The sequence below is a fragment of the Corvus hawaiiensis genome, chromosome 5, assembly GCF_020740725.1.
Source record: "Corvus hawaiiensis isolate bCorHaw1 chromosome 5, bCorHaw1.pri.cur, whole genome shotgun sequence".
Taxonomy (NCBI): domain Eukaryota; kingdom Metazoa; phylum Chordata; class Aves; order Passeriformes; family Corvidae; genus Corvus; species Corvus hawaiiensis.
Genome location: NC_063217.1, coordinates 32,747,495 through 32,858,590, shown reverse-complemented (window position 1 = coordinate 32,858,590; position 111,096 = coordinate 32,747,495). Strand labels below are relative to the sequence as shown.

At 38.6% G+C, this 111,096-nt stretch overlaps 1 protein-coding gene and 1 long non-coding RNA gene across 5 annotated transcripts; both read left to right on the top strand.

Moving 5' to 3' along the window:
* The first annotated feature begins 3,161 nt into the window (after positions 1-3,161).
* Positions 3,162-19,580, top strand: KLKB1 (kallikrein B1). 3 transcript variants are annotated; one of them, XM_048304938.1, is made up of 17 exons: positions 3,162-3,338; positions 3,841-3,934; positions 4,045-4,090; positions 4,555-4,613; positions 7,249-7,411; positions 8,079-8,182; positions 9,735-9,894; positions 10,466-10,575; positions 13,516-13,675; positions 14,519-14,628; positions 14,710-14,869; positions 14,996-15,114; positions 15,459-15,633; positions 16,012-16,187; positions 16,494-16,589; positions 17,868-18,007; positions 19,233-19,580. In XM_048304938.1, exons 1-17 carry the CDS (start codon positions 3,333-3,335, stop codon positions 19,386-19,388), a joined length of 2,034 nt encoding a protein of 677 aa, XP_048160895.1. In that variant the 5' UTR covers positions 3,162-3,332; the 3' UTR covers positions 19,389-19,580. The 3 variants fall into 3 exon arrangements, with proteins under 3 accessions (XP_048160895.1, XP_048160896.1, XP_048160897.1); XM_048304939.1 differs by lacking the exons at positions 3,162-3,338; positions 3,841-3,934; positions 4,555-4,613; XM_048304940.1 differs by lacking the exons at positions 3,162-3,338; positions 3,841-3,934; positions 4,045-4,090; positions 4,555-4,613 and having other exon boundaries at positions 7,338-7,411; positions 8,099-8,182.
* A 10,130-nt stretch (positions 19,581-29,710) lies between these two features.
* LOC125326558 lies at positions 29,711-94,753 on the top strand. Of its 2 annotated transcripts, none has more exons than XR_007203897.1 (7): positions 29,711-29,823; positions 32,549-32,675; positions 33,134-33,191; positions 38,132-38,208; positions 89,214-89,328; positions 92,519-93,743; positions 94,268-94,753. It is a non-coding gene; the product is annotated as an uncharacterized LOC125326558 (long non-coding RNA). The 2 variants fall into 2 exon arrangements; XR_007203896.1 differs by lacking the exon at positions 29,711-29,823 and adding an exon at positions 31,334-31,566.
* Positions 94,754-111,096: the final 16,343 nt, after the last annotated feature.

The following is a 111,096-nucleotide window of genomic DNA, read 5'->3' as shown; positions in this document are numbered from 1 at the left end:
TTAAATACCTAGCATTGTGTAGTGTGCTTTTATTAGGTTAAATCATGTGGTATGTAGTAATCATTTGGTAGTGGTCAGCAACAACCCTCTGGGTGTGGGGCTTTATTTTGTTATTTTTTTCTGGGTTTTTGTTTCTTTGTTTTGGGGTTGTGTGTGTGTGTGTGTGTGTGTGTGTGGGTTTCCTGTAGGACTGAGGAATGTAGCACAGCCTTGCCAGGTTTCCTGATAAAATAATGGGACAATAAAATATTGTGTAATAAAAACTGTGCATAATAAAAAATGTGCATATTAGCTGTTTGTGATTTTTTTTCCTGTGTTTTAGGTATCTGCTGATGGTATTAACATAGCAGCTGAACTCTAAAGCAAAATATTGCACCTTCTGTAAAGATCCCTTTTGTATGGTGCCAGAAAGGACACAGCTTTCTACTGGGATAACAGAAATGGAGTGTGTGAGTGTTTCTGGATCATGGTTTACAGCTTTTAGGAGGTACAGTGACAACAAACAATGTGTGACCTCCCTCTGGTGGGAGGTTCTGCTTGAGAGCACCTGTGGGTGCCTCAGAGGCAGTAGAAGTTTCCAGATACCTTGACACAAACTGCTTTTTGGCCTCTGAAATCTGCATGTTTGGGACACATGCAGGAGGTGGAATAGTGGTGCTTACTAAGTATCCACCTGCCTTCCTGAATTTAATCCTCATGTTGAAAAAGACAAAACCTCATATATATAAATGTTAGTACACTGCTACAAACAGATCATTTTGCTGTATTTGAGCTCACATCATGTCCTCTTCCAGCAGCTAAAAGACTCAAAGAGCCTTCAGAGAATCCTACCCCAATTTTCTTCCTAAAAGAGTATCAGTGCCACTCCCTGGCAAAACTCCCAGTATAGAAGTACCTCAGTTTATACTCAGGTCATATTTAGAAGATGACCTTAATAGTCTGTATGGATTAAAAGATTAAAAACTAAATTAACTCACTTTCTAAACCAAACCAATACATACATCTGAGATTCTTCTTAAAATGGGAGTCTCTTAGGTATACTCTGCTAAGTGTAACTCCATCTTTTGTTCAACAAATGGACTTTTCTATTTGATGCCTGGAGTATAACTTGTGGAGATATAAAGTGTTCATTGAAATTGCAAAATATTTTGAGCAAAGAAAGGCAAAAGTTATCAGTTAGCAAAAGACTCAGCATTTGGCATATGCTCAAATGACTTCACTCCAGGCTAGTAATTGAGGGACACATACAACTTACTCAAGGGTTACTGTTTGACAGTTTACAAGCCTTGATCAAGATATTGGGACCCTTCAGTATACGCTGAAATATTCTGTCTTCTCTAATATCTAATGATAACCAGCATCAGGTGGTTTAGCTACAGAAAGTAAGGCCATGGGCAGTAATGTGATTCTCCATCTATTAAAAAAAAAGGCAAATCTGATTATAAGAGAAAAATCAAAGAAGACCTCTGAAATAACAAACTTAGCAGCTATTTGTTGTTTAGTATTTGCAACTGTCTTCTATTTTTTTTAATATGATCCTGAATTTGGTTTGCATTGATTTCTTATTTGACATCTGATTTGCAGTTTTTTCTGGGCTGCATTTCCAGGAAGACTATTGTTGACATGTAATTGCAGGATATGAAACTAGTAAACTGTTTTATTTTGATACAATACACAATGCTGCACTTTTCACAAATCTGTAAATTATTCTATCCATCTTTTTGCAGACATTTTGATGGTATCAAGTCAAACAGAACATTCTGCCCTAGTGAGATAGTGGATTCTTCACTCAGATAATGGCATTGTGACTCAGATGAAAAAGCTGTAGATTGTTGATTGTAAGAAGAAAATATCAAGATTTAGATTTAGAGTTTGTTTTAGCAGCATTTGGTATTTTATTTCTCTCTGTCCTTTGTCATATACATAATGATAGCCATGAACTTCTTCAGCATATTTTTTGGTTGGTTGTTTTTTTTCCTACTGGAGCATTCAGGTTCATTAAATTATTATAGAATCCTCATTCAGATGGAAAGGTGTCCACAAAGCCAATAAAAATGAGAATGTGGGTTGTTCCCACCATACTGGTGCCTTCCTTCCCTCATTTCCTCTGAGAAACTTCTCCTCTTGCTCCACATCACAACCAGCAGGTGTTGTCTCATCACAGAGTAGATCCTCTTCCATGCTGAAGCTGTTTTTTGAATAGAATTGCCATAAGAAACGTGGGATTTGGTTCTGCCAGGCAGAATTAGAACCTAAATCAGGCTAGAATCCAGTCATTCATTTCCTGAGGTGAAACAGTTCAGTAAGTCCTGTCACCTTTGCGGATGAAAGAGATTAATGCATGGATCACAGAGGAAATCAGCAGAAAGCAGTATCAAGAGAGTAGGCAATTGCACTGCCAGGGAGATGTAATCATAAAGAACTTGCTTAGGCTGAAGCAGGTTTTGGTTCTTTTCACTACCAAGTCAAAATGAAGCAGAGTCAAACAGAAGCAAGCTCTCCATTGTATTTTAGACGATTCAAATAAACTTTGAACTTGGATCATCAAAAATGTTTCCATTTATAAAAATGTTTTATTTCTGGTATACGAATTACTGAATTACCTAAATACAACATCCTGATTTAGCTAATATTTGAAATATTGATAGCTAAATTGATACAATGAAGGAATTAAGACCAACAGTAACCTTATATGTGGAGCCCTCATGAGCCTAAGGAGCATTAGATAGTTTTGGCATTCTGTGCACTTTAAATTTCTACCTCTACTACTAGTTTAAATCATATAATCTCTGGACTTCAGAGGGGCTCAGGAAACTTATACCAGCTGAGAATTTGTCTCAGCATATTTTGTAATTTCTCCTATAATAAATATGTCCTATAATAAACAATAACTCATCAACATAGAGTCCATAATACATTTTTTTCTATGTACAGAAGTACATTTTTGTTGGTTTGAGCAACAGCACAACAGTGTTAATGGGAGCACATCATGTGAGTAGCAGGCCCAGTGAAAGAAAATGCATTTATTTTCCAAAGTGAGCATGCTCATTATGATTCTCTTTGAATAGCATTTCTGCCTTATTTCTGAGCTTCACCATCAAATCCAACTGATGCCCTTACAGATGTAATTAAAATGATGTTTGCTTTTAGAAAGAGTATGATATCTAAATTTGAGAACTGCCAGTTTAAGGAAGTATTTTTTCTTTTTTTTTTTCCCCACTAGTTTTCTTTGGAAACATACACTCATCACCAGAAGATACCCCTTCCTGAGAAAAAATTCTAAAATATAGATAATAATAGATTATAGAAATGAAATCTTACAAAAGCTTCTGATGAATGTGGGTATGAATACATGTTGCGTGAATGACACACATGATCTTGACACATAAAATTTATGGTCAATCTGTTCTGTTTTTCTGCTTTTTTGAATGGTATACATTATTTTTCCAAAAGTGCATGATTGGAGATTTTTTTTTTTTTGGTTTATTTGCTTGTGTTTTTTTTAAAACAGTAACAGATTGGAATAACTGCCCAATATCTGAAATGGAAAGCCCAAATGAGAAACAAAAAGTGAAGAAACTAAGTTCTTGGACAAATGTTCTAATCCCTTTGTCCCACCAATTGAAATGCACACACACACACAGAGGCAAAACAATTATTTTAATTGAATGCTAGTACATGCTGAGCAACACAAAAAATGCTAAGTTCAGCTTGCTTTGTTTGTAAATATTCAGATATGGGTAGGTTTTGTGATTGCTTTCAGGAACGATGAAAATTCTGCAAATTGACGTAAAGGTGAAAATTTTCCCAGGGGTTTAAAATATTATCATCATTTTATAGGGGAGAAAAGAGAGACTGTGTTGCAGACGCGTAGCTATACAGGACCAGTTCCAGCGCAGTGTGGATGATGGATGTTCTGAAAATGTGTCCCAAGGTCAGTAACAATATTGACAAAAAGAGCACTCATTCAAAGTAAACATTAGAGATGAGTTAGCATTGCAGGCAGTAATATTTAACACAAAGTGTTGACTTTTTTTTTTTTAGTAGAGTGCAAACCTTATCCATGCATACAGACCTGCTATGTGTTCAGGTATGTAATCATTATTGCGACTGGTATTCAGTGAAAGGTTTTCATAGCAACAAGACAGTGTAAGTTTGAGTATTTATGGTTTGTGTATTGTGGTTAATTTAGTTCACAGCTTAAGTTTTTGCATGTGAAAAATAGTTTAGAATTCATATAGCATATGAAGTAGTGAGTGTGAGTCATTTGTTTGCTATATTGATAACAGCATCTACTAAACTGTATGGAGAGTCAGTATTAGTAATGTCGTTTCAATGGAATATTGTTCCCAGTCTGAGCAAGAATGAATTTTCTGCTGTTAAAAGGTATGCCAAAACAGCATATCACAGCTGCAATCATAATTTTCAATGTAATTTTGAATTAATGGTGAAACAGTACAAGTGTAAATCAGCGTTAGGCTTAGCAGTGCTTCATAAAACTAATTATGCACCCTTTATTAAACTTATTCTAAAGAACGATTTTGTGGCTTTTAGGATGCATTGGATTTATCGGACTTTTTATTTCATTTTCTTACTTGCTTCAGTTTACAGCGGTAAGTTAATGTATAATTCCTGTGATTTACACACAGTGTAAAGCAACTCTTGTAGAAGGGGAGAAGATTAGTAACTGCAGTCTGCTCCTGAGAGAGCTGTTTGTTCTGCTTATTGAGCTTAGTTAAGTTCGGGTAACTGGCATAACCCTGTTGTCTGACAGGGAACTTTCTAATGGGGCTTTGCTGGCACTGTCCTGCCACGCCCCATGCTGTCACCTCCCGCAGCACACATGGGACCATGACACAGGAAGTTTTCTCTATAGGACTGAGACTGCATCCACGTTGTAACCGTGAAATTGGTGTGATGCTCCATGTTCTGTGCCCAGTGGCAAGATTAGTAGCCCAAGTAGCAGCTGGGGAAGGAAGCCCTTTATGGCTGATTGGGGTGCAGGAGGTCGAGTAGTGTATGTCTTTCATTCTGTGTTAATGATTTACTTTGTTCTGCTAGCACAAGTTAAACTACAAAAATTGCATTGCACTTCTCTGAAATTCCCTTTCCTGATAAATTATAACTAAGGCCTAACACAGGTATAAGTTCAGTAATGTTTCAACTGTTTTCTCAGAGAACAATTAGGTAACAGCTTTTTAGCAAAATCTAATAGATAAATGTAGTATTATTTATGAAAATATTTTACCTGGCTTTAAATCTCAGCAAAACTAAAATCTTGGAAAATTTCTGAGGCCTAGAAAATATTTTTTATTAAATTAAAATGTTCAGAAGTGGCACAGTTTTACATGGTGCATAGTTTTACAGCATAAGTAATTTTTTTTGTTAATTTATGCTAGAAGAAGATAAATAGGATCCGAAATATCTGATACAGCAAATAATTGCAATATTCTTTTCTTTTAGCTTTAGAATTCGCTTAGAATATTCTAAGAATAGAAATTTTTTTTCTGTTAATGACAAAGTTGGACAAAGAAATGCCTCTGAGAATAATAAATAAAATTTTTTAGAGAAAGAGCTTGAAAGTATATATATACCAGAGAACTTACATGTTTATAAAGTCTAATTTTTTACTAATAAGAAATTAACCTTTGAAAGATATTAGCACATCTAGCAGATATGCCTAGTAATTCCTTACTTAGTCCTTTAAACAACAACAAAAAAATTATATATTATACCTGTATGCAGGAAGCATTGAATTGCCAAAGTATAGTTTATAATCATATTAACAAATAAAATCCACTTGTAGTATTTTAAAACTGTAAAATGAATTCCATCCAGAAAAATCATATTTCCATTTGTTTTTATTTTAAATATCACTTGATACAGGATGATCACTCTATAGTAACAGATACAGCCACTAGATACAATGTTTTCAGTTGGGTTTCCCCCCAGTCTGTAAAAATACATTATTTTCTCTTTATCTTTCTTCCAAGAAAAAGCACTTTTGTAGATGCAGGGATAAAAATAGCCATTTTACTGGTTTGCTACTCCTTTTGGAAGGCAAGTTCAAGATGAGAGAGGGTCTCCTGTGTAAAGACAGCTCTCTTGTATGTTTTAATATAGAGATCTTATTAGAGTCCTTTGACAAACTACCCTGCTTCTCTACTACAACGGATATTCAAAACCCCTTGGAGCCTTGAGACTGACAGGACCAAAAGCCTGAAGCTGTGTCACGGGAGGTTTAGGTCAGATATTAGAGAAAGGTTCTTCACCCAGAGAGTGGTTGGGCACTGGAACAGGCTCCCCAGGGAAGTGGTCACAGCACTAAGCCTGACAAAGTTCAAAAAGTGTTTGAACAACGCTCTTGGGCACATGGTCTTGGGGATGGTCCTGTGCAGGGCCAGGTGTTAGACTCAATAATCCTTGTGGATCCCTTCCAACTCAGCATATTCTGTGATTCTGTGATCTTACAAGTGCCTTCATTTTGAAAGATGGGAGCAGGTTGCTGCTTAGGTACCTCTTATGCACAGCTCTGCAGCATGAGTGGTTGCCATTACAGAGTTCAGTATGTCATTCAGAGCCAAGAATTCCTGCAGATGCAAGGTAGTAGTAGAACTCATTTTTATTCTAGACTGTTCCTGAGATGTTATTCCTGTAACAGTGTTTTCTTCATTTTGAAGAAGGTTTGGGGGGTTCAAGGTGCAGTGTGAGAGAGCTGAAGGTCTATGAAATGCTGGGAGCCATTGAGGCTGTGCAGAGTGGCACCACCTGTGACTCTGACCTCAGAGCATCCCTAAAAAATAGGATTGTCTTTACATAAAACTTTCTAACTCCTTTCGGTCTCTGCACTTCCTCTTCCTGATTTTCCTCATAAGGATGGTCTATATTGGTCTCTCTCAGAAGAGGCTTCTGCTGTTCCTGAGATCTTCCATGAGAACGTACCTTCCCTCTCTGCTTTGCAGATCTGCCTTGTGGCCCATCCAGCTTCTTGGGTTTCTACCTTGGTTCAGCATTGGGTATGAGACAGGGAACAGAGGGAGACACCCTAGACAGTATTATTTCTGCTAGAGTGAAAAGATGAGGCTCTCAGAAGAACTGTGCTACTGACCCTCCCTTATCCACCTTTCCTGAAAAAAGACTGTTTTAAAAGCAAGGTCAATGACAAAGAGGAGCAGTGGCTTCATCGTCTCCTGGTGAACTGGGTGTTCCTATCTCTAACAATTGACACACTTTGTTATTCCATGTCAGAATGTGTGACTCAGATCTATGAAAATACATTCTTCCAAGGAGGAGACCTCACTACAGTTTTTACACCGACTGCCAATTACTGCCAAGTAGTGTGTACTTACCATCCTACCTGTCTGCTCTTCACCTACTTGCCAGCAACATGGACTAAAGATCCTGCAAAAAGGTAGAAGGTTAATGTACTTGTGTCTTTTGCTGGTCTCCTGTGATAATTTAGAAACCTGGTAACATTTTGACAGAACACAGGCATGCAGGGAAAGGTACAGGGTTGCCATGGAAAACAATGTCATGTATGTCTAAAACTGGTGATCTAAGAGTAATTGCTTGAATTCAAAAGGTTAAATTTGACAATGCCCAAATTTTCACACTCACACACCAGCCCTTTCAAGGAAAGAGAACTGACACTGCACTCCCTCCTCTATGCCACGTATTTATTGTTGAGGGACAATGTGAATAATTTCGCATCTCCGATGGTCTCCCGTACTGTTCCCCATCCTTTCTATTTAGCATATTTTTCTCACAATTTAGAATTTCAGTAGCCTGAGAGAATGAGGCTGTATTTCCTCTCTATGCCCAGTGCATTTCTATCCTCCAAGCCCGGTCTCTGTTTCTCATTTTATTGAGACCTCTTGGAGCTCCCACAAACACGAAGTATTGTCACCTGTCACCAATGCCAACCAAGCGTGTAAGGCTTGACCCTATTTTTCTTCCAATCGCACTTGTCAAAAAGTTCATGTTGAGGTGTATTGGACAGCTGCATTTCACCTGAGAAACAATTATGAAAGTCTGTGTTGTACTGCAAAAGCTGTGAATTGCTGCATTTTAAAACACAGGTTCTCCTGCTATTTAAAAGACAGCGATACAGAAATGCTGCCGAAAGTGAATATGGAAGGAGCTATCTCTGGACATTCCTTAAAACAGTGTAACCAAATTAGTGGTAAGATACGGTTATTCACATGCCTGTATTTTATGCTCTGCATTGTGTAGCGGCTGTTAAAAAATTAGCATTTTAAAAAGAGGAATAGAATCAGGGAAGCAGCCAAGAAGTGACTTGTGTGCTCTTTGTCAGACTGCTTTCAAACACAGGTGACAAAAACTCTACTGGTTTTACTCTTCAGGCCCACCTATCCACCATCCAGGTTCGCCACATGAAGTAACAGGGAAATCATGCTCCTGCAGTCACTGTTTCTTTTGCTAGAGGCAGATGGCAGCCCATGCTTTAACTGCTGACTCCAGTTCTAAAGATTAATTTACTACTACAATTCCACTCCAGAAAGTGGCTCATATAAGTGGCATGTGTGACCCCTGAGGTGCAGATGCTCAACACAGCAAAAGTGCATTGTCACAAAGTGATGCTAGTACTTTTGTGATTCTGTGTGATAATTTTTTAGCAGCTGCGTTTTTAGGGTATGTGTGCTTTACATGAAGCCTTAATGTCAGCATGCCATACCTGCAAATTATCACCAGGCGTATTAAAAGCCCATTAAATGTGTTAATTTATATATGTTTTAAACTTGCACTGTCATGATGATGTCATTAAGAGGAGATCAACTTTAAGCATAGCATGGTACTTTAGAAAAATAGAATAAGGAAGAATATAGTATTTGCTTCCTGCCTTTGAGGACAAATAGTGTCTTATGGATGTCAGACTAGTTCTTCAGTTGTATTGGTATAGCATCTCAACATGGCAGGACTAAATGGGTTTTTTTGCAGGTTCTCCACTGTAGCTATTATCAAGTAAGCAGTGCTTGCTTTTGCTTGCCACTTGCCCTTCAGAGCAGTCTGGCCCTTTCAAAGCTCTTTCCTGCCAATAAACCTTCATGTTTGTATTTCTGAGTATCTTGGACTAGAAAGAGATTTCAGTGGAATGTTATTCTTTATGCTGTTTAGACTAATTAATATCACTGGAATTACACTAGAATCAGACTAAAATGAAAATCTATCCACACATGTTTAAAAATGCCTCCAATCATTGGCTGACTCTGACTCCACTGTTCTGTGGAGACCCCAATGACCTGCATTTCAACCCCCACAGTTGCAATCCTCCCTCTGTGGAGTGTAAATGTAATATTCTGACTCAAATGGGACATGTCTGTAGCTTATGAGGACAGACTTTGCCATTTAAACTGCTCTATGAATTTGGAACTGGGAAAATATATTTTAGTATTGATTCTGAGTTCTTGCTTTGGTGAATGTCATTCTGGTCTCAGTCAGCCACAGTGGTCAGAGCCCCTCTCTCATGTAGGCAGAGGCACTGACAAAGTCTGCCAGTTGTTCCCCTTGCCATGAGGTACTACACCAGGCCTGCATTTCTGATTTGGTGCTAGATCTATGTATAAAGTATGATGTAACTGAAGTGAGTGTGGGACGTGGCATCTGGATTATGAGGGCTGTGTCATACAAACTGCTATCTTTTGGGCAATTTGGGGCATGGGATGGAGAAAAGAATAGAAGTACATTTTTAGAACTTGGTCTCTCTTTCTCCACAGCTTGCAGCCCAGATGTCCATGTAGGACTGGATATGGAAGGGAATATTTTTGATATCTCAATGGCTGACAGCTATCAAGAGTGTCAAAAAAGATGTACCAATAACAACCGTTGTCATTTTTTTACATATGCCTCTGAAACATTTCACAATGCAAGCTTTTGGTAAATACAGGTTGGATTCATTTCTCTGGACAACCCTATGCCTAAGTAGAATAAATCTCAGAGCAGTCTAAGGTGCAAGAATTTACTCAAGAATATTCAATTTATTCCTCCTTGCAATGTTTGTTCACACTTGCAGGTGGGAAAATATCAATAGTAAATTGACTTTCATTTGTCCATTGGTGAGAAAGACAAACTTGATTATTACAGCCTTGAAAAAAACTAAAATCCTCTGAAGAGACTGAAATGCAAATTATATTGGTAGCTGTGCTGCATTTTTGCTCTGTTCAATCTTGCTCTGATTATTGTTCTGAAAATAGCATCATCAGAGCATCCACAGAAATGATTTCATTTTATGAGACCTATTTTTGAGCTCTTAATCTCCTCAATTTTGCAAGTTAAACATTGTTCAGCTAGCTCTGTTCATAATTTGAAGTTTGCTCTGGAGGTTGGAGATTGTTCTGGCCCATGGCCAGACCATGCACAATGGTAGGATTTCTGGGTTCAGGAAGGTGGTTTAATCCAAGGAAGAAGACCTGTTTTCTTACCACTTTCTTTACTTTTTGTCATTCAGGAAAAAATGCTTCTTGAAACATACCAGTATTGGAACTCCAGCCAGCATAAAGATGCTTGATGAGGTTGTGTCTGGATTCTCTTTAAAGCCATGCCAGCTTTCTGAATTAGGTAACTATTTAAAATCTCTGATTCTGTTTAGTTTTAAGGGTCATGTATCCTGAAATGCAGTCTATCACTGACATGTATAAATGTTTCATTATGTAGAATAATTCTAATATAATCTTTTCCTTAAAATATAGTTAGTACACTCAGGGACAAAGGAGGTTCATCTATTTTTGATTTTTTCATGTTATCATTTGTCTTACAGAAATAGTTCCCTTCTTTAAAGATCTAAAGAATTCTTTCATAAGATTAGCTTGGTGATATTGTATGTTATCTTTGTATCATGGATACAAAACTGGAAGATAAAAGCCCATCAAATTCAAAGATCAGGGGAAATATAAAGCTTTCTACACTCTGTTTGTATACTGTGTATGCACTTGAAAATTTTTAATGGAGATCTGCAGCTTTCTAATACAGCTGGCTAATAGGAAGGGATATATTATGCATTTTGTGGGTGATTTGCGATGAAAACAAAACGTCAGTGCTTGTTCCTGCAATCATTACTCAGACAAAATTCTCAAGAGTCTAGAATCAAACAGTGTGTATTAAACCTTCTTATTCTCAGTTGAAACATCTTTCACTTTTTTCTAGTTTTTTCTTTTTTCTTAAATCTATCTCCACTTTGTCTTACTGTGTGATATGTTCCCTTCTTAATGATGATGATGTTATTCTGCTTTCATATAGCCTTATTTTATCTCACAGATAATCTAGGTTTCCTTTATAAATCACTTTTTGTAGAGACTATATCAATATATTTCTTTCTCAAATCCGTGCTTGGGCTTACTGCTGGGCAGCACTGGCACAGCATCAGTGCTCTCTCCCCAGCATTCCTCCCATCAATAGTCTGGGGGTGGGCAAGATCCTGTGAGCGAATACAACCAGGTCGACTGACCCAAATTTCCCACAGGGACATTCCATATCACATGATGTCAGCTCAGCTATAAAAGCTAAGGAAAGGAGGAGGAAGGAGGGGCATTTATTATTTATGGTGTTTGCCTTCTGGAGCAACCACTATGCATGCTGATGCCCTACTTCCCAGGAAGTGGATGGATATCACTTGCTGATGGGAAGTAGAGAATAAAATTATTGGGTTTTTCCTCTTGGCTTATGTGTGTGCAAGCTTTTGCTTTTGCCTTATTTCAGCCTATGAATCATTTTCCATCTCATTTTCCCTCACCTGTCCAGCTGGGAAGGAGGAATGATAGAGCGAGTTGCTGGACACCTGGCAGCTAGCCAAGGTCAACCCACCAAAGTCCTTTTTGGTGCCCAACATGGGATTTTCCTATAAAACTGTCTTTACCTGAAACCACAAGTTCTCTGTTTTTACCTTTCTGATTCTCTCTCTGATCTTACTGGTGGGGGAGTGAATGAGTGGCTGCATGAGGCTTGGTTGTTGGCTGGGGTTAAACCATGACAGCATGAGAAAATCAATCTTGTTCCTGCCTGTTTCCCTACTTTCCGTGTCTTGTGAAAGAGGCAAGAGCAGGCAAGAGAGAGAAGAAATAAATTTTGTAATCATAGAAGCCTCGACAGCACTAGTGGATCAAGAGGTCATCTAGGGAGGTCACCTGTCCTAATCTAAAACAGATCAGCTATACCTGTCCAGACAGAGATCTGTAGAATGTAGTCATAAAAACTCAGTAACATCTTCTGCCTTGTTTTGTCAATATCTGAAATGGGTTTATTTCAACATTTGTTCGAAGTTTTTTTCTGGCTTTGTTTAGTTTATTCCTTTCTATGTGGCCTTTCATTTTGTGCCTTTGCCTCTCTGACTTCATCCTTGTGCACATATGCTATTACATATTCATAGCAATTTGTCTATTTTTCTGCCCTTTGCAAAGTACCTTCCTTGGGATCACTGGATATTGAGCAAATGATCTCTGAACATGATCCTTGAGATTATAGGTTTGCTTCCCTAAAGTTTCAGATCCACATTTATGCTTTAAATATAATTTCCTTTAGGAACTATCCATTCTCCTGAATGCTATTTCCTCTTAACATAGGATCTTACCTACTAATTGCCAGAGTTAATTGACTCTAATTTTCCAGATTTCTGATTATATTTTTTTACTGTTCTTATTGTATAATTACTGCCCAGTATTGTACTTTTTGCCTATGTTTTTTGAAAACCTCATCAGATTAACAGGAGTCACATTTAGCTCTGCCTCTTGTTAGTTTCCCCTTCGTAGTAAGATATTCCCCGTATGTTTCTATAACACACTGGGCAGTACTGATTCGGTTGCTGTACTTTCTCAAGAGCTCACATTCTCTGCTGCCACCAAATCCTATCTTTTGGATCATTTCACTATTTTTTACTATCTCTGCAGCTTGGTAAGTTCAGGAAACATCCTCTGTACTGATGCTTCCATTTTTTTCTTTTTAAGTTCTCGCAGTAGGATTCGAACCAGGACTTCAAGTATATCTTTGGAGAAGGAAACTCATTTATCTCTTTTTAAACATGCTAATACTTCCTGTAACTTCTATATCCATAGTCTGGTTGTGTGAAATATCCTGACAAGCCTCTGTTGTGTTATTTTGGCCATGTCAGGGGGCAGCATTCCTACTTACTGTGCCTACTTTTCAAATAGTAAAAGAAATGTTAAGAAGAACATCACCTTATATTTTTTCTAGTCTTCCTATGAACCTGATATACCCATTAAAAATTAATTTAAATCTTTCCCTATTAGATTAACAAATCTCTATTGTAACATGTAGATTTTCCTCTATATGAACCTTATCCCTCTTCAGTAGTTCTCTCTATGACTTTACATATTCAAAAATATTCTTGAGAAATAGTTTTTGGTTAAAATGTTGTGTTATCTTTCCAACTGATCAATCAGAGAAGGAAAACAGGAATAAAGATAGAAATGAGTAATCTGTAAATCTCAGTATTCTGATGGCATACTAAAGTCTGGAATTTTGTTATTTTGTTCTTGTTTTATACAGATTGTCAAATGGACATTTTTGAAGATCACGAGTTTTCAGGAATTAATATTACAAGTTTTTTCACTCCTGATATTTCTGTCTGCCAAACTATTTGTACATATTTTCCAAAGTGCTTGTTCTTTACATTTTTTACCAGGAAATGGCAAATAGAATCTCAAAGGTGACTATGACAATTAAATGCAATTATCTATATAGATTTTTTAAAATTTATTTTTTAAAAACACAGTCTTTTTTTTAAACACAGATTTCTTATAAGTATGTAAATTTATGTTGAAAAGGTATTTTCAGTAAAACACAGGTTTCTATGGTTTTTGCTCATAAATTTATAATTTCCTGTGGGCATTTCAACTGTTTTCCAATGTGATCAGGGCTTTTGTATTGTGGTTGTGTATCTGGTCTTAATCTGAAAAGAATTATACACGTCAAAAGTACAGTGAGCCTCCAGATTGTTTTAAAGACTTAAAGCTGAATTTTATCAAAATTTTATCAAAATATTATCAAATTTATCAAAATATTATCAAAAGAGCCATCTGGTTTCCTGGCAGGGTGAACTTATTTACCTGAAAAGATTTTTCAATTAGGTTAATGGGTTTAAAAATATTTCTATTTGGCTTCCTTCTTTCATACACAGTAGTGAGAATAGTTAAAAATCAATATTCCACACAAATGAGAAGAATAAAATTTCACAGCAATTTCAGGGAAAAGCAAAGCTGAGATGGCACGCATCATCTAAAATCACCTCTTCTCTATATGTATGAATACTGTAAAACCTTTAGTAGGTTTGGTATGCTGTATGGCATTTCACAGCACTATAAAAACTGCCTCAATTTTGTGTGAACTAGTGAACTTAGTGAATACATTTTCATATGAAATATTTCTGCAGATTGAGACTTGGGAGAAAAGAGTGTGTTTAGGAAAGAATCTTCTTTTACCTGCACCTAAACAATTATTTTTATGGTGTTATATAACAGGTTTAGTTATTTTAAAAAATATTTAATTTTAGAAATCTTTGCCTTCTGAAGACATCAACAAGTGGAATTCCAGAAGCACTCGTATCACAAGAAAATGCCATATCAGGCTTTGGCCTCCTAAATTGCAGAAGATCTTTACCTGGTAAACAATAAATTACAATTAGAAAAAAAAATTAATCTGATTAATAACTTTCTGATGCTTTGAATGCAATCATTCTTACAGCCTGCAATTCTCGCACTTACACGCATATGGATTTTTTGGGAGATGAACTTAATGTCACTTATACTAAAGGACACAGAGCCTGTCAGCACGTTTGCACAGACATGATCCGCTGCCAATTTTTTTCCTATTCTCTCCTCCAAGGTTCATGCAATGAGGAAGGGTGAGATATATTTTTTAAAATGTTCAAAGATTGCTGAAATAATGATTCCAGAGATGTGGTGAGGGAGTAATGTATGTGCTCTTCAGTGAAAAAAATACAAACTAAGTGTTTGCATTAATTCATTAGCAGAAAGTGTGAGTGTCACCTAAGAATGTCCTCAAATGGATCTCCAGTAAAAATAGTACATGGGCCAGGAAGTATCTCTGGATACTCACTAAGATTATGCAAAAAAAAAGCCAGTACTGGTAAGTAAAACTTCTTTCATGAAAAATAGCCAGTGCTTCCCTGATTTCAGTAGGAGGCCAAACCATGTTTTTTTAAAGTGGTTGCATTGTCCCAGTAGGTGATCTTGTAAAGTTAGAGTGTTCTGGAAAAGTGAAGTCAGTCAGATCTTCACACTGTAAACCCCAGAACAGCACTGTGAATTTGGTTTTAATAGACTTTATGATCATAAATCATGAAAAATGTATCATGTATCACCTTCTTCACAATGGGTGGTACATATTCAGTGGTCACCAGTAGTCTCGTCTTCATTTTTCATTGGTGAGTGCAAGTTGTCTTTGAGCTCTGTTTTAGATTATTTCTGTAGTGTGTATGCAGCATTCTGCAAGAACTATTAGGATCGTTGGTGGGACAGACTCTTCCCCCGGTGAATGGCCGTGGCAGGTCAGCTTGCATGCCAAGTTGTCTCGACAGAGACACCTATGTGGGGGCTCCATCATCAGCAACCGGTGGATCCTCACAGCTGCTCACTGTGTCACGAGGTGAGGCCTAAATGTAAATGTACAAATAAGCCCTAAAAGGTTAACCCAGCATGCAAGATAAATTGAGATGTACCTTTCAGGATAATAACAATGAGAACTAGAATTAGATGAACTGCTTTAATGTAACAAAAAAGGTGAAATTTTCAGGTAGACTATTCAGTTTCCTAATGTAACGGGAACTCCATACTTTATCCCTTTGTAGCATAGTATTGTACTGCTGATGCTAAATTATTTTAATGAATCTAGAAGGTGAAATTCTAAAGCAGACAAGTTACTTACAGAACTCTAGACATTCTCATGCGATATGAGCTATTTTCTTACTGTAATAGTGCATTAGGCTATTTAGTCACATACTGACTGTTTGTCTTTTTCCTTCAGTCTAGAGAATCCCAACATTTGGCGTGTTTATGCAGGTATTTTAAGACAATCAGAAATAAATGAGGATACGCCCTTCTTCAAAGTGGAAGAGATTATTGTTCACTCTCAGTATGAATACGCACAGACTGGATATGACATTGCTTTGTTGAAACTTGATAAGCCTATGAATTTTACTGGTATGTAGTGTATTGAAGAGGAATTCTGAAAATGTGCAGGATGACACAGGGCTGGCAGTGCTGTGGCAGTGCGTGACACCTGGGCTAGCTTCCTTTTATATGCAGTTACTGGGGTTTGAGGAGAATCTATTCTGTTGGCTTCGAAAATAAAATGGGTGGCTTTAATTTAGGTGATGGGAATGATACATAGTGTAAGGGACAAAGCATAACATGGAGGCTGTCATCAGGGCTCATGTGGGTGCCCACAAAACCTTACTGTTGTGGTTGTCTCTGCTGGTCAAACTAATATTTTCTCTCATACTTTAGATCTTCAGCTACCTATCTGCCTGCCATCAAAAGAAGACACTAACACATTTTATACTGACTGTTGGGTAATTGGATGGGGTTACAGAAAAGAAAAAGGTACAGACAAATATTTTTTTAAACAGTGAAATTTTGTATTTTTAAAATTAATGTGTTTGACAAAAGAAACCTCCTCTTTAAAAAGAGAAAATTCTGCTCTGTTCTAAGCTACCATTATTCTTTCTAGACAGTACTTTAATATAATTTTTTATTAGAATTGATTTCTATTAAGACATCATAAAACATAAATGAAAGATGTATGAAATTATCCTTAAATAGCTCAGTGCTCTGATACAATAATTAATTTTATAAATTGGTTCAATAGTTTGAAATACCTGACAATTCAATCTTAAATATATCTTGTACAACACTCAAATACTTTTCCTTAGATTCCAGCTTAATCTACTAGCAAACCCCAGTACATATCTGGGTTTTGCACACTCTTTTTTATTTTGCCTAAGAAAGGCAATAAACCTACCACCGAACTGTTTTGAATTATAGTCTGCACATAACCCATGATTTTTTTTATGTGATTGTATTCATATGACTTTATAAATTGGAGATTGAAGTATATTGCTTTTATTATTCTGGAGATTGATTATAGACCATACCAATGACCTGTGTTTTGATAGTAGATGAGATTTGAACTCCTCTGATTTTATATGGAGGTAGGCCAAAAAGCTCTTAATTATCAAGCTCTGGTTTTACACCTATTTATTTGTTTATATTTTTGTGTGTAATTTTTATATGTTTATATAGATGTATATACACCTTTTCCTTTATACACTTGCCTATCTGAAAGTTATAGTTCAATGTGAAGTCTAACAGACTTAGGCAGATACTGTATAGAAAAATTTCTTCTGTTAATTACTAGAGAAAAGGCTGCCCTCAAATACTCTTGTTTAGTCTATGTGCAAATTTCTCCACCTTAAAAACAACTAGGATAGAGAGCAGCACAGATTTGGCAGCTGGGAGATTCCAAACCTATTGCAACAATTTACTAGGAAATAATAGTTACTAACACAAAGCAATGCTCCAAGGGCCAATGTGCTGAGAGCCGTTCATATATGACGATTCACTGTAAATCACAAGGGAGTTTTGAAGCTTTTCCAGTCATGAAAAAGAAGATGGCATTATAAAAGCATTTAAATTAGAAGACAATTCACATTGTTTGCTAACACAAAGAAAGGAAAATCGGTGTCATGAACACCTATTAACACTCTAGAAACAGTGACCTCCCACTTTGTAGTATCAGCATATGGGGATTTCCAGAGTCGAATTTTAACCTTTATTTTACTAGAATCAAACATTTCTCTGCTCATATTGATTTTTATATAGGTCGGGTACAAGATATTCTTCAGAAGGCTCCTGTTCCCTTCATGTCAAAAGAGGAATGCCAGGCAAGGTACCGGAAGCGCAGAATAGGTGATAAAGTGATCTGTGCTGGCTATGATGAAGGTGGAAGGGATGCTTGTAAGGTAATGACAAACAGTAGTGCATAGTTGTATATTCCAACCATATGTTCAAATATATAAATGAATACTATAATTATTATTAATTACTATTATTAGAAAAGTATGATTATCAACAGAGCTCTTGATTAACTTGTCCCTTTAGGTTGTCAAAAGCACAGAAAACCAGGAATATGGAAAATATTTCTTAAATGACATTGAAGTCTTTAGGGGTAGATTCCATGGATAGGAAACTCTGAGTGTGGATATATAGATATCCATTTAGGGAGTAAAACAGTGTTCCTTCAGACTATCAGAAATCCAGAGAGTGCAAGTATAGTATCTTGAAGCATTTCTCCAATAAGAGCAGATTTCCTTTTTTTTTTTTAATTTCTTGGCATGAAATACAGTACATAAAATCTTATTTTAAAGCATCCACTGTGTACAAACCAGAAGGGAGGGTGCTAGCAATGCTATTAAAATGCATGGGGAATAGAAGGCTAAAAACAAACTGTCCAAACTGTTCTGTTCGTAATTAGAATTGAAAATGTCACAATAGCATTAATATTTGTATGCTGAAATATTATTATTGCTATGAGTGGTTAGGAATAAAAATACTTGGAGTTGGGAAGTAATTTTTCCTCTATGCCAATTATGCTTTCTTTATTTGATACAGCATAACAGAACATGGAGATGTTCTTTTAAAAAATAATACACTTCCTATTGTCCTAACAACCCATAACAGCTTCTCTAAAGAATCTTATGTTCAGAAAGATTGCTTAGGAATAGGAAAAGAAAACACAAAGGTGTTTTATCCTGAGTGCGACAGAGTCACTCAAACAAGATAAGGCATGTAGAGAACTGAGATACTAAAAACAAGGTCATAAGAAAAAATGCTGCCAAATTGGCTGTTTTTCTTACTTGCACGCATAGTTTTCATTGGATTTTAAATCACTGTATTTAGATAAGTTAATAATAATAATAAAAAGAAAACAAAAAAAGCCAGTAGTTTTGAACCTTCAAGGGAAGTGGAAATTGTTTGCAATGACTATTTAGAAATCAATTTACTGGTAGATCAGAAAACCTGCTTCAGTCCTCTCTTAATTAGTCAGAAGTGAAAGTGATTGAAGTATAGACTGTTATGCTGGTGGTAACATTGAATGATGCTGATTTTATTCAAGGCTTTCTTTGTGATAGAAATACTGATGAGGCCTCTTCCTTGCATGCTCTGTCTTTTTTTCCTGTGACACAGGGAGATTCAGGAGGGCCACTGTCATGCAGGCACGAGGAGGTGTGGTATCTGGTGGGCATCACCAGCTGGGGCGAAGGGTGTGCTCGCCCCAGGCAGCCAGGAGTCTACACCAAAGTTGCTGAGTATTCAGACTGGATTCTGGAAAAAACTACATAGTATGAGCATTAACTGACTCGCTCAACATGATGCTATGGAATAACAACCCTCAGAGCAATGTGATAAAGTGTATTAGTGTTTTTTAAAGGGTGTTTTTTGTTAGCCTGGAGTGTAAAATACTTGTTTTAAAATGCAGAAAAGCAGGAATGAGAGTTTTCCTACTACTAAATAAAAAACAGTAATAACAATAAATTCTGTGATCACTGATTTGGCAGGAAAAAATACAGCTGAGCCATGGACGACTTCTGTCCTTGCTATTACAAAATGGGAGTGAAGGAGGTTGCAGGACATGTATGGACCTGGAAGCTGGGTACTACTTCTTGTCTTAGGAGGCTGCAACACAGCAAAAAGAAATCTCCCTCCCTTGTCTGAATGTAGTTAAAATGGGCAAACCACTTAAAAGCTTACTAAAGGGCTGAGGGAAGGGAAGCTGAGGCATGGAGATGCATACACAGTTGCATAAACCTAGTTTCCTTAGGGAATTAACCAAAGAAGTGTCAGTACTAACCAAGAAAATAAACCCAGAGGTCTTGGCAGAGGGAGACACGCGGATGCAGACACCACCACGCCCAGTTCATGCTCGAAGATCCTGCCCTGCTGTTCCCAGCGGCCTGCCTAGGGTTTGCACATGCGTGCTTTACCATCATGCTGTGATCTTCACTGGGCTTTGATCTTCTCAGGACCAAGGCAGGGAGCTCACACCTGTCTCTTAAGGTGCGTCCAAGTTACCAAGCACCTATGTTATCTATACACATAGATAGTTCTCAATGCACACAGAACGTAAACAGCAGAAGGCATAAAGTATATCTTTTTCTATGTTGTTACTGTCCAGACATTTTGCATTTCCCAGCTGCAAGGTCACTTGAGTGTGTTTACAATCCCCAGCATTCTTCTGCTTTTAACCCATTGCTCCCAATGAGCTGTCTTTCACTTACATTATTCTAATTGCTGTGGAAAATTTTGTGATAAGAATGATAATGGGGGTCTACTTCTCTTGAGGAAGAATACCCAGGAAATAAAAAAAAGGAATTCCCCTTTTAGAGACATCATACCATTGGTCTGTAACACAATATATTTTTAATTCCAAATACCTAAATCTCCTTGATTAAAGAAACAACTTTATCCTTTTCCTATTTCTCCTTATTTCCTTTTATCATTTCTTGTTACTTTGTGTCAGGTAGCAAACATATTTCACGGCTAAAATTAATACTAGTGTGAGAAACAGGAGTCAAAAATTAATTACTTTCCCATAATAAGAAGCAGCATTTCAGACTGCATCAGAAAGGAGAGTAGAGTAGTAGCACCATCTTTGCCAAACTTTATGAACTTGTTTCCTAATAATCTACATTACCATAATTGCTGCAAATATGTTCCAGAGTGCTATTCATAATTACCCTACACCACACTGGGAGGTAAACAGCAGGAGCAGCTCTGCAAGTAAATGAGGTCATGAAACTTAGGAATTAAACATCAAATTTATGGGAGAAAAGAATCAAGCTGCTGAAAATTACTTTTGTCTTTAATTTTTTTATGCTTTCTTTGTAAATAATACTGAGGAAAAAAATATAATTCCACACTACAAGCTTATACTCCTATCTGCGTCAGGGTGTGCAGTACTAAACTGACTGCAGTCAACAAACCTGAAATCCCAAAGCTATATTCAAAGGTTGGGGAGTTGATTTAGTAAGTTTGTTTATTTGTAGAGAATCAGAATTCAGAGAAGGAATGAAAACAGTGCAAACTTAACAGTAGGGTAGAGGTAATGCTGCAGGTAATGTAAGGTTGCAGGTACATCTGGGGAAAGAGAGGTTCTACCTTCCCTCTGCTCCATAGTGGACTCCTGGTGACCTGGGCTTGAGTCACTGAGGGTGTACAGTACCAAAGTTCTCATGCATTGGGAGTCCTTAATGCAGGCCATGGCTGTTCAGAGAGCCAACAGGAAAAGTCTGGTGTGTGTTGGGGGAATTGGGCCAAGGGTGAGAGGGAAGGCATATCACTGTGCTGGGATTTTTGCCAACACTGCAGAAGCAAAACAGGAGATAAAGGTGGGGGCCGATGTCCTTTTCAAGCTCTGTTTAATCCACAGCTGGTTTAAAATAACAGCAAACCTCAGATATGCTGTCAAAAACCTAGAGACTTAAATAAGGGACTGAGAAAGAAAAAATAGAAAACGGATAAAAAGAGAAAGATTCTTGGCATTCAAGTGTGGTTCTGTCCCCATGGGAAAGGAATGAAGACAGCTGGAAAAGAGTTGCTGAAGGAAAAAAAGGAATTGCTTCAGTACGAAAGCAGAGGCTGAAGCTCTCTAAATAAGAATCATCAGGAGACCGTCCAAAATACTTGTCTGCCAATACTCAAACTGTGTAGGCTAAAGAGTATATGTAATGTCAATCTGACAACCTTTAATACTTTCTCATAATAATGCTGTCATCTGCTTTTTGAAATGCACAAAAAATATGTTGTGGGTTTTTTTTTTTTTCCTTTTTTCCTTCCCTCCTTTTTGTTTGTTTGTTTTTTTGTGCTATAACTTTTCAGGTTGTAAGTATTGCAGTAACAAAGAGGAATGGCAGCTGAGCAGTGCTCTGTAGACCTCTGTAGCTCCATGTTTTGTTTCTCAGAGGTATGCCAGGTGACAGCAATATGCCAAAGGAAACTCAGCTGTTCCTTTGGAAAGGATAAGTGATCTTAATGGCTGCAGACATCCTTAATGAGTAGCTGTTGACCAGATAAAATACCTTATTCCAATATATTTTCACCTAGAGCAGGTATTCTTCAGTGATGTTTTGCATTAGTTGTTGGTCCATCTGTAATAAATTCCTGATGGCTAAAACTGAGTACCAGGAGTATGTGGAGAATTCAGGAGTTCATGGTGCCTATATGAAGTCCTTATGACTTTGTTTAAGATGAACTACATGAGGGAATGTCTGACCTTTATGTGGGTTTATACACCTGTGTGATATGTAATTCATTGAGACCTTTAGACTCATACATAGAAGTGTGTTGGTATTATTGAGTGTTATGTTGCTTGGATTTTCTGGTATCAAGAGGTAACTTGCACTAAATGAGAAGCAGTTTATGACCTTTATTGATTCTCACTTCTCCTCTATCTCCCTGGGGAAAAGTAATTTTTAAAAAGCCAACAACCAAAAAACCTATCTCAATCTCATTTAAGAAAAGCCTTGTCTTATACTTTAAATCTTCCTCATTTTGTTTTGGAACAGAAGATATACATCAGTGCTTTAGTTATTATTTTGATTGATGGCAAGTGTCTCTGGTTGTCCTGAATGTCAATAAATCTCATAATCTTACTTGCAATAGATAGGTAGAAATTTTGGTAGGGGCAAGTGCCATTATTGATGTATTGAATGGCAGCATTAGTCTGGTGTGATTTTTTTGTACAAACAAGATCCCTGATCCCAGAAATTTTCAGGCTTGTTCAGGCATCCATGAAACACTTCATATATGCTGTGACAGTCTGGAGAACAACTAATTTGTCATAAAATAAAGTCATATTCTTTTGCTGCTCAAGTGGACTCTTCTAACTTGTAATAGCCTTCTCTGTAATAATTTTAATAGAATTGTAAACAAAAGAACCACCCAGTTTCCCATTAAACTAGCAATGCAGTGTTTCCTACCACTACTGGTGCTTTGCCTAAGGTCTGAGGTTGAAGTATGACTTCTTGAAAGTGACCTGAGCTGTGAACAAGAAGTAAAGCCTCTCATTTCTTCTTGCTGGGAGAATTCAAAACCCTTGCAGTGGAGATCTAGAGAGGTCACCTAGTAAGTCCATTTGCTCTGCTTTCCCAGCAGATGGGAGTGGAACAATTTGGTATAACCTCTTAGTGTAAATTTAATTTGTTCTGTGAAAAATTATTATTCTGCTGTAATGAAAAATGAATCTCCAGTGCTGAAAAATAGAAAACTGGATGGAATTAAAATAACTCACAGTGGCACTCCTCATAGTAGGAGAACTGTGAATTCTTATTCTCTGCCTAATTTCCAGTATGTATGGAGGATTCTTTGAAAAATTATTGCTAGGTGCTTTTTTTTTTTTTAAGTGCAATATCTGCATAAAATACATTCAAAACGCATTTCTACTTCAAATAGGAGGCAACATTATTTTGCTTCTGAGCAATAATAGCAGATATGCAATACTACATAATTATAGTGAAGCATTTCTTGGAGTAGTAAATTGATTGTTTTTCCTGTGGTCTTTGTGTTGTAAATCACATTACAGATATGTATAGACGTGTTAGAATTACTGTGGATTGTTGCACACCACAAGAAATTTTTTCATGTCGTATGCAGTGGAGTTTGGGGTTTCCTTGATATTGTGATGGGTTTTGGTTTTGGTTGGTTGGTTGGTTTGTTTTTGTTGTTTTGCCTTTTTTTTTTTTTTTTAATTTTCTGCAGTTACTCTTTAAGTTTTTGATACTCTTTTCCCATCACAACGTGATGTCAGCAAATAATGAGTCAGTTCCCATATTTTTGTTGGCTTGTTTATTTGTAAGGGTTAGAGAAATGTGTGTGGGGGAACAATAATACCAAAGGAAGAGGACTGAATGCACAGGGCATGCAAGAGATTAAGGGGAGTTGATAGGAACTAAAAAAGAGAGTTGGAACAAACAAAACAAGAATCAGTTTCTTGAAGAAAGACCAACCTAAACAGTAGATACGCATCTGGGCACCTGGAACTGAAAATATGATGGAACACCTAGACATCCTTTCCATGCCCACAAAACTGTACCTCAGGACCTGAAAATTAAATGATGTGTGTGGTACAGGAAGTCTTTCTGTGCTAGGAAGTTGTAGAATCATCTGAAGTGCAGCATTGCCCTAACATGACTGTACTGTGCTCAGATCTGAGCTTATCATCACTCAACTGTGCTATGATTTGCTGCTCTACTTTGAGGTACCAGATTCAGTTGTCAGCCCCATATCTGTACTTCCACTCCCATTTCTGCTGACTGTACCATCTGGTAGATTTTGTCTCCCAATAACCTCTTTGCTTATTTTTGTCCCTGAAGTCAAATACAGTGATTTGGAGGATGGTATGGTTTTAATTATCACAGGAGATCTAAACAAATCTGTTCTGAGGTGTTATTGGGTGATGTAGCCTTTCTGAAGTTTACTGTGTTGCCTGTCCCTAGCACAGCATCATTTTTTGAATGATTCCTGTTAGTTGAGTGCTGCTAATGGAAAGGTGCTTCTTAAGGAAACATCATCCGTAACATCTCTTAATCTTCTATGTTTCTCTGCTGTGATTTCCTTTTCCTGTGCATGGTTCACTATTTAAGAAATTTAGGCACGAGTATTTTGGTTTTGACCTTGTGCCCAACATGTTGAGTAGGGAACAAGTCACACTCAACATATCGCTCAGTGTGACTGGGGAAGGAGGGAGGAGCAATGTCATCCCATGGAGGACAGGGGGAAAATGTACAAGGGGAGTGACAAAGGAGCTGCTATTCTCTTCTTGCCTTCCTCGGATGTGGCTGTTTTGACAGATGACTTGGAGCCATAGTATTGACTGATCCCAACTAATTTTCTGAACCCTATTGTTGGAAGAACTCAGCCGAACAGTTAATAAAACATTTATTTGATAAATAATGAATGAATCCACACAATCCAAAACTTTGAACTTCAAACTTTAAGATTGGCAGAATGGACAGGTGTAAGCACTAGAATTACTATAAACACAGGAAAGAAATGGAATAAAGAGGTTGTATACTTATTTCCAGTAAGTTTATATACTTTATATATATAAACTTCTTTTATATACTTATTTCCAGAAATGTTTTTATGGCTCTCAGTAAACCTCTGATTTCTTTAACTTTCACAAAAATTTCAGGGAAAAAGAGCAACTTTTTCATGTCTTCTAAAATAACTTTCAATAACTTGTCACTAGGTGGCGCTTTAGCTTTAATTTGTCTTCTGTTTAATGGCTATGATGAGAAAATGAACATCTAAAAGGATATTTTTATTTCTATAGCTGATAAGTAAAAATAAATAATTAAATTTCCATCTTCATTTGTGGAACTTGTAGAATTCAAAGGCAGCAGACATGTTTAGCTCCACATTTCTTCATGGCACAGGAACATTAAAAGACAGTAGGACACGAAGGCTGACAAAATCAAGTTAAAAAAAAGCCATTTGCCCGCAGCTCCCTGCCAATGGAACCCCACAGTATTTCACATGTTAATAAATATGCATAAAACCACTGAAAGAAACAGTCAGGGCCCTGAGCACATCTGCTTTCTCTGGGGGGCTTGGCTTGAGGCCAACTTGGGCTCAGTGCAGTTGTCTGGCCCTGAATCAAGGAGCTTGGGCGACGGGGTTGAGGGAAATAGCTGGGGGAACTTTGTGTGAGCCTGGCCCTCACACACTACTGTGCCTTATAAACTTGAAACAAATATAGACTGAACTTTAATAATGTATGAATGGTTCTTACCACCAAAACCATACCCATCTGTTAAAAATTTCTTTGTTTGATTTTCATATCTGGAAAAACCTGTAGTGAGATATTCTGAAATGGATAAATTGCTCAGTATTGGGAAGAGATGATAATCTGAATTATTAGTGTCCAGCATTACCTCTGAGCACAACCAAAGGGAACCATGCAGAACAATGTCCCAGGTACTACATGTTCTCGAGCAGAAGAATAAATAATATCTTGCTCTTCTACTACAGCTCTATCATTTCAAAGTGGCTGTTCATCTTAGTAAAACTTAGACCGCTCACGCCGGAAGAAAGAAATGCTCTTTCTATGCATCAATGAACAAACCAAAGATTTAGAGCTATTTGTGAATTAAAGAACATGTGAATTCAAGTTATACCAAGAAGGATGCTGAGAAAAACTGTTTGGGGTAAAGAGAATGAAGCAGTGGATAGGGGGAAGTTGAGGATATTGTGGAGCTTCCATCACTGGAAGTATTTAGGGCTAGGTTACACCATGGTGTAGCTGGCCCTGCCTTGCACAGGTGGTGGACAGGACCTTCCAGCTGCCGCCTATGATTGTGAACAGCAATACAAAATCATGGGTTTCATTTTTTTTCTGTACATATGTCTTTTTGAATATTTGTCTATTTGTTTTGCTTGCCCATTCTTTAACTGGTTCTCAATCTCCTCCAAGCAACAGAATTTTTTATTATGGACTTCATTTTCTTCCCTGCTTCAAGAGTTGTTGTTTTTGTTTAGAAGACTCAAGTCCATATAAAATCATAACAAAGTGAAAGGAACAAAGGTAAATGAGAAGATAAAATAGGCCTAAATATGACTAATATAAAGTTATGAGTTAATTGTCCATTCAATGTGATTTTTGCCACTAGCATGAGGAAGCACCAGGCTTTGCACTGACCTGGTTATCCAGCACTTGTCTGTGCCTCAGCCTGAGCCGGCTGGGGCTTAGTTTAACACTGTGAAGTGCTAAACTAAGCAGTGACTGCTGCCTGACCTGTTTTTGGCTTGAGTGATGGGAAACTGAGTGTGGTAAAGGCCAAAGAGAACCACTGTTAAACAAACAACAGCATGCTGGGGTATCAGGGCTGGGGGGGCATTGTTCAAACTTGACTGGTAAGCGAAGAGAAACACACCATGATAAAATGCATAAAAGATAATTTCAAGAGGATCTTTGGAATACCCAGCATCAACATCGTACTTCTCTCAGTTAAGGATTGAGTATGTGATAGTTGCTGTATGTACAACGTCCCTCCATCCAGCAGAAACCTCACAGGGAAGCCAGAAACCATCGACCTCTGGATGCAAGGGAGCATAGGAAGGGTAAGCACACATCAGAGAAAAGGGGTATGTAGTTGGAAGGGCTACTTTCTTCCTAAAGCAATTATTCCTGTATTATTAACATAGACTTTCTGTGTTAATTGGACAATATGGATTATTAAGCTATTAAAACATTAGCTGGACTGGCAATACATTTTGAACCTGCATGTGTGGTGCATTCCCTTTCATGCAAATGAAGATTTTAGTGGAACATAAAGTAAACAGAGATTTACTTTAGGTTATGGAGGCATACAAGGGAAAAATAGAGAACATTCTTAAGGTAGTAGCAGAACTTCAGTTTGGAGTATTGTTATCTGTTGATTGGAAAAAAAAGAAAATTACTCCTTTTGCAACCTTTTCTGTTGCTTCTGAACTCCTATATTACTCTGCATAATACAACAGAAGCTCATCTTGGTTAGCCTCCAGGCACTACCTAATGAGAAAGCACTGGTAAAATAAATAACTTATAGTGTCCTCATAAATACAGTTGATACTGACATATAAAGATTTTATACTCGGTTTTGGTTATTTTTTTATTTCTACAGAATGTTCTGTATTTGATATTCCCTTTTAAAGCTGCAGCAGTGAGGTTCATTGGACTGTGGGAAGGTCATATTTATACATAGAAAGCACATTTCTGTCTCTTGTGGCAGCAGGGAAAAAAGCTGAAAAACATAACCTATAGCCATTCTAGAGGCTTACAAGCTCCCACTAGTATTTGTAAGCAGTTTTTCTGAACAAAAATCCTCCTGATGTTAAAGTTTTTTTCCTTATTTTCAAAAATCTGACTCACAGCTGTCATGTGTGCGGCCTGGCGATACTATGTAAATGTCCAGACAAGATCAAGGGAAATCTCCTGAAGTAAAAATGTAGGCCAAATCTTCCACCAGAACTTAAGTACAGCAAATCTGACCTGAACTTCTTGCATTCCCTTTTATCTATAGTACAGACTTTAAAAAGATATTTAGATCACTGTCACTGGTTCCTCAAAGGTCAACAAGCTCTGCTGGAGCACTCCAAACCTGAGAGCAGCCTTGGTAGACAGGGGATATGCCATGACTTGGTGCACTCTTCCATTCCAGAAGTGAACCCTGTATCAACATTATCCAGACCTACAGATATAGATAAATTACGCCGGGAGAAGCACAGTTGGAAAGGAGATGGGTAGGGTAATCTTGTAGTTGAAACTGGGATTTGACAGAGCTAATTATTTGAAGCATGTCATTTACCATTTTGTCCCTTCAAGACTATCACTTATGATCCCTCTCTGCACTTCTGTGCTCTGGCATGACTTGTGGAAGTTTCTGGAGTAAATACTACTGCTACTACTGCTATTATTGCTTATCATTAGGAAATTGTCCTCATTTGGGTCAGGACAGGGTTAGTTTTCTGGTGGTAGCCATGAGGGGGTGGAACCTGGAGCCATATTTGTTATTCTAGTGTAGGTTTTTCTTCTATACTGCCAATCACTAGTGGGTGTGGAAGTACTGGATTCTTGTTTCTGAGGAGGAAGGAGGCTCAGGAGGAAGAAAAAGGGGACATGCAGACTCTCACAGTGATTTTGTCCTTTTCTGGGGGAGCAGGTGGTGAGCAGAGAAGCGGGGTGGCACTGGTCCCAACTGGATGGTTTGTCCATCATTGCTTTTCATTGTCTCAGGCTTGGGAAAAAAAATGTGGTGGAGGGAGTAGTGGGGAGGCACCAGCTGAGGTCACATTGCGTTGGACTTGGTGAGCATTTTCTGCATGAAAATCACCCTCTTTTTGGTATACTTTTGTAATTAATATTTTTGATGCTACTATGTTATCTCATGGCTTTTCCAGTAAATTGTTATCTCAACCTGTAATCTCTGCCTTTTGTCTTTCTCACTGGAGAGGACTGGGGAGAGGGTAGTGGCTGTGTGGGGCTTAAACCATGACAGAAATTAGAGCAATATTTTCAGCTGCTGTATCTGTGTTTGCATTGATGGGGAGACTCCATCAGTGTTTGCTGGGTGCACTTACAATGCTATACATCATACATACTTTCGGGCAGACAAGGTTATAGAGAGATAACCCATGTTTTCTAAATGCATTGTTTGAACACAAGGAATACCCAGAGCAGAATGACTCAGGTCTGCCTGATAGTGAGACACTTAATTTTCAGTGAATTTCTTTCAGTACCTTATTACTCACAATTGTATGTGGCATCAAAGCAGCCTATTTTTGGGTGTAGGTTTTGATGCAGTGCAAAAGGTTAATTTGCAAAATGTCTAACACATGATGTTTCATTTATTCAAGCAAAAATCTAGATTATATCCTATGAATTTAACGGAAAGGATTGAGTAAATATGCTGTTAAGAACAAAAATTCTCTAGTAGCCCTAAGTATTACAGGATAACCAGTCATTATAAATGGACTCAGCTTATCTGTTTGACTTGAGCTAGTATTAGGGGCATTTCCCCAATCTAAAGCAATCTATGTCTGGCTTGCGTTCTCCATGAGCTGAGCTCACTTCACTAACTCTTATAACTTTGATTCTTGTTTTATTCATCTCTGGTTACAGCATAGCAAAACATTTTAAGGCCAGCTGGATGGGGAGAAAGCCTTTTAATGAGATAATTACATTTTGTAGAGAGGTGCAACTACACTTCCTTAATGAAGATTGCGGGAACAAACAACACAAGTAAGTTTCTAGACTATGGTACATGGGTGATTCTGTACTAAAATTAATTATTTCTATGCAGATGAGAGGGAAGTGACAGATGAATATAGAGGATAAATGAACAAGTTTTTCATGTGCACACACTTATTGCTTTCTTTTTCAGAAAATGAAATAACTAGTCTTTTTTTTTTTAGGAAAAAATAAAATGTATGATAAGAATGTGCAATAAACTATCAATATTAAAATCATTTGCTGGCACTTTACTGAAATATGTGCTTCAGATGCTGTGATCAGTTCTGTAAATAATAGATCTGCTGTTTTGTTCAGTGTTGCTTATGCATCTTCTGTCCAGTCACCAGACATTTTTGATTGGTTTGGATAATTCCATTTTCCATTTCATTAATGTTCAGTGCGTGAAAAGTTCCCCATGAAGGCTTTAAGTGTGGTAGAGACAGAAAAAGGGCTTGTGTCAATCTGTAGAAAGGAGTCATATCTCAGACAGTTTAACAGCTACAGATCAATTTTTTGTTGTGAAGGTACCTATCAAATTTATAAGCACATATAGAGTTCAAAGAAAAAACTAAGACTAAGTGACTAAGACTAAGTATCCAGAGAGACTTTAGTCAAATTAGGGTGCCTGGTATCTCTTCCAGACATTGTATTGAAGGGCTTTTGCTTCTGTGCTCTGCAATTAGGCTAGCAAGGCAGAAAGTAAAACAGCATAAAACAAAGTGGATTTTCAGATGTTCTTTATTTTTAGACTGAAAAGATTTCTCATGAATATTATGATAGTTTCATTAGGTATATCATGAAGTTGGTTTTCCTAACATTTGAGGTCAGTTTTATTTTTTTCAGGCCACTGGGAAAATCAAACCATTGAAAAAACATTATGATATTTTTGGAACAAATTAAATATTTTTGAAAATTTTTATGGCATTTATTCATTTATCATAATTAAATGCAATTGTACTTGTACAAAGACTCTAAGTTAAAAGAAAGGAACACCTGACTGTATTTTCTAGAGCACCTGATTGCATACTTTCTAGTGTAGGAAACACTTGACATTTTGAAAATGCCATCCAAATCTTGCTTCAAATCCCCATTGGCAAGTTTCCATGATCACTTGAATGTTTATTTTTCTGTTTGCATCTTTAATTAGAAAACCACAGAATGGTTTGGGTTGGAAGGGACCTTAGAGATCACCTCGTCCAATCCCCCTGCAATGTGCAGGGGCTCACATTGCTCAGAACCCGACCCAACCTGGCCTTGAATATTTCCAGGGATGGGGCATCCACATCTTCTCTGGGCAGCCCGTGCCAGTGCTTCACTGCCCTCTTTGTAAGGAATTTCTTCCTAATATCTAGTATACAACTCTCCTCTATAAGTTTAGAACTGTTCCTCCCTGTGCTCTCACTCTCTGCCCATGTAAAAAGTCACTTTCTCAGCAAGCTCAGATGAGCACATCTGGCACACACATGAGCCTTTTAAGCAGTAACAAGAAATACTGCATTTTCTATCACAACAGGTCTGATTTAAATGCCAAAAGATTCTGGAGGCCATACCTTGAAGCAGCTAGGCACTGGTGGGGTTAGGCTTGCTGGTTGTCTCACAGCCCGCATGAGAACAGCTCTCACCCAAGGTGCAGATGGTGACGCTGTTGGCAGCTGATTTGCATAAAAAGGAAAAACCTTCACACCACACCTGGGTGATATATGTGGAAAGTCAGGTTCTCAGTGTGCCCATCAGGCCTGAACTTTTTATTCGGTGAGTAGGATTCTTAAGCCATCGTGGTCTCTGATGAATTCCCTTCACTATATATTGCATACAGTTGTAAGAATACAAGCCTAAATAACCACATTAAATAACTCTTCAATTTTGCTCACTTTTATTTATCATTACTTCTTCTCCTGGCACGAGCACCCTCACCTCAAAGACCATTTTTTGTGATTTCAAAAATATTCTTTATACCAGAAGGGCTAAGTTGCTTTCCCCCTACTGTGTAAGTTTACTATGAAAGCAAACATCATAGAAAAAACCTTTGTGTGAGGTAATTAATTGAGTATCTGCTGGAATAATTGTTTGTTGAAGATAAAATGGGAGGTCAGCAGACTTCATTGACATCAGAGAAGGAGTTAGAAGAAACTGGATTATGTGTTGGTGTTAAGCAGTACGTGTACAAAGACTGGACCTTCCATGGCCATTTTAAGCCATAGAAAAAGACTAAAATTTATGACTCAGGGGAAGATTAATGAAAGACCTTAAGTAAAAAAAAAATTACTGTTGAGAAAAAACAGGGATGGACTGAGAGAGCTAAATATACTTTGGCAATTGAAGCATGCAAATATATAATAAAGCAAGCAAGAGAAGAAAATGAAGTATTCTTAGCTTTTGGACTTTATTCCATAAACACAACCCTCAAATACTAAAGTATTGGAAAAGAGAGGAAATACAAAGGGCCATTCTGCCCATCAGCACTATAAGGTAATATAAATGAATATATAATACAGAAAGAAAATGAAAGAGTAGCAGTACAAATTACAGTTTGCTGATGGATGTTCAAAGTCCAAGGAAGCACATTAAGGATTTACCACCATTTGTGGTTATTCTGGCACTTTTTTGAAAACTACAGAAGCCAGCTTGAACTGTCCCAGCTATATTTCAGGGCAACATTTACATTCTCCTCATCTACCTTTTACTTGCAGTTTCTTTTGAAAAATTATCCTTTTCTTTCCTGTCTCAAACCCAGCCTTGTTATGTTGCAAAAATAAAACAGATGTCATGGACTTTTGACCCTGAGGGTCAGAGCACTTCAGACGCGGCTGAGACAATCCATACACATTAAGCAGAAAATTCCAGCTGAAGTGAACTCAGAGGTAAAGTCTTACGATTATAAAAGTAGCTGATGCTTAGTAGAACAGCTCAGGACTCACACCAAGGAAAGGGAAATGCTGGCCCCATTCAAGTTGGAGAGTAGTTCACCTCTCCCTTTCGTGAGGGCAGGGCTTCCCTCTGCAGGATATCATCCTATGTCTTCTCTATTCTGTATTCTCTGTTCCTGTAGGTGATCCCTGAGCCAGAGTCTGTGTGACCTGGCATGTCCAGGTGGTGCCATGGGCTGCCCAGTGTGCTGCAAAAGCCCAGTGGGGTCCAGAAGCAATTAGTGTTCTTCCAGAGTGAATTAGCTCTGCTCATAGAGCTCAGAGATCTGCTCTGCTAATTAGCCTGGATTCAGCACAGTCATGATGCAATGGTGTTCTTGCTCTCTTTGGGTTTTTTTTGTGCTTATTTGGCACTGGGGCGCTTATTAATGGTGCTAAATTGCCCTGTACAGATGTCTACAAAGCAGAACATTCCCCACTACCTGCATGAGTAACCAGGAACTTCACTTGGTAAGTGTCTCTCTACATTCCTCGGTGGTGTTATGAACTGTTTGTCTCAGCCCAAGAGCTTTTATCATTAGTGGTGACTATTGTCTGAAGATCGTTCTGGTAACAGACTGTTACTTTGGTTGCTTCACTGGGCTGAAACTCTGTTACTTATAAGGCTTAGTCACTGTGTAAAACAGATGTAACTTATTATCCTGGGAACCATTCAGGATTCAAAGACATGCATGTTTCTCGTGAAATGTGGAGGTTATGTCAAGTCTTCAGAACCAAGGGAAAAAATACTTGTTTTTTATTTTTCGAAAGTTAATCATGCATTAGGGTGCTAACAGTAAAGCTGTATGAATAATTGTTTTTATCCCTTGGCAGATGAATGAAATCTAAAAGATTATTCAGGTCAAACTTCAAAGCAAGTCTATTTGGTGAATCAAATATGTTTCATTCTCATGCTGTCCATTTTTCAGCAAATAAGGGAGCCAAAAGGATAAGTTGCTGAGAGAAGCTGCTGACCTTTCACAGAACAGAGAGAAGCCGAGATCTGATCTCCTTGGAAGTCTCCCATATCATTAGACAGTCATCAGAGAAGGGCTGTCTCTGTCACCTCAAGCATATGCTACTTAAAAAAATCAGGGAAGAGTTGGAAAACTTGATTACGGCTCTTGCTTGTGGCCTGACCTTCTATGCATTTTATCTTCTTATCGCTGAGCTTGAATAGATAACAACACTGCACTCAGATATTTTGTTATGTCATTATCCCCCATTTGCTTTTGTGCAAGTGTTCTATTCTAATGAATTAAGCTTAGAGAGGTATTGAAAATAAACTGGGGAGGAATTTAGGGTAAGATTTTTTTCATCTTATGGTGTATATGGCTTATGGTCTTCCTACTTGCTTTCAAGTTCAGTATTAATAAGCTTATAAGCATTCCTACAGGCATTTAAACACCTAAATCTGCAGAATTTATAAATTCTTCTGATGAAACTGAGGGAATCTTGTTCTAACAGTCTCAGATAATTCTTTTACAGTGTTTTCCTGAAGTGAAAGAAACATGGTGCTATTTTTCACCAGCTTTATAAATGCGTTTACCTTAAACTGTGTCATCTTCAGATTTCTTTTGTGACCAGTTTCAATTCCCTGGCAATCATACACTCAGTATAGTAGCAAGTTTTGTAATTTGTGAAGTCTTTAGTTAATATTTGAGCTGAAAGAATGCTTTTCATTTTTTAATAAGAATTTTCACTTGCTCTGTTGGGAAAAAAAAAAATCTTGTGTTAATCCTGAAAATCCTGATTCTGTTTATAGTCTGCTGAAAAGGCCTCAGATTTATTTCATACCTCGCAGGCACAACAGAAATGTTAAGAGCAGAGGACCTACCATCTTACTCATTTGGACTCAGCCTGTCTCTTCTGCTACACCAGGAATGCAAAGTGGCTGCTACTTGGACTGCCTGTGTTGGGTCTGAGTAAATAACACATTTCCTCAAGCAAATGCAGTAGTGTTTGTAAGGAATGGCTCTATATTTGAGAGGGACTTAAAATACTAGTTTTACAGTAAAGGTTTTTTTGGACAGGAAAGGTGATTATTAAAACATACATTGTCTCTTTTATTGGATTTTAGATGGAATACCAGCTTCTGTCTCATTGCATATTTAATTTTTCTCATGGCATAGGAAAAGAGAGGAAAAAGTGAATCTCACAGATTTTACTTTAGCAGTCTTGAGAAGCCATAACCCGGAGATTTTAGGAAAAACGAATTTTAAGACTCTTAGCCACTCAGCCAACAAATCTAAAATTGTCTGGACTACTCTCACACTTTCCAGTCCAATTGCTTTCAGGACTGACCACACAGTTCAGTTTCAGAGTGAGTGCAGCTTAGACCTTTGGGAACAGCACAGCTCAAAGCACAGAGGTCTCTGACCTTTTTCTTGTTGCATCAGACACTTGTTCTCACCTACTGTCTAAGACTTTGGATTCAGGAGCTTTCTGCTCTATTTTATTCCTTGCTACTATACTTCCAGCTTTGAAATAGAGAGGAGAGAGTTCTAACCTTTGAGGACACCTTTGTGCTACTATGCCCTGTTAGTAAAATTTATGTTAAATAATGCAAAGTTCCATATTGAGTGCACCTGGATTGCTAGTCCCGGACTGGAAATAATGTTACACAAAAGGTAATAAAGGAAATACGTTTGTACACAGTTTGAAGTATGAGGAAGGACTTGAAGATATTAGCATTTACAGGATTTCTTCTGTGACAAGGGAAAGATAATCATGCTAGAGGTGTAATCCTACCTTCTTCCAGACCTGGGATTTTGACTCAGGACTTTACCTGGGGAAACAGAGCTCTCTTTGTTGACTTGTTCGCTGTAACACCAGGTCAAACAGAGCTCTGACTTCCAGCTGGATAGAGAGAGGTGAGGATCAAAGGAAATGGAAGGATTTGCAACAAAATGTACAGGGTCTAGGAGACAAAGCTGACATAAAGTCGGGATCAAGAGAAACCTTAGGCTTGACACTTTGAAATTCTTGTTTTATCTGACTATTTTTAAGGCTTGCATGGTCTAAAACCACCTTTAGTTGACTTTCTGGAAAAAGAAGCTTCTTGATTTGATCCCTAGGTGGCCAGAGTGCTACTTGCTGGATATTAAGGAGGAAACCAAAGGTGATATTTTGCTGTGAAGATAAAAGCATTTTCAGTAAAAAATCCAACACTGACAAAAACTGGCAGAACGCATTACTTTCTAGCCAGGACTTTTTCTGTCCCTACATCAGAGAGAAAAGAATGGAAAGTGTTATGGTGCTGCCTCTTTTTCCTACATGAGAATTGACTGAAATCTCCTCCCTGAAGAAGCATCATGCTGTTTTATCAGTTACAGGCGCAATGCATGAAAGCACAAAGGATTTAACAACGACACATTTAGCACTTTAGGTCATTTCTGCTATGAATACTCTGAAATTCGTAAAGTACTGAGGAAGACTTTCTTTTAGTGCTAATTTGAACCATCAATAAATGAAATATTCAAAATGTGTGTAACAATTAAGACTGTATGTGTTGACTTGAATGATTAAAACCCCTAAAGCAACTATAATTAATGTTAATTAATTAATTCATAGGTGGCAATATAAAATGGCAAGTTCTTTCATTTTGTAGTTTTGCTGTTAGAGCGTGGTAAGTAAAGAGGGTTCCCAAAAACTTAAGTACATGGAATCACAGGCAGTACCAATATATGCGCTTGGAATTCATCTCAAGTAGCTAAGAATATTTATGCAAGGGTAGGACAGTGAAGAATCAATTTAGGTAAAGTGCTCTGTTGAATAACTGTGTGTTTAAGGTTGAGCAGATGCCTGAATGATTGCTGCATCCAGTCTAAAGGACATAAGGAGATATTTGCTGCTGGTTTTCAGTGTAAAATCTACTATTGCTGCATGAAGAAAAAAAAGGGGGATTATTTTTGCGGTACCTTTCACTTCTCCAGCAGCTGCATTTTGTTCAGTGCAAGTCACTTTGCAATGCAGACTGTTCCCTGCAGAATTTTTGGAATTGTGACGCTCATGCTCTCTATCCTGATTAAAAGGTGGCAAGGCCACACAAAGTTTAAATCAAAGCAGATCAGTAAAATTTATCCCAAAAACAGTATAAGACAAAGGAAAAGAGAAATACTGGGAAGGAGAAGAGATAAATATAAAAAGAGAGAAGGAAGATGGGGGTGGGTTTTGTAGGTCCTTATTTGGGAAATAGAAAGTCTTTTGTATTAGAAAAAAATTCAGTAGAAAATACTGTTTCTTTAAACCTTTTTTTTCATTTTTAAATGAATCTTCAATTTCTAGTCTGTGTTTCTGTGGAAAGAATCAAGGAGAATTTTTGTTTTAGAGGTGGATAACAGATTAATGTTACAGATGTTTATCTTCTTTTCTGGAGAATTAAAAATGGGCACGACTCTAAGAATTTAGATATGCAATATACATAATTGCATAGTTCTGGCCACAGAGAGGAAATTTTGTTCTGTGATCAAAGGACTACTTTCTATCCAGTGAGATACAGATGATGCAAAAACCCAAAAAGATTGATAACCTTTAATTCTGGTGAATGAATAAGTGAGGGTATGTCTTGCAAGGCAAAAGATAACTATAGAGTACATTCACTCTACTTCATGAGTGGATGGAGACACTTTGGTCCTTGGTAGCACTGTAATGTTCATTTTCCCTTTGTTTTAGTATTAAGTGCAAAAAAAGCAACTGAATACTATATAGCTTTGGAATGAAAAACAGACAAAAAAATTTCTTATGAGAGGAAATACATTTTAGTGTATTGCACAGGGTGAATGCTCAGCAAAACAGAGCTGGAATCACTGAATCAGACCTCTCTGTGAAAGTGCAATGAAGGTCAGCATTGTAATGATGGGAAATGCAGCTGATTATTCCCTTGTATTTCACTTCTGGAACTTAGGGCTGTGTATCCTAGAGAGGCTGAAGAAAAACGTAATTTGCAGAATGACTCACTGAAGAGTCACTTAGATATTTCAAGTAAATGTCACATTCCAATGTGTTCAGAGGTTTGCAAAGTGAAAAGAAACTCTAAGAAACAGGAGGTTGATTGTAAAACCTCTGCTGGTGGAAATGGAGTCAGTCAAATTCTTAAGACAACTCTCCCTGCCCCCATTTTGAGTTGTAAGTATCCACTACAAAATGAATCTTTTCAACAGCTCAGTTTTCTCAGTGGAATATTATGGAGAGCAGCTTGTGTGTATGTGTAAGGGCTGTGTGTGTGAAGCAGTCAGTTTTCTCCCACATGATTATCACAGATCTTAATTACCACGTTTCCCAAATCTGGCTGATGAGGTGGTTTAGTTCGTTGTGTATCCATCTGAAAAATGTTTTTAGGTGGTCAATTTTTTCATTAGAGTTCTTTTTCTGTGTTATTTTACATATTTTTACAGTGTTTTGCCTTTCAGATGCTGTAGCAAGAGATAGTGTACACTGTGGGTATCACTACAGTTGGAACTCAAAATTCTGACCAGTCCTGATAAAGGTAAAGTATGCACCATGTACTTACTTACTGTGATTTTTAATAATTATTAAAAAAATGAATTGACTTTCAATAAGCAAATTCTTACTGCTTTCTAAATACCTTTGTATTCCTACAATATATTCAGAAGCATGCCTACATCTGGATATATGTAAAAAAATACATGTATTCATTTTTTTTAATGTATGTGTTTATGTAACCTTTGTGCTATTTTATCCAGGAGATCTATATATAATTATCTACACAGAGTATTCAGTTTCTCATCTCTAGCAGATTAAAAGAGGATCCATTTAGGTACAAGTGGCCCAGTAGGACCTACAAGGTGATGAGGTGCATTAACACTTCCAGGCAATATCACAGAGAATGGAATTAATGTGGTCAGCCAAACATAACTTTTCACTTGTTTCATTGATGTAACAGGTGAAAATTAACATAGCTGTGGTTTTCTATTTAGATATGGATTGTAAAAAAAGTATGAATTGTATAAAGGAGAGATGTCAGGTGACCTTAGTCTCATTCTAGTAAAAAGTGCAACATTGATTCAGCAAAGAAGTGACAATTTAAAACATATAAATACACAAGTTAATTCCACTTCCGGTTTCATTGCCTCAATTATGCTAGAAAGAATTTAATCTAAAGTAAACATATGAATTTTGACTACCCTATCCCACATTTGCCTAGGAGACTGGTATTTACATGTGATATCTCCATTTGATACACTCTTTTGAGAAAAGAGTAGGATCTAGATTTTAGCTGAAGGAAACAGAAATCTAATAGTGAACATTTATTCCTATTTAAAGTGACTTGGTTGGCTCATGCCCTGAAGAGTGATGTTTTGTATTAGATAACAATAATTGGTTTTAACAGGTCATTCTTTTTTTAATTTTCATGCCAGCCAAAACCATTCACTGTATCAAAGTCTGACAGCAGACCTTAAACTTTTATGCTTTGAAAATCTATTTTATGGGCTGCATGGAATTTTTTTTCTCTTAGATGAAAATGTGTAACAGAAAGTAATTGCTCATACCTCTCGTCATAGAGAAATTGGCCCAACCACTAGAAATGTAAGTCACAGACAGGTTGGGAGTTTCACTGTAGTATCATTCACCCTTCACCACTGATCACAGCATTCAGCTTTTATGTTTAGATGCCTTCACAAAACAGCAATATGTTTTGAGATATTGATACTGTTGGATGTATTTAGAACTTGGTTTGCTAACAGAAATGAGGAAGAGTCAGAACGGCAGCTAGGTAGGAGGTTGTTACATCTGAAATAACTTGCAAATTTCCTCAGGCTTTTGATCTGTAGAGAGGGCTCCTCTCTAGAGCAGAAGCAATTTCAAATGGATTAGCAACAGAAATTCAAAATGAGCAGAACCGAGATTCTAACCTGTGAATTCAAAGCACAAGTATATTTATTTGCAAGTTCTGGTCCTGAATGAAACAAATAAAAAGAAATACCAAAATAATTACAAGATTTTTAAACTTATAATACACATATTTTCATCAATATATAAATGTAAAATGTATAGAAAACAGGGTTTTGGACAGAGTTTTTGGACCTAAGAAGCAGGGCTATGTATTTTTTGTTAAGAATCAAGAAACAGACCCCTTCCAATTCCCACAGCCTGTGCTCTAAGAAGCCTGAGAGTTTACCAGAACAGAAAAATATGATTTTATTTTTAGCTTTCAACATACATACAAGATATGTATCCATAATTAACACCAGTACTATTCAATATGAATTACAGATGTGCAGCATTCATTTTGACTTCTATTGCTGCTACTGTTCTTCTCAAATGTTATGTTCAGGTCAATACAGAATATCTTTTATGCTTTGGTGCTCCAGACGTGGAGCTGAAATTGTAGCTGTTTTCTTCCCTTCCCATCCCATTCTCCATTGCTTCTTCTTCTCCTCATTCCCTTGAAAAGAGAAATAAGGCAGAAACCTGGGTTTGGGATATTTCAGTTAGGATGCCTACATTGTACCATCATATATCTTGTCACCAGAATTAGATGTCAAACCTGCAGCAAACTACAGAATTTTGTCTTTTAACTTATTTTTTGGAATAGGCTCTGTGGTTGGTGTTTGTCCATCTCTGTTCATGTTCTGACTACCACTAGTCTTCACCCTCACAGTTTGCTGGTGCAGGCATGCATTTGTACCCCAGTTAATTTTCCACAGTCTGAAAAGCTGTGAAAAGTAAGGTCATTTATCATGTTACCATTGCTACATTCTAGTAAACCTTATGCAGGTGCTTTAATGTTCTTAATGGCATCTTTCTGTAACAGAAATTAAAACATACTGTCTGGTAGCTCTGTGAAGAATGTTGGCAAGAACCCTTCAGCAGTTTGTCATTTAAAGACATTATTTTCTTTTAGTCATATGAAGGTTATGAATTCTCACAGCACATACAATTAGAAAACTATAGTTGGCCATAATAATTTCAACTATGATTAATGTTTAGTTCTAGAATTATAATGCAAAATACATTTGAAGGCTTATTTAGACCACGACAAATAGCTTTTTTAATGGAAAACACATTGAAAGTAGTTTTATTTCTGGACTGTAGAAATAAAACAGTGGACTGATGATATACTTGATATATATGAATGATGCAAAGTTGGCTTGCAAGTAAATCTAAGGAAGCTTGACCTAAAAAGTCCCTTATGGTCTTGTGCTGAAAAGTACTTTGATATGTTTTTGGGGGACCTGAAACAAATTCTCAGGTGTTTTTAAGAAAGAAAAAGCAAATCTATTTCTGAGATGCTGTTGAGCTTTCATTAAAATACTTGCATACTATGTTACTTCTGGGGTCCTTATTTTTTTTCCAAAAGAACAAGCACAACATGCAGGATGAAATATCAATTTGGTTTGTTTCCCTCCTGCATATTTTTAGCAATGCAAGTCACTCTTGAGGAAAAAAAACTTAACTATAATGGCACATCATCCACAGACTGAATGAGCAGAGTATAATGAATGATTAATTGTGAGGGCTCACTGCTGTGGAGGGAAGTTCCGCAAACCAAAATATTAAAAATTATCGTCTCATTTTTGCAGATTTCTAATTAATAAGTGAAAGTCGTAAGTGAAATATTTCTCCAGCACAAAAAGCCCTTTGCAGTTCCTGGTAGACAGGAGAGAAACAGAAGTCATGATTTCAAATTTACTTGAAGTCTGCACACCTCTGGGCAGTGTGATAATAATGTTTGTACCCCCATCTATCTTGAAGCTGATCTAACTACCTGCAGAAAACCTGGGGCACATTAAAGGCTCTGTCACTGAAGGTCTTTGAAATCCTAACAGACTTGGTGAGGAGTGTGTTACTGGCGTAGCAAGGAAACATGCACAGAAGAAACACTTGAGTGCACCTGCAGATTCAAAAGAGAACACGGCTTATAGTGCTGCTGAAGAAAACTGTTGAGTGAAATCACTGAAAGGCAAGGCCTAAGAAAATGGGAAGATTTGACAAAACAGTTCATGTATCTTGTAGCTGAGGATACCTAGAACAGACCTCCAAGAGTCACACCCTTCCCCTTCACTCTAAATTGCTAGCAATTAATCCACTTTATTTGGAATTAATGTTTTTCCTAAAATTTAATATATAATGACTTTCAATACTATTAAGTGGTTTTTCTGCATTAATTTAACTGCAGAAAGAGATATGATAAAATTTCCACTGTCATCCAAATACATCCTCTTTACTATTCTACCAAGGATGGGCAAAGAACAAGAGCTCTACTATTTTTTGTTTTATCTGAATTGCAGTTATTATAATTGGGTATCTTCTACCCAGTGCCAGATATTTTTGTGTTTACACTGTGATATTTTGGATTGTTTCTGAAGATAATGTTTGGCATTTTTTACATTGTGACATCTAGTTTGACTCTTCAGACCTCATTTGTAAAAAGCAAGATTGTCTTTACAGTCCCAGGAATATTTTGTACTTGAAAGTACTCAGATATTTTTCTTTTGGCCATCTGTCTACAACTGCTTACTCAAATCAGTGCAGCCAAGGTCATCTTGCGTTTATTGTCTAAGGCTGTCAAACTCATTTTCAGCCTTGTCAAGTTCAGCCTTTGCTTTTCATCATTGTGCAAAGGGGACATTTAGTGTAAGTGTGGTTCTGTTGGCATTTCTTTCAGTCCCCTTTTTGACTTACTGCTTTTTGTGCCGTTTATTGCTCTGTGACCATTCTTGGTGTATTTTAAAATATAAATTATGTTCTTTCTCTTCTTCACTGTTTCTTACAACCTCCAATGCAACCTTAAACCGCTTTCAGCAAAGCAAATAGTTACAGTATTTGATTTGCTGGTTACTGTTTCATATGAACAGAATTCAGAAATCTGATCAGAGTACTTTGAAAAGCAAATGGCATAGTTCAGGCTCAGAAGGTGGGAGCAGTTCTCTAACATCTCTGAATGCTTGTTTTATCTCTGATTATTCTTGGATTTTGAACAACAATAAAAAGTCACTGAGAAAAAAATACTTTACTCTTAAGCATCATAGTTAGGATATTTAAAAACGCTCTACAAAAAATATAAACAAACCAACAGTTTGTGCATCATGATGTAAACATGCATAATTTGTCTAGTTCATCACTGTCATGCTTGTATTATGCTATTTGTGCTGGTTACCCGGAGACAAACTAATCTAAGCTTATCTATAGCACAGTGGAAGTGACTTACTGCAATTTTTTCTCTGGATCTCTGGATCCAAAATAAGGTTGAGCCCAGGTGCCATGTAGAACTGCAATGACTAGCACACAGTGCTTGGCTGCTTCTTGAGTAACTCTTAAGGACACATGGTGGTTGCTGCAGTTCAAGCCATGCAACAAATTACTAATCAGAGAGTATTTTTTTCTCCTTGCTTTGAGGAATTTTTCAGGAACATCTTCCGGGATGCTGTTTCACCCTGAAACTTTCAAATGGTGCATTCAACTGAAAAGTACTTATCATTTTGTAGAGCTTATTAACCCCCTTGTCATAGATTTCAATAAAAAGTTTTGTCCTTGTTGACACAGAGTCAATTGTACATACTGCTACATCTTTTTCACTTCATTTTCATAATATAACATTCTGAAACTTCATCAATGACCTTGAAAATATGGTTCTGCACTGATGTGGTTTTTTTCTCCTCTAGGGAGCTTTTGTCACTACCTCAACAGACCATTCTGGAGGTGAAAATGTGGAGCTGTTTCAGCTGCTCCCTCCCTTGTTTGCACTGCCAGCAAGGTCAGGTGCTACTTATTGCTGATGCATTTCCTATACAAGACCATGAAATGGAGGAGGGACACCCAGGCAGCTGAGTTTTCAGGATTTGAAGGCACAACATGGGTCCTCACTGCACCAAAGGGTTTTGCCCCTGTTTCACTACACTAGGTAGTCCAACCCAACATGTCTGTGCTCCAGGGCAACTGCCATCCCGTCCCACCCCATTCCCTCATGGGGATACTTTGATTTCCTACAACTTTGGGAGGCTGCACAAATGAGGGATGAAAAACAGAGATGTACTGAAGGGGCGGCAAGGCAAGACACTTATGCTGTTCCCAGAGGAAAACAAAAGCCATGCAATGGATTGATCATGTGAACAGCTTGCAGATCCCTGAAGAGCAGAAGAGGGAAGGAAGGCAGGAAAGGGATGACTTTGAAACGAGTCTGGATTTTGCTCATGGAGCCACTTGGGAGCCGTCTCCTGGTGACAGGCAGCCCCATGAGGCAGATAAACAGCTGCAGCACTTTGCTCAGTTACGCCTCTCCTGGGCCTCTCTTCCCTACCCTTCTGGGCTGTCAGGGCAGGGAAGGAAAGGCTGTGTGTGCACCCTGGAGTACTCTCGTGAGGGTCAGACTTGTGCTCTTAGGAACCAGCACCAAGGTGGGCTGGTGTGTTGGTGCTCTTGGAGACAGAAACCTCATGCCTAATTCCTCTTTTGCTTGACAGAACTGATGTCTACTGTCTCACTTTCCTAAAGTGGTATTTTGAATGTTTGAGATCAAAGAACCAGAAGGAAGCAAGGAGCCTGTGTGCCTGACTCATCCAGACTGAGGAAGTCAGGGGACATCCCAAGTGTCATTCGGGGGCTGGGTGACAGAAAATTGCCTGGGACAGGGACTGCTTCAATGTTTTGCATCAGTGAAGAGCTTGAATGTAACTGATCAGGTGTCCAGGCAGCAAAGACTCAAGTTTGGGATTGCCTTCTCCCAGCCAAATGCCCTAAAAACTAGAATTCTGGGTCTGATTCACATTTCTTTTCCAAATTGCCTTTTGGGATTCTTTCTGGTGTGGTACAATGGCCTTAAAGGAAACCTCCTTTACTTGAATAATCTGTAAGGATTTGCTTATTTCCTAAGAGGAGGTTTGAGGGGGTTCAGAGATCCTACCCAAGGCCAGGTGTCCCTTCGTACTCATTGGTCTTTTTACCTCCCAGGGCTGCAGGATTTCCTGGCTGCTGTTCCAGGATGTAAAGAGCACCCCGAGTTGATTTTCCAGTCACTAGGTAATAGGGATTTGGTTTTTGGTTTCATTTTTTTGAGTGAATTGGAGGCTGCTATAGGATGTTGTGAGTTTTGCACTTGTTTTCCTTGCCTTGATTGTCTCTTGAGAGACAATCTCAGCCTCCTGGGATTTTGTTGTAGGCAACACTGGATTTTTATATCTAGGCATGTATGTTTTTGTAACTAATTTTGTGGAGAGACTGTTCCTTGGGTCTTCAGGTAATTAGAACTATTTTTAGTGTCTTCTTCAAAGCAGGATAGCCAAGTTCAAATTGGGTGTTGGTAAGAACCACCAGATCTGCTTTTCCTTGAACCATGCCCAAGCATTGTCATGGGCCAAAATGATACCAAAGAATATGCCAACAATTAAATAATGTGGATAATTATGGCCAAATGTCTTGATGCTGTTTAATATACTAGCACAAAGTTAGAGGTATCAGTGTGACTTTGTGACTGAGCTACTTAACTGGTATTTAATTGTTCCTGCTTAGGTTCTCTGTTTGTGAAGAACATCATTGCTTTTGGAAAAAAAATCCAAAACCAAACAAACCAAAAACAACAGGACAGCTTCTAGGTAAATTGAAATAAAAATATTTGCAAATTTTATGCTTTGGTGTAGACAATAGACAAATATTACCTTAGAAGAACGGAAGCATACCTATTGTTTCAAGAGGAGTTTCTGAAATTGCAAGGGGAGTTTGAAACTTGGTGCTCTTCTCTTAATGCAAAAATGGACTTATTGGTTCTACATCTTTTCATTCAGTTACTTTAAAATTAATTAAATTGTGGAAGGCTTAAGATATTTACACCTGGTTCATCCCATAAGTTAGTTGAATTTTTAACTTAATTACAGTCATATGTGCATTCACTCACGGATCAAAAGCTAATGATCTTTTTCGTAAGGTAGAGCAATTTGGGGCTCACTACCTGTGGTTAAACACCTGTATCATTTTAGCAGAGAAAGCTTGTCAAAGTCAGAAGGCCATGGAATAGCACATCAAGAAAACAAAATGGAAATTGTAGCAATTTGCTCCAGAAATTCAGTGGTGACTGTCAACCTGCATAAAGCCATTCAAACTCTGTCCTCTTGGTAATTTCCTATTTTAACTAAAGAATGTGTGCAGGCACTGCTAATTCATTCTGAAATCATTCTCTGCTTTCTGAGCTGAAATGGGATCCAAGGCTGAGAAACTGTATCTGAAGCACATCCTTGTTTTTGTTGTGAGTTCTATAGTGTCTGCAGCACAGCTTGAAGATTGCCACCTGGTTTATTTAAAGCAACACGGAATTTATTTAAATTATAAACAAACTCTCTAAGATATTCTTCTTTTTAATATCACATCCACTGGATATGTTGATTATAATAATCACTTTACTTCACCATTGTAAAGAGCTTCCTTTCCTTCTATTTATATATAACATCCAAAAATTGATCTAGAGGGTAAAATTGCGTAGTCTGATGCTTGCTTGTTTCTGTGGAGACTTACTGATTTTTCACGTATGCATTGGAAAGCACTGAGCCCACCTGTGGCATTTAAATTACCTAATGAATGTAGTGCTAACGAGTGAAACATTATTCACTTATGTTTCTACCAGACAGAGTCAGATCTTCAAAATCTGGAGTAATTTCTGTCAGATAGAGCTGACAACAGCCTTTTTCTGTCGATCTGCTGCGTTTGCCATCCTTTAGACGTCTGTATATTTCTCAGGTATGTGGAAACCAGTCTCAAAAATAAGAGGGCTTAGATCACCCATGAGCAGAATTTGCAGCTGTGTCAAACCATGTTCCTGGAGCAGATGGATCAAGAACCAAATTGTAGATGGTGATTTATTTAATACCTTTGTCAAAATGAATATTCTGGAGCCTGGGCAAATTTTTTTGTAGGCAATCCTGAAATTTATAGATACAAGTGAGATGACTTTTCACACATCTTTCAGTATAGTTAAGAATTGAATACATAGTTCATCATTCAGGGGTATTTATAGTTCTCCCTGGAATTGCTGTTTTTCCAAACAGCCATTTCTGCTACATTTCTGTCCTGCTACTGTACTCCTTACTGTCAGTATGTAATGAACTGTGTAAATAACCCAAATCTGCAGTGACAAATAAAAGTCACTTCTTGGAGATACTTGTGATCGAGTCAGATACTTTGCCTCTTTTCAAAAATACAACTAAAGAGACTTGTTGTAATTAAGCTTTCATTAAGGGAGTGGGAAGTGTGACCCTTCTGCAAATGAATGAACATCTGGTTTGGAACATTTATAGATTTGATTTTTCCATACTGTTATCAAATTCTTTCTCCATTCCCATTTTATTCTGCGGTTCTGAAAGATCTGCCAGTAATTCCATAGTCATCACCTTAAAACTTCTTGTAGTGAGAGTCTGCAAAATTGATGGGCCTTCACAAGCCTCTCCTTGTATGTTTGACTTGAGAATGAAGGTGTTTTCACACTGTTCTCTCAGCCCTGATTGTCCCATATTTGCTGAATCTCCCTGGAGACTCAGTCATTTTGTAGCTGTACAAAGCTGACAGCTGACCTTTCTTTCTTAACCATGGAAAAGATACTCATTATTTCACAGGAGATAAGAATGCATGTACAGATCCACATGTTCACAGTGTTATGTCACTCCCACATTTCTACTTGTACAAGGCTCAGGACTTCCTTATTATTTTGAGCTGTTTATTTCCAGGAATGCAAACCAAAATTGTAAAAGACCTGGCTGTTGCTGTACATGACATGTTTTTATATGCCTGGAAAAATGTGTTTAATGAGGTTGGACTAGATGATCAAGGTGACAAGATTATGTCAAAAGGGAACCGCAGTAATTTCCCTACCCTCTGTGTCACTGACAGAGAGAGGCAGAGAATTTGGGAGTGATGATTGGCCTGGGAAGAAGGAAGAGGTAGGGGGAAGGGTTGTTAAGATTTGGGCTCATTTATCATTATTCTACTCTGATTTGATTGGTAATAAAGTCTATTTTGCCCATGACCATAATCAGTGGGTGAAACCTCCCTGCCCTTATACTGACCCATGAACCTTTTTTTATATTTTTTCTCCCCTGTCCAGATGAGGAGGGGAGTGATAGAGCAGCTTTGGTGGGTACCTCACATCCCTCTTTGAAATTTATTTTAGCAGAGCTTTGTTCAGAATGCTGTAATGGTTAAAAGACATAATACTGCAGCTAATAACCTTGCTTTCTCCTCTCCAAAATCTGGATTACAGGGAATAAGAATCCTTCAAGGGATGCCATAAATAAATGGTTGATACATAAACTGCTCCTAGCTCAGCACTTCCATGAATACTTTTCACTGTGAATTGATGTCTTGGTTTTCTAGTACTGAAAGCAGCACTTACTGAAACATACCTAGTCATAGCCCAAAAATGGCACCAACAATTTGCAATGGCAAAGTTGTAGAATTAAATAATTCATTGTCAAGGGATTGTCAAAACACTTGAACATAAAATACTTGAAACTTGAAAAACTGAATAGTAGTCTAAAACTAGAATTTTTCCAGGTAAGCTGATAGTTTTTATATTAATACTGTGTTCAGAGTGTTGACATTATTAACATGTTACACATACACACAGTGCTATTACCTGCTGCCTTGGTAACCATATGTATTACACTGGTAGCATAGCAACATAAGTGAACATGCATGGCTTTGAAGAATCTAAAATAAATATATAAGTAAGTGGAGGGAGTCCAGTCTGAAGGAAAGATGTTTTTTGTGCATCAACAAGAACTGAATATTGTACTTTCTGGAACTATTTCAGGGAGAATAGATTTTTTTTTCTCTATGTTAATGCCCTCTATATTGACTTCCTAGTTGGAATCGCAAATTTGAAATGCAATTATTTTTGTCATTCATTGCTTGCACCTCTTCCTTCTAGGATGGAAGTGCATCATCAAAAGGTAAACTTTCCTGAATACTTTCTAAAGGAACAGTGTGGAAAAATAATTGAAACATGATAGCAAGCTATGTTTTGGGTAGTTTTATCTATGGTTTCTTGTTTCTAGTAGTCAAACTGCAGGATTAGGATGTTGAACGAGAACTATGTGAGAGGGGAATAGTCCATAAAAGGCTGACTTTACAAAGCATTAGGTAACTTCAGTCAGTTTTGGGTGATAAAGTAGCAAGAAAAAATAAATAGCTTCCTACAGAATATGAACTTGTGTTTCTACAAGACTGTGCACTTGAGCTTTGTGGTGTGAGCAGTGCGTGACTTAGTCATGGACAGACCTCTGTGAGCTGTTTCTTATTTTATAGACTTGGGACTAGAGCTGGGAAATCATCTCTGTTTAGGACCAGGCAAATTAAATTTTGCAAATTCAGTATTACTCAAGTGTATGCTTAAAGCTAAATGCATTCTTAAATGTTGATCAGAATGAATCAGTTATGAACTTAAGAATACAGGGATGTCACTTCATGAACCAAGGGCAAAGACAAGCAAATCCTCTGCTCTGAAGTGCACTTGTTCTCATTGGTGCATCTCCTGTCCATGTGAGGCTGATTAAATGAGAAAGATTAGAAGACTGCAAATAGATGCAAAACACTAAGGAACGGTAAAATATCTATACCATCCCATTTCTTAAGCAAATTTTTATTGCTCAGTATTTTAGTGATTTAATTTCTGTACATGTAAATCACACTATGCTTCTTTTGTTCCTCATGACATCACTTCTATGGAGCTGTCCTTTATTAAACTTCAACAAATTTCCATCTGTGTAAAATTACACATTCAAGTAGGTGCGAATTCCAAAGGAAGTTACTTACTTTTACTGCAGTCCCTTTTTGACACAATGTTCTCATTTAATTCTCTTCAGTCTATTTTAATTCTTGATGCGGAGTGGGGTTATATGTGTGGTAGAGACAATATGTGAAACTTGTTATCTGGATAGGTGTGAAAAGTATCTGCGTAGCTACATCCAATTTCTACTTTACTAGAAAAAGATTGTACCTGACTTTAAAGCCCTGACCACATCCAGCATCCCCATGTGATGATGTGTACCCATCTGAAAAAACTTTTCATATAAATGTTAATTCAGTGTTAGTATTCTCAATTATTTGCATTTTTGATGAATCTTTGTTTCATACATATAAATGAGAAATCACAGAAAGTTGTCAGCTTCTCTCCCTATACTAGGTTTGTGGTTGCTATGATTTCTTGTGGCTGTGGCTATAGTAGCCAGAGAAATAAAAGACAAACAGTTTGTGATACACACTTTCTCACTGTGTGCCCTATATTTATACATTAATGCTGACAGTCAAGCTTTAGAGTCTTTGTTCATCTCTCTCCCCCGACCTTAGCTGGTGTGCCATGTGTTCTTGGTGTGTACAGTTCACTACAGCTTTGTTGGGTGGGGGAATTTTCACCTTAGTGGGGGCAGACCCAGGAGTCAGGAACATGCCAAGGCTACAATGAGTTCAAGATATCCACTCCTGAGAAGAGGAGGAAATTAGTTTCTGAGCTTTGCAGAACACTTCAAAAGCTCACATTGCTCAGTGACTTTTGCTTAAAGGATCTCTTGTTTCAGGAATCGCCATACTATTGCCAGAAATGTGAGCAAAGGGTGTTTTGATAATAAGGAATGTCAGCCCAAATTGTTTGGAAGACCTTATAGCCCATCCTGGCTTATAAAAGCTAATGATGACTTATCCTATGGAACAGGACCCATTACCTGTGCAGACTTCACAAGATGAGGTGAAGTCAGCTGTCTCTTAGAGACGTGTTAAAGTTTAAACTACTCAGAAACCTTTCTCTCGCACCAAAGAGCATCACTCAGGATGCTGGTACTGAATGCCTCATTTTTAGAAAAGCAAGCAAGTGATATGATATAGCTGCATAACACCAGGGGCAGCATTCATTACAAGGTTACTCTCATGTCTTCCTGTATTTTAAAGAGGAACAGAGATAACAAGCTAGAGCAATGCAAATTTTGAGTGGTTTCCTGTCCTCAATATCCTTCAAGCTGTGTCTTCTGTCAGTTTTTGAAATGAGCATGATTCCTCCATTTACATCAGTGATTTCCAATATAACCCTTAGGTAAAACTAAATTTATTTGAGTTACATGAAGAGAAAACAGTCCTCATTAAATCACGGCGATCCAACCTGTCAAAGCATCATAGAATGGCTTGGGTTGGAGGGGACCTTGAAGCTCATCTCATTCCAACCCCACTTCCATGGTCAGGAACACCTTCTACTGGACCAGGTTGCTGAGAGCCCCATCCAGCCTGGCCTTGAACACTTCTGGACGTGGGACATCCACAACCTTCCTGGGCAACCAGTTTCAGTGCTCCATCACCCTCACAGTAAATAATTTCTTCCTGATATCTAATCTAAACTTACTCTCAGTTTGAAGATATTCCCACTTGTCCTGTTACTACATGCCTTGATGAGTTTTTACTGCTGGAGTGGTATTCAACTAAAGGAAGGAAACAAAGTGGGAAATTTTCAAAATGTGGTAACTAGCACCTCTGAGCAGCAGTTGAAAGATCAATAGTTGTATCATGATTAGTAAGTTCATTAAATGGTACATGGTTATTAGGGCTTGAAAGAGGTGGGTTCAGTTCATCCTTTTTATGTGACCTTGGACAAGCTGTTTATGCTGTTGCATAGTTGAGAATGTAAGACTTGCCTGCATACCTCTTTCAATTTAATTACAGGGAGATGTTTTCCAAAAAAGTTATCTAATAAGGCAGGTAGAGCTTTATGTGGAGTGAATTCTTTCTTTCAGCCAGTCTGGCTGTTTTTATGCTTATCTCTTGATGTGCATATCTTGCAGTGCTGCATCCTATAATCCCAGAGCTCTGAATGGCTCACCCTCATTTTGCCTGATAACTTTGGAGAGAAAACGGTTGCATCTGAATTGTACTTAGATTTTCCTTCAGTAAAACAAGGGCATTCCAGGGCCTTCTCTGGGCCTATGAAGGCCATGGAGCTTCCTTCTCCTGACTATATGGTTTGCCTGGGGTTGTTTTTACATGTTTTCTTAACACAGTTTGTTCTTTCTTGTTGCTTCCCAGCTGATGTTTGAAAGTTGCCCCCGGCCTCTCCCAGTTGTGTTGCCCCAGGTGACTGTTGTTCATTGCACACTGGTTCCTTGGGGCTCTCAGGTCTTAAACACATATGGTTTCCCATCACTCAAACTCAAACAGGGCAGGCAGCGGCCACTGACCTCTGTACAGCTGTTAAAACAAGCCTCAGCCAGCTCAGGCTGAGTCACAGTGTGCTTGGTGCTTTCTCCTGCTAGTGTCAAAGATCAAGTTTGCAGTCTATATGGTTCTGATGCAGACCTGGGACTGCTCCTGAGTTTTAGCTCTGATCAGAAACTGGAAAATATTCTTGGCTGTTGTAGGTTGCCCATAACCCCTCTGCTAGCCTTTCTCCTCCTGTCTTGAGTTACTTGCAGTAAGTTAAAAGGCAAATGTTCAAAGACTCACATCTTTTTAAATTGCATTTAGCTAATCGTTGCTAACAATTCATAAGAGCAGATCTACCAAAGTCTGCTGTAACTAGCCATAATTATCTGTTAGATACATTAGGTAATTTCTGATATACTGAATATTAAACATCAGGTACTGGAACTTTTCCTGCCAAATAGTGTTCTACCAAGGAAAACATGACAATTTAAGATGTTTTGGGTCCAGTGGATGTCACTATAATAATGCGTGTCAACATCCATACCTAAATAGATGACCCTGAATTAGTAAAATTGCTAGGGAATGTATTCTATTATTGTATTATGTAGTGTATGATTTCTATAAATTTGTGTGCCTTTGTAAGGGTTCTTGTGGATGTCAAGGTATTTAAAATCGTAAAATTTATCTAAAATTTGATTGCAAGATAACTTGCTCTCTTTTTTTAGTCTAACAGTTAACATAAGGGGACAGTCCTTATCATTATTAAATTGACTCTTTATTTCGAGTTATATTACATCTCAATTTTTCATTTATTTCTGAAGAGCAGCCAAGAGAAATCTGTTTAATATTGCAGTGTTGTATGGCAGAGCTCCTAACTTGTGCCCAGGCAATCCACTGACTCATGCTCATGATGGCTGAAGCAGCCAAAGCTGCAATATATTAGAATCAGAATTTAGGGATACTGTGATCTGTGTATCTCATTGAATGCTGGGATCTTAACGTATGCATTCACTACTCACTCTTGACCTTAGACAGTCCAAATATCTAAGCACCATTTGAACTAATTTCCACAGATGAATTTAATTTTCACATTGGTCCCAGTATATGTGTGGCACTTAGTCACACCCCAAAGCCCTACACCTGACACACAGCTGTGCTTCACTCAGAAGTGAAAATGTATGATTTCATACTTAGAAGGTACAAATGGTGTAATCAGCTTCAAGATAAAGCAAAGCTTCCAGATATGTTTTATATTATTATTATAAATGGAAAATGAAATTGAACCTAAAATAAACAGCCCTTCAGACACCTCGTGGTAATCTACCACTGAAATACATGGTGTTAATAACATTTCATTATGAGAACAGTATTGGGCTTGACATGCTACTAACAGTGTTAGAAGGAGCTCCCTGGAAGGTGCCTAAAGGAACCAGGATAGTGCCAATCTCTTTTAACTCCATTTAATAAAAGAAAATTGTCTAGTGTTTCAGACACCAGAGATGCATCAATACAGATGCCACTACAGAATGAGCTGTCACTGATTATCACTGCTTTTAATCTATTTTGTTAATGAAATCATTAGTTATTTTCATGTCAGCTAAGACAGAACTATGGCAACCTTTATTATTTGACATTGATCAAGTGAATGTTCATGTTCCAGAAATCGATGAGTAATGAGGTATCTTTGAAAAATCCTGGGTAGCACTAAGAGAAACGATGTATATCAAGTTATTTATAGGCACTTCTAATGTCTGGGTAAAAAGGAAAATGAAGTAACATGCACAGAGAAGTTTGGAAAAAGTTGTCATTTCCCACTTTATGTTCTTTGCTATAATTTTTCATATATTCAAATATTACACTAGGAACTCCTAAGCCCAAATGCACCATAACTTGTGAATCCCTCAACCTGAACAATTATGCAGTCCCTATGGGAGCAAGTTAGTAAAAGAGCAGGTGCCTGAAGAGTTGGAGCAGCAAACTGGTTACAAGTCTTTACTACTAGCTGTTCTTATCTAAAATAGAATAAATGGTCTCCAAAGTAACATCACTTACAAAGATTATGGCTTCTTAGCACATAACTGTGTATGATGACCTCTACACATGTACTGCTCTCTCAGTAGGTAGAATTTTTGCGTGCCATTGATATATAACCCGTTTCACAGAATACTCTGCATTTCCATTTTCTAGGCAAAAAAAGCCTTGTCTTTGCTCTGCTTAACCTGATTTGGCAAAAAACCAGCCAAACGGGTGTACAAAAACCCTGTGGTCTCTGCACTACAAGAGTCAAACTAGTGTCTCAGTCTCAGAATTATATGATTAGTTATGTGGGCTGAGGTATAAACTGACCCACACAAATATTGAAGTGTATTCATGCTATTCATAGGTTATTCTTTCAAATACTAAGTGAAAAAGCTTTAATTTTCAAAACATTTCCAATTACTGGGTTATTTTATTTTCATTCTAAGCAAGCATCAGAACTTTATCAAATTAGTAGGCTTTTTCATTTTTTTCAGATCAAACTGTCAATTTCTTTAATTTTCACAATTAATTGACTGGTACCTCTGGACAGTAAAATGGCACAAAAATATGGTTATCTGTGTATGGGATAATATTCAAAAAGCTGTTCTCTTTCATGGGTCTCTAACTATTAGCTCAATTAAGGCAAAGCAGAAAAATATCACCTTGTTTGACAGTTTATTCTCTCTTGTCTATGAATTCATTCATAGGAGCATAGAATCATAACATAATTTAGGTTGGAAAAGACCACTAATATCATTGATTCAAGGCAAGTCCACCACTAAACCAAGTACATAAAGTTCCACATCTACATGTGCTGGAAAAAGTAGAAGTCTATGGCATGTGAACTTTGGAAGAGCAAATACAACTTATATTTACATATTCTAAGTGTGAGTTATGCCTCTTTATTTAATGAAGGTTCCTAATAGAGGATTAGGGATCTCTTATTGCAGAATTAAATGTAACTTCAAACTTTTGTTAGGACATATACCCAAGGCTACTGTAGCCTGGTACACAGATAAAGTCATACATGTACTGAGGAGCCAGAGAAAGATGGATATGTTTGCAGTGTTTTAATTTCCTACTTTGTCCTTAACTACTGAAACTCATATTTCTGCACATTAGGTGCCCAAACAGACCTTTGGCATTACAAAACCTATGTGACAAGGGACAGCAATGAGTTCCACCCAGGCATTCATCTTGTGCATAATGGTGTACCCGAGACTAATCCCTCAGTTCTCCCTTGCTCAGCAGAGGAGTTTCTCCAGTGCCAGCAGCAGTAACCGGTGATTGAATGTGTTGACACAGCTGTGCCCTGCCAAGTTCATAAGCAATGAAGAAGACAAGTGCGCAGGTAATGCCTGTGCCCTGCCTTGCTTCCTCACTCAAGCTGGAAATGTTGTGTAGGAATCAAGAGCTCTCTTGGGCCTGTTATTCCCCTGTAAGGAAAGTGTCTGGTCTTGCCTGGAAGCAGGTGGAATAAAACACTTTAAATGCACGTCACAGACAAGGCTTAGAAAAAGGGTAGAAAAGTCAATGCTGCTGTAATTATTTTAGTAACAGTCTCAGCGGTGGAGGCAGACACAGACGTTGAAAGTGCAATTATGGCAGCGACTGTGGTGATAACAAAAGCAGTGCAACAGCAGGCACCCACTTGTCTTTTTCCTTTCTTTAAACTGAGGCATCAAAAGAAAGAAATGGCAATATTTCTGAGGTGAAGAAAAGTATTTTGATTTTAATTACACATCCCCTTGTCTCCTTCCCCTTTCTTAAAATGCAGCACTAGGCGAGAAATGGTCAGAAAACTAGAGAGGCTCTGTCGTCATAGGTAATGCTGCCATATAGAAAATTCCGGAGAAATCAGTAGTATGGAGAAGTACAGAAAACTTTATTTGGCTAACTCAATTGTATCCTTTGCTTTTAAGGCATTACCATGCTCAGTCATTTCCGTGTCTAGATGAGGGTGAGACAGACATGGAATGAGGCACTCTTCAGCCACTAATAGATTGGGTTTGTATTTGTGGCTAACTGTCTTTGGGATTCTCCTTCTAAGTCCTATCTCTAGCTGTTTACTGTTTTGGATTGAGCTGTGGGATCCTGAATCAGTTATTCCTTGGAGGGCAAACAAACCTTACGAAGAGGAATGCCTGAAGTCCAAAAGCCCAAAGGTGAAATAGGAAAATATATAAATTTCCTATGTTCATTTTATGGAATTACTCAGAACGAGAAGCGATGTCAAAACATGCCATAATCAGCCTCAGTAGTATACCACAGGCCTGACACTGCTTTAAATTCAACATTAAGAGCAAGAATAATTTTCAGTGTGCACTGTACTTTTTGTAGAAACTCTTTATTAATGGGTTGGTGCTTTGAAACAGCTACTTTTATACTTTGGAAGGTGGTTAAATTATAATTAGAATTTGATTTTTCTAGGAAATGTGTTTTAAGAGCAGGCAGATTGTTTTCCCCATTTCTTTTTATTTTTTTGGCTGAAGAACTGCTTTCTATGTACAAGAAAGAGGTCACAGCCTGATTGTCTGATTGATTTTCATTAACTATCGAAGAACTTGCAGCTTCCTTAAGGAGAAAAGAGAGAAGTTGTAGCTATAAATAGCAGCTGAAATGCAAGGCACTGGCAAGCTGTGGAGAAGGAAGGGAAGTGTGGCAACCTGTCTGGGGCAGCACGTGGCCGTTGTAAATGCAGTTGGGAGAGAAATCTAAGTGAGATTGATTATTTTGAAGTAATTTGACATGCAAGTTTAATGAGTGATGTTTGTGACTGCTTGATGAAATACCTTAGCACCTCGAGTTCAATGTGACTTGTTGGTTTGGAGGATTGGGACTGTAGCTGTGTTAATGATGGGCCTGCAGATATTGATCTCCATGGCTTTTGTGAAGTCCGACCTGTTCAGCAGATCTCTTAACTAAATTTTTTAGTTTGTGGATAAAATGTAGGGTCTTAAGAATCCTGCAACCCTGCAGTTTGTCCCTTTTGGGATGTCTGCAAGTCTTCATGAGCATGACCAACTCTTTAAAAGTGGACGGTTCTAACAGAAATTTGGTTGCAAATATATTATGAATTACTTTTATGATTTTTTTTCTCCATCAAAGGAAACTTACCGGTAATCCAGAATACTAAAGAATGTGTTTTTCAGTAGTTGAGACTATTAATCATATGAATACTTTTTCCATTTTGGAACATAAATCTCGATTAACTTTTAATATTTCCATGCAAGTGGATTAATTTGTATGATCCCATTGTTTAACATTGAATTCAATAAGAATATTTATGTCAGATATTTTAAGAAGAACCTGAGAAATAATGTGCACAATAGGTAAGAGTAGAATAAGCTGATTTTAATTTCTGATATTTCTTAAACTAATAAAATAGTTTAAATCTTGCATTTTTCTGCAAGACGTTTTTGTCTAGGTTGCCTGTGATTTTTTAATATAACAGGGAAATCTAATATAAAAAATCACTTGGTTAGAAGAAGAGGATGAACATATATAATTCTCATTCTTTTTGAAATTATCTATTTTTAAGAGCACAAAAGATAAACTGGCAAAAATAGGAGGAAAAATAATTATAAGCCACAAATTTTAAAGAAAAATAATGTAAATAAGGTGAAAAATTTTAAATCTATTGTTGAAGACTGCCTCCATGAGAGTCATATGTGATTGAAACATAAACCTGTTCCAGTAACAAAGACAAATCAAGCAATAATTATCCTTACTGGCACCATTTGGTGACTGGGTAGATCAATATAACTGTGATGAACTCACTTAAGACCCTTTAAGTAGTAAATGTTTAAGTGCTACAATTCATTGACATTAAACATATGTTAACTTGAAATTGATTGTGAAAGCAGAAGCTTCAACAAATTGTCATTTTTTGTATCAAATCGTAACATTTAACTCAAGATTGCAGTACTTCAACTGGTGTCATACTTTTTAAATGTATAAACAAATGCCTAGAAAATTTTGTTTTGAAATCAGTGCTTTTATTCACAACACTCTTTCTACTGAAGGCATTCTCTGCACCTCTTCTTATGAGCATTAGCACTAGCCCTGGGCTACAGTATATCTAAGGTAGCACAGGCTCTTCAAAGCTGAACTTCAGACACTGGAGATACCTGGTATTTGGCCTGTTCAGTCTCACCCCTACCAGTACTTAGAACCTTGATTTGCAGTGCCAATACACAACTTCATTCTTATCTCCATAGAACTTAACATGAAATCGGTAGCATGAAATTCCAGAGATCAACATCTGGATCTGAAGTGCCATACTTCCAAAAAAAAAAAAAAGGTGCCAGAATTCTGGAAACTCTTGAGTTCAGTGGGCTAAGGTGCCATAAGCACCGTTAGTACTACAAAATTACCTGTGAAGATAGCGATGAGGTATGGAATAAGGAGAAAGTCAGTGTAAGGTGCCCAAAGCTGGAGCCTGGCTGTGAGGATTTAGGGACTAGTCAGTCATCCTACTACCCCAGAGGAGGTAAGCAGTGGCCTGGACTTTGGAAGAACTACCTGGAAAAGTCCATACAGGCAGAAACTGGCCTCACAAGAATAGTCCAGCCAATCATGCAGAAGGACCAGCTTAATGTGGAATTAAATGGTTAAGTTGTTTCTGTTGCATAAATGAGCAGTAAGTAACTGAGGACTTTGTTGAGAATGTTGATTAAAAAGAACTTTTATATGACAAAAAAAAAAAAAAGGATGTACCACGGGACAAATATCTGGTCATTCTAAAGGAAAATGAAAAGCAATTGCTGTAGTTAACAGAGGTTAGATGCTTGTTGATGCCCTTTTTCTGTATTGTGGGCAGGTTTGATCCATCAGCAGAATCCCTCTGAACGGACATTCTCAAAGATGTTCTTGCTGTTAAGAGATGTGGTTCTGGTATCTGTTGTCTGTTTGTGTGCCTGTTCAATCACGTTTTGAGGTGTTACAGAGAACATTGAATAGGTAAAGAAAAATACTCACTCCTTCCTTGAGATGGTGTTACATTGGTTAAGTGAGGGTGGTAAGGATTTACACTGTATCTGGAGCAGGTCAGGAATTCACCTTAGTACTAAAACTTGCAGAACCATCTCATTGCAGTAGCTTTCTATAAATAACTTTGTGTTACATGCAAGACAGTGACTGCCACATGTTTGTCACAACTTTTGCTTTCTTAAATGAATGAAATTTATGGAGAAGGGCATTTATCTGAGTTCCTGTAGGGAAAGTAGAGAATAAGGTGTGTTCTTAAATTCCTTGTGAGTTAAAAAACCTTAATCCAGTAACAAACCATATCTTCTTGTGAGGGAATCAGTCAAGATCTTCAGGCACAGATTTTACCTAAGAGCCAGGTCTGAAAGTAGATTTATGTGACTGTACATGAGCACCAGAGGCAATAATTTCCAAATGGACTTTTTAGCTGGATTTAATTACTCACTTCTCCTTATTGCAGAGATGCTGCTTTGAAAGCAGATTGTGAATGTCATAGCAAATGAAGGAGAAGGGTAGAAGCCTGTAAATTTTGCTCTGTTCATGTACGTCTGCCTTGTGTAGTCAGGGCTTCTATACACCAAATAAACAGCATGCTTCTAAAAGCGAGGGATAACAAAAAGGAGCTTTATCAGTCAGCTATATCTGAGTCATGGGGCTTCACATGGTTTTCTTAGGGTGACAGAGCAAAGCGTAAGACCACAGGGATAAATATAGAACACAGTTATTAGCCTTGGGCCTTGCATGATGTGTGCTATGCAAGCTTTGGGGCATCTTCTGTAGGGGGATCTTCTCCCTGTGATATCTCCAGCACTGGGAGCTACTCTAACCCCTCAGATGCTGTAGCAGTACTGAACAGCAGTAGTCTGTTGCCAATCCATGATGCGCAAATGAAGCAAATTTTTTCTCTTAAATTAAGACTGCCTGCCTGCCCCCCCAGGCAGAATGTTTAAAGGGTGATTTGGGCTTATGGATACAGACAAAGTAAGAGCTGATTATATATTTCTTTCGCCACATCTTTTGCCTTTTCCTTTCTTTTCCTCCTCTTCCTCTTCATCTTTTTCTTTTTTTATCTTCCTTTTCCTTTTCCTTTTCCTTTTCCTGTTCCTTTTTCCCCAAGAAAACACTTCTCTCAAACACTTCTCTCAAACACTTCTCTGTGCCCTAATGGTCTTTCTGTAGCTCTGCTAAAGAGATGAGAGGATGCTAAAGACATTTATCAATATTTCTAGATGGCAGAAGGGAATAAAAAAAGAAAGGTGTGAGTAAATTATAACTTATGAAGAAATCTCTAAATATTTCCTACAGAGAATTAAATTAAAACTTCCATTGAAATAAAATTTTGCTGTACAAGAATTAGTAGATAGATTTCTGAGCATGTCATGTTTGATCTGTGGATTAAAAATCTCAAGTGTTATTGCCTATAGGTAGAAAAAAACCCCACTTTACGAGAAATATGCATAAAAGTCCACTATTTTAAAGGCTTTGTGTCTTGAGTAGTACTTGTGCTTATGTTTTGCTGTGAGTAAAATTTGTACTGTAGATGCTGCTCTGAATATTGAATATTCCTTGTGCATGTCCCCAACAAGAGAGGGGTATTCCTTTTCAGCAAGGTTGATAACCCCTGATAACATTTGTGACAATCATCTACAGTCTGTCTAAACCAAGAAGTTCCCTGTAACATTTTAGGTTCTGAAATGATTGCCTGTTTTTAGAATACTATACGTGACTCCAAAGGAGCAGTTCTTTTTATTCTTTTAAATAGAACTAATGTTATTAATTCAATCAATTGACTCCTTTTTTTTTCTCACTCTCCTACATCTTTTTTTTTGCTGACTGCAGAACTGCAGAATCCTGAATTCTGCCAGTGCCCTCTTGGCACAGTGTCACTGGTTTCCACAGAAAGGGATCTGGTACAACCATTACTGAAAAAAGGAGCCTAGATGATATTACCTAGCATTCTGTCCAGTCATGTCTTGAAAACCTCCAGTGATAGGGATTTCACTGTGTCCCTGGGGAGGTTGTTCCAGCGATCGATTGTTCTTATTATGAAAAGATTTTTCCTCATATTAAGATAAATCTGCTTCTGATGCAATTTGCGCCCTTTGCCCCTTGACCTGTTTGTGTGGTCCTGTGTGGCTTTTTGTAGCCACTTATTAAGTACTGGAATACTGTGATGAGATCCTCCTTGAGTTTTCTCTTCTCCAGGAGGACAAGACCTAACTCCTTCAGTCTTTCCTCACTGGGCAAGTTCTCCAGACTTTTGGTTATTTTCATGGCCCTTCTGTAGACCTTCTCAATTCTCTGTGTCTTTTTTGAATTGGAGGGACTAGAACAGGACACAGTGCTCCAAGTGCAGCGTGAAAAGCTCTGAGGAGAGTGGAATGATCATGCCTCTACCACTGCTAGTAATTCCCCTGTGGCTGGATTCCAGTATCTGATTTGCCGTCATTGCTGCAGTGGTGCTTTATTGACTCATGTTCCATCAGGATCCCTGGGTCCGTTTCAGCAAGGCTGCTCCTCAGCCCACAGATCGTAGCCTATACCAGACTCTTTGATTATTTCACCCCAGGTGCAGAACCTTGCACTTTTTGTTGTTAAACTTCATGTTGTTCTTGACATCCCACTTTTCCTTCTTGTCCGGGTCTCCATATGAGATGCACATCCTACAAGCCTTGCACAAATGCACTAATATCTTTCAGCATGCTGGAGACAGTCTGTTCTGGTTTTTTTATGGACTACATAAACTTCCTTTACCACTAATTGAAAATTAATAGGAACAGAGTTTTGGGATTTATGAATTTTATTCACCAGTGGCAAATGATTAATTATTGTTGTAGAGTTAATTTATATACCTCTTCTGGTCACTAGATGGAGCTAGGCAACCACAATGAGGGCAGCTTCCCCTAAGTTTTGTATTATGAAAGGAAAGCAAAATATTCTGTGCTGATTTGGACAGCAGGGAGTGTATTTTATCATTAGAAATACTATTCTTGTACAAGGCTGCTTGAGGATAGGATGACATTTGCACTTGCCAATCTGTATCTTTCCATCAAAGCAAACTTTTTCACTGGAATCTGTTTTAAATGAAAACTTGTCTGGGTATAATTTAATCTGATGTATATTTTATTATCAGTAATCCACTTCTGAATTTAGATAAGCATGAAAATTATTTCGATCATGCATAGATGTGTTTTTGTCCAGAAATTACTTTACTGCATGACCTAAGACAAAAAGAAGAACTTAATAATATTAATTTAATGTCTACTGTCTACTATACCCTGGGACTTAATAGATAATATATTATGTACGTTCTTGTATTAGCTATTATGAAATGCAAAGCTGTAAGTTTTACAATGTGTTTGTGTATTCCCAGCATACCAGAAATAAAAATATAAACAGCCTTTTCAGTAACAGCTTTCAGATGTTGCTCACTTATAGTCACTTGAAATTTTGGGATCTTTTCAATAAGATTCCACTTCATCTTTACAGCTTAAGTTGCTGCTTCTTGTTGCTTAGTGTCTAAAAAATGATTAATTTATAGGGACAGTTTGTAAACAGTGAGAGAAGGAACAATTCTCTTCCTTCAGTTACTGAAGACAGCCACAAACCTGCTTTTCAGCCTCAGAGAGCTCTGGGCAGATGTGTACAGCTGTGACAATGAAGTAAAGCTTGATGTCAGAGCTGCTCTAATGTTACCTGTCAGACATAGGAGAGCTACACTGCTGCATACTGAGCTTCTTGGGAATTATTAGATTTTAATTTTATAATTTCGTAGATGAAACTAGTTTATATGTCTCTCTCCTCCATTTCATGCTGAAATGATGGGTTAATAAACATCCTGACCTTGCAGAAACAGTGGTGAATTAACTCACATAGTGCAGGTATATATCTATATATCTATATATATATGGTATTTTTATGGTGTGTATATATATATATATATATATATATATATATAACCTGCTTTCTACAGAGTTAAGCAGGGCTGTGCATTTGCTGCAAGATTATTTAAATGGGGTTTGATGAATTGATCATCAGTGCTTTCAAATACAACACTGGCATCTTCATGTTGTACCATTCCGATCACTGTGCCCACCTGGGGAAGATTCCCTCCGCAGAAAGATTCCTTCCACAAAGAGTTAAGCTAGAGCTGAAGGGCAGAGTGTTGGTAAATGGGAGAGGGGAGGAGACAGTGGCATACAAAGGATTATTGTACTGCATGAAACTCTGATCAGCTTAGCCAGGTACCTTTGCTCTGCTCTGCATGTGGATGTGTGTGTAACAACAGGTCCTTTGGACAAGATTGCAGCAGTTCATCTCTTGAATGTGATCCATCCTCTGACCATCTGTGAGGGTCACTATTGTGAGGCTGTATCCATAAGTGTGTTTTGGTCTTAGTGGATTTCTCTTCCTTTAATTTAAGCATTGGGTTTGGGGTGGATTTTTTGAGCCTTTAAAAAAATATTTTTAGCCTTCACAGCATCCTGTGGCAATGAGGTCCCTGGTTTATTTATTGTTGTATGGAGAAATACTGCTTTCATCTGATTATTCTCCCATTCTCACATTGTAAGAAATATTAAATTTTATCTCCATTCACATCCTGTTCGTTATTTCATGTGCTTCAATCATATTGCTCTCATGGCATGTGCAAGATTATGGAGACTGAGGACTAGAGATGATTGGAATATAGGAAATGCAGAGAGATGGAGAAAGCATCATCAGTGGAGCTCCCTTATAAATTTTGGAGAAAGGATTTGATTGAAATCATTCTGCTTGGCCACTTGAGATGTGTTGGCCATTGTAGAAGTTTGCACTCTGTATTCTCAAGGACATTAAGTTATCTTCTGACTTCTCATGGGTATAGAATACTCTGCATTTAGGGAGCTTCTGTAGATATTAGTGATATAATGCTGCTCAAATCGTTGAGAAATATTTTTCTTTTGCAAGATAGAGTCCTATATTTAGTGGCCTGTGGGGTGCTGCTGCAGAGTAGAACTGTCTGCACAGATTTTTTCTGAACTATTATAGAGAAGGCTTGCCTGCTCCTCCTCCTACACATGCTGCTCTGTTCAAAGCCTGACATGGTTTCACAAAGCTACAGATGTTTCTTACCAAATTTTCCACCTGCAATGCCAGCAACATGAACTCACGTGGCAGTGAATGAGACTTACCCTCTCCTTCTGCTTCCTTGTTGCCAGGACATCTGAAGAATTTATCTCAGCAGCCAGCACTATCTGCTTAAGGCCATTTGAGGTGCACTGGAGGTTATAAATTTTTCTTCTCTTTGGGTTTATTCTTTAATTTCTGTTGTTGGTTTTTTTTTTGTTTTGTTTTCTTCGGTCTAGACCTGTGCGTTCATTCTGACACGCAAGTGTATGCTTTCACTCAAGTTACAGATTTTTATTTGGATATGGAGAAATGTGGAATCACAGGTGTCCTGGTTCAAAGTGAGTGTCTTAAATAGCTGTTACTCAAGGGGTTGTTATAATAAGGAGCTCACTTCTTTCGTTTCTCCTCCAGCTTTTATTTGACTTCTCTCTGACTCCTGCTTTTCCATTTTTGTTCTGTATGCACCCCTGCCTTTCCTTCCCTCGTGTAAGTGGGGTGGGTTATTTCCATCCACACAGCCGAGTATGTGCACACAGGGATCATGTCTCTTCAGCCTGGTGTTGCAGATGCTCCTGTTTGATAAGAGCAACATTGGGATGCAGCAAAACTGTGTTAATTCTGCTAGGAGGGCCATTGCACTGTAGGAGCTGTGAGGGGAGTGAGTGAGGATACTTGGTGCAAAAGACAGTTCCAGGGAATTTGAATTTCAGGTGTTCTACTAATCACAATGTATGTACAAGACTTCATTCACAACACTGAAACAATACAAATGTTACTGGAACAATCATATTTGTCTAGTTTTTGGGAACTGGACTCTAACCAGGTATAACTTGAAAACATAGACTTTTTTTTTAAGACAGAAAAAAAAGAATGTTTTTCTTGCAAGTAAGTGGAAGGATAGGGCATTTTCAATAGGACTTTGTTTTCTGTGAAGAGAGTAACACTACAAATTGTCAACAGCTACAGTCATGATAACTCTATTGAAATGGAAATGAGCTCATCATTAATCTCTTGTGAGCTTTGGATTTAAGTTTTAATGACAAAAGTAGCCATTATGACAGTATAAGTAGAATGCATTCCATAATTGCTTTAATTAACCCAGTTCCCCTCTGCAGAGCTAGCTGACGGCCTGACTGGCTCAGGGAAAAGCCCTGCAAAAAGCTGTTAGAACCTGTAAAGTGTATCTAGCGAATTATGTAGTCTTGAAGACCCTCTGCTGGAAAGTGTTTTTCTTGCTACCTATGGCTTCTAGACTAATGCAAGAAAGGACTTCAAAGAGGAAAGTCTTTGGAGGCTTTACCTGAGGGGGCTTAAACATCAGCAGAAGTCAGCTGTGTGTGTCCTTGTTGATTTCAGTGACCTTGTGCAGACTTTGTAACAAGGCTGGCCTTTCTTGCTCCAAAACAGCATGGGATTAGAGAAGCAGTGTAAATAACATTTCAGTGTGCTGTTATGACCTCTTTTAAATTCTGCCTTTGTAATCCTTGTGTGGTCCATTTGTATGGTGCAGGCCCTCTTGCCCTTTTCAGTTTCAGTATTGAAATGGTAGAGGTATTTTGCTTGAGTAAGATAGAAGTTGTGCAGTGTTGGTGGTGCTTCCCAGAGCTGTGAGTCCCCAGGTCGGCTGTTTGCTGCTGTGAGCCTGTGTGTATGTGTGTAAGTCAGGAACTGGTATGTCACAGAGTGCAACACAGGCTGTGACTGTGTGTGGTTTCCAGCTTTAACTCGTCCTCTTAAATACCACGCTTTGATTCGGTATTATTAAATAAAGTGACAACCTGACTGGGTCAAAGACCCCTCTGACCTGCTTTTCTTGAAAGGACAGCCTTTACTCTGTGGGCAATATACCATTTTTCAGTGTTCAGCGGTTTCATGCTGAGGCCAGTGTTTATGGCAGCCAGGGCTTCAGGTTTGAGCTAGTCCCTGCAAGGGGCAGGTGGGAGCAGTTACCCTCCTGTGCTGAAGCTGCAGTTCTCATCATCTTCTGAAACCTATTACCAGCAGCTTCTACAGTCACTTTTCAGTTAGGATGCCTTGGTTGTTTTGTTGTTCAGGACTTCTTCGATGCTGGAACAGTTAGAAAACTTCTCTTTTAAATATGCTGTAACAATGTTTTGAAACAGAACTGGCTTGGTCTACCTAAAATACTGCAATCTTTAGCACCTTCTACAACAGTTGCTGGGGTTTGATTTGCTGCTGTCATATATCCTTCCTTATTGTCTTGAAATCGTGACAAAATATTTGCAAGCCTTCTGCTGTTCCGTCATTCAAACCTCTATAAAAATATTGAGCAGAGTCAAACCAGGATAGAACTTAGGACTCCTTTTGAAAAACTTAATCCACTCTGACAGTAAATTATGTTTAACTGGTCCTCCAAATTTTTTTTTGTTCAGCTGCAAATTTACCCTATGATGTTTTTTGTTCACTGTATTTTTTAAGTTAATTAAGAAACTATAATCTGGACTTATGTAAAAACGTAGCTAATACCAGCATGTATCCTGCACACTCCTTCCTACTTACCCAACAGGTTACTCTGTTTGCCTAAAGAGTCAGTTTTTAACCTAAGTTTTAGGTTAAGAGCTGAAAAATTAACACATCTTTTAATGAAAAACTTTTGCATGTTGTAATTTGTTTTAATAAATGTTGATTTTTCTCTGTTTAATTAGAAATTAAGGATATCTTAAAAAAGTTAGAATATGCCACTTTTTAAAAAAATTTCCATTTATGTTGTCAGTAATTCTGATTTTTTTCTCCTTTCCTTTTTTCTTTTCCTGTCCCCTAGTTTATTACCCAAAGAGTGTGTCTTGGATAAAGGGAGACCATGGAAAATGTTGAGGAGAGAGAAAATTTTGAAAATGGAAAAAAACTCCCATGCTTTCTATTGAAACAGTACATGAGGAGAGAAAAAAAAAAAAATCAGTGAAAAGCTTCCACTTGCAAATGTTTAAAATTAAATTCTATTTAAATTAAATTCTACATAGTCTTTTTGCCTTACTGAGCCATTGCTGCATTATTGGAGCATTTCTCTCTTGCCGAGACCCAGCACTCTCCACCCAAATTACCTCAGTTCCAACCTCTTCTCCTGCTGTTTTCTTTGTATCTCAGTAGTTACTCCTAGTCATCTCTGACTGGCAGTTTGCCTACATATTAGGATTTCAGTTGCACCTGTGCTTGAAGTATCAAAGGACTCTGCCCTGTTCAGACAGCTTTGCAACTTTTGTGTATAGCACAGTGTGTATTTTTTATGTCAGGCTTAAAATATTTAAGAATATTTTGTTATGGGGTTTGCTGTTTCTTAAATGTTATAGACATTTTCTTAGATAGGGAGGTTAAAACATTTTTGAGGTGATGCATTAAATGCCAGCACCTGCAATTTTATTTTTTTTTCCTAATTGTCTGATGCTTTCACCAAAGAGCCAGAATCAGTCCTCATACAAGCAGCTGTGATCTTATTTATGTCTGTTCGGTTATATTTTAGTTTTGCTTTTTGTATTTTCTGTAAAACTTGACTTAATGTTTATCTTTTGATATTTATGTACGGGTATTTCTTCTCCTTTGAGGGCACATGTGCTTCCTTTAGGGCCCAATTAACATTTTTTGTTGAACTATAGGTTAGCCTATGAATATTGCCACATCTATTTTTTGTTTTATACCATTTCACTTTCCTTTTTTTATTAACATATCTGAAAGCATTAGAGACCTGTTTGGTCCCTAAAACAGAAGTCTTATACTCTAAATTCAAAATGAACTTTAATGATGGCGCACTGTATGTACCCAGAGCAGGGTCTCTCTTGTGTCTGCATTAGAGCTCAGAGCTCTTGAACTCCAGATTCTTTATTTTCTGCTGAAAAAACAGATCATCTAAGGCAGATACTTTTTTTTCTCTGCCTCAGTTCCTCTATTTGCAAAATTTGGGCAAAGGAGTTACTGTTTCTATTGGTATGCAATATCCAGTATCTTCAGAAAATATTCTAAACTAAATATTCTAAACTAGTACTATTTTCTTAGCCATAGAAAACCAATTTTTTTCATGTGTTTTGTAAGTTCTTATCTCCCACAATAAAAATTTACTCTCTGGAATGCATGGACTCTAGTGACCCTTGCACTGATTTTTATTTCTTCTCATTGCTGTTTGGGGTTTGAAACACCTTGTATATATTAGGACCTTGAGCATGATCAGACTTCAAAACCAGGAAATTTTTCATACTTTAATTCCATTTTATTGTTTGTGTGCATCTCATCTACCTTCAAAAATGCTAACAATCAAAAACACTGTTGCATGATTCTTCCTTGTAATGTAAGCTATGCCCAACATGGAAGAAGGAGAAATTAGAAAAAAAAAAACACTGAAAAAATTAAATTTTTGTACACCAAATAGAAGTTCTTTTCTATCTGCAGTTTAATTCAGAATTATAATATATCATGGGTTGCATATTCCAATAAGACCTAGGAAATTCTGGCGTTACTAGATGTATTTTTTTGTCAGTAAAACATGAACCACCGAACATACAGCTTGTTGAGCCTTTAAGGACACTTCACAGTTAAGGGGAGAACCAGTCTTCAAGGGAAAAAATAGATAAAATTAGAAAGACAATGCAATTTAAGATAATAATAAGCAATAAAGGAGGAGAGGTAAACAAAGAGTTTGCAATAGATAAGCCAGAAGTGTTTACAGCCTGTGACCTACCTCAGATCTGCACCATTTTCATCCTTGGCAGCCAGTTGCCAAACAATCCACTGCTTCCACTGAGAAATGCCTGGTCTCGTGTTTATTGGCACACAGAGGAGAGATCTCCACACTCATTTGTAAATGTTGTTTCATCTTCTTATTTAGTTATAGATCTTTGAAGTGCATGCAGTAGGAAAAATACATTTCTACATAGGAAGGAAAATGGGATGTTTATACAGGATGGTACCTTCATTTGAAAAATATGAAGCATCTATACATTATAGCATAGACTTCATAAATAAATGGACACAGCATATTATCAGTGAATATTGAGAAGAGCAGGGAGTTCTTGAGAAAGTAATTACTTTGTCATATCTTATGGAGTGCTATCCAATTTACCAGCATTAATAATTCTCCTTATGAGTCATTTTATACTTATGACCTCTCAGCTATTCATATAATACAAAACCCCTGCATAAAGAATCAAAAGATAAAACATTACTTTGCTGGTTCAATAAAACAAATGGCAGTTGGAGAACTTCTGTCTCAACACCATAATCAATATTATAACCGATATTAGCTCATTTCTTTATTTGATCTCAAAAAAAGTAGTTTCTAAAGGAGTGATAAAACCTCAGAGTGAATAATGTCATTGTCTGTCACACTATTCATAATTTTTCAATAGTAAAAATTGTTCTGTTTAATTTCAGGTTTTAATTTTGAGAATGATGCTTCATTTTTTGAGTTTGAGTCTGTGCATGTACACAAGCCTGTGTAGACATGGAAGTGGTGGGAAGCGCTTCTTTTTGCTCCAGGGATTAAGCTTCTCTCCAGAGTCTTGCAGCTGTCAGTGTTTGAGAGGAGAGAAAAGACACAACAGAGGGAATTTCAGACAGAGTGTCTGTTGTCTTCTGCAATTCTAGCACTTTGCAGAGCTGGTCATTGAGATTTAGCATCAAACATAAATTTCTGAAGCTTCTTCCTTACCACAAATGTTTCACACAGGGACTTAGTGGAATACAAATATAAATTTCCCTTTGAATAAATTATTAAAATCTGACTTGGAACAATGTTTTTTAATTTTATTTTCAGACACAGAAATTGATACCCTTTATTGGTTTATACATGGAGAAACTACTTTTTTTTTGTGCTTTGTAGGTAGAGTATTTTAAGACTTTTTCTGTAACACATAAATTTGTAAGCATGGATTCAAAAAGCATTCTGAGACAGTTTTGTCAGCCAGACTTTTATCAGTCCTCTTATGAGGTAGACACACAATGAATCAGTTTTTTAGTGTTATGCCAGTGGGGAAGTGCACAAGAAGCTGTGAGGGAGCAGGACAGGACAGCTGGCCTGAACTCTCCAAAGGGATATACCATACCATGCAATGTCATGCTCAGGACATAAACTGACGGGAACTGACTGGGAGATGCCAGTGGTGGCTCAGAATTTTCTGGGTATTTGTGAGGGTGGGGAGCAATCTTATTGTGCATTGCTTGTCTTTCTTGGGTTTTATTCCTCTCTCTCTCTTTTTGTTGTCTCTCATTTAATTTCATTATTGTTGTTATTATCATTATTATAAATTATTATTATTTTAATTATAATTTATATTTTATTTCAATTATTAAACCATTCTTATCTTAATCCAGAGATAAGGTTTTTCCTCTTTTTTTTTCAATTCTTCACCCCATCCTACCAGAATGAGGGTGGGATCAGTGAGCAGATGTGTGGGACTTAGTTGACAACTGGAGTTAAACCACAACAAGCAGTAGAAAAACACTAGACTACTTCTTATAGTTCTGGTCACCCACATACGTGGCCTTTATTTAGAACAATGTGGGGAAAAGCTGTTTTCTAAGACCATGGACAACATAGCAAGTTCACCTTATAAAAACAGAGCAAAAGAGTCTTCACTTTTTTTGTTGCACAGAGCAAATTGGGAAAGGGCAATAATTATTGTATCTGTCTTGCTTACAGAGGGTACAAACACAGTGCACGCATTTTTAAAAACTTAATGGCTGGATTTCAATAGAGGTAGAAAATTGAATACACTGGGAGTGTTTGACTACGACCTAATTCCACTGTAGAAAATCAATTTCTTGGTTAACTAATGTTTGCTAGCATGACAAATAAAACTCATTAAAGTAAAAAGATTGAATTTTATTATCTTGCCAATACTGTACTAAGATAAGAAGAATCAACATTTATTTCAATTAAAATAAGCTTGATTATTTTAAAAATATATTTTATTTTCTAACGGTGAAAAATATTTAATATTTCCAGCACGTATTTTTCCATATTTACTAACAACTCAACAAACCAAATTAAATATGACTTGCTTTATACTCTTAATTGACATCAAATGGAAGCTCTAGTGATGTATCAAGAATAAAAAGTATTGTTCTCCCACACTGGAGTTTGAGCCAAATTTTGCATTCTTCTGTAACTTTTAAAGTAGCCTTATATTTCTGTGTTTGACTGAAAGAGCAAATAGGATGCTTAAGGATATTCTGGAAATATGGGAGGACCCAGGACCTGAGTGCATGCCTTGGTTATATATCCTAATCCTAAAATGGGATCACTTTGACACACCAGTGATCTTCCATGCCCAGTTCTATGTGGGAAGGAAAACTGGGTCAAAGCATAGTCTGAGAAAGGCTCCAGTAAGGATTTCATCGCTCACTGTTGGCAGGCTCCAAGGCAATGCCCAGCTGTGCAGCTGTGACTACAAGAATTTCATGTACAGCTGCCTCTGACCTGGGCTAGATGACAGGTTAAAGAATGAGATTCAGTCTACAGGAAGAGTTTTCAGAAAAAAACTTGTCTAGAAAGCTGGGGTGCTGTATGTTCATATTTGTGTTCAAACCATGGAAGGACTTTGTCCTGGACTGATTTACAGAAGGTGGTACAGGCAGACATGTGAGGATGTAATTGGAACCTGAGGGCTGATGGTCTATTATCAGTGAGGATTGAATTCTGCTTAATCTTCTACTTAGTTTCTACAGCCAAGCTGAAATTGGTTGGATGACTGATTTCAGATTATATTCGTATGTTTGGATGTTGGCTGTGGCAATTCAAGAGCAGACACCTTGCTCTTTCTGCTGTGTCTGCTTTGGGAGTGGGAACCTTCAGAAAAAGGCTAGAACCTGAAATTGAAGGCAGCATCAATTTTAGCTGTTCTGTCTAAGTGTGTCTTCATAATTGAGTCAGCAGTGATAGACAAGCTGACATCCTGGACAGCCTGATGTTGAAGATGTGGAGGAAGCTGAGGTCTTTCCTTGTGCATGTGAATGTGCAAATTCCATCTCTCTCTCTCTCCCCCCCTCCTTTCTTTCTCTTCGCAAAGTTTTTAGCTAAAAACTACTAAAATACTGGACAAAAAATACTTTAGCAAATTTTAGGTTTTTTAAAAAGTGATTTTAACTGGACTTGTATGTAGTTTTGTCTTTAATCCTCGTCCCACATCCTGGCAATTTTATAAATGAATTTCTGTAATATACATATCTAGTCACATATGACAAGAAGATGAATCCAATATCCGAATTTTGCTTGGTCTTCTAACTTAAGATTATCTGCAACGTATGTTTTTTCTCCTGGGGAACAAACTTACCCAAGTGTCATGCTCTAAATTTTCTTAGTGGCCCTAATGTACTTGCATTGAAAAAATGGTTATGGAATCTCTCTGTGTTAACAACATAACCCTAAAAATTCCTGGGAATTTTCTAACTTGTGTAGGGCTGCAGAAGGTCGTGGGCACCCTCCAAAAGTGGTGGGTTTCCAAAAAGATAAGAGAGATGAGAGTTCTGCAGATAAAAGGACACCTGTTCTCTTTTTTCAAAGCTGAGCCACTCAGGACCTGAGGCAATTCAGAGAGAGATTTTTGGACTCAAGGGGTGATACCAAACTGGATTTTAGAGTCTTCCCTCTGAAAAGTCTTTTCTCCTCTGCAGACTTCCTCCAAGTTTCTTTTACGTTTTCACATATTTCTCTGCCACCAAATAATCTTTCTCTTGCTTTCCTTTTTTCCTTGACTCCATCCCCTTTCCCATAACAGACCTTATCTTATTAGCTAATAAATTCCTGACACAGATCCATACATTTAAATACCATTCTTTTGCAGGAACAGCTAGGTTCTCCCTGGAACTAATTTGAAGCTTAGCAGATATTATTCTTTTCAGTATGTCTCTGTGTTACATCCTTATACCTCAGAGTTTCCCAGGTTACTGAGCTCTTGTATCAGCATCAGAGGCTGTAATACTTTCTGTGCCTCTGCTCTTCAGAAAAGTGAATAATTGAACTAAGCAATTTCTGCATTTCCCTGGGCACAGGAGTCAGTGGTAGTTCTTGATAATTGTTTGAATGGCAGAAGCCGATTTTGAACTTCATGCATTCCTTGTTACATCTGGGCACAATGTAACTCTTAATTTCTTCTCCCTGATGTAGTGTAGTTAATTAGAATGTGTGCCCTTGATTTGAGCTATGGCTTTTTTGCAAATTCATTCAGTCATATTCATCAGCATGTCCAGGTGACAAATTTGAAATTTCAGTGTAACTCTTAACTTCCTTGCATGGACTTTTTTTTTAACTTCCTTTTTTCCTTTCATTTTAATTTAAATGCATTGTATTGAATACAGATCATTTTTTAAAAATAGTGTGGCACAATTCCATAACGTGTTTTCTTACACAGGCATTTCTCTGTGTTCTCCCAGGATGTTAATCTTTGACTTTGCAACCCTAGAATTTTTAATATTTATGTATAATGCAACTACAGTTTTTATGTGGTGATTGTATTAACATGATGCTAAGATTGTACTCTGTCTTGGGGTGACTTTATGATGTGTATCCCCTATCACTCCTCTATGCTCAGAAATTAACTTTGTGCCTTTCTGTGCCTTTAAACTGAGCCTGAGAGGGGCAAGAGGGAAAAAAAAGCAAACTCTTCAAAGCAGTTTTTTTAAGGACACAGACCCACACTCTCTGCTTCTAACAGCAGCAAGAGCGGAGGAAGCACCCTTGTTGCTCTTCAGCCAGCTTTCAGCTCCTTTTCTCCGGAGGGAGACGGAGAGTTGAACTTTGTTTTCCTGGGACTTTGGTTTTTTCCCTTCTTCTCTTCTGGACTGTTTCAACATCAGAACACATCGGGAGAATTTTCCACCGAGGCCCTGGAGGTGGGCCCACCACGACCCAGCTCCGAGGAGGAGGGGAGAGACCACACCTATGGAAGGACTCTGAAATCTTCCCAGGTTTCTCTCCACAGTGAGAGGTTTTATTATTTAGCATTATTATCCTTTTCCTGTGTGTTTGTTACATAAATAGTTTTTATCTTTTTCACTTTCCTCCAAGGAAAATTTTTTTTTTTCCCCAAACCTGGTAGGGGAGGGATGGTTATAACCTGCCTTTTTTTACCTGCCCAGCTTTTATCTCGGGCTCCACATTGGACACCACTATTTGTGCCTGTTTGGACAATTTTGAAGGAAAAATAATATCTGAAAGAAGGCAGGTTACAACGATCCCTCCCCTACCAGGTTTGGGAAAAAAAAAAAAATTTTTTTGGCAATGGCACAGCTGGGGGCCTCTGGATAAGAATCAAGGGGCAAACAAATAATGGAGGGTGTCACTGTGGGAAACTACTATAGCCCTCCTAGCCAGGATGATGACACCGACAAATTATTCTTTGAGGAATTGAGGAACAACTACTCTTGTATTTATGGGGGACTTCAACTTGCCAAAAATTAGCTGGGAGCATCCCTTATACAGCCTGGGCCAGCGAATTCCTAAAAAATCTGGATGACAACTTTATGAAACAGGTTCTATGGGAGCCAACATGGAAAGATGCCCTCCTTGATCTACTGCTTATCAACAGAGAGGATCTCATGAGTGAAGTGGAGACTGGTGGCCATCTTGACCACAGCAACCATGAAGCAATTGAGTTTAAAATCTCTGTTGACAGGAGAAGTGCCAGCAAAACCTCAGCTCTGGACATGAGGAGAACATACATTATCAGCTTGCTCAGGGAATTAGTAAGTAGTGTTTTTACAGGTGGTGGGGTCCACCAGTGCTGGTTACATTTTAAACATCACCTCCTAAGGGCACAGGAGCAAAAATTCCCAAATGTCAGAAGTCAAGCAGATGAGGGAGAAGGCCATCTAGGCCAAACAGGGATCTTGTCTCGGAAATAAGGTGAAAAAGGGAAGGTGTATGCCCAGTGGAAGCAAGGTCAGGTGACATGGGAAGAATACAGAGATGTTTCTTGCCGTTGTAGGGAGAAAATTTGTACAGTCAAAGCTCAATTGGAGATGAAGTTGGCCAGAACTGCAGGGGACAATAAAAAGAGCTTTTTCAAATATATTAATGGCAATAGGCAGTGTAAAAATAACATTGGCCTGTTACAGGTTGAGGATGGTCCCCTCACAAAGAGGGACAGGGACAAGGCACAGGCGTTTAATGCATTCTTTGCCTGTGCCTTCAACACAGATGATGGACCAAGGGGGTTTCAGTGCCCTGAGCTGGAGGAGCATGACTGTGAGAATGTTCAAATCCCAGCTGATCCTGAAATTTTGTGGGATCTGCTGCTCCAGCTGGATCCCTAAAAATCTATGGGGCCTGATGGGATTCATCCAAGAATCCTCAAGGAGCTGGCTGATGTCATTGCAAAGCCTCTCTTGATTTTTGAGTGGTCTTGGGAATCCAGCAAGATCCCAGCTGACTGGGAGCTGACGAATCTTGTCCCAATTTTCAAGAAGGACAAGAAGGAGAACCCTGGAAACTACAGGCATGTCAGTCTCACTTCAGTGCCTGGTAAAGTTATGGAGAGGATCATTCTGGGAGGTATTGAAAAACACCTGAAAGACAATGCAGTCATTGGTGACAGCCAGCACGGCTTCATGAGGGTAAAATCCTCCTTATCAAACCTGGTTTCCTTCTATGACAGGGTAACCCAACAGTTGATCAAGGGAAGCCAGCTGATATTATCCTCTTGGATTTCAGTAAAGCTTTCCGTACTGTTTCTCACAGGCTTCTTCTGGACAAAATATCCAGCACACAGCTGGGTAAACACATCATGGGATGGGTGAGCAACTGGCTCATGAGTCAGGCACAAAGGGTTATAGTGAATGGGTTGACATCAGATGGGGGACCTGTCACTAGCGGGGTTCCTCAGAGATCCATCTGAGGCCCAGTTCTCTTCAGCATCTTCATTAATAACTTGGACACAGGACTAGAAGGGACACTAAGCAAATTCACAGATGATACAAAACTGGGAGGAGATATTGACTCCCTTGAAGGCAGGGAGGCTCTGCAGAGAGACCTTGATAAATTAGAGGATTGGGTAGTCACCAACCAAATGAAGTTTAACAAGGGAAAGTGCTGGATTCTGCACCTGGGATGGGGCAGTCCTGGATGTATGGACAGACTGGGGAATGAGATGAGGGAGAGCAGCAAGGTGAAAAGGGACCTGGGGGTCCTGGTTGATAGCAAGTTGAACATGAGTCAGCAGTGCCCTGGCAGCCAGGAGGGCCAACTGTGTCCTGGGGGGCATCAGGCACAGCATCACCAGCTAGGCAAGGGAGGGGATTGTCCCGCTCTGCTCTGCACTGGGGCAGCCTCACCTTGAGTCCTGTGTGCAGTTCTGGTTACTGCAATATAAAAAAGACACTTATCTATTAGAGAGTGTCCAAAAGAGGGCTATGAGGGTGGTGACGGGCCTTGAGGGGAAGCTGTGTGAGGAGCAACTGAGGTCACTTGGTCTGCTCAACTGGAGAAGAAGAGACTAAGGGGAGACCTCATTGTGGTCTCAACCTTCTCATGAGGCAAAGAGGAGAGGCAGGACTGGTCTCTTCCCTGTGGTGACCAGTGACAGGACCCAAAGGAAGGGTCTGAAGCTGTGTCAGGGGAGATTTAGTTTGGATATTAGAAACAGAGGGTGGCTGGGCACTGGAACAGACTCCTTGGTGAGGTGATCACAACACCAAGCCTGACAGAGCTCAAGAAGTGTTTGAACATTCTTGGGCACAGGGAATAGTGTTGTGCAGGGCCAGGAGTTGGACTAGATGATCCTTGTGGATCCCTTCCAGCTCAGAATATTCTGTGATTCTGTGTTTCAGGATTTCTATGATTCTATGTGGACTATTCAGAAAGATGAACACAGTGTCATGGAAGAGAAGAACAAATGACCTGAATTACTATTCATTAAATCATTCAGTATTCAGACGTGGCTATGCTGTGATTTGCATGCTTCTAATCAAATCACATTTGATTTTAGAGGAAGTCTTTATCTTTTTCTTTCTTAACTACAGTTGACTAGTGGGATTCAGTCTGGCAAAGTCCCTGGTGTTTATTTTATTAGTTCCTTGCAGGCTCCTATCTTAATATAGATTTTGTAGGAAAACAATGCCATCTTGCCGGAGTTAGATTTAACTTTATCAAAGAATTGCAAAATTATTGCATCAACAATTTTGTCTGTCTTATAAAGCCAAGGTTGTGCATAATTCCTATACAGTGAAAAATTCATGTTTCTTTCTTAATTAATCCAAAGGGAGTGTATTGGTATGGTATTAAAATACATTAATGGCATGTTAGATGACTTCATATTCTCTATGTATTAATATTGCAAAAAAGGAAAATGTAAATTCAAGGCTGGTCTAAGAAAATAAGGTCAAAAAAAAAGAAAGTTTAGCTGATCTACTGGGTCAGATAAAAGATACTTTTTAATTTTCAAAAGGAATATAACAAGGGCAAAGGTGGAATAAGCAACAGAAAATATCTGTTGTATAAATAGGAGTTAGATTTCATAGAAATGACTTACAGCAGGTCTTTAAAATATCTACTTTTTTGTTGTTTTATTTGAAAACTGTGATGATTGTACCACGCTCTTTTTGACCAAAGCTGCTGAAAGGCATGTTTATGTCATTCCTGCTAAATCTTTTAGCCCAGTTTTACTTAATGGATAAATATGTCTGATGCTTGGAGCCTGTCTCTTGGCACAGGCATGCATGTGTAATGTAGGTTAGGTGAATGCAATCGTCAGGCAAGAACTAAGCGAATCTATTTCAGTCCTATCTTCACTGATGCTTGTTACTCAGTGAGACTGAAGAACATTTGCAGTATCTGATATTTTATCTTCCTCTTAGAAGAACAAACCTCTCACCTTATTGTTATCTACCAGAATGTTTGGCACAATAGAGGAGCCACTTGGACTAAGCTGGTGAGGAATCTGAGGGTAAAAGAGTTGTTAAGAAAATTCACATAGTTGGCTCATGTATGCAGGGTTTGGTGTCTGGCACAGTGTAACCAGATCTCTTCCTTCAGAGAAAATTAATGTTTTTCAGACCGTGTGTAAAGGAGCAGCATGCAGGCATGCTTTTCTTTAAAGGCACACTGCTCCTAAATGTGTGAGGTCTCTGCTCTGCTTTCTCCACCTGAGGAGACTTAAACCACTGTCCTTCTCTGCAGAACATCCAATGCTATTTGAAACTGGAGCAACTGGAATAACTTACTGCCTTCCCTGCTGAAGCAGACACACACTACAAAGACTTCTCTGGGCTCAGAGGAGAGTCAGAGTAAGCCTAGTTGAAAGCAGTAGGGAAACCTGAAACCTCATGGCTGCTTCACAGGCTTATTGTATTTTATACAATGATATTTCTGTGTAAGTTCACAGTTAATAGACACTGAAGTTAAAGCTCTGTGTACTACAGACAGAGCTGACACTGCTCCTTTCCTTTCCCCCTTTCTCCCCTATCCTACCTTGTAAATAGGAACATCTGAATTTTCCCATTTTATGGCCCTATTTAACAAGCTTTTAATTCTGTCAGACTTCAAGTACGTGGATTGAATTTCTTCACACAGTCAGCCTTTTGTGTCCAGGAAAGGCATTTACCTCTTCTTGTGCAAGCATTTAAAAAATTGGCTTTCAAATTACCATTGTGTACAATCTGCAGTGGGCTTAGTAGCTGGTATCTCTGAAGAGCCATTCCTCAGTGTCTGTGCTGGTTCATCACTATCCTGGATGCCTCTTGAACATCACACATGGCCCAGCTTTGAAGAGAGACTGAACATGCTTCAATCCAAGGGCTGTGCTGCAGTGGAACCTCACAATATGGCAGAAAACAGGCACATAGAAGGCAGAGAAAAACTGCCTGCCTGTAAGTCAGAGAAGACCAAAGCTACACTGGTGTGAAGTTCTTTGGAACAAAAATGGGCAGGAAATTTGTCAGTAAAACACATGGAAAAGAAAGGAGAAATCAGTCCTATGGTGTAGGGTTGCCTGTGTAGGAAAGAAGGATGTGCAATGGCTGTGTAAATGGGGGTGTAGGGAGGTACTAACCCAAAAAATCCCCCATTAGAATTAGGAACAGAAATAAAGGGAAGGCTGGGACAGGCTGGAAAAAACTGTGTCGCAGGTGGGGACTGCAAAAGATTTTACTTCAGTTTGAAGCAGAAAACCAACTCATGGTTGGGCAGCTGAGACTAGATGAAAGGAGATGAGATGAACCCTGGAGAAAAAGGAAATCTGGATTCATTCAAGAAAATGCTTGAAGGAGGAGGCAGCCATCCTAATGGACAGGGAATGAGAAAGCAATGCCAGAAATACATGAAAGAATTGGACCTGGGAAATTACATCTTGTGTTTCCATCCATGACCTTCAGGAAGGGATGAGGCAAGTCAGGCAAGATTAGGAACAGATATTTTCACTCTCCTTTGGTGCCAGGGCTAGAAGCAGCCAAGGGTTTACTTCTACCTTTTTTCTCTCTCCTCTTCTCTTTTCCCAGCATGCTAAGTCATGGATCAGTCTCCTTTTAGGTTTTCTAGATTTGGTGATGCCTGTAAAGAGTTGTTATTTCCTGCTTGAACAGGGCCTTACATTTTTTGTAAACCCAGTACTGTCACAGATGGACAGTCTGATTCCAAGGATGCCAGGATTATGCCAATATTTCACAAAATATGATGCTTTCAAATCAAAGACCTTGTTAGGGTGAAATACAGTTTCTTTTCATATTTATATCAGGTACCTTCTCCCTCATGAATGACTTCTTCCTCATCTTAAACCTAATTATTTGAATTTTGCCTGCTCAGGAAAAGGTCTCATCAAAACAGTCTGTGTCATCTTCAATTTTACAAACTGATCATGGAAAAGACTATGGAGAGGAAGAAATGGATTATATCTAGCAGAAAACTGTCATGCTCATGACAAAACTGACAAACATGGAGTTTTCAAAGAGCGGAGAGACTTAGGCTAGGCAGCATTGCTGGGGATCACATACGTCAAATCTTTCTCATTCAGCATATTTTTTTACAGTGTGTAGACTTGTTAAACCTACATGGGAAAAGAGAACCTAGATTTGCCTTTCTGTTGCAAGGAACATCCCACATTACAGTTTTTCAGCTTACCTGTATTTCATACACTGATAACATTTTGTAAAACTCAACAAGCCAATCAATTTTTAAATTAATTTCTTCAACTATAGCATGAAATTTGGGGAACAATGTGGAAGACTCCACATGAATGTGTTCTGATGTGGCAATAGATGTATTCTTGTTGCTTTACCTATATAATTGTCAGTTGCAGTCCACAGTATGAAATACTGATTATTTTTGCCCCTACACACAAAAGACCCAAACCGTATTTTTAATTGGTTTCAATGAATCATAGAATTACACTATCATGGAATCCCCAGGTTGAAGAGACCTCATTTATCATCTGGTCCAACCTTTGTTGGCAAAAACACAGTACAGAAAAGATGGCCCAGCACCATGTCCAGCTGAATCTTAAAAGTGGCCAACTTTGGGGAATCCGCTTCCCACACAATGGAAAGATTATTCCAATGACTGATTGTTCTCACCGTGAAAATTTTCCTTATGTTCAATCAGAATCTCCTCAGAAGGAACTTGTGCCCATCACCCGTTGTCTTTTCCATAGGGCTTCTTGAAAAAACCAAGTCTCCATCTTCTTTGCAGACACCCTTTACATACTGGAACATGGTAAAGTGTCTTCTAAGCTTCTTTTCTCCAAGCTGGACAAACTCGCTTCTCTCATTCATTCCTCGCATGAAAGGCTTCTCAGTCCTTTGGTCATCTTCATTGCCCAAAGCTTCTCCACCCTGTCCACATCTTTCTTGTATAGCAGGGACCAAAACTGAACACAGCATTCCAGGTTTGGCTTGAACAGCTCTGTGTAGAGTGCAATAGTGACTTCTTTATCTCTGTTGGTGACACCCTTGATGATGCAACCCAGCATTTGTGTTGGCTTTCTTTGCTGCAGCAACAAACTGTTCACTCACACTGAGCTGCTTGTCCACCAGGACCCCCAGGTCCCTTTCCATAGAGCTGTTCCCTAGCCTAGATCCCCAGCCTGTGCTGCTCTCCTGGATTATGTTTTTCCATGTGCAAGACCTTACACTTGTCTTTATTGAACTTCATAAGGTTCTTGTCAGCCTAATTTTTCAGCCTGTCCAGGTGCTCCTGCAGGGTGTCTCTCCCTTCCAAAGTGTCCTCTGCCCCACTCAGTTTGGTGTCACTGACAAACTCCATCCAGGTACACTTGATCCCATAATCCAAACCACTGATGAAGATACTAAACAGCATTGGGCCCAGTATCATTCCCTGGGGGACTCCACTTGTGACAGCTGCCAGTGTGAAAGGGAGCAATTTACCACCACCCTGCAGGTGTGGCCGGTCAGCCGATTCCCCACCCACCTCATGGATCACACATCCACACCATCACATGCACATTTCTGTAGGAGGAGGCTGTGGGAAACCATATCAAAAGCCTTGGAGATATCCAGGTAGACAATGTTCACTGCTTGCCCCACATCAACCAAGCAGGTTCCTTTGTCATGAGAGGCAGTCAGGTTTGTCAAGCACAATTTGTCCTTGGTCAGTCTGTCCTGGCTTTTCCTAAACATGGGCTTCATTTGACTGATAGGACTACAATTTCCTTGATTTCCTTGTGGATAGGAGTGATATTAGCCTTCTTTCAGTCTCCTGGAATGCCTCCCTGATTTTCATGACATTTCAAAGATGAAATATCACATTAGTTTAAATGACTACTGACAGTAAATTATTCTCAAATCTGACTACTTTGCAACATTTTGTTGCTGTTTTCACAACACCCTACAATTTTCTTTAAAGTAAATGTTTTGGGCAAATAGTCTTGTCATTTGATCAATTTAAACATTAATATCACAGCAAGGAAATTTAAAAAATGTGAACAACCATTCTTGAAAATAGACTAAGTGATTAATGGGGTGAATTATGTGACCAGACAAATTTCAAAGGAAAAAGTAACATCACTGCTGTAAATAAAGTGCCCTGGACATTGCATTTCAATTTTCAATTGCAACATGTCTATGTCTTGTCATAGTTTTGATATAGTAATGGAACACCAAAAAATGCCCAGTGTGTCAACTCATTATCTTTGTAATATATTGCCACTCAGTAGTCAAAATACTTTATAAACTGCACTTTTATATGCCTTTATATTTTTCAAATGTCTTTGCATCAGACCTTCTTTAATTAGCTAACTAATGTTTGAAGTTGCTCCTAGCCTCTGGGACTAGAGTCAACAACTTGCCTCTAGTTAAGGAAGACAAAAAAAAAAGGTAAATTATTCTAGTTCTAATTTTTCTTTCTGAACCCCAGAGATAAACTTTTTTCTTGCTGAAATGCCTAACAAATCCCATGTTACCACAACAAAGAGATGGAAACTTACTTCTTTTTCTCTGTAAATATGACATAGACGTAGATTTTTTTTTTACTCAGCCTCACACCCTATCACAATTCAGACGAGAGTAATCCCAGTGCTTTAGATCCCTGCTTTGAAGTGCAGCATAGGATTTTGTGAAGCAGAGTTCAAGACATACTGGCCATTCTTGAAATGTGTCCCTGAATGACTACTTAGTGTTCTGGCTTTGTAGCATTTAATTTGCATTGGTTCTCCATCTGTCTAGGTGCATATAGCAAGAAATTGAATTATGCAAGCAAGAATTTATTACTTTTTATTCAATATTTCAAAATTTTCTACTGCTACCTCATAAGATGACAGTCATCTTAAGTCACTTTAAAACTGAACACCTTAACAGACTTTGTAGCAACTGGACAGATGAGGTGAATTTTGCTTTGGAGGTGCCTGCCTTCCCTTATGGAAACAGAGAGAATCCTTGCAACTAGATTAGCTTTATGTAAACCAAAACTTTTTGATAGCTGAAATGTGGTGAAAAAACCCATGTTTCTTCCCTTACACATCATTCACTTACTGCTTTTTTAATTTTAATAAAAATATCCTGAGCCAATCCAGTTAATCTGAGCCCTGTTGAGTCAATGCAAATGTCCCTTAAGTTCTGAATTTTGGGCCAGTCATGGCTTATATGTGTCTTCTACTTTCTTTCCCTTTATTTTGTTTAGTTTTTCTCTTTGTAAAATAAATTTGGGTATCTCTTTTGCTAAACCAGTAGCTAATATTAATTATATGTGAAACTATATGCAAATGGAAAGATTTTAACATTTCTTATTGGAAGATCACACAAAATCCCCAAATCATTGCTTGCAAGGAAGAGTTTGGTATTTCTGTGCTTTGCAGCTCTACAACTTAGCTGGCAGTTAAACTCATTGTAAGTCCTACATTCTCTCTTTGTATTTCTTTTTGTCTTATATTTCAATAGATTTTTATAAGGTTTTGTGAGTGGACACATTTATCAGCTGAACTTTTTTAGTGACCTTATATTTTCATTCAACTTCATTTCTAAGAGATACTTCTAGGATATATATGTAATAATTTGGGGAGTTTGCAGCTGTTGAGGCGATATATATTTCTGTGTTGTGATGTAATTTAGTGTTATTCTATTAAGCTTCTGTTGCATGATGATAATTGGAAGTAAATTTATATGAAACAGAAAATTATTTTAGAATTAAAGACTTTAGTAATCAATGTCTTCCTGTATGATGTATATAACTATGCATTTTCTGCTTGCAATATCTGGATTTTAACTGACACAGAAATCAAGATGCACTCAGATTAACATGGCAAAGTATTGTGTCTCAGAAAATTTTACCTTGGAAGAATTCTAAAATAAAAACATTAAAATTTGTTGCTTTAGGACAGCAGTTTTCTTGCAGGTTCACAGAGCCATCTTACACTGCATTTGGTATTTATTTAAGATTCCAATGACCACTTAAAATTATTAAAAGGATTTTTCATTATCCTTGCTGGTTTCATATTGTTTAAATCTTTAATTAAATTAAATGGCTTCATTACTGTTTTCACTGTTACTCATGTTTATCTTTGCTAACTTTGGAAATGCTATCTTTATATCAAAACAGGAGTAAAGACTTAGGAATCTTTTATAGAAAGAAATTAAAATGTGATGATCAGAATTCCTCTACTTTATAAAAATAAATCAAGGAAGTTCAGTATTTCCTCTGAAAAAAAGACAATACTTGGATACAAAAAATCATATTGGATTAACTGATAAAGTACCTAGTTATTACAGCAGGATTTTACTTAATTATTCCTGGATGTATTTGAGTGAAAAACACTGAATTACTCTGATGACTGAAAATGGGACATGTCATGAAAAGAGAAGGCTTCCTAAGAAATTTTAGTACTGATACTTAATATTTGATAAGATCATTCATTAGATCATTTATTAGATTATCATATTTTTTTTAAAAGAATTTTTTCTAGAAGGATGACAACATCATCTAAGTACATGACTTTTTGAACCTTGCACTTAACAATACTGGTATCTTTACTATCACCTCCATTCTCTACTCCTTCATTTCCTTTGAATAAGAGCTGACTTGCAGGCAAATTAGTTAAGTGAACACTACGCATTCTGATTTGATGGCAGGAAATTGTGTTGAATGGGATTAATTGAAATGTAAAAATAATGGATCTCATGTTTGATATGCTGAGTTACATTTTAAAATTTGTCAGAGACATAGCTGTTACCTAACAAGAAAAGTTTGAAGTATTTCTGTACTTTTCAACTTAATTTTAGACAAACTTAGAAGACCATGTTCTATAGAATCCTCCTCTGTAGGACCATTCTTCTAAGAAAATGATTTTAATATTTCATAGACACCACTCTGTCTCACGCTTGTTTAAAGTTCTACACATTTTATGAGCCTGCTGTATTATACATATTTTGGCCCAAGGGTCTGTATCGTAGGTTTTTTATTATGATCTAGGAGGAAAAAACATGACCGGGGCAGGAGTTTTTTTGTATGTGACCGTTTTTTTGGTCTTGCAATAGGATCTCATCTACTTATCATTATGACAATTTAAAGGATATTATTGGTGCCTAAGAATGACTTCTCTGCTCTACTGACAAGAGTGGAGATGTCGTTATCCTTTTGCATCCAATCTGCTCTCTTCAGCAGATGCATATAAAAGTGCATGAAATTAAGGAATTGTTTCTGTCTTCATAAATGTTTAAGTTGGGAACTGACCTTCCTGATTCTCTGATTCTAACCTTCTTTAGAGCAAGAGTCATAAAATTTCATCCAGTAACACCTTCCTTAGAGCCATTCAGAGTCTTGATAGCAACAGTTAGCAGATGTCTAGATGTTCAGGCAAGTAACAAAGCTCCCTGGGCTGTCATTAAAATTGCATCATTTATTTTTCATCTAGGTATATAAGAAATAGTGTACCATTTCAGCAGCTCCTGTACAGTATGCAGTTGATAAATATTTATGAAATTTTTAGAACTGACATATTAAGCAGAATTCTAGCTGGTTCAAAGTCAAGAATAAAAAGGTGATGTTATTTCTTTTGAGAAAAAAAATCCCTGAAGATTGTGTTATAATTACAAGAAACTAAAGTGAACATATAAGGCAGATCACTGAACTGTGAATAGTTTAACTTAAGTAATGATGCAAAATTTTTCCCTAAAACGAAGCTAAACCTCACCATAAGACCTAAACATCAGATTTTTTGGCCAATGTAATTGTAGCAAAACTGCCAAAATCATTGGTTTAAGTGCAGCTGATAGAGGAATGTTTTACTTTATTCAAGTGGTTTGATTTTGATGTGTGATATATCCAAGTGTGAAAAATGTATTTTGTTTTATTTTATTGTTTTCAGGATCACACAAGCTTTGGTTGTGCCACCTTCTTCTCATATCATGTTCTCTCCTCTCTGATTGCTGCAATATGAGCACAAGAATATACTGCAGAAAGACTCCAGAACAACTCTAAATATTGTTTTCCTGAAATCGGAACATGAGTTACCTGATAGCAACTCCCAAAAAGCCATGAATTTGTAGGTTAAGTACTTGTTAAGCAGGGTACATGAGAAATGAGAAATACAGATGTAAATGGTGATGTATTTTGTTACCAATTCTTGCTCTTTAGTTTTTATTCCCCCAGATATTTCCTGAATGCTTAGACACAGAAGGGAATATTTAATTTAATCAAGACTAACTTGAAATAGTTAAGTCAATGAATGTGGCAGAGATAAATTTTCTAAACCCTCTATTTTTTTTCTTGATAATTTTCTTAATGTAGCTGACAAGAGAACTACTTTGGTACTTGTATTTCAGTTGATATAAGTTGCATCTTTTATTCTGTTTTATGTCTCAAACAGCCCAGAAAATCAATACTCCAAACGTACAGTATGATAAATTTTATGAGTTAGACAGTAGAAACAGCAAAAATTCGGAAAACCTCTGTTAGATAATGCACTGCAAAATACACAATCATTTGAACTAGGTCGGAGAAAGATGGGTAAGAGTTCTTAGGTAAATTCAAAGAGAACATTTTCTTGTGGGAATTGAAATTTTATTTATAACTTCTGAAGTCCTTCCTTCTATGTAATTTATCGTGTTAGTCAAGTTTGTGAATTTGTTAGGTCAGATAATACTGACCTGCTCACAAATAATTTCCCTAATGAGGTTATTTTAAAAGGACAGAAGTAAATCTCTTGTTTCTATAAAGCTATGATGTTTCAAACAACTTGAAAAAAACTTTCTGATATAGCACAATTTTATGAAAGACATATAATCACTTGATAAACTTTCAAAGTTAAAAAATACTCCAGTAATTTTACATCCGCTTTTTATGTGTGATTCACAATATCAAATATTTAATAATTATTCATGAGAATACAAATGAAGAAAGAATAAACTGATTAATCTTTACTACTTTGTAAAAAGAGAGATCCTAAATTAATATGCAATCTGTTCAGGTTTTCTTTTCCCTTGTTTCTGCTTTAATGATCTGAAGACAGTATCATTTTTTCATCAGAGGAATGAACTGGTAGTGGAACCAGCATTCTGTCTGAATGATTTCAGGATGTGTCTGAAGCAGAATATTTGTAACAGATATCACTGTATTTTACAAAAGCATGCTAGTTGTTGTGAGAGATCCCAAGGTGTTTTGGGCCATGAGCCTAAAGGCTTCTGTCAGAGCCTGAGGATTTTGTGTATGTGTCGTGGGCACAAGCACTGCTCAGCAACAGTCAAAATGCCTGTGTGTTATCAACACTTTCAGTTACAAACCCAAACTGCGGAACCACAAAAGGTACTATTAAGAAAATCATCTCCATCTGAGCCAGACCTAGTACAGTATATTTTTGTATTAATTTTACTGTGAGGTGAGAGCCTGGGTTTATTTTTGATCTTGAACCATGGTTTTTGGAACTGAGCTTCTTCAACATTCAGATTGTGTTTTTTTCTTCGTGTCAGTCTCATATGAATGGCCAAAAGAAATTAAATTACCTCCTTATGTGTGGAAGTAGGATATTGAACTTCAGTTCTCAATTCTGTGCTGGAAGAAGAGTGAAACTTTGGACAGATTATTATTAGAGAAAGGGTTGAAAATGCTGGGAGAGGAGTCCTGCTTGACTAAACTGCATAGTGTATGTGCAGGTTCCCACCTGTTTCCATGCAGAATCAACCAGCCAACCTGATTATCTTTCTGTTGTCTGACTATCCTCACCCTGAAGAAAGTCAGCCCTGTGTCTGATCTGCTCCACTGTTCCTTGTCAACTCAGAATGAGTTGATCCAATGAGGAGATTGTTACATAGAAATAATTGTCAAAGATGTTTGAGTTAGAAATTGTTTATATTTCTACATCTACTATTATTTCATATACATTTTTGCAAAGGTTGTGGCTCTTCTAATGTGATAATAACCACTGTAAAGAAATACCATATTTTTGCTATAGTAATCTTGATGGTAGATATAAAGTGCATAAAGATGGAAGTTATAATTGATCTGCATCTGTAGTTACTGCATTAATTCCATCAAACTGATTTACTTTTTGTTTGGTAATATAAAGTTAAAAAGTCAGTAATCACTTTAAGAACATTTGGATATTTTCCTTTAATTATTACTTTTCCCCAAAAATGTACAGTGTAAACCTGTACAGCATTAAAAGTCACATAAGTAGTATGAATTGACATCAGAGCATAGAGTAAATGTAATGTTAACCAGAAAATTTCTAAAAGCTGTTCATGAGATTAAAATAACTGAGAGTTTAAGAAACCCCAACATACCTTGTTCAGCTTATGACTGTGTTTTCTTTCATTTCTGAATTGCACAAAAGATTAGTATAATGCTTAGTAGTACAAGGTACTTACAAAGTTGAGAGAGACGGAGTCTTCAGGAAATAAATTTTTCTGTTTCTTACCAGGGAAGCCTTAAATAGTTCACTTGTTTTCCCCAGACAACAAGTCTCTCAGGAATGACCCAAATCTTTTCCTTCAGAATCTAATAAAAACTGTTCTTTTTCAGACAGAAAGGTCCCTTTAAGGTACTGTTTCTCCAGCTGTGGAACCTCAGAGAGATTATGGAAGTCTTTGCACTTCCTGGCAAAGGATTTCTCAGGCATTTTGTAGAACCAAGAGATATTATTTCCAGCAAGCACTGTCAATAATGGATTTTTTTTTGCTGCTTTGGGGATAACTCAATAGATAGTTCCTTGCAGATTTTGGGAGTTTTTCTCAATTTATTATTTCTGTTCTTAATCCAAATGAGACTATTCTGCATTTCCATTCCTGATCAAAGTATAGTTTTGTGTATTTTTATCATCAGCAGAATCCAAACTTTATAAGACAGATTGCTGTGATACTTCATAATTATTGTCTCTTTTCGCTGAATATCTATTGGCATTTCTGTCAAATTAACCAATTTGTTGTAAATTAGATCATATCCCAAAGCATTGAGTTTATCAGCATGAGTTTGATCCGCCATTTACCACTACTGTGAAATAGCTGGAATTCCGATAAGCTGTATAAACTTCTATAGTATGAAATGGGGTTGCAATAATTGAACTGAGTTCTCTGTTCAAACTGTTCCCATGTATACTCATGGCTTCATATGCCTTCTTTGTTTAACTAAAATTATAATGCATATGGTAGAATTTAGTAATTGAAATTCAAATTCAAATTTCAAGTCTTTCATTCTTCAATCACTTTCTCTTACCCCCATGTAATTTCTTAACATGAAACATCTAATATATTTTTCACATTATTCCTCTTTTAACATTGACTATTGTCTCCTTCCCTGAGGAAAAATCCTGTCATTTTTTTGTGATCCTTGAAGCTCCTGAACATCATATATCTGTTGTTTATTTATTTTGTGAACAGGAATTCAGATAGCTGGAAACCACACAAAAAAAAAAGTGAACGTGTGCAGAACAGAGCTCTATGGTGTCTATCTGCAAAATCAGCATGCAAACTGGGACTTTAGTGAGATGTGGTGGTGAGTTTGTGACTACTCTCTTTGAGAGAATCCATAGAGGAATAATAGCAAAAAATAGAGAAGTGTTTGGAAGAGGAGTGCGTTTGTTTTGGGAAATGTAGGTAGCTAGTCAATGGAAACAAAACTTGTGTATCTCCTCAAAAGCACAGGCCATGAAGGTACCTTCCTGAGGAAGTAGTTTTCAGGAGCCAGCAGTGGGACAGCAGGAGATACTCAGACTACAAGATATTCAAGATCGTGGTAGCAGCCTTGAATTACTTATTCTTCTTACTCAACTGAATTTGGCAAAGAGCTGCAAGCTGTACCCATTGTTATAACCTTGGACAGATAACTAGACAGGCACTGGACATTTACTGGATTTCTCTTGACCCCTTCTCAAAAAGTGATCTGCAGTGTTCAAACACAAGAAATAGAAAGGTTCAGACACTTCTTTTCTTTTAGATTTCATTTTACATGGATGCAGTTTTACAGTGTCAAGCTAATCTATGCGCAGAAAATCCAAACCAGTATTTCTGGGATGTCAATGGTGACACCTACTAAGAATGCTCTTGCAAACTTCAAAGCTCTTCTCCCCAACAGCATTGAACAGGGGCCAGTAGTTGATATAACCATGGGCAATGCTATCATCCAGAAAGACCTAGACAGGCTGTAAGAACAGCCCAACAGTAATCTCATTAAATTCTACAGGGGCAGATGCAAAAGTCCGATGTCTGGTAAGGAAAAGCCCCTTGCAGTGGTACAGCTTGAGAACTGCCATGCTGGGGAGCTGCAGTGTGCAGAAGGCACTGTGGTCCTGGTGTGCAGGGAGCTGAAGGTGTGCCTGCACCTGCTCTGGCTGCAGAGAAAGCCAGCAGCCTCCTGGGCTGCGTCAGAAGGGGCATGGCCAGCATCTGAAGGTAAGGGATTGTCCTCTATTGCATGGTGCTCCTGCAACATACTGCATCCAGTTTGGGGCTCTACAGTATAAGACATGTAAAACGGGAGTAAGTTCAGCAAGAGGCCCCTGGAACAGATGGGGATAAGAGCATTTCCCCAATGAAGAAAGGCTGAGAGATGGGGAACCTCTGCTCAGAGAGGAGATGCATGTGGGGCTACCTAACAGCAGCCCCAGAGTGCTGCTCTTGACAACCATGGAGAGGTTGTCAAGAAGATGGAGCTACGATCTTCCCTTAGTGAATCAGGTGCCCAGAGAGTTTGTGCAGTCTCCATTCTTGGAGATTTTCAAGACCAGACTAGATAAGGGCCTGAATATCCTAAGTCAATCCCATAGGTGTCCCTGCCTTGAGCAAGTTGTTGAGCTAAGGACCTCTTGTGGTTCCTTCCAGCCTGTGATATCCCATGATTATATGGTTTTCCTTTAAGTCAGAACAGAACAAATGAAGAGCAGAGCAACAGTGAAGGGCAAGAAATGTTTTAGTCGTAATTCTTAATTGTAAATACAAATTTGTACAAGTCCTGACTATTAAAATAGAGAGTGGATGCACTTATCTCTGTAGCAGAGATGAGGACGTAGGACATATTTATGAAGTAAAAAATCAGTTAAGGTTTAAATTTTTACACAAAACTATTGGTAAAAAGTCATTATAGGCCAAAACACTATGTTTACTATCTTTAATTAAGTGATATTTTTCCTGAGGCTATTGGTATCTAAAGCTCATTCTTCCTGTCTTTCATTTAAAAAAAAATGCTCATCAAATTTTTTTAATGTTTTTACATTTTTGTTATGTTTTCGTGTAGAAGTTTTGAAATACCTAGTCAAGCACTAATTACCAACATCTTCTCCTTAGGACGAAAATAACTTTTACAGTGAGCTAGGCCATGGGCTGGTTCTAGCTGCAGTGCTAGTGCAGATTTGCATCTTAAGTATGTTTTTGTCTGTGATATTAGACCTCAGCAGCTTTTAAGCTGCTCTCTGATCCTCGGTTGTATTTGCAGTTTCAATTTACTGCTGTTTTGAAGCTGGGACCAATGTACTGGTGAGTAGATGGTAGATTAGCTTGGATCCTACAGTACTACCTCAGATTCTGCCTGGCACAATCCTGGCATGCTGGGCAAAATTGTCAGCAGATGCTGTGTTAATTTGCCTTTTATTAGTGAATGTTGGTGTGCATCTGTCTGAATATCTTGTATAAATACTCACCATATGCTTCTCTCAGTGTAATAGAATGCAGTTGTTACCAGGATGAATATTCAGTCATTTGACTTGAAGAGTACTGATTCTTTGTTAGTGTTGAAATGCCTCAAGGAATCCTGTTGTATAAAAGATAGTGCTATCCAATGGTTTTGCTAATTCTCGAAATGTTACAAGCCCGTTTTTTGATTGTTTTTAGTGTGCTTTTTTCTTCTTTTCTATTTTATTCCTGATAGAAAAAGATAGTAGAAAACACAAAAATGAGCAATATCCATACCCTCTGATAGACTTGTTAAACTTCAAATAAGCGAAGAATATGGACCAGTACTTTACAGACGGGTAGGGATGTTTATGAATGTGGACAGATTTATACAAAGCTTAATGCATTTTTCAAAATCCTTCATGTTGAGGACTGTATAATTTTGTGAATATGATGGGGATTGAACTAGTAGTTATACTTTATCTGGTGTCATAATACCACTGCCATAATCAATGTAGGTTCTTAGATTATTGACTACTTTAGGTATTAAAGCTTAGGTTTTGTGTTAATTAAAGCTTTTAAGTTTTTTTTTTTTTAATTTAACACCGAAAAGACTTGTGAGAACAGGAAGAAATACTTATTTGCCCTACTGATTTTCTGTAATGAACTGGATGGTCTGGAAATATTTGCAATTATGGAATCCTGTGAAAAGTTGTTAGCTGCTACACACAAACATCATCAATTGAATGTGGATAAACCAACCGGATCTTCAAGTGTCCAAAAATGTCCAGACAGTTTGATTATTTGTGAAATAATTATATAATATGATGGACTGTAATATTTTCTAAATAGTGGAATGGGAAGGTAAAGTTTTCATCTGTGAGGACACTCCAATGTCACTTTAAAAATTGTGTGACATAACTTCTGGACAGCAACTAGAATGGATATCAATTCTTATGGTGAAAACTTCGAAGCTGATTTCTTAAAAAAGGATCACTTTTGTGAATGTAGAAGCAAAGTAGTTGGTGCAGTGTACTTTGTCTTTCATCCTCTCATTTTTTTTATTTTGTTTTTCAAAGGGAGAAGAAAAAGAGAAAAGGTTCTTTCATGTGCATTTAAGAACAGAAGAATGAGGTAAAATATAGGGTGTTTTGGGGAAAAAAGGTAAGGATTTTTACCCATACTGCAAGCAGAAGTGCCATAAAACTTATTTATTTACTTACTTTTTTTTTTTTTTTGACAGAAGTACAAGGTCTATAATTTTTACATAACTGGACATCCTTTCATTTTCAAACAACCATAACTACCTTGCTCTTTCAGTACTTCAACCTTAGACATGAAAGGCTGTTAGGGCACACACAGTCAAGAGTACAAGAAGTCCCAGTTTATGTAAGCTGGAAGTGGTGCACCTCTGCAGAGCAGTCCAGAGAAAGCTTATTTCATGCTGCGCAGCTACACTAAAAAGGGAAAATATTCCTACTGGAGGTGAGCAGAAATACCAACACATGCTGTGCACCTATCAAATGACTTGAAAACTCCCTCTGCTTCAAAAGCAGCACCTTGGCTAAAGTCAATGGGATTTCACTGATACGTGAGTCAAGAACTTGCATACAACATTCCTTGACCCATTCACAGTATTCACCATTCTGCAGTGATCAGAGACTGTTTTGTCATAAACAATGACTGCTCTTCTGTGAAACTGTAAAGGAAGAACTTGGTTTTTTGCCTCCTCTCTGCCCTTCCCCTCAATGATGAAAGAATGCCTGAAGAACAGAATTTGAAGGGCTGGATAGCAAGAGGGAGTCTTGTACCAGACTGAACTTCTTTAGACTCTGGTGTACTGGACTGTGTCATGGAGATGAAATCACTGAGGAAAATTTGGCTGACATCCTTAGATATGATCTTCTTTATGCTCTAGAACCTTTAGCTTAAAATATTGTTATTATTTTTCTCTTTGATTCTGAAAAATAATTAATCTGATAAATAAGCCATATTACTTGTCTTCCAAACTGTAATTAGCTGTGTTCACCATTCAGTTTGGGGACGCCTGTAAAAAGACTTCTAAAACTAGATTTTTACATGAAAATCCCTTTTAAATGCAATTTTTTTAATAGGGGAACACGGTGAATGTGTTTTGGATTGTATCTCCTGAGGTTGCTTTCTCTTTGTCCCTAGGCTTGCAACTGTATCTGTTCCTATTAGAGGATGTGTTGTCTCATGAGATGAAATGTTTTGATTCTGTATCAGGTGAAAATAATAAGGAGTGTACCTGTGAGCTACCCTGACCAAGGCTCTTACCAAGAAGTAAGTAACCTTTGTTTTAGAGAAAAGCTGCTCCTGTTGCCATCCTGATTTTGATAGTCAAGCAGAAATTCCTTACTGAAATCAGGGGACTTAATGAAAGGTTAATGAATGTTAGAATTTTCCTATTTTCTGGTCCTGGGAAATGGACAGTTTTCTAAGAGAAGGTCATGATATTGAAATGTCTCAGTAAATGCTCTTCATTGATACTTCCCATGTTTATTTTCTAGCTGGTCCATGATAGTTTACTTTTTAATGCATCTGAAATTTTTATGCATTCTTATTACATTTAATTTTAACAATGAATGCTTCTGGTCTGCATTGATGGCATAGAGTGTCAGACGTTTTGAGACTGCAGGCATTTGTTCTGCTGTTTAGATGGTGGAGGAGCAAGAAGCAAGATTGTATTGTTTTCCAAAACTCCGAGAAAAAAGGAAGAAATAAAAATTCCCCGTCATTAATTACCATCCATTTTTAAAATATGATTCTTTTTCAGGTCTGTCCAAAGTTTTTTTTGCTATTTTCAGGATGAGGAGCAATGGGCATAAACTAAAACACCAGAAGTTTCACCTCAGCATGAGGAAGATCTTTATGTTGAGGATGGCAGAGCACTGGAACACGGAGGTTGTGGAGTCTGGAGAAACTCAAAACCCACCTAGACGCATTCATGTGTCACCTGCTTTAAGGGACCCTTCTGTAGCGGGGGGGGGTTGGATCAGATGATCTCCAGAGGTCCCTTCCAACCCAAATGATTATGTGAATTGTCAAGAACACAATATTATCTAATTTTTTTTTCCCTCAGAATAACTAATTTTGCTTACACTCTTTAAAAATAGCTGAATTTAGAATTTATGTCTGTAGAAATAATAACTCAGCCTAAAATAAATATCAGCATAAAAAACTCTGGGCTTAGTGCTCTGCATTGTGAGGCAAAAGTCAATCCTTCTCCTGGAATCCTCTCCCATACTCCCCACACACCTCACTATCAGAAAATTTGGTCTGGTTGCATGAGTATATTTAACTCAAAACAAGAATATTTGTTGCTTGCAGAATTCTTCTGTCACCAATTCAGGCACATCATATGCTCCTGAGCTTGTGCAGATGCTTCACTTCTAGTATACAGCTTGATAACCTTCCTGTGAAAGCTCTGGTCTCTGGTGAAAGCTCTCCAGAAGTGATAATTAAATGGAAAATATTCCTGCTCATGCTGATAAAGTCTAAAGTAACTTATTTTATTTTTAGCACTTTGTTTATTTTATAAAATATTTGGGCTTCAATTCGTCTGGTCTTGGATTAATGAGCAATAACGGCAACTTCTTTTATGTTTAAAAAAGATGAACAAATTTAAGTTTGATTTATCACAATGCATGAGTTGATATTTTTGGTCACTCTTTGTTTTTCTTTTCCATCTAGAAACATATAGGGAGCTTAGAAAAGAACTAACTCTGAGAGGCTGTGGGCTGGAGCCACTGAAGTCAGTATGATACAAAGCTCCTGCAAACATCCATTCAGATGGACGTGGTAGATTCAAAAGTGTCCGAGTCCCAAATGACTAAGTTCCCTGCTGCCTATTGAACTACTTCTCTTAAAAATTTATTTCATAAACATGCTCTTAGAAATCCAAACCTGGAAACTAAAGACAACTGTGTTAATGGTGCCTTGAACATGCAGGAAAATTCTTAATTCCTTATAATGAAAAAAAGTATTCTATTCAAAACAGACATCCCTACACCAATATAAGTTGTTGGATGCAAATGGCAGTCAGTCATGGAAGCCCAGTAGGTCTGACTCAGGGTGGTGTGAATTTACTGATTGTTTCAGCTGCCAGCAAATCATTTCTAGCATTTGCTTTAGCAGTGGCATTCATTGCACAAGAGAGCAAAATGGTCTAAGCATGTGCAGGTGTCACAGATCCCAGATCCTTTGTGTTCTGGGCTTCTGCAAATCAAATAACTCTGATTCAAAGGAAAAGATGATGTGTAGTAAATAAAAAGCAATTGTTTATTAGACAAATCAGTTGAATTATCAGGTCTGATTAAGTGTCATTTTTTCCTGGATGACTCCAAGGGTGACCAAACAGAGTTACGTATTTATAAAGATGAAGAACATCTTCAGAATGGGCAATGTATTATTCATTTGTAAATGACTACGTTTTAGAAGGAAAGTGAATGCTATTTTCTCCTGGTTTTAGAACTCTGGTGTACATGAATATTAATTTGAAACAAATTAAAACCAAAATCATTCCTGCCTGATGCAGACAATGTATTTTTCCAGCATAACAAAGAGTTCAAGTGCAGTGATATGCAGCACTTGATCTAGAGGAACTACCAATACACCCAGGAGCTTTTCTTTGTGCAGAGGCAGTGCTGTTTTTTAGCTCCACACTTTGACACAGTGAAAATAGATAGAATATTCAATTACACTTATAAAGGAAAAGAATGCAGAGCTGAGACTCTGCTTTCTGTTATCCATGTAAACAGAGGTTGACTTTGTCCCTTATGAATGACAAAGAACCTTATTCTCCTATTTGCTCATTGCAGCTTAGATCGTTGGCTGTGTACTTTTTGGAAAGCGACTACATGTTACATGAATCTATTCATGGGAGGATGGTCAGTGGCTTTTTTCTAGTGTAATTTTTAATTTTTTTTTTTTTGGTAGTTCTTTTAACCTGGTTTCTGAGATTCCTCCATGAGAGTGTTGGAGTCTTTCTGTCATTTTAAAATAATACATTTATATGGTTCAGTTGGAAAAATAATGGTCAGTTCAAATTCTCATTTCCTCTTTGACATGACAGCCTGCTGTTCTGGGAGTAGAGTTAAACATCTGCATCTAGGCATTTGCGTGTTGAAAAACAATTGCATAGTTCAATTTACATCCTACAAACACCAACAATGGTATGCCAAAAAAGGGAGGAATAAGAAAACAACTCACCAAAGAAAGTGACATGAGTCTCTTCCTTGTGTTGGTATAGTGTGCAAATGAAGCTTTCAACTCACTTGATTAACTTTTATTCATGTGAATGAGAACCAAGTCTCTACTTACAACTGTTTTTACTTTAAGCCTGTAGTGCTTCTGGCATGCATGACAGAGCACATTTTAATTAAGCTATCCACAGATTTTCAATTAAAAAGTAAATAATGGCAGTAATAACTGTCCAAAAAAAAAAAAAAAAAAGGACAGTTCTGGGAACCGTACAAAAAACAATGTAGAAAGAGAAAAAATTAAGTTAGTTGTAATTCTGAAGCTTAAGTAGATGTAAACTGGAATATGCCCTTATGAATTCTGAAGCAGAAGTGGCCTATCATGAAAATACCATAATGCAATTAGCAGCTGTAGTGACAAACCCATGAGGTTAGACAAACAAGGCAAACAGATGGTGCTCACAGTTCTGCATATTCAATCAACATTTTTTATATTGTATCATAAACTTTATTCTCTGGTGTGAAGGGCCATATACTCTAGTCTTGACAAGCCTATGTGTCAGTATGCATCGTCACAAGCTACAGTTGTATCTCATGGGCACTCTTTTTAAACAAAATGCCAGTATCCCATACCTACTAAATGCAATGTGCAAGTGATGAACCATCACTAACAAAAAGGAAAGAATGGAATGAGTTAATAGTCTCTTTCTTTCTTTCTTTCTTTCTTTCTTTCTTTCTTTCTTTCTTTCTTTCTTTCTTTCTTTCTTTCTTCTTTCTTTCTTTCTTTCTTTCTTTCTTTCTTTCTTTCTTTCCATTTTTGTTAACTGTGGAAAATCAGTAGACACTTTTGAACAGTGGCCTAAAATCTCTGCTGTGGGTGACTGTGATATGGTCTGTGAATAGGACGGGTCCATTGGTGCAGGTATTCAAAGGGTTGCTTTTTCATTAGCTAAGGATCTCAGAAAATTTTAACTTTAAAGCATCCAGTGCTTACTGTCCTCTCTTGCTCTTTATTATGCCTTTTCCATCATTATATCACTGTTCCTTCTGTAATAATGATACTTTGAAATGCTTCACCATATCACCAGCTGTGCTATTTTCAGTCTGGATAACATTTTTGTTTGTTTAACACAATTTAATTCAAATAGATGTATTGAGAAATTATTGGTTGTACATAGAAAACACCAAAATGTTTCATTTTAAAATTCTCTGTCATTACTTTTTTATTTGCAGGCATTTTATGTCAGTCATGTTTCTTGCTCTAAAAGGCAGGATACTGGCGGGCAGCCACTGCTTCTTTTTCTAAACATAAAAAAAAGACATATGTAAATATGCTAGCACTCATATATAGATGCTGAGCTCAGAAGGTCCATAATGAAGTGAAACTCATATGGCTATTGATTCAGCCTTAAAGATGACAACTGGGTACAAGTATCAGAGACATCCACATGTAAGATTGAAATATCCATTGTCCACAGTGCTTCCTTTAGATGAAAAGAAAGTACAAGTATACTTTCAGAGTGTATAGATATGACTGACTGCAAAAACTGCTTGTACAGGCTGCCAGGAACTCATTTTGTCATGTGTAAGGGGCATTTAAAAATCCTAACTTGAACTATTAAAAGAAGAAATGCAATGGAGTCACTAGGCATATAAACATATGATTGAGGGTGATCCATTTGATAAGTCCTTCCAAAGAGCTTTGGCAAAGACTATAAAACCAACTTGCAAAGAAATTAAAGCTGTCAAGAAATAACAGAGTTTGATTTCTCTCTGGCTACTAGAAGTAAAGACAAGAGTTGAATGTCCAGTTTTCACAATGGAGGGGTATTACCAGTGGAATGGCACACAGATCTACGGTGAGGTCTGCATCATGCAGTAATCTTGATATCAGTAAATTGCATAATTTCAGGTAAGATTACATCATATCTGGATAACAGAAAATTATTCAGGGTACAAGCAGTTGCAAAACAATCTCAAAAAGCTCAATAGAATGAATGAGAAATTTCAGCTGAAATTTAAAAGTGCAAATGCCCAGGAGTTTGGGTTGAAAAAGATCTTGAGGTCACTGTGGGTAGCTGTCTGAGGATATCAACTTGGTGTGTAGCAGCCATCCAAAGAGAACGTGAATTATCTGGAAAGAAAAGAATACAAAACAGCGTATCGGTATGATGCTGGGAATTCATAATGCTTTTGAAACTTAAGTGCTGAATGAACTGTAGGACATTGTTTCTCAAAAAAGATGCAGAAGGACTGTGAGGTACAGAGGTTTTCAAGAAGGATGGTGAGAAACAGAGAAAAATTTCCCCATCAGGAAAGCTGGACTGACTAAGACACAGCTTTCAAAGAGGATGCATGCAGAAGGAGCACAATAGAGGTTTACATAATTTCATACCATGTGAAGAAAATCTGTGGGGAATTCATCTGCTTGTAGCACATGATCTTGGAGTTGGCAAAAAGTAGAAGGTTTAAAAGGTAAAGCGGCACTTTTTCATACAATGCAGAAATGAGCCTTCTGTTAAGTAGTTTCCCAGTTCATATGGGTCAAAATTATAAAAAAAGAGAATAAATAGAAGTGTCAGCAGGGAGTATGGCTCAAAAAGTACCTGAAGTGTGATTGCCATAATGGAGGGAAGATGGAAAATATGTGTGCCGGTTTGGCCAAATTTAGAAATATATCCTCTGAGAGAAGGCAGGTCACCACCCCTCCCTCACCAGGTTCAGGAAAAAATAAATTTTCCTCAAAGGAAAGTGAAAGAGATAAAAGCTATTTATTTAACAAACACATAGGAAAGGAAAATAATGCTAAATAATAAAATCTTTTGCTGTGGAGGAAAAACCTAGGAAAGTGTTAGAGTCCTCCCTTTGGTCTCCTTGGAGCTGGGGCTTGGCCCAGGGCCAGGCCCTCTGTGCTCGGTGGAAAGTCCTCCTGATGTGCTCTGATGTTGAAGCAGTCCAGTAGAAACGGGAGAAAATCCAAAATTCCAGGGAAGGAAAAACAAAGTCTAACTCTCAGTCTCTCTCCGGAGAAAAAGAGAAACTGAAAAACTGGCCAAAAGCTGACCCGGGAGCAGCAAGCCGGGGGCTTCCTCGCTCTCCTGCCACAGCTGAAAAAAAATCTCTATCTCTGTGTGACCTTGAACAAGCTGCAAACTGCTTTGAAAAGTTTTGCTCAGTTTTTCCTTCCCCCTCTCAGGCTCAGTTTAGAGGCATAGAAAGGCACAAGAATTAATTTCTGGGCATAGGGCAGCGATGTGGGATACACATCATAAAGTCACCCCAAGACAATATGGAAGAATCTCAGTGCATCTCCTGTTTCTAATACTATTTTTGGAGGTCTTCTGCTGTTCCTGTCTTTTGGAGGTAGGACCCAAGGTTAGGTTTTAGTCTAGGGGCTCAGACTGATGCTTTCTGCATAGATGGGTCACTGAGGTTCTCAAAATCAAATCTCTTTGCCTGAGGTTCCTCAGTAACTTCGACTCCACACAGTAGAAAATGCGGAAGTACACATTTTTAAACACACTCTTTTTTTTCTTAGGAGTAAACATTTTGTAACATCAGGCCTAGGAGAGGGATTCTGTTACATCTTGCATTGCTCAAGGAGCAGGGTTTTATTGAGAAATAAGTATGATTTTAACGCAATTCCTCTATCTCTGTCTACCAGTATTCAGAAAGAACACTCCTATCAATCAGTTCGGTCTTGCTGTGTCCTTGAACAAACCCTTTACAAATATTACATTTTCCAAGAAAATGGGATTTAGCACATATAATGGTAGAAAATCCATTAATTTCTTTTTTTAAATCCCTATATATTTATGTAGTGGTTAATAATAAAACTAAATTGCCAGTTAAACAGCTTTCTTCAGGCTTATCCAAAATTTTAGGGTGAGTTTTGTGATTGAAATTATTTGCATGTACAGCTACATGTTCTCATTAAGCTATTTATGTTCCTGAAGCAGTGTGCCCACAAATATTTACTTCATCTTTAGGAAGTGAATTTGTAAAACTGTCCCCCAAGGGTCTGCAAAATTTGTCTCCACGTTCTTCCATCTCCAGAATGACTGAAGGGGAATGAAATTTCAAAGGAGATTCATACTTTCTGGTGTGCTCTCAGATTAGTTTGAGACTACAGAAGCTCATGCTGAATTATTTTTATACTGGTAGGGTAATACCAGAGTTCTGTTTCTGAAATTCGATAGATTATTATCAATAATAGAGAGAACCACCATCTCAATCAAAAAACTGAAAATATTCCTCTATCTTGAGATTCCAGCCTGTCTCTTCTAAACCCAAAACTTTAAGGGGTATTGGGCTTTTATTTACAGAGAGATACTGATTAAAAAAAAAAAAATTCAAAGTTGTTGGTCTCATGTGAATGTATTATTATCAAAATCTGAGGTTTTCTGACTTATCCAGTATAGTTATTGCTATTATTGTCTCAATTTCAGAAGAGAAATAAGAAAAGACAAGTCAGTAAGATAAACTCTCACAACTGCTTTGGGGTGATCATGTTGCTCCATGATCATGATGAATCATTGGAGGACAAACTTGTCTCTTCACTTGTATAAGCTGATAGCAGAGGCCATTTACTAGGTTACTGTTACTTGCAGGCAAATAGGCCAGGTGCAAAGTCAGTATAAGTGGTGCTGCCGGAGTCCTACTCTTTGCCCTCTTCCAGTAATCAGTCTATTGGACTGCGTTATACACTGCAACCAGGGAGATATAAAAGTTGGAATCTGGACTTCGAGACTTACAGAGAGGCAGGCACTACAGAGAGGCAGATCTAACACCCATAATTAAGGCAGCATTTGCTAGGTTTTTTTTTGCTTTTTCTAACCCTTTTATAATTTCTATTCAGTTTCCAAAGATTTGAACCTGAATTTTCCTTTGGATTCATCTGAATTTAATATTGGCATTTAGCTCACTGACTATTCCTAATTTCTTCAGTGGTTACTTGTTAATTTGATATTCTTCTTTCTGCTGTTTATAACAAAAATTAGTTATTACATAAATTTATCCAACGTTGCTGTTAGCTCAACATCCCTTGGGCAAATCTATCTCATTGGAATTATCAAGTGCAACCAAATATTCCTGATACTGCCATCAGGGCCTTCACTGGCCCAACAATCAACTGGTTTTGACTACTGCTTTTGTTATAAAATAGAAACATGGGAGAAAGGGCAATATCAAATTTTAAATCTGACATTCATAGATTTAGAATAAACCATACAGACAGAAAGACACCTGCCTGAGCTGGTGTTAGGGTTCTTTTAGAACTAAGAATCTGTATCCTGTAATTGGTTTCCAATCCTTTGTTTAAAAGTAGAACAAGTTTGTTTAAGTAAGTCTTACAAGAATTCTCATAGTAAGCACTTATTACATTTTTGAAGGATTAGTGATCTTATAAAATATAGGCTGAGGTCAACTAAATAGAAGGACTTGCATAAAAATAGTAGAGAAGAGAATCAGTGCTCCTACAGTGTTCCAAAATTGATTCTGTCTTTAAAGGTGGCATAAATTTGTATTTTCACTTTCAAAATGACAGTTCCACTTTTAATTTATTCACATTGTGTGCAAATGCATAGCCAAGAAGGTAGGATTTCTAGAATGGTTTGTGCTCTCCTTGTTCTGATCTTGCAGTTCCTTTGAGGAAAAGACCTACTTAGAAATTTTGCAATGTCCATAGAAAAAGGAGTATTTTTAACAGTTTAGAAATAGATCAAATGCTGCACTCCATGCAACTGACTGTTCTCACTTTCCAAGTCATTGAAAGTCCACCCACACCTCTCTTGGAAAGAAAGTGACATTGTTAATTCACAAAGAATTCATGTTTTGAGCTCTAGGCTATACTGACAATTTGACAGTGCTCACAACACCAGACCTTATTTTTACACCTAAATCCACTTGGACGTTTCAAAATGGAGTGCTATTGTTGAGGTATATACTTCTACACTTTTGTTCTGTATTTGCCATTCTTGCGACTACTTTTATAAAATATCTGTCACTTATTGATGATCAGACTCTTATCTCTCTCTCTATTTCATACCACTCCCTCAACAAATGAGTGTACCAAACAAAGTACTTGGTCTGCTTTCTGTCACTGGGCTATAAAGAGAATCGCTAACTCTGAATTAATAAATAACAAGCAGTCCCCAGTCCGCAGCCTTGTCACTGCTGTCTAATTGCACTGAGAATGTAGAACTAAATTGCACCTAAACTTAACAGATTATATTTAGGACATGAATTGCAGGCTTAATGAATAGGATAACGGGTGCTAATCAGCTTAGAAGTAAAATGGTTTTAAGAGCTTTTGCAAATTAGAAACTTTGAACTCTCCTATGTGAAGCTGCTCACTGCAGCTGTGCTTAATAGCAGATTTGGCGCCATTAAAGTCCTGCTATTAAACTTTGACACCATCCCTGACATGGTTCTTCATCTCAGTGACCTTTTCAGACAGGAAACTGCTAGGGTAACTTCAAAGCTGTCTTCTCAGTGTCCAGTAGACTCTCGAGTGTGGGTACTACCTCTCCAGGTCTTACACTTTCATCATGTTATTCTAGCTGCTAAACTTATCCAACACAGGTTTAGGTTCTCACTTCAGATCCTCAAAGACCATTTCTGGTTTAGGTTTGACACACACACTCCTATCTTCTGTCATTCTGAAATAGTGTCCTTATTCCTCACTCATGATAGAAAAATTAACTGAAGACCTGTTTCTCTGTGCCTGTAGAATTATCCCATTCCTATTCCCTAAGGTCCTGCTTGGCAAAAGTGGTATGTTAAAATGATAACTTTTCATCTTTTTAATGCCCCCAAATTTATGTGACCTCTTGTCTACTGTGTGAACTTCTCTGGCATTAACTTCAACAGGCATATCTGCAAGGACTCATGTCAATATTTTGGGAACTCCCAGTCTACCAGAGCATAAGCCGGCTCTTGCTGAATCCCTGCCTTATATCCGTGCTGTTTGGTCTTCTTTAGAGGCAGCATAGATTTTTATAATAAAGATGTATAAAGCCAGTACTGACATTTTGTCCAGCTGAGCCAGCTCCTCCAGCTGAGTAGGAAAGGTCAATGTCATGTGCCCTACTGTGGCAAAGGCAATTCTGGAACCACTGCATTGAGAATAACTAGCACATAACTAAACCCAAGGATTAGAAGGTGAAACCGAAATATTACTAGGTTTTCCACTGACAAAATTCACATCTTACAACTAGTTTTAGTGCACATATATGTAGGCATGTCCTTAGCACTTTGAAAGATTGCATACCCACTATCTAGCAAAAGCATTTGCAACATTAAAAAAATACTTAATACCAAATGCTGATTTATTTTTTTCTGCTAGGCATGTACTGTAATAGATGTGTACAGAAAATAGGTATAAATGCGTTTACTTTTAGCAAACTGACCTATAGATGTTCACATAGATGCAGCTTAATGCTCATATGGCGCTATATAAGTTTACTAGCAAATGTATTAATTATTTATAATAATGTATGAATTAAGTAATTGTATTAGCAAAACATCCTTGTATGTAGGTATAAAAATGCTGTTAGTGAGGATCTTCTTGTTATTTTTCTAAGTCCGTGAGAGACTTTTCTCTCTCACAGAAGAGGTAGCAGGGAATGTAAACAACCAAGCCACCTGCAACCTTGGAAAGTCTTGTTTATGGTATAGTAGAAAATATTTTGATAATGGATGTTTTAGGATTTTGGCCAATCGCCCCCAAGGGGTGGTTGGTCCTTTGTCCAATTAGACTATGAAGAAAAAAGTCTATAAAAGAGTTTGTAAAATAATTAAATAAATCAATCTTGCTGCACAATTCCTGCCTGCTGGATCTTCTCCTCCTCCTCCTCCCTATAGCTGCAGGACACGGTGATATACCGTAGGAACCAGGCCTGCGGTAATATTTGGTGCTGCCTGACGTGATTTGCACTCTCTGACGTGTCCTGCTGCTGCGAGCCAAGCCAAATTCCTGTAGAGGTACGCTGTTCCTTTTCCCCCCGGGACCGGGAGGTCCGACAGAACTGAGAAATGGCGAACAGCGGCTCACAGAACGACGCTGTCATACTGGTCTGGAAAGGTGTGTTTAGCATATTGCAAACCTCCATTCCTGAAAACTCAGTTCGGGAATTACTAGACTGGGCTGCTTTAAAAGGGATTTCCATGGACAGAGATAGTGCCTTGGACTTTTCCTTATGGCAAGAGCTCGGATGCACTGTCCGACATGAGCTCCCGACTGGGGAGCCAGCAGCGTTAGAATTATACAAAACCTGGCGTTCATTATTTATTCTGCTGACAGCCCTTGGCTGTGATAGCAGGGCTGGCTCGCCTATCTCGGTGATGAGTGACGGAGGAATGTCCGAGGGGGGCCCCGCTGACTGGGCTTCTGGGACAAGTGATGGTGGATTTGGAATAACCCCCCCGGCTCCACAGGCAGAGCCTGCGCCGGCTCACCCTGCACAGTCGCAGGACTCCGCAGCCCCCAGGGACCCCGCGCCGCCAGAGGCGGGGGGGTCAGGGCAGAGGCAGGGTGCACAGCCTGCTTTGCCCTTCGGCTGGACGGCGGCCACGGCTTATCCAGGGCCGCAAATCAGCGGCTTAGCCAACTGGACGCCCAGAGAGCGTCCTAGTTCGGTTCCGTATGCACCTGGATCTAACTTAGCGGGCATAGCGCCGGGCGTGCCCGCCCTGGGACTGCCTGGCTATGGTCCGCTGCCCTCCCTGGCGCTGGACTGTTCTGCGCAGTCGCAGAACTGAACCATGGACCTTTTTATGCAGCATTTGCCCTTTCTGGCAGAGCTACGAAACCTATCCCGAAGGATGGAGGACTTGCTCGGCCTGTTAGAGCGGCGAATGCCTGAGCCCGCGCCGCAAGCGGCGCCAGTGCCGGCCGTGCCATCCGCACCGCCCGCGCCCCCCCCGCCAGAAGCGGGAGGCACAGCTCCGAGCCGAGAAACGGCGCGGCCGGCGGCGAAACCGGGAACAGCGCTGCCGCGGGAAAACCCGGAAGCGGCGGCGGCTGCTGAGCGGCGGGCAGAGGCGGCGGCGCCGGGAGCGCCCGCAGAGAACGGACCGGCAGCGGCGCCGGGCGCGTCCGCAGAGCGCCGGCCAGAGACGGTGGCGCCGAGCGCGCCCGGGGAGCGCGAAACAGCAGCGGAAGCGGCAACCGTGCCGAACGTGGCTGCTGTGCGGGAGATGAGCGCAGCGCCGACCGCGGCGCCGGGCGCAGCCGTAGCTCCAGAGTCGGCTGCAGCTTCAGTACCAGCTCGGTCGGATCTGGCCGAGACGGCCTCCCGTAAAGAGACTGCTGTAAAAACTGCCGCGCAGCCAGCTGCAGTCTGTCCTGTCTGTTCTGGCTCTGGTGAACTTAGCCAAAGTGCCTCACCTCCCCGTACATTTCTGTTCCCTCCCAGCACCCCAAAGTTGCCTTTGCCTGATGATTCCTCGTCAGGCAGTGAGGCAGATGAGGTTCTGGCCCCGGGTCGTCAGGCGGCTGTAGCCTCGCGGCGAAGAAAAAGGCTGCGCCGGTCTCGCCCCTGGACCTTTCCGGACTGCACGGTAACAGTGCGTCCGACGCATCATAATCGCTTCCTAGAGTCTCTTAAGATGCAAGCATTGGGGGAGGGTGACTGGAGGTTATTAGAAATCCTTGGACTGCCAAATAGATCTGAGGATTCTGGGGGTAACTGGGGAGCTGTTACACTCCATCCGCAGGCTGTGCCCGAAGTTCAGGATGGTACTGGTTCCCCAAAAGAGATCCGAGCTTTCCCAGTGTATAAGGCTCTCCCGGATTCAGGGGAGCATGACAAGCATGAGGTAATTGCTTGGAAAGTTGCCCAGGACCTCCAATCCAAGGTGGCACAATATGGGCTAGGTTCTGCTGAGGTTATGCAAATAATAAGGGTGATAAATACTGATTTGCTTTCTCCATTTGATATCAGACACTTAGGTCAAATTCTATTTCAACCTGTACAATTTACAGTTTTTGAAACAACCTGGAGAAAGCTGGCCAACAAGACTGCATTAGCAAATTTGCAGCTCCCTGCTGCTGATCCTAGACAGACAGCAGGAGTGGATGCTTTGATGGGGACTGGTCCCTTCTCTGATCCCAGTCTACAGGGCAACTTGTCCTCTAGCATCCTGCAGCAAGCACAACAGGTCGGCATGGCTGCCCTGTTGAAAACCATAGAGTTGTCAGCACCCAGAAAGCGATATACTGAAATAGTTCAAGGGAAATCAGAGTCATTCCTTTCTTTTGTAGAGAAAGTTGCTGCTTCTCTTGAGAAGCAGGTTGAAGATGACGGGTTAAGACAGTTGTTGTTAAGGCAGTTAGTGAGAGATAACGCAAACGAGGAGTGCAGAAAAATCATAGATGCCTTACCAGGGGATCCTGAGGTAACAGACATGGTCGAAGCCTGCGCTAAGGTGGGATCTGGGAACCAGAGAAGGTCTGCTTTGGCTGCATTCCTGCAGCCTGTTCGCGCATCTTCTGGTCGTGAACCAAAGCAACCAAAACAGGTGAAGAAACGGAAGCGGCCTAAGCCGAGCCAAAAAGAGAACACAGCAATCCCCCAGTGAAAAAGGTGTGGCAGGCCAGGGCATTGCACGGGCTACTGTAGATCCCGGACTCATGCCAATGGTCAGCCTTTGTCGGGAAACTTCCGCCGGGGTGCAAGAAGGGGGAATTGCTCTCCGATGCAGTCGCTCCCCCAGAGAGTGGCACAGGTACAGGCACAGGCCTACCCAGCCACCCTAGAGACAGCACCCAGGGATCAGACGGCACCCACGGATCAGACGTCCACACCGCAGCCGCAGTTGTCTTAGACTCTAGCGGTATTTATAAGGTTCCCTTGGACGCATATGGACCCTTAGCCCAGGGATCCAGTGCGATGCTGGTGGGAAAACCTGATGTTGCCCATCAAGGAATCTTAGTGCACTCAGGAGTTATTGATGCTGACTTTAAAGGGCAGATTTGCGCTATGGTCTCCACGCAAAAGCCCCCTGTAACTATTCCTGAAAAGACCTGCCTTGCTAAATTGGTGCCTTTTAAGTCTTGTGTCCCCAGGATAGAGCAACAAACTCACGAAGATAACGGCAGTGGATCTACGGGACTTCCTCAGGCCTTCTGGACTGCAGACATCTCTGACCAAAGGCCACAGATGACATGTACCCTGATCCTGCTGAACGCCCGTCCACCCCGGACTCAGCTTCGAGGTTTGATTGATACGGGTGCTGATGTAACTATCATCTCCTTCTCTGCATGGCCTCCCTCATGGCCTTTAGCCCCGGTGGGATCGGCCATCGCAGGATTAGGAGGATCCACACAGAGCTATCTAAGCGAACGGCCTGTGGTGGTGAAGGACTCAGAGGGGCACACAGCTACAATCAGGCCTTATGTTGCTACCACTTCCCTTAACCTTTGGGGGTGGGATGTGTTGGCAGCTTGGGGCGTACGGATTGGGACAAATTTTTAGCAGGGGTCACTGTGTGTAAGGGCGCACAGCATCCTACACTGCCTTTGCGGTGGTTGACTGACACACCAGTCTTTGAGCCGCAGTGGCCCCTACCAAAAGAGAAGTTAGACGCCCTTCATCAGCTGGTTCAGGAACAGTTGCAACAGGGGCACCTTGAACCTTCTACTAGCCCCTGGAACACTCCTGTTTTCGTAATTAAGAAGAAATCAAGGAAATGGAGGTTATTGCAGGACCTCCGGAAAGTTAATGTAGTAATGGAAGGTATGGGGGCATTGCAGCCTGGCATGTCCTCTCCCACCATGATTCCTATGGGGTGGGACATCCTGATCATTGATTTAAAGGATTGTTTTTTCACAATTCCTTTGCATCCTGATGACAAACCAAAATTTGCCTTTACTGTGCCTGCCATTAACAATGCTGAACCTGCTAAGAGATACCAATGGAAGGTCCTCCCTCAAGGGATGAGGAACAGCCCAATTATCTGTCAGTGGTATGTCGCCCAAGCTTTAGCCGGAGTTCGCAAGCAGTTTCCTGATGCACGCTGCTACCACTACATGGATGATATCCTGGTGGCAGCGTCCACACGGGACGAGCTGCTGAGAATACAGCCTCAGCTGCTCGCTGCTCTGCAGGCCTATGGATTAGAGGTAGCTCCGGAGAAAGTTCAACAGCATCCTCCTTGGAAATATTTAGGAGTGAAAATTTTGGACCAAATTATCCAACGCCAAGAGGTGCAATTCCCGGATTCGATTAAAACCTTGAATGATGCTCAAAAGCTGTTGGGTGTCATCAATTGGTTACGACCTTATTTAGGTCTAACTGCAGAGCAGCTTTCCCCTCTTTTTAATATATTAAAAGGGGACCCTGGTCTGAATTCACCTCGGGAGTTGACTCCGGAAGCGCGGCAAGCGCTGCAGGAGGTCCAACGGGCTGTTTCCGCTCGTCAGGTTTATCGAGTGGATCCCTCCATTGCTATCACTGTTTACATTACTATTCCAGACCTCCATCCTACAGGTATCATTGGCCAGTGGAATGCACAATGGCCTGATCCTTTGCATATCCTAGAATGGGTCTTTTTGCCTCACCAGCCAAAAAGGACGGTGACCACAGTGTTTGAATTGGTCGCTTCTCTGATAATCAAATGCCGTCAACGGTGTTTGCAACTGATGGCTGCGGATCCTGCAGTAATTGTCATTCCGATCTCAAAGGAATACTTTGAGTGGAGCCTCATCCATAGTGCTCCTTTGCAAAGCGCGCTGCAAAACTTTTCAGGGCAGATCACTTACCATCTGCCCAGCCATAAATTACTGCAGCTGGCAAAATCGACTGTACTTTCGTTGCGGCCGAGAAATAGCCGAGTGCCGGTGCAAGGACCCACCGTCTTTACGGATGGTTCAGGGAAAACTGGGAAAGCCATTGTTACCTGGAAGGAGGGATCGGAATGGCAGGTGCTGAAGGAACACGAGTCAGGCTCTGCTCAGTTAGTTGAGTTAAGGGCTGTTACCATGGCTTTTCAGCGATTCTCACAGGAACCTTTGAATTTGGTTGCTGACTCTGTTTATGTAGCAGATATCACCCAACGCTTAGATTGTTCACTTCTGAAGGAGGTGAACAATGCGGCTCTGTTTTCACTGTTGCAAACCTTGTGGTCTGCGATTCAGGCTCGAGTGCATCCGTATTACATTCTGCACATTCGAAGCCACACCAATTTACCAGGGTTTCTAACAGAAGGCAATGCCAGGGCTGACATGCTGGCCAACCCTGCGTGGGTAGGGCCTCAGCCTGACAAAATTGCACAAGCCAAGGCATCGCACGGTTTCTTCCATCAAAGTGCACACACCCTGCAGAAGCAGTTCCATTTAACGCCAACCGAGGCACGCGACATTGTCAGCGCTTGTGCTGACTGTCACGGACTCGCTGCGCCTTTGCCAGCAGGGGTAAACCCCAGAGGGCTAAAAGCCTTGCAGATTTGGCAAACGGATGTAACTCACATCCCAGAATTTGGTCGGCTGAAATATGTGCACGTGTCTATTGACACTTTCTCCTCGGCTATGTGGGCTACTGCTCACGCTGGAGAGAAGGGCCGTGATGTCATTGCCCATTGGAAATTGGCTTTCTCAGTCCTGGGCGTGCCAGCTTCGGTGAAAACCGATAATGGTCCTGCCTACGCCTCGGAGAAGACGCGGCAGTTTTTACACCTATGGGGTGTAGACCATACCTTTGGTATCCCATATTCTCCTACTGGCCAAGCCATTGTCGAACGCGCTCATGGTACCTTGAAGCGTGTTTTGGACAAACAGAAAAGGGGAATGCATGGAGAAACCCCACAGAGCCGACTAGCAAAAGCTTTGTATACAATTAATCACCTTACAGTACCACAAAATTCAAATAATCCTGTTATTCTGAATCATTTTCTCTCATTGCAGTCTGCAGGCGACAGACAGCTGCCCCGGGCAAAAGTCTGGGTACGGAATTTACTAACTAACCAGTGGGAAGGCCCACATGAGCTTATCATTTGGGGTCGTGGGTATGCTTGCGTTTCCACAGATACTGGGATACGGTGGCTACCTTCAAAATGCGTTCGCCCTGACCTGCGGCACCAGAGGCAGAACAGGCAACCTCCAAATGATGGCCAGAACGCCAACCATCCAAATGGCGACCAGAATGTAGATCATCAGCCTAATGACTCTTCTGATGATGACCAGGATGTCAACCATCAGGCAGATGGTCCTTCCACAAGCAGAGACTGAATTTTGAATTTCTTGTTATGGAGTCAGATAGTTAAAGCCTTAAGGACATTTTTAGAATTAATAACTGATGTAGATTTCTGTTTAGGATTAATAGCAGGGTTGTTATCTTATAAAACAAAAAGGGGGAATTGTAGGTACAAAAATGCTGTTAGTGAGGATCTTCTTGTTATTTTTCTAAGTCCGTGAGAGACTTTCCTCTCTCACAGAA

What these genes read in the sequence shown, in the direction of transcription:
- KLKB1 (XM_048304938.1), top strand. An exon ending in GGTTCATGCAATGAGGAAGG is followed by an intron (nt 14,870 to 14,995) that starts GTGAGATATATT and finishes TTAATTCATTAG; the next exon opens with CAGAAAGTGTGAGTGTCACC. An exon ending in GGGTTACAGAAAAGAAAAAG is followed by an intron (nt 16,590 to 17,867) that starts GTACAGACAAAT and finishes ATTTTTATATAG; the next exon opens with GTCGGGTACAAGATATTCTT.